Source organism: Heterodontus francisci, chromosome 18, assembly GCF_036365525.1.
Source record: "Heterodontus francisci isolate sHetFra1 chromosome 18, sHetFra1.hap1, whole genome shotgun sequence".
In the NCBI taxonomy this organism is placed as follows: domain Eukaryota; kingdom Metazoa; phylum Chordata; class Chondrichthyes; order Heterodontiformes; family Heterodontidae; genus Heterodontus; species Heterodontus francisci.
Genome location: NC_090388.1, coordinates 11,289,519 through 11,433,697, shown reverse-complemented (window position 1 = coordinate 11,433,697; position 144,179 = coordinate 11,289,519). Strand labels below are relative to the sequence as shown.

General features: G+C 44.7%; 2 protein-coding genes across 2 annotated transcripts; both read left to right on the top strand.

Annotated features, from left to right (window-relative positions):
• The first annotated feature begins 6,021 nt into the window (after nucleotides 1–6,021).
• On the top strand, nucleotides 6,022–29,260 carry LOC137379441 (glioma pathogenesis-related protein 1-like). Its single transcript, XM_068050264.1, has 6 exons — nucleotides 6,022–6,397; nucleotides 21,948–22,193; nucleotides 26,182–26,294; nucleotides 26,380–26,462; nucleotides 26,600–26,623; nucleotides 26,725–29,260. Exons 1-6 carry the CDS (start codon nucleotides 6,209–6,211, stop codon nucleotides 26,853–26,855), a joined length of 786 nt encoding a protein of 261 aa, XP_067906365.1. The 5' UTR covers nucleotides 6,022–6,208; the 3' UTR covers nucleotides 26,856–29,260.
• Nucleotides 29,261–73,088: 43,828 nt separating this feature from the next.
• Nucleotides 73,089–134,098, top strand: LOC137379790 (glioma pathogenesis-related protein 1-like). Its single transcript, XM_068051160.1, has 6 exons — nucleotides 73,089–73,223; nucleotides 82,299–82,547; nucleotides 98,981–99,096; nucleotides 131,306–131,388; nucleotides 131,477–131,503; nucleotides 131,601–134,098. The coding sequence occupies exons 1-6, from the start codon at nucleotides 73,134–73,136 to the stop codon at nucleotides 131,699–131,701; spliced, it is 666 nt and encodes a 221-aa protein (XP_067907261.1). The 5' UTR covers nucleotides 73,089–73,133; the 3' UTR covers nucleotides 131,702–134,098.
• The last annotated feature ends 10,081 nt before the right edge of the window (nucleotides 134,099–144,179 follow it).

Sequence of the window (144,179 nt, the reverse complement as noted above, 5' to 3'; positions counted from 1 at the left end):
TGAACATCGGTGAGCAGGTTATTGGTGAGTAAGTGCTGTTTGATTGCACTGTCAATGACATCTTCCATCACTTTGCCAATGATTGAGAGCAGACAGATGGGTGGTAATTAGCCAAGTTGGATCTGTTTTGATTTTTTTTGGACAGGACACACCTGAGCAATGTTCCACATTGTCAAGTAGATGCCAGTTTTGTAGCTAACTGGAACAGCTTGGCTAGAGGCGCGGCCAGTTGTGGAGCACAAGTCTTCAGCACTGCAGCTGGGATGTTATCAGGGCTCATAGCCTTTGCAGTATCCAGTGTGGTCAGCCATTTCTTGACATTACATGGAGTGAATCACATTGGCTGATGACTGGTTTCTGTGACAATGTGGACTTCAGGAGGATAGATCATCCACTCAGCACTTCTGGCTGAAGATGATTACAAATGTTTCAGCCTTGTGTTTTGTGCTCACGTATTCCATCCCCCCAATAGTCAGTGGGGAGACTGTCTGACCAAAACAGGAAGGCTCACTGTTTTTCAACTCACAGTCTAATACTTGATCTACAGTGCAGTATTTAAATACTGCTGACTCACAAAACTATGCTTTATTGAGCATTGCTTTGATCCTGGTTCAAAGGCAGACTTCTGTGTTGGTGAACAGTGGGAAAATGCAGTATTCTGCCCAGGGTGTATTATTTTGGCCTTTGCATCATGAACTGCTATGCCTGTGCTGGGACGAGGGAGCAGTACCCCAGGACATGCGCGATGCCAACATCATCACCCTCTATAAAAACAAAGGTGACCGCGGTGACTGCAACAACTACCGTGGAATCTCCCTGCTCAGCATAGTGGGGAAAGTCTTTGCTCGAGTCGCTCTGAACAGGCTCCAGAAGCTGGCCGAGCGCGTCTACCCTGAGGCACAGTGTGGCTTTCGTGCAGAGAGATCGACTATTGACATGCTGTTCTCCCTTCGTCAGATACAGGAGAAATGCCGTGAACAACAGATGCCCCTCTACATTGCTTTCATTGATCTCACCAAAGCCTTTGACCTCGTCAGCAGACGTGGTCTCTTCAGACTACTAGAAAAGATCGGATGTCCACCAAAGCTACTAAGTATCATCACCTCATTCCATGACAATATGAAAGGCACAATTCAACATGGTGGCTCCTCATCAGAGCCCTTTCCTATCCTGAGTGGTGTGAAACAGGGCTGTGTTCTCGCACCCACACTTTTTGGGATTTTCTTCTCCCTGCTGCTTTCACATGCGTTCAAATCCTCTGAAGAAGGAATTTTCCTCCACACAAGATCAGGGGGCAGGTTGTTCAACCTTGCCCGTCTAAGAGCGAAGTCCAAAGTACGGAAAGTCCTCATCAGAGAACTCCTCTTTGCTGACGATGCTGCTTTAACATCTCACACTGAAGAATGCCTGCAGAGTCTCATCGACAGGTTTGCGTCTGCCTGCAATGAATTTGGCCTAACCATCAGCCTCAAGAAAACGAACATCATGGGGCAGGATGTCAGAAATGATCCATCCATCAATATTGGCGACCACGCTCTGGAAGTGGTTCAAGAGTTCACCTACCTAGGCTCAACTATCACCAGTAACCTGTCTCTAGATGCAGAAATCAACAAGCGCATGGGTAAGGCTTCCACTGCTATGTTCAGACTGGCCAAGAGAGTGTGGGAAAATGGCGCACTGACACGGAACACAAAAGTCCGAGTGTATCAGGCTTGTGTCCTCAGTACCTTGCTCTACGGCAGCGAGGCCTGGACAACGTATGCCAGCCAAGAGCGACGTCTCAATTCATTCCATCTTCGCTGCCTTCGGAGAATACTTGGCATCAGGTGGCAGGACTATATCTCCAACACAGAAGTCCTTGAAGCGGCCAACATCCCCAGCTTATACACACTACTGAGTCAGCGGCGCTTGAGATGGCTTGGCCATGTGAGCCGCATGGAAGATGGCAGGATCCCCAAAGACACATTGTACAGCGAGCTCGCCACTGGTATCAGACCCACCGGCCGTCCATGTCTCCGTTATAAAGACGTCTGCAAACGCGACATGAAATCGTGTGACATTGATCACAAGTCGTGGGAGTCAGTTGCCAGCATTCGCCAGAGCTGGCGGGCAGCCATAAAGACAGGGCTAAATTGTGGCGAGTCGAAGAGACTTAGTAGTTGGCAGGAAAAAAGACAGAGGCGCAAGGGGAGAGCCAACTGTGCAACAGCCCCAACAAACAAATTTCTCTGCAGCACCTGTGGAAGAGCCTGTCACTCCAGAATTGGCCTTTATAGCCACTCCAGGCGCTGCTTCACAAACCACTGACCACCTCCAGGCGCGTATCCATTGTCTCTCGAGATAAGGAGGCCCAAAAGAAAAAGATCACAGTAACTTCAGTATAAAATCGCAATCTGATTGATACACAACAGACCAAGAATAGAGATGAAATATGTGTTATGAATCAGGAATATTTTAATTGATTGCCACCATACCCTGGAAGGGTTGGAAAAGGAGAAAGTGTCTCTGTGAACAATGTGGGGAAATTATGTTGTCATGCAGACCCCCACCTGCCAAGAATGAGGCATATTAATTTTGTCATTTGAACATTGATTTTAAACTGTTGCTGGGGTGAAGAAATGACTTGTTTGAAGATCACCGGAAGGACATTTGCATACTAAGAGATGCTGCTTGTGGAGACAAAGGACTCTTCCCTGCTCCAATTAACCCAAATGGATTTTGATCACCAGACAGTGAGGTGCATTTCAGGGACTGCTAAGATAATACAATCCACAAACCTTGCAGGAGAGACTATTCCAAATAAGGAGCTAGTCACATGACTAACCTGTTGGGCAACCTGGGTTTTTTTGAATTGTGCCAGACAGAAAGGAATAGAAGACTAGAGTTTGCAACTGAAGCTGGAACAAGCAAGCCTCTCTCCTGGCTGTCTCTCTCTCGCTTTCTCCTAAGCCACCGGACCCATGAAGGACACGTAATCCTCAAGAGTGAAAAGACTCCTATGTTGGAAAAAGTTGAAACATGAACTGGCCCCCAACGAACAGCATGACTTAACGGTAACCAAAGACTCCACATTGAATTTAAAGGACTATAAATAACTAACAGATATTTCCTCAAACTTTTCCCCTTTATTCTTTCCACTTTTTCTGTCTCTATCTGCGTGTGTGTTTATCGCGTATGCATGCTAGCATGGTTGTGTCGCATATTCGTAGTCATGAACCAGATTAGAGTTTAAGATTAATAAACTTCCATCTTTCTTGTTTAAATCTAAGGAAACCTGTCTGATTTCTTTGCCTTACAATTGGAGCAATGAACAAGGATTCACTGAAAGGGAGCTAAAAACACAGTGTTTCTAAAAGTAAACCCTGTTACGGTTAAACCAGGCAAAGGCTGAGAGGGAACCCCTAGACCCCTTCTCACCTGGTCGTAACAATGTGAATAAAGTGCGTATGTGGGGCCAGAGGGGGTTGAATAGCTCTGGACTGAGGAAAGGATGGGGTTGGACACAAGACAGTGATGGTTAAAGTAGCTTTTGGGGGTAATTATGGTTTAGTTGGTCTGTTGAAAATTCAAATGGCTCTTTATTTTTTCCTTTTTTAGGCTTAAAGCTATAAATGGTGAAGCATAAGCAGTGTTTAAAATTATCTAGAATGCACCATTTCCAATGCAAAAATTCAGGATCTTCCATTATTCCCTAGAACATGCAAATTGGTGCATACATGGGTGGATACATTTGGAAGGAACATACACAATGCTAAATTTTACTCCTAAATGGTAAATGAAATTGTTTTCAATAAAAATTCAATAAAAGGCCAAATAATAAGGTAGAAATAATGTTCACTGCAGATTCCAAAATGTTAGCGGAATAGTGTCAGAAATCAAAAGTTTTGTCAGGGTGGGGGGGGGGGGGGTGGGGGTCAGGTTTGATATGCAAAACCTGCTGAGAAAATACCTTTTGTGCCCTCAACATTTGTGTTTCCAATCTAGGCTTTCATGTTTTTCTGCCCCTCGAATACAAGTGAAGGAATGTTAGTGCCTATAGTGTAGTGAAAATAATTCCAAGGCACTTCACAAAATAGAATTTAACACTGAGTCACATGAAAATGTATTGGGACAGGTGAACAAAAGCTAGGTCAAAGATGAAGTGTCTTAAAAGAGAGGCAGAGTAGCAGAAAGGTTTAGAGAGGGAGTTCCAGAGCTTAAAGCCTAGGCAGCTGAAGACGCGACTGCCAATGGTGAAGTGATGAAAAATCAAGGGACATGCAAGAGCAGGTTAGGCAGCATCTGTGGAGATATTCTGGATCTGTTGTGAAGTAAGTGATTGCTAAAATTAGTCATCAACATTATTACCATTGTAGAAGGTAAATGAGATGGACTTTGTTTTTTTTCATCTAGCAATTCCCATGTTCCTATGAGAGAACAGACTAAATTTCATCAACTTTGCTTCGAATTTCCACCGTTCTCTCGCCTTCATATGGTCTATCTCTGACTCTTCCCTTCCCTTTCTCAACTTCTCCATTTCTGGGAACAGGCTATCAATGAATATTCACTATAAGCCCACTGACTCCCAGTCATCTCGACTACACTTCCTCACACCCACTTTCTGTAAGGTCTCCATTCTATTCTCCCAGTTTGTCAATCTCTGTTGCATCTGTTCTGATAATGCAACCTTCTGATTTCTTCCTTTTTCCTCAACTGATTCCCCAATCCCAACAAAGTGGTTCACAGGGCCCTCAACCTTGTCTTTCTCATTTCTTGCACTTCTGCTCTAACCCCTTCCCCCTCCCTCCCAGAACCATGATAGGGTTCCCCTTGTTCTCAACTTCCACCCACCAGCCTCTGTATTTAATGGATCATTGTCTATCATTTCAGCCACCTCCAGCATGATTCCACCACCAAGCACATCTTCACATCCCCTCCCATTTCAGCATTCTGAAGGGACCATTCACTCCACGACACCCTGGTCCACTCCTCAATCAGCCCCTCCTCTTCCCACAGCACCTGTCTATGCAAGCACTGGAGATGCAACACCTGCCCTTTGACCTCGTCCCTCCTCACCATCCAAGGCCCCTCCTGAAACAGTGAATTTCTTTCAACTTAGTATACTGTATTCGCTGTTCACAATGCGGTCTGCTCTACATTGGGGAGACCAAATGCAGACTGGGTTACCGCCTTGCCGAACACCCCTGTTCTGTCTGCAAGCGTGACCCTGAGCTTCCGGTCGCCTGTTATTTTAATTCTCCACCTTGCTCTCATGCTGACCTCTATGTCCTCGGTCTCTTGCAGTGTTCCAGTGAAGCTCAATGCAACTCAAGGAACAGCACCTCATCTTTCAATGCGGCACTTCACAGCCTTCCGGACAGAACTTTGCGTTCAACAATTTTGAACTGTAACCTCTGCCTCCATTGTATCCTTTTTCTTGGCAAGTTTTGGTTTTACTGTCTTGTTTTTACTTTCAGGCAGCAGCTGTTCATCTTTTTGCCATTCACACCTCCTTCAGACACATCTTTTGTTTCTTGTCCCATTACCAATTCCTTTGATCTTGCACCACCAACCACTTTATCATTTGATCTCTTCTGTCTTCCAACCATCACAAACCTTCCCTTTTGTTCCTTTTCCTACTCTCTCCCCTATCACATGCTTAAAACTTAGTGCATTTCCAACTTTTCCCAGCTCTGCTGAAAAGTTATCCACCTGACACCTTAACTCGGTTTCTCGCTCCATGGACGCTGCCTGACCTGTTGAGCATTTTCTGTTTTTAGACTTTTTTCAAAACTGTTTCCACTCACGGGTTGTTTGATCTGTTAATTTTTATGGGGAGACTGTTTAGCTTTCTTTTGAAGCTGTTTTTCAGTTTCGCTCGTTTTCTAGGTTGGCAGGTATATAATTTGTAAAGTATCTGGGTACTATTCCCCACTTTGGCACCTCCAGATCATTTCGAGTGAGTGAAAATGCTTTGGCAAAGGTAGACCGCTGCACTATAAGAATCTACGCATTGGTTCTTGATTGTGTGCACAGCCCAACAGCGTGGGTTCGTGCAAGAGGAAGTCACTTGTTTTTTTATCTGAAATTAACGTCTCCAGCATTCTGTTTAAAATCTGCCTATCTTGTAATCAAATTTCGCAAAAGAACTTGCAACACATTTTGGTGTAAAATTGGGGAACTTCCGTTGATGGAACTGTTTCAAGTGACGGAAGTTTAACTTCTGAACATGGGTATCCGAATGTGGTGGAGACGGTTGTTCTCCAGGGTTTCACTAGAGATGCTTTTTTACTTTGCTGTTTTTGGTGTCGAATCATCAATTGACATTGATAATGAAGATTTCATTAAGGAGTGCATCCGTGGCCATAATTTGTATCGTTCGAAAGTAGAGCCTCCCGCAAGCAACATGTTGTACATGGTATGGAGACATTGCCCAGTTAACCTTAGATTGTTTACATAATGCTATGTTTTCATTGCAGTTTAAATGATTGCTAAATATACAAAGTGAGGGTCTGATATTTCATGTGAATTGAGTCTTTTTCTCGTTTTGCTGCGCGTTGGAGTATAATTCTAATGTTCCAGCAGAGTAATTTTGTTGTAGTAGTTTGGGTAGAATTGTAAACATTTTAACAGCAGAACGATTTTGCGTCGGTTTCATTTCATTTATCTTCACTCTCTGTGTAAGGTGAAAGTCATAAGCTAAGTGTTCCGCATTTTGATTGAATCAGCGTCGGGACTTTGTCTTTTAAATTTTCCAATTTTACAGTTCCCCTAAGTTCTGTGGGTGTTTTTATATAAATACGAGAGTTTGGAAACAAATAAACGGTTCAGATTTGTTTTCCATGTATAAGTACAGGAAAGTTTTCTCAAATCCTTAGGTGTGTCCGTAACCACGCCTGCGATATTTTTTGAGATTCTTCCCTTCCGGTTTCATTGTAAGTTTTGTGGCCGCGGGAACTCTTATCCCTTTTTCTCTGCCTTCCCTTGTTTCAGTCTCGGTTTATGGTTTAGTGTTGGAGCGTGAAGAAACTATGCTGATCATCAGAGATAGGAAACTTGGAAGCATTGTGAAAGGCGAGGAGGATAGTGTAGAACTTCAAAAGGACATAGACAAGTTGCTGGAATGGGTGGAGGGGTGACAGATGAAGTTCAATGTAGAGAAATGTTGAGTGATTCATTTTGGTAGGAAGAACATGGAGAGACAATATAGAATAAAAGGTACAATTCTAAAAGGGGTGCAGGAGCAGAGGGACCTGGGTGTAAATGTGAATAAGTCATTTAAGGTGGCAGGACAGGTTGAGAGAGTGGTTAATAAAGCATACAGTATCCTGGGCTTTATTAATAGGGGCATAGAGTACAAGAGCAAGGATGTTATGCTGAACTTATATAAGACACTAGTTCAGCCTCAGCTGGAGTATTGCGCCCAGTTCTGGGCACCGCAATTTAGGAAAGACGTGAGGGCATCAGAGAGAGTACAGAAAAATAGCACGAGAATGGTTTCAGGGATGAGGAATTTCAGTTATGAAGATAGATTGGAGAAGTTAAGACTGTTTTCCTTGAAGAAGAGAAGGCCGAGAGGTGATTTAATAGAGGTATTCAAAATCATGAGGGGTCCGGACAGAGTAGATAGAGAGAAACTGTTCCCACTTGTGAAAGGACCGAGAACGAGAGGGCGCAGATTTAAAGTATTTGGTAAGAGAAGCAAAAGTGACATGAGGAAAAACTTTTTCACGCAGTGAGTGGTTAGGGTCTGAAATGCGCTGCCTGAGAACGTGGTGGAGGCAGGTTCAATTGAAGCATTCAAAAGGGAATTAGACAGTTATATGGAAAGGAAGAATGTGCAGGGTTAAGGGGAGAAGGCAGGGGACTGGAACGGAGGGAATTGCTCTTTCAGAGACCTGTTGCAAAAACGATGGGCTGAATGGCCTCCTTCTGCACTGTAACAATTCTGTGATTAGTCCACAATGTCAATGGTCCAAATTCTGATAGAAAACTTGCATTTATACAGTGCCTTTAATGACCTCAGGTTGTCCCAAAGTGCTTCACAGCCAATGTATTACTTCTGAAGTGTAGTCACTGTTGTCCTAAAGGAAAGCTGACAGCCAAATTGCACACAGTGTGATCTCACAATCAGCAATGTGATAATGGCCAGATAATCTATTTTAGTGATGTTGATTGAGGGATAAGTACTGTCCAGGACATCAGGGAGAACTCCCCTGCTCTTCTTCGGAATAGTACCATGGGACTTTTACATCCTGGAGGGGACGGACGAGGCCTTGGGGTATCTAATCTGAAAGACAGTATCTGTGACAGTGCAGCTCTCTCTCTATCAATAAGTATCATGGATTGCATGGATTTGTGGTTTATTGTCTGTATGGATATTTGCATATTATCAATTTGAATATGGGAACATTGGTACAAAGAACAAAGAACAGTACAGCACAGGAACAGGCCATTCGGCCCTTCAAGCCTGCCTAAACTAACACCTTCTGCACTTCCGGGGCCCATATCCCTCTATTCCCTTCCTATTCATGTATTTGTCAAGATGTCTCTTAAACGTCGCTATCGTATCTGCTTCCACCACCTCCCCTGGCAGCAAGTTCCAGGCACTCACCACCCTCTGTGTAAAAAAAACTTGCGCACATCCCCTCTAAACTTTGCCCCTCGCACCTTAAACCTATGTCCCCTAGTAACTGACTCTTCCACCCTGGGAAAAAGCTTCTGACTATCCACTCTGTCCATGCCGCTCATAACTTTGTAAACCTCTATCATGTCGCCCCTCCACCTCCGTCGTTCCAGTGAAAACAATCCGAGTTTATCCAATCTCTCCTCATAGCTAATGCCCTCCAGACCAGGCAACATCCTGGTAAACCTCCTCTGTACCCTCTCCAAAACCTCCACGTCCTTCTGGTAGTGTGGCGACCAGAATTGCACGCAATATTCTAAGTGTGGCCTAACTAAGGTTCTGTACAGCTGCAACATGACTTGCCAATGTTTATACTCTATGCCCCGACCGATGAAGGCAAGCATGCCGTATGCCTTCTTGACTACCTTATCCACCTGCGTTGCCACTTTCAGTGACCTGTGGACCCGTACGCCCAGATCTCTCTGCCTGTCGATACTCCTAAGGGTTCTGCCATTTACTGTATACCTCCCACCTGCATTAGACCTTCCAAAATGCATTACCTCACATTTGTCCGGATTAAACTCCATCTGCCATTTCTCCGCCCAAGTCTCCAACCGATCTATATCCTGCTGTATCCTCTGACAATCCTCATCATTATCCGCAACTCCACCAACCTTTGTGTCGTCCGCAAACTTACTAATCAGACCAGCTACATTTTCCTCCAAATCATTTACGTATACTACAAACAGCAAAGGTCCCAGCACTGATCCCTGCGGAACACCACTAGTCGCATCCCTCCATTCAGAAAAACACCCATCCACTGTTACCCTCTGTCTTCTGTGACTGAGCCAGTTCTGTATCCATCTTTCCAGCTCACCTCTGATCCCGTGTGACTTCACCTTTTGCACCAGTCTGCCATGCGGGACCTTGTCAAAGGCTTTACTAAAGTCCATATAGACAACATCCCGAGAAATCAGGCTAGAATATAAAAAAATGTAGAAATTCAGTTATTGGAGCAAGCAAAGGAAACACAACCATATTTAGCATTGATGTGTTAAATATGAGGGAGAAAGAAAAGACTTGCATTTATATAGTACTTTCATGACCACCAGACATCTCAAAGTGCCCTACAGTTGATGAAGTACTTTTTTGAAGCATAGTCACTGTTATAATGTAGGAAACGCTCGTACAAATAGCAAAATGATCATGACCAGATAATCTGTTTTTGATTGAGGGATAAATATTGGCCAAGACACTGGGGATTTCTCCCCACTTCTTCAAAATAGTGCCATGGGGTCTTTTACATTTACCTGAGAGGATAGACGGAGCCTTCGTTTAATGTCTCATTCAAAAGACGGCACATCCGACAGCGCAGCACTCCCTCAGTACTGCACTGGAGTGTCAGCTTTGACTTTTGTGCTCAATTCCTGCAGTGGAACTTGAACTCACAAACATCTGACTCAGAGGTGCGAATGCTACTGACAGGAGGGACGATGTTTTTCAGCAAACAGGAAGTTCCACCTTCAAAATAAATAACCACTTCAACTTGTCTTGCATAGCATTTGGCATAAGTTTTAAATTATGACCTTGACTGCCATTTTAACAGTATGGAGGTCATTAAATGTTAACTAACCTGTTCAGAATTGCTAGCCTAGAATTGTTTTGTATGCTGTGAGTAATTGAACCTTTCTTGTACTTTTCCAGCATCTTCACACACTATAGGGAGGACCCCTAATGAGGATCAGGGCCGATAAAGAGTGCTAGGAAGCTATTTAAATAATAGTGTACAGGTGGGCAGTCCGGCTGTTAATTCTGGGAGTTTCGGCAATATGGAGTGTATAAGGCATATGGAAAAAAACACTTTGATTAGGCATTGGAAGAAGTGCTTGAAGGACTTTGAGAAAGGAAGGGTACAGTCTATGGAATGGATGGCCATCTCTCTACCCTGAAGCACCTGATGGAGCAGGCAAGGAAATATTTTAAATAGGGGATGGGGGTGTGGTCCATGCTGTGCTCAGAACCAACAGGATTTGGAGGATGTAAGAAATAAGGTGGTGTATCTGATGAAATCTAGTAAGGTAAGTGGACAATATGCATGAGGAGCACCTAGCAGACATATCAAAGTTATTGAGAAAGGAATGAAGGAGTGGGAAGAATGAAGCCAGAGGCTTCTGCTCATAGCTAGTACTGTACTGTTCATGTCATATAACTTTGTTCAACTGAGTACCTGGTAACACAGCTAACAAATTCAACCTAAGCAACACCATTGTGTAATGTGCAATGAAAGTGCTGCTTCGGTCTGGTTCATTGAGGAAGCATGTTAACATTTTGCTCTCTTCCCTTTTCACAGGAATGCAGGACAGTATCCCCAAGCAAGCCTGTACCTCACAGTACTCTATCACAAACAGCATACCCAATAAGCACATGCACAGCTATACAAACTCAGAGCAGGATGTGGTGAGAACGAACAAAGAACAGTACAGCACAGGAACAGGCCATTCGGCCCTCCAAGCCTGCGCCGATCTTGATGCCTGCCTAAACTAACACCTTCTGCACTTCCGGGGCCCATATCCCTCTATTCCCTTCCTATTCATGTATTTGTCAAGATGTCTCTTAAACGTCGCTATCGTACCTGCTTCCACCACCTCCCCTGGCAGCAGGTTCCAGGCACTCACCACCCTCTGTGTAAAAACTTGCCTCGCACATCCCCTCTAAACTTTTCCCCTCACACCTTAAACCTATGTCCCCTAGTAACTGACTCTTCCACCCTGGGAAAAAGCTTCTGACTATCCACTCTGTCCATGCCGCTCATAACTTTGTAAACCTCTATCATGTCGCCCCTCCACCTCCGTCGTTCCAGTGAAAACAATCCGTGTTTTTCCAACCTCTCCTCATAGCTAATGCCCTCCAGACCAGGCAACATCCTGGTAAACCTCCTCTGTACCCTCTCCAAAGCCTCCACGTCCTTCTGGTAGTGTGGCGACCAGAATTGCACGCAATATTCTAAGTGTGGCCTAACTAAGGTTCTGTACAGCTGCAACATGACTTGCCAATGTTTATACTCTGTGCCCCGACCGATGAAGGCAAGCATGCCGTATGCCTTCTTGACTACCTTATCCACCTGCATTGCCACTTTCAGTGACCTGTGGACCTGTACGCCCAGATCGCTCTGCCAGTGAATACTCCTAAGGGTTTTGCCATTTACTGTATACTTCCCACCTGCATTAGACCTTCCAAAATGCATTACCTCACATTTGTCCGGATTAAACTCCATCTGCCATTTCTCCGCCCAAGTCTCTAACCGATCTATATCCTGCTGTATCCTCTGACAATCCTCATCATTATCCGCAACTCCACCAACCTTTGTGTCGTCCGCAAACTTACTAATCAGACCAGCTACATTTTCCTCCAAATCATTTACATATACTACAAACAGCAAAGGTCCCAGCACTGATCCCTGCGGAACACCACTAGCCACATCCCTCCATTCAGAAAAACACCCATCCACTGTTACCCTCTGTATTCTATGACCGAGCCAGTTCTGTATCCATCTTGCCAGCTCACCTCTGATCCCGGGGGACTTCACCTTTTGCATCAGTCTACCATGCGGGACCTTGTCAAAGGCTTTACTAAAGTCCATATAGACAACATCCACCGCCCTTCCCTCATCAATCATCTTCATCACTTCCTCAAAAAACACAATCAATTTAGTAAGACACGACCTCCCCTTCACAAAACCATGCTGTCTCTCGCTAATAAGTTCGTTTGTTTCCAAATGGGAGTAAATCCTGTCCCGAATAATCCTCTCTAATAGTTTCCCTACCGCTGACGTAAGGCTCACCGGCCTATAATTTCCTGGATTATCCTTTCCACCCTTGTTAAACAAAGGAACAACATTGGCTATTCTCCAGTCCTTTGGGACCTCACCTGTAGCCAATGAGGATGCAAAGATTTCTGTCAAGGCCCCAGCAATTTCCTCCCTTGCCTCCCTCAGTATTCTAGGGTAGATCCCATCAGGCCCTGGGGACTTATCTACCTTAATGCATTGCAAGACACCCAACACGTCCTCCTTTTTGATAATGAGATGACTGAGACTACCTGCACTCCCTTCCCTAGGCTCATCATCCACCAAGTCCTTCTCTTTGGTGAATACTGATGCAAAGTACTCATTTAGCACCTCGCCCATTTCCTCTGGCTCCACACATAGATTCCCATCTCTAAAAAGCCTTGGGATTTTCCTTAATCCTGTTTGCCAATGACTTTTCATGACCTCTTTTAGCCCTCCTAACTCCTTGCTTAAGTTCCTTCCTACTGTCTTTATATTCCTCAAGTGCTTCGTCTGTTCCGAGCCTTCCAGCCCTTACAAATGCTTCCTTTTTCTTTTTGACTAGGCTCACAATATCCCGCGTTATCCAAGCTTCCCGAAACTTGCCAAACTTGTCTTTCTTCCTCACAGGAACATACTGGTCCTGGATTCTAATCAGCTGACGTTTGAAAGACTCCCACATGTCAGATGTTGATTTACCCTCAAACAGCCGCCCCCAATCTAAATTCTTCAGTTCCTGCCTAATATTGTTATAATTAGCCTTCCCCCAATTTAGCACCTTCACCCGAGGACTACTCTTATCCTTATCCACAAGTACCTTAAAACTTATGGAATTATGGTCACTGCTCCCGAAATGCTCCCCCACTGAAACTTCGACCACCTGGCCGGGCTCATTCCCCAATACCAGGTCCCGAATGGCCCCGTCCCTAATTGGACTATCTACATATTGTTTCAAGAAGCCCTTCTGGATGCTTCTCACAAATTCTGCCCCATCCAAGCTCCTAGCACTAAGTGAGTCCCAGTCAATATAGGGGAAGTTAAAATCAACCACCACCACAACCCTGTTACCTTTACATCTTTCCAAAATCTGTCTACATATCTGCTCCTCTACCTCCCGCTGGCTGTTGGGAGGCTGTAGTAAACCCCCAACATCGTGACTGCACCTTCCTATTCTTGAGCTCCACCCATATTGCCTCGCTGCATGACCCCTCTGAGGTGTCCTCCCACAGCACAGCTGTGATATTCTCCTTAACCAGTAATGCAACTCCCCCACCCCTTTACCATCCCCCTCTATCCCGCCTGAAGCTTCTAAAGCCTGGAACATTTAGCTGCCAATCCTGCCCTTCCCTCAACCAAGTCTCTGTAATAGCAACAACATCATATTTCCAAGTACTAATCCAAGCTCTAAGTTCATCTGCCTTACCTGTTATACTTCTCGCATTGAAACAAATGCACTTCAGACCACCAGTCCCACTGTGCTCAGCAACATCTCCCTGCCTGCTCTTCCTCTTCGTCCTACTGGCCTTATTTACTATGTCCTCCTCATTTATTTCACTAGCTGTCCTACTGCTCTGCTTCCCACCCCCCTGCCACACTAGTTTAAACCCTCCCGAGTGATGCTTGCAAACCTTGCAGCCAGGAAATTAGTGCCTCTCCAGTTTAGATGCAACCCGTCCTTCTTGTATAGGTCCCATCTGTCCCTGAAGAGAGCCCAATGATCCAGATATCTGAAACCCTCCCTTCTACACCAGCTGCTCAGCCATGTGTTTAGCTACACTATCTTCCTACTTCTAGCCTCACTGGCATGTGGCACAGGGAGTAATCCAGAGATTACAACCCTAGAGGTCCTGTTTTTTAACTTACTACCTAACTCCCTAAACTCCCCTGCAGGACCTCGTCACTCTTGCTGCCTATGTCATTGGTACCGATGTGTACCACAACCTCTGGCTGTTCACCCTCCCCCTTCAGAATGCCCCCTGTCCGTTCAGAGACATCCTTGACCCTGGCACCAGGGAGGCAACATACCATCCTGGAGTCTCTTTCACGTCCACAGAAGTGCCTATCTGTGCCCCTGACTATAGAGTCCCCTATAACTATTGCTCTTCTGTGCTTTGTCCCTCCCTGCTGAACAACAGTGCCAGCCGTGGTGCCACTGCTCTGGCTGCTGCTGTTTTCCCCTGATAGGCCATCCCCCCCAACAGTATCCAAAACGGTATACTTGTTAGAGAGGGGGATAGCCACAGGGGATTCCTGCACTGACTGCCTGCCCCTTCTAGCGGTCACCCATCTATCTGCCTGCACCTTGGGTGTAACCACTTCTCTAAAACTCATGTCTATGACGCTTTCCGTCACCTGCATGTTCCTAAGTGCATCCAGTTGCCGCTCCAACCGATCCATGTGGTCTGTGAGGAGCTGCAACTGGGTACACTTCCTGCAGATGTAGTCGCCCGGAACGCTGGAAGCGTCACAGACCTCCCACATCTCACAGGTGAAGCACTTTACCCCTCTAACTGACATTTCTAGCACTAATTAATAAATTAATTTAAAATAAATTAAACACTTATTAAATCCTTACTAAATTATGAGGTTGAAGAAGAAGTACAGACTGCGGGCTGAAAGGTGGCAGATTGTGTTCTTGCCATGCAAGTGTCATACAAGTGCTAGGCAATGGCTACCTCTAATGCAAAAAGCCTCTACCACCTCCTCCAGGCTTTCAACAGCACCATCATTGAGTCCCTACCATCAGCAACCTGGGGGAGGGGTGATCACTGACTAAAAACTTAACTGGGACAGGGTAGTAGCTGGGTATCTTGCAATTTTATACAGTGAACCTCATTACCCCTCAAAGCCTCATCATCTACAAGATTCAAGTCAGGAGTATGACGGTATACTCACCACTCACCTGGATAGATGCAAAAATACTTGGGAAGCTTGACACCATCCAGGATGAAATAATCCATTTGATTGGTGCCCACTACTTTCCATATTGTTACTACCGAGGTGGGAGGAGAACACTGTTAATTCAGTTCCACTTCTCCACAGGCCACAACATATATTTAAATTTTCCCACTTACCGAAACAGTTAATCATATGCTCTATTTTTCCCCAGAATAAAGCACACCAAGTTTCTTTAATAAACAAAATTATCAGTTTATTATAAACCAAGTTTTAAACCAGTAATGAAGTAAAACATACAAATGGAAATATTAAAGTCCCTTATTTATCCTAGCCCTCACATACACACACACATACACAACTGGTTAACTGGGGCAAAAAAAGGGATTTTTGTTTACAGCTGTTACAAAGAAATAGAAGGAATTAAAAAAAAAAACTTAGGCTGAAAAGAAGGTATGGAAAGATGTCCTTTGTGTTCGTTAGGCATCCCAAATGTGAATAGGCGGCTATCACTAGGATCTTCCCAGAACAGTTTCTTCCAGACAATGTTGAAGATCAGTTTGGGTAGGCTTTGCAAGAGATGCAGCAACAGAAGGTTTCAGTTAGATTTTACAGCAGAAATGTAGTAGTAAATATTTCTTCAAATATTGGAGGAAATAGCAAACGTGCTTGATGCAGGATTTTCTTTTCAAGAGAAAGAGCTGAGCTGGCTGGATCTTCTGTTCTCCTGGTAGGCAAGAAGCAACTGGCTTCTTTAACAGTTCAAATTGAAACAAAGAACTTTTTCCAGAAACAAGCCTCATGACAACCATAAATCTTGGCTTGAGTCCAGAACTAGGGGGCACGGTTTTAAAATTAGGGGACACCCTTTTAGAACAGAGATGAGGAGAAATTTTTTCTCTGAGGGTTGTGCGACTTTGGAACTCTCTGCCTCAGAAGGTGGTGAAGGCGGGGTCATTGAATTTTAAGGCAGGGGTAGGTAGATTCTTGTTAGGTAAGGAAATCAAAGGTTATCGGGGGTAGATGGGAATGTGGAATTCGAGACACAAACAAACACAAGATAAGCAATGATCTTATTGAATGTTGGAGCAGGCTAGAATGGCCTACTTCTGCTCTTAATTTGTATATATGTATCTCTCCAGGTCAAAAACAAGTCCTGCTGGGTTTTTATTTGAAAACAGGTGCCTTCCAGTAAGACTTGTTTACTAGCCAAAACCAAGTACCTCTGGTAACTTCTTTTTTAAAAAGAACCCCACAGAGTTCAGCAATCTCTTTCAAGATTCCAGATGACTCAGTGTCCATATTCAAATATAAGTTCTTAAAACATATTTTTACAAAAGAAACAGAAGCAATCTCGTAACAATATTCACCCTTTCCACTACCGGCAGACTACGGCTCTACTATGTACCATCTTCAGGATGCACTGATGTTAATTCAAGAGGACGTACAAAGCCGTCAACCTCTATCACCATCACCTGCAAGTTTCCCTCTGAATCTCGCACCATTCTGCCGCAGACATATATTGCCATTCCTTCACCATTGTTTCAAAGAATCATAGAAATTTACTGCAGGGAAGGAGGCCATTCAGCTTATGGTGTCCGTGCTGGCCAACAAATAACCATCCAGTTTAATCCCACTTTCCAGCTCTTGATCCATAGGTTATGGCACTTCAAGTGCATATCCAGGTACTTTTCAAATACTATGAGGGTTTCTGCCTCTACCACCCTTTCAGGCAGGGCATTCCAGATCCCCACCACCCTCTGGGTGAAACAATTTCCCCTCTAAACCTCCTACCTCTTATCCTAAATCTATGTCCCCTGTTGGGGTACAAAATTCAGGAATTCCTTACCGAACAATCTCAATGGAACATCATCAGCACAAGGATCACAGCATTTCAAGAAGGCCATCATCATCTTCTCAAGGCAACTAGCAACGCACAAGAAATGCACATTGCCCACATCCCAAAAACAAATCTTAAATAAAGGTGAGGAGTGAGCGGTGTTTGCTGCCCAAGGTCAGGCACTCAGTTCCCAGAGTCCAACATGATAACTGACTCTGATGCAGAACTGAGGGATTCTGACTTCTCAGGACCTGCTTACAAATGTGAATTTCTGTAGGAGCTATGTTACCTACACGAATCCATGCACTGCAAGGTCTTGGGAATCTACTACGATCTGTTCAGTTGTGGATGAATGGTTATTTACATTTCAGTATGCCTTGCAGCATATGCTACCTCCGCTAACACTTTATAGTGAGTCCTCAATGATAGTCTGTCTGCACAATTTGGGTTCCAACCTCAAAAGATGTGCTCTTTGGCAGTTTCAACAAGGAGAATTTACTGCAAAACTTTGCAAAATTCTGTTCTGAGACAGATCACTGATATGTTGATGGGAGTGTCCAGTAGCTGGACATGCATATTGGTTTCACAGATCAGGTGGTTAATACTCAGGATACTATATCTGGGTCACTAACCATCCCTGTACAACCTGGAGTAGATATGCCAGATAGCCAAAACAGCACTGGATGTGGCTAGGTTAAGCCACTGGCGTATATACCAGCGGTCAATTACTCCAACAATTCCAGCAGGCTGGCAAGTGAAATCCTGTAGCTGGCCAGCATGTTTTCTTCTTCCAATACAAAATCACTCAGAACTACTATATGAGGTGTTGTATCTCAAAAAATACAAATGCAAAGAAAGCATTTTGGCAGATATAATAAATACACTGCGCTGGAATTCAACACTGTGCTGAGTATTGGTGTCATTGATCGAAGGAGACGGGAAAAGATGGGTTACATAAATGTTTGCCTTAAAATAAAGCTCCCAACTGAACAGGTATTTACATTTACTATTGTACTGGGAGCTACATATTGGCTGTGCATTGATGGAATTAAAGCATCGTATAGTGCACAGAGGCCTGAATGGCAACATGGAGATTTCCTGAACTTCTGGATAACCAGCAGATTTCTAGATTGTTTTTCCCTATTATACCACTGTTGGTAGCAACAAGGTATTGTTGGCCCTGCTGAATAATGCATCTGCAGCCTCCTTGATGCAACTTTAGTAAGTCAAACATAGGTCTCAGTGCCATTGTGCCAACAAGCTACATCCCAATGGTAATTTGGTAGCATGTGGTAACATCAGGTGTGCACTACTCTGTACCCCTGAAATTCCTGCTGTCTAACCCATGGGTATTTCAGGAGTTCTTTATAGTTGGCTAGACGGCTGTCGTGAAATGCAGAAAGACGCCAATAGCGCGGGTTTAATCCCCATACCAGCTGTGGTAGTTCATGGAGGCCTGCCTCCTCGCCTTACCCCATGCTTGAGGAGTGGTGACCTTCAAGCTCTACATGACCAACCGTATCTCTTTCTAATGGGAAGAGATGGCTATGGTCCTTTGGGATTATGGCTAGAGCAAGCAATTAAAGTGCCAATACCTATTTCCAGACTTGAGTTTACTCCAACACTATGTTTTTCCTATTCATATAAATGTTCTCTGAGATCACTGACTTCATTTAGTATTATAGGTTAGCTTTGCCTGTGTTAGTTTTCATGATTTTAGCTTCAAGTCATATTTATTAACTATGTTTCATTCTGTTTAGGAACAGAAGTAGGCCATTCAACCTATCAAGTTTATTCTGCCATTCAGTTACATCATAGCTGATCTGTATCTTAGCCCCATTTGCCCCCATCTTTAGTTCTGTAAATCTTAGATTTTTGTTAGACCAGGGTATCAACCACCTCAGTTTTGAAATTTTCGATTTACCTAGCTTCAGCAAGAACTACTTGTATTTATATAGCACCTTTAGCATAATAAGGGGGCAAATTTTACCGGGCCCCTGATATTGGGGGTCGTAGTAGGGGGGGCCCAGAAAATATCTCCAGGAAAGGCCCACCATGGGCCTTGATACCGGGAAGGCCCCACACTATATTAATGGCAACGGTGAGGCCTCATGGTGGCGCCCCCCCCCCCCTGCCGCTCGGCAATGGGAGCAGGATCTAAATATTTTAATTAATCACCTATCTTCTCCTTTCAGCCGTCCTGCTGTGATATTCAGGTAGGCTGCCAGGACTCCTGCGCCTTCGGATTTCCATTTGGAGATCTAAGGCGGAACACTGGTTGGGAGGGGGGAGCCGGTAAATTTTCAGGATGGGTGGGGCGCGGGGAAAACTATTGTGATTGGTGGAGGGGATGGTGGGAAGGGGTTGAAGGTAAAAGGTAATAAACCTTGGCGGGGGGAAAGGTTGGGATTGCAAGGCAAGTTTTTTTTTGGGGGTGGGGGGGAGAGGACAATTAATAAATTGTTTAGTCATGGGGGGGTGGGAGAAGAGCTTAAATCTTTTATTAAATTTTTCACATTTAATTTTATCACGTCTATAACTTTAAAAATTGAAATACAATGGAAGGGCTTGAAGCCCTTTAGAAATGGTGCCGGTGCCAAGCAGTGGCGCTGTTGCCAGGGATGGATTGCCCGTCCCCTCCACGTCATCGGGGGCATGTGGTCCGCCTGGGCCATGTAATTGAGCCACCACGTATATCACAGTGGCTCCGTGGAGTAAATCCTGCACGTGCTTGCTGCCATATTTTATGCCCGCCATCGATTACGGCGGCAGCAACATAAAATGCAGCCCAAAATGTCCCAAGGCACTTCACAGGAGAACCTGATACTAGTTACAAAAGGAGCAATTTGGGCAGATGACCAAAAACTTAGTTAAACAGGTAGGTTTTAAGTAGGATCTTAAAAGTGGGAGAGGTAGAGGAGATTAGAAGTAGAGAATGGGCAAGGCCATCGAGGGATTTGCAGATAAGCATGAGAATTTTTAAATCGAGGTGCTGCTTAACTGAGAGCCAATGTAGGTCAGCAAGCACGGGAAGATGGGTGAACAAGACCTGGTGCAAGTAAGGAAGTGGGCAGCACAGTTTTCAATGACCTGCAGTTTACAGAGGGTGGAATGTGTGATGCCAGCCAGAAATGTACTGGAATAGTCAAGTCTAGAGGTAACAAAGGCAGATGATCTGAGGCAGGGCAGAGTCAGGCGAAGTGGAAGTTATCAGTCTTAGTGATGGCGTGATTATGTGGCCGATAGCTCATTTTGATGTCAAATATGACACCAAGGTTGCAAACAGTTTGTTTCAGCCTCAGGCAGTTGCCAGCGAGAGGGATGGAGTTAGTGGCTAGGGAATGGAGTTTGTAGTGGGAATCAAAGACAATAACATCGGTCTTCCCACTATGTGGTTGGGAGAAAATTTCTGCTCATCCAGTATTACATGTTGGACATGCAGTCTGATAATTTAGTGACAGTGGAATTGAGAGATGTGGTGGTGACGTAGAGCTGGGCATAGTTAGGATACATGTGGAAACTGACGCTGTGTTTTGGGCTGATATTGCCGAGGAACAGTGCAGGAGTGGAGAAGGCATTGTTGGTGATTCTCTGGCCACAATTAAATAAGAATGAAACCAGGCGAGTGCAGTCCCACCCAGCTGGATGATGATGGAGAGGTGTTGGGAGGAGGATTAAAGGTGGGCTCGGGTCTGTAAATGAAACCCAATCTGAGCCCGACAGAACCACATCCGACCCTGAGCCCGACCCGGCCCGAGTCCTTCCATTTTTTCCTGCGCCCAACCCGACCTGACCATCAGTTAACCTACCTTCCATTTTTCACTTTGTTGCTGATCTGCACAAGCTTAAAATAATTGCAACAAAACCACCTTTCTAGTCCAAAAATTACATAAACAGTGGAGCCACTTACCTGAAGTTGTGATAGTGTGTCCTACCCGGCCCGACCTGACCCGAGCCCGAATGCCGGACCCAGTGGGGGACACGTCGTCGGGTCCCGTCGGGTTCGGGTTGGGTAGCCGGTCTTTAAGGAAGATGGTGTAGTTAACCGCATCAAAGGCTGTAGACAGGTCGAGAAGGATGAAGGAATGGCTCATCTTTTCCACAGTCACATAGGATGTCATGAACGATTTTGATAAGAGCCGTTTTGATTCTGTGGCGGAACAGAAACTTGATGGGAGGGATCCAAACATGAAGTTCTGGGGAAGATGGGCACGGATTTGGGAGGTGATAGCATGTTCAAGGACTTTGGAGAGGAAAGGGAGGTTGGAGACAGGGCCGTAGTTACAAAAATGGTGGAATGAAGGTTTTTTTTTGAAGAGGGGTTGATGACAGCAGATTTGAAGGAGAGGGACAATACCAGAAGAGAGAGAACCATTACCAATATCCGCTAACATGAGTACCAGGAAGCAAAGTTGGGTGGTCAGCAGTTGTTTAGGAAGTAGAAGGTGGGTCTTATGGATAAGATGAGCTCAGAGAAAACATGAGGGGAGATAGCAGAGAGAAACTAGAGAATGATGCAAGTTCAGGGCCAGGGCAGAGAGGAACGGGAAAGGAAGTTTGGCTCAGTGGGGAAGAGTGGGAAGTGAAAGAGGTAGCTGAGCAGATGGTCTCAATCTTACCAACAAAGAAGTCTGTGAGCTCCTCGCACTTGTCGGAAGTGTTAGTGGAGGAGACAGGGGAGAAAGGTTTAAAAGGACTGTTTGCAGAAAATATCTAAATTACATTTAAGTAATTTGGGAGACATTTCTCTTATTTACTTGATTTTCTTTTTAAAATTCTAGTCTTGGGATCGGATTCTTGCTCAAGCAGCCCTTGAATGGAGCAGAAACTGCATGTTCAAACACAACAGCGACCTCAAGGTGCCAGGAAAACTTCATCCAGTATTCACCACTATTGGAGAAAACATTTTCGTCACAGGAGGTTCCAACTTAAATGTCACGCGTGCAATAACAGCCTGGTATAATGAAGTTCAGTTTTATGATTATTTTTCACAAACGTGCACAGGAGTATGTGGCCATTACACCCAGGTAATCTATTTTGTGCAAATAATTTCATAGGTCAAAATGATAACCAAAAATAGTAGCATTTTCATTACTGTTTTTGTGAAAAGGTGCTTCCTAATTTTACATTTATACCCAGCTTTACAATGAGTAAATGTGATTAGGACTATGGAAAAAACCAACATGTCTTGGTTGGGCTAAATGGCCCATTTTCATGTTTTAACTTCTATCCATGTATATGAAAATGTTATAAGCAGGTATTTCTTTGCTATATTGGAAATGCTTCTCTCGTCATCCTAAAACACTGGGTCTAACAGAATTACATTCACTTACACTTGCACTTGGTACCTATATTTATGTATTACGCATGACTCACTGGGCTACTTATTTGTTTTATAACCAGTTTTTGTGAGGACATGCCAATCTACAACATTAAGTAGATACATTAAGAGATGGGCGGATATAACTCACAAAACATAATTCAATGTTTGCATAATGTAGCTATCAGGTATCCACTTCAGTTTGTTCTTTGTTTTTCTGATGCTTTTAACTTTTTGTAGGAAGTAAAACTAATCAATGTACTGAGTTTAGAGCGTTAGAACATAAGAACTAGGAGCAGGAGTAGGCAATTCAGCCCCTCGAGCCTGCTCCGCCATTCAATACAATCATGGCTGATCTCATCTTGACCTCAACTCCACTTTCCTGTCCGTTCTCCATAACCCTTCAACCCATTTCTAATTAAAAATCTGTCTATCTCCTCCTTAAATTTACCCAATGGCCCGGCATCCACCGCACTCTGGGGTAGTGAATTCCACAGATTCACGACTCTTTGAGAGAAGTAATTTCTCTTCATCTCTGTTTTAAATCTGCTACTCCTTATCCTACAACTATGACCTCTTGTTCTAGATTGCCCCACAAGAAGAAACATCCTCTGCGTCTACTTTGTCAATTCCCTTAATCATCTTATATACCTCAATTAGATCTCCTCTCATTCTTCTAAACTCCAGAGAGTAAAGGTCTAAATTGCTCAATCTCTCTTCATAAGACAAGCCCCCCATCTCTGGAATCAATCTAGTGAACCTCCTCTGAACTGCTTCCAATGCAACTACATCCTTTCTCAAGTAAGGGGACCAAAACTGTATGCAATACTCCAGGTGCGGTCTCACTAATGCCTTGTACAGTTGTAGCAACTCATCCCTACTTTTGTACTCTATTCCTTTAGCAATAAATGCCAAAATTCCATTTGCCTTCCTTATCACCTGCAAACTAGTTTTCTGCGATTCATGCACGAGGACGCCCAGATCCCTCTGCACCGAAGCACTCTGAAGTTTCTCTCCATTTAGATAATTTGCCTTTCTATTCTTCCGACCAAAATGGATAACCTCACACTTATCCATCTGCCAAATTTTGGCCTGTTTATCTAATCTATCCATATCCATTTGTAGGTTTCTTATTTCTTTATTGCAACTTACTATCCCACCTATTTTAGTGTCATCTGCAAATTTGGCTATAGTACCTTCTATCCCTGCATCCAAGTCATTTATATAGATTGTAAAAAGTTGGGGCCCGAGGACTGAACCCTGTGGCACACCACTAGTTACATCTTACCAACCAGAAAAAGACCCATTTATCCCGACTCTCTGTTTTCTGTTAGCTGATTTTCTTCCCGTTGTTACTGTTGCGATGCAAGATTAGGCTTTCAACAATAACTTCTATATGATTCAGGTCCGAGTGATTTTAAAAAAGCTTTAATATATTGACTAATAACACTATTGTTCTTATACAACTGTTCTAGAGTATTACATTGAAGGACAAAAAAATTAACCTGGTTTCCCTCCATACCTTCGAAGTGACTAAGCATGACTTCCATCACTAAGCTATGCTACTTCCGACAGTCCCAAGGGCTCAAAAAACCACTGGCCACTAGCCCTATAATTATACCCAATATGCTAGGGTCTAATTACTTACATACTGGCATGGTCCCTGAAAGTATCTTCTTAACCATCTGTTATCTGTAAGTGTCCGCATCTTTGAATCTTATTCCCAAAGCAAGCCTTTTATCTGTAAGTTCAGCAAGTACGTTATATGCACATTTTAACTTACACAGGCAGGTTGTGTTATGGTCAAATGTACAACTGAGCCCAAGTTGGTAAATTTGCATTTACAATGAAACTGAGGTATTTATTAATATCACGATTTGTATATATCCAACCAAACGGACATTTAATTTTTTTTTACAAAACCTATTCTTGTCTGTATATACTCATATTTTTACCTTTAATTTCAAGTGGAAGAGTGGAATTTATCTTTAGAATTTTGAAGTAATCAAAAGAAAGAACCTTTTATCAGGTACTGATGGAGGTATTCAAAGTCACGAGCGGTCTGGACAGATTAGATAGAGAGAAACTGTTCCCACTCGTGAAAGGATCAAGAACGAGAGGGCACAGATTTAAAGTATTTGGTAAGAGAAACAAAAGTGACATGAGGAAAAACTTGTTCACGCAGCGAGTAGTTAAGGTCTGGAATGCACAGCCTGAGAAAGTGGTGGAGGCAGGTTCAATTGAAGCATTCAAAAGGGAATTAGACAGTTGTATGAAAAGGAAGAATGTGCAGGGTTATGGGGAGAAGGCAGGGGAATGGAACTGAGGGAATTTCTCTTTCCAAGAGCTGGTGCGGACATGATGGGCTGAATGGCCTCCTGCACTTTAACGATTCTGTGATCTTGTTACTGACTATTACTCTGTCCAACATCATTGGCTTCACAAATACATGCTCCATTTGAATCATGGGGGGTACTGAATATTGGGAAATGTCTCAAAAATGACTGGACTGTAAAGTTATATTGGTGGCGATGTAAAGGAAATTTAGCTAGCCTCACCTGTAGGAAATACATATACAAAGAAAGATTAATTTCCTTAGGCAAATAAATAATAATGGAAATTTGCTGCTAAATATTATTGGGAAATATAAAGACAATACGAACATTTCAACTCCTGAGCCTCATTTAAATCTTGCCGACTGGCTGGAAACAGTAGAAAATTGTGCAGCCTAGCGATTGCCTGCCAACACCAAGTAGGTGATGTGATCGGCGGCAGGGGCCATTCACAGGGGTCTTGTATTTGTGTTATGGCCCACAAGTTAAAAATCCATTTGGGCCCCATTCTTCTGGTTCCGGCTCCTCTTTCCATTGTCTTCACCTGGTGGATAAGTTCCCAGCTCTGGCCACCAGCTAAAATTTCAGACAGACCTCAATTATGACATTGAGACCCAACATGCATATTTAAAAAAAGGACCTTGCTGGTTTTGGGTGTGTGTCCTTGCCACCTGCTTAGAAGAGCAAGTTAAAATTCGGAATGGTGAGTTCCTGGTGGCTTTCCGGCAGGTAAATATTTATTTTTTATTTAGAGATACAGCACACCGAGTCTGTGCCGACCAACAACCACCCATTTATACTAACCGTACAGTAATCCCATATTCCCTACCACCTACCTACACTAGGGGCAATTTACAATGGCCAATTTACCGATCACCTGCAAGTCTTTGGCTGTGGGAGGAAACCAGAGCACCTGGCGAAAACTCACGCAGTCACAGGGAGAACTTGCAAACTCCGCACAGGCAGTACCCAGAATCGAACCCGGGTCCCTGGAGCTGCGAGGCTGCGGTGCTAACCACTGTGCCGTCACAAAATAACCTGGGCAATTTTAGATGTCAGAGGTAGTTTCTTTACTCAGAGAGTAGTAGGGGCGTGGAACGCCCTGCCTGCAACAGTAGTAGACTCGCCAACTTTAAGGGCATTTAAGTGGTCATTGGATAGACATATGGATGAAAATGGAATAGTGTAGGTCAGATGGTTTCACAGGTCGGTGCAACATCGAGGGCCGAAGGGCCTGTACTGCGCTGTAATGTTCTAATTCTAATTCTAACTGGATCGGGTTGAAATTGTTCCGTTGAATTTAGCAACATTTGTTTGAAAGCAGAATATCACAATTCATGATTTTCCCCCTTTTATTTCAAGGTTGTATGGGCATCAAGTTACAAAGTTGGCTGTGCAGTTCATACTTGTCCATCAGGAATTGCCGACTTCTCGTCTGCCACTTCAACCATTTTTGTTTGTGATTATGGACCACCGTAAGTCTCTCTTAATATTGGTTCATTTTAGATGGCTTTTAATATTCATAATCTAAGTATGTTTGTACCATTCTTTTCCTTGCAGTGGAAATTATCCAACACTTCCTTATTTAAAAGGAGAAGCATGTAGTGAATGCTTTAACGACCGGTGTGAGAATAAATTGTGCAGTAAGTTTGAGTCACTTATTTCTCTTTGTATGTGTGGTATTTCATACTCGCATTACTGACAAAAGTCAACTCAATAATTCTGGCACTAAACAAAACTTATTAATTTGCACTATGACCTATTTATTTCCTTTTTTCAGGGAATAGGACACTTGAGATGTCAAGTGAGTATATGCTTTTGCTATACAACCATAAATGACTTTTCAGTGTAAGGAAAAGTGAACTATTTAATTGCACTTACTTTTGTTTGTTTTATTTTTGACAGGTGATTCAAATTCCGTTTGTGACCATTTCTGTATTGCTGTTTTAGCAATAAGACCATTGTCTCTTATTGTTATCATTGCTGGAGTGTATGTTGTACAAAAAAAATATCCAAACATGTTTGCTTATCTATAATACATATCCACATTCTACTGATTTCAGATCAGCATGCCTTTAAACATTACGTTTTGCATGTCTGAGGGGTTCAAAGAGGTGACACCTTATCAAACAATTGCTTTTCGATGTTTGGAAAAATGAATTGGTTGCATAGTTTATTAGATAGCATAGTAAATATCTTTCTTCAAACTCCTTGAGTAAACACAAAATATATAGATACATGTCAAAACAGTACCCTCAAAATCCCTGATCAGCCAATGGAAGTGCATCAGAATGAAACATCAATCACTCAACGACCTTTAAAAATGACGCCATGTGAAGTCCCAGGATTTGACTAATAACAACAACAATTTGTATTTATATATACTGAAAACACAGTAAAATGTCCTAAGGCATTTTTGACATCAAGCTACAAAAGGAGATTGATCAAGTTTTTGGTCACCTGCCCCCAGGAGCTAGGATTTAAGAAACATTTTAAAGGAGGAAAGAGAGGTAAACCGACAGGGGTTTAGGGAGGGGATTCTAGAGCTTGGGGCCGAGGTAGCTGAAGGTACGGCCGCCAGTGGTGGACTAGTAAAAATCAGAGATGCACAAAAAGCCCGAACTGGAGGAGCACACAGAGATCTTGAAGGGTTGTAGGGCTGGGGGAGGTTAAAGAGATATGGTGAGCAAGGCTATGGAGGCATTTGAAAATGAGGGTGAGAATTTTAAAATCTAGGTATTGCTTAAATGGGAGCCAGTGTTCAGATGAGCAGATGATGAAGAACAGCTGAAAAGCCCTAAATTCAAATTCTGTCCCTTTACCAACAACAACTGGTGTAAGAAGTATTCACCGCTACTTCCTCTAGAATCTTGGAATTGCATATAGGAAGCATCTCACCACAAATTCCTCCTCCCCATCACCCCTCCAAGCCACCTTGCATGACTTTCACGGTACTACTGTAAATCTGAAATTTTGAAGCTTACATTTTCTTCAAGTGCTAAGGATGAAATAGCTCAGCCCGTCAAGGCTACTATATATTGCAGCAAGTACTGTTAACCCTCAGATCTCTCACAGTTATTTTTCATTTAAAGCAATCCCAAACCTCCAGCAGAAAGGGACAAACTCAATCCCATCAGCCCTGGAGCATTACTTCCAAGATACTTTTCAAAACAGACAGGACCACGCTGAATATAGTTAATTCTCATCAGATACTGTGATTGCGGGGGGGGGGGGGGGGGGGAAATAGGTGGTTATAGGATGAGTTAGATGGGGTGAATGTACTCACCCATTTGTATTTAGCTTTGTGAACAAATATGAATCACACGTGCCATCTATTTCCCTTCATGCTATCAAAATATCCCTAGTATGTTTAAAAAGTTTGTTTTGAAGTTAAAATACAAATACTTCAATTTGTCAGTTACTCTGTAATATCCCCTCTAACCACTGTTGGCAATAACTTCAACTTAGCTGCCGCTAAACAAGGCACTACCTAGTAAGAAGAGATGTATCGAGGAATATTAGATATTTTAAATCAGAGTAAATTATTGATTATGATAGTGAAAAACGTGAGGTACTCAATTCATTTTAGTACTTTAGTTCCTTAGGTTTGAGGTTTTGCTTTTTAAAAAATGCTCTTTTTAAGATTCAGGTTTTAGGGAAATTACAGTTTTTTTGTGTTTTGTGAATTTTTTGGCTCGTTAAGATGAGGGATATTGGCAGAGGAGAATGGAATTCTTTCTATTTCAAGCATTCAGTGTCAATATCAAGCACTCCCATATCAAGCATAGTAGCTCCAATCTCGAGTACACATACTGAATCAGCAAGACGTTTTTCATCTTACACTCTAGCTTTACTGTTTGAGATTGCTAAATTGAGGCAATTTTGTCATGTGGTCTTATACTCACTGGGGCTGGATTAACACTGTCTAAACTCACTGGGTTAACTCAGCCTAAATTTGTTTCATGTAAGATCTTTATAATGCTTTTGGGCTATTCATTTGGAACAGGTATCCAGAAAGAACTAAAGTATTTTTCAAACAAAAACAGAATGTAGCTTGCATAGGTTTAATAGCTTTTTAATGCTAATTTGCATCATAGAACTTGGCTTAAACTCATTTTGAGAAGCATTAATTTAACACAAAATGACCAGGAACCTAAAAGTGGAGTCCCTGGAGCTTGGTTTTTAAACAACGAATGAGAGACACGTGCACAGCTGAGTTGAACAACCAGTAGGATCAATCATCAATCACTGTCAGATAACTGGAACAATCTGTGGACTTCAGCGAAAAGTCATCCAAATGTTTTCTGTTAACACATGTACTAACACTTAGGCTACTGTACATATGTGATTATTTTTACTGTTGTCACAGTCATAACCATCCCATGTTAAGCTATCAAAAGGACAATTTAATACCAATTAAACTTTTTAAAGTTTAATTCTGCATCGGGTGTTGAGTCAAAATCCTGAGGTCTCCATTTGATTACAACCTAATTGCACTTATTAGTAAATTAAATGATTTATCACGACATCAGTGGGGATCAGGGCAGAGCCACTCTGCTGTAGTTGGAGTCATTTGTGGCAAAAAGGAAGATAGTTGTGGCTACTGGAGGCAATTATCTCAGCCCCAAGATATTGTTGGAGTCCATCAGGGCAGTATCCCAGGCCCAACTACATAGGAACAAGCTTATTCTGCCATTTATGAGATCATCGCTGATCAGCGATTTAACTCCATATACTGCCTTTTCCCCATTTCCCATAGTACCTTTGGTTAACAAAAATCTATCAATCTCAGATTTAAAATTAATTGATCTAGAATCAATTACTGTTTGTGGAAGAGTTCCAAACATCTACCACCCTTTGTGTGTAGAAGTGTTTCCTAATTTCGCTCCTGAAAGCCTGGCTCTAATTTTTAGACTATGACCCCTAGTCCTAGACTCCTCAACCAGTGAAAATAGGGGATAGAGAGAAACTATCTGTTCTCAATATATTGAACACTTCAATCAAATCACCCCTTAGTTTGTAAATTCTAGGGAATTCAACTCGCGCTTCTGTAATCTCACTTTATAACTTAATCATTGGAGTCCAGGTATCATTCTGGTAAACCTAAGCTGCACTGCCTCCAAAGCCAATATGTCCCTCCTAAGGTGTTTAGAACTGTTCAGTACTACTGAGGGCTAACCAGGGCTATGATTAGCTATAGAATAACTTCTACCTGTTGTATTCTAGTCCTCTAAATATAGAGACCAGCATTCCTTTTACCATTTTTGATTAATTTCCATTCTTAAGTTGTTAATAAATATGGTGAATTGCCGAGGACCCAGTACAGACCCTTGCCAGACACCACTAGTCACATCCTACAGGGGACATTATTAAATGCTTTCTGGAAGTCCATATAACATCTATAGACATTCCCCTGTCTGCTACTTTAGTCACGTCTTCAAAAAAGTGCAATCATTTGTTAGACATGATCTACCCTTTACAAATCCACACTGGCTCTCTCTGATCAGCTGAAAATTTTCAAGGTGTTCAGTTCACTCTGTCCTTGTAGACTGATAATTTCCCAACAGACATTTTGATAATAGGTCTAAAATTCCCTGGTTTCCCCCTCTCACTTTTCTTAAATAGCAGAGTGATGTGCAGAATTTTCCAATCTAAAGCAATAGTTCCTGAATTGACAGAACTTTGGAAGATTATACTTCAGGCATCCGCAATGTTCTCATCTCTTTAAGACCTGGGATGGACTCCATCTATCTGGCCCTCAGGATTTGTCAGTCTTTAGTGCAATTGTTTTCGTTGTTACTGTTATTTTGCTTATCTTGGTGAGTCCCTGTCCTTAATTCAATATCAATTTCCTTGGGACCTCTGGAATGCTGACCTCTTCCTCTACTGCAAAACTGATGCAAAATAATTATGTTCAGCTGCTTCATCAATTATTTTCCCTCCATCATAAGGTTATAGGTGGGACTGTTTCCTGATGATTAGTGTTGAACTTTACTTACAATTCCTCAAATAATTAAGCAGTCCATGCCTGTGTGCAGTAATACCATGACAGGGCTTGTAAATGGCAAGTAACATTCATGCCACGTAAGTGCCAGGCAATAATAAGCTCCCTTTGGACATGCAATGACACTACCAGCAACATCCTGGGTTTCACTATTAACCAGAAACTCAGCCTGCTATAAAAGTACCGTGGCTACTAGAGCAGATCATAGGCTGGGTATTCTGCAAGTGGCTCACCTCCTCACTCCTGAAAAGCTCTCCCATCACCTATAAGGCACAAGTCAGGAGTGTGATTGCATATTCTCCACCTGCCTAGAAAAAAGGAAATTATTAGTCTATAAGGACAAAGTGAACTGAGCACCTTGAAAATTTTCATCTGAACAGAGAGACAGTGTGGATTTGTAAAGGGTGGGTTATGCCTTGCTGTCATGGTAGGTCCCCACCTGCTAAGAATGAGGCACATTAATTTTGTCATGAACATTGATTTTAAACTGTTACTGGAGTGAAGAAAGGACTTGTTAAACAGATCAGCTGTGGCTGGAAAAGACATTTACTTATTAACAGATAGTGATTGGAAGGACAAAGGATCATTCCCTGACACATTCAACCCGCAATGGACCTTAATCACCAGGTATTGTGTGTAAGAGGAGCATTCCAGAGACTGCTAAGGTGATACAATCCAAGAAGTGGTCAGACCAGTTAGTCACATGACTAACCTGCTTGGCAACCTGGGTTTTTCTGGCTTGTACCAACAGTTTGAACTGAGAAAGTCTGTTTGCTCCTGAACTGAGAAGATCTCTCCTGTCAGCTCCTATCTCTCTCACAAGCCTCTGAATCCAATGAAGACGCATGAACCCCAAGAGAGAAAAGTCTCGCACACCGAACAAGGTTTGAGAAGAATACTGGGCCCCAACTAAAAGCAAGATTTACCTACAATACTCTACAGTGAGCTTGAGAACAAAAACTCTTCAGATAGTGCCTCAAACGTTTCCACTTTGTTTTTCTTCTCTTTTCTGTCTCTATTTGCATGTGTAGATATGCTAGTGTGGGTGTGTCGTGCATCCGTAGGCGTTAATTGTATTAGAGTTTAATAGTCATAGTCATACAGCACTGAAACAGGCCCTTCAGCCCACCGAGTCTGTGCTGACCAACAACCACCCATTTATACTAATCCTACAGTAATCCCACATTCCCTACCACATCCCCACCATTCTCCTACCGCCTACCTACCTACACTAGGGGCAATTTACAATGGCCAATTTACTTATCAACCTGCAAGTCTTTGACTGTGGGAGGAAACCGCTGCACCCGGTGGAAACCCACGCAGTCACAGGGAGAACTTGCAAACTCCACACAGGCAGTACCCAGAATCGAACTCAGGTCGCTGGAGCTGTGAGGCTGCGGTGTGGTGCTAACCACTGCACAACTTTTCTTCTTTAAACCTAAGAAAACCTGTTTGTTCTGGTTTCTTTGCCTTATAATTGGAAAGTGGTGAACAAGGATTCACCAAGTGGGAGCTAAAACCACGGTGTGTTTAAAATTAAACCCTGTTACAGCAAGACCAGGTGAAGGCTGAAAGGGAACCCCAGACCTCTTTCTCACCTGGTCGTAACACTTACAAATGCAATACCACTCAAAATTTTCGACACCAATTAGCTTAACATCAGTGGTGGGTAAAGTTTTAGAAACAATAATTAGGGGGAAAAAAAGCAACAGGCACTTGGAGAAGTTTGAGTTAATTAAGGAGAGCCAGCACGCATTTGTAAAAGGCAGATCATGCTTGACTAATCTAATTAAATTTTTTGATGAAGTAGCAGTGAAGGTTGATGAAGGGAATGCGGTGGATGTTGTCTATCAGGATTTTAAAAAATTGTTTGCAAATTACCACATAAAAGGCTGGCTAACAAAATTGAGGCTCTGGAATAGGAGGGTCAGCGTCCAATTGGATGAAAAAAATAGTTTAAGGACAGAAAACAGCGAGTTGTGGTAAATGGTTGTTTTTCAGACTGGTGGATGGTAGGCAGTGGTATTCCCCAAGGGTCAGTGCTTGGACCACTGCTTTTTTTTTGCTATAAAAAATGACTTGGATCTTGGAATACAAAGTAGAATTTCAAAGTTTGCCAATGACACTAAACTTGGAGGAGTGGCAAACAAGGGTGATACTGATTGTCTGCAACAGGACATGGATAGGCTAGCAGAATGGGCAGACAAATGGCAGATGGAATTTAATACAATTGTGAGGTGATGCATTTTGGCAGAAGAGATAGGGTGAGGCAATAGAGACTTAATGGCACAGTTCTAAAGAGTGTGCAGGAACAAAGGGACCTGGGGGTGCATGTGCATTCATGTTTGAAGGTAGCAGGACATATTGAGAAAGTGGTTAGCAAACAATATGGGATTTTGGGCTTCATAAATAGAGGCAGAGAATAAAAGCAGGGAAGTCATGCTGAACCTTTATAAAGCTCTGGTTAGGCCCCAACTAGAGTATTGCTTCCAGTTCTGGTCACCAAACTTTAGGAAGGATGTGAGAGTTGTGACGGAAACCACACCTGCCAAATGGAAACATCAATGTTTACTGGTCATTGAACATAACTTATTTAAAAGAGACCATAGAGCAGTGGCTTAAAACATGGCTGCACATTTGCATTCTGAGAGGCAGTTGCACAGAGAGATAATGGAAGTGCTTCCTGAGTCAATTAGCCAGATGGGTTTTGTCAATAATGATGATCAAAAGACATTGAGAGTCATTGTGTAAGAGCCAGCATTCCACCCCCCTCCCACCACCCCCCACCCCACCCCATTGAGTGTGTCTAGTAAGCTTTGAAGAATCAACAAACCTTGCAGGTGATGCTGTCTCAGACAAAGAGCTAGTCACATGACTAACCTGCTGGCCAACCTGGGAATTAATTGAATTGTGCTCACAGTAAAGTTTTGAGGCAGACTGCTTTTGAAGACCAAAGCGAAGCAAGGTCTCTCTCTGTCTCTCTCTCTCTCTCACGCAAAGTTCCAGGGATCCACTGAAGTAACTTAAGCCTTAAGACACAAGACCCTGCAGCTTTCTGGTACCAGTGAAACAAGTTTCAAAGTGTGCACTGGGCCCCAACGAGAACTGCAAGACTTAACTTCAATCAAAGACTTTACATCCAACCCAAAACCAGTAACTGAATTCCATCTACTACTTCAAACCTTCCCCCTTTAATTCTTTCTCCTCCTCTGTATCTATTTGTGTGTGTGTTTATCGCGTATGCATGCTAGTGTGGTTGCATCGCGTATTTTTAGTAGCTTTAACTGAGTTAGAGTTTTAAGGTTAATAATCTCGCACCTTTCTTGTTTAAACCTGAGAAAACCTGTCTGGTTGATTCCTTTACAAGTACAATTAGAGAGCAGTGAGCAAGGACACACTGGGGGGAAGCTAAAAACACTGTGCTTTTAAAGGTTAAACCCTGTTACGGCCAAACCAGGAAAAAGGCAAGAGGAGAGCCTGAGACCCCTTCCTCACCTGGTTTTAACAGAAATTTGGGGGCTCGTCCAGATTGGACCCATAGACAAATGGGAAATTGGAAGTGGGAAATCAAATTGATTCCAATCAAAAAAAGATTTCAATACAGGTTTTCTTGTGGTTGTGTGTACTCTAATATTAACATGTCCATGACAGAAGCCAGTACACTCCCAAGCCAGGGTGAAATAACTTAGGATAAGTTCAAGGCACTGTTTATGGGGGAGTTGAGAAATATTGCTGAGCAGTGTGGGATCACTTTCTGTGCCAAGGCTAGGAAATCAGAACTCCTCGGACTAGTGGCCAACCATTTTTCCCTCAAATCTGAAGAATCAGAAACAGGGTTAGAAATAGTCTCCGATAGGGTGTTGCTAGAAAAGATACAACTGGGGAACAGAGGAAACATGGTTAGAAGACCGGGAAAGAGAGAGAGAAAGGGAGAGACAGGAGAAAGAAAGAGAGAGAGAGAGAAAGAAATTTCCAGAAGGAACAGGAGGAAAGAGAGCTGAGGCAGATTGAGTTAACTAGGGGGCGACAAAGCAAAGAAAGCAAGGAAAATACAAGTGGTGCAGGGCTGTGTACTGAATTTAAAAAATTTTCCCAGCCGATTCCAAAATTCAATGAGGGAGACGTGGAAGCATTTTTTGTATCTTTTGAGAAACTTGCAAGGCAGTTAAAATGGCCGGCTGAGAGTTGGACTCTTCTGCTGCAACGTAAGCTAATGGGAAAAGCCCATGAGGTTTATTCCCTGTTGCCATATGAGAGTTCATCAAATTATGAACTAACAAAAAATGCTATCCTTGGGGCATATGAACAAAAGCCTACCGCCAGAAGTTCCGAACCCTCAAGAAACAGACTGATCAAACTTACTTGGAGTTTGAGAGGAATTTGACCAGTGGTTAAGGGCTCTTAAAGTGCAGCCCAGCTCTGAAAACCTCAGAGGGGTAATTTTGCTCGAGGAATTTAAAAACTCTCTCCCCCTCTCCATAAAGATCCATGTAGAAGAACAAAAAGTACATAGAGCGAGGCAAGCTGCAGTTCTGACCGATGAGTTTGCTCTAATATACAAGTCGGTTCCCCAGGGGCAAACCTTTCCTAGTCATTTCCACAAATCTGAAAAGGACAAGGGGTGAGAAGGTGGTAGGAGCCCAAGCAGTCCTGGGAGAGAAAGAAAAGCAGGACACACATGGGGCCCTCCTCCAGCCAAAAAGGAAGGAGCTGTAAGTAGGATTGAGACCCGGAGACCTGTGTGCTAAAGCCTGGCTCAGGTATAAAATTAGAACCTGACCCGGGTCCAACCCGACCACAGCCAACCTGAGCCTGGGCCCTTTAATTTTTTTTCGCATGCGACCTGATCCGACCTGACACGAATCTCCTTCATCTGTTCCGGCAGCAGTCTATTCCTGCAGCTGGAGTTGTGGGGAATCATGGGTAAGCCTGATCCCATGAGTTTAGGAAGCATTGTCCAGCCCGACCCGACCCAAGCCCGAATGCTGAACTTGGAATTGCGACCCGACCCGAACCCGACACATGTAGTTCGGTCTAGTCAGGTTCGGATCGGGTAGCCAGGCTTTACTGTGTTGTGTGCTTCCATTGTAATAAGGCAGATCATCGGAGAGCTCACTGCTGAAAACTATGGGGAAAGCCTGTAGGGTTAATCAGGGCACACCTGCTCGGTGAAGGAGAAGGGACCCTGATGGAAAGCACAGCTGAACAAGCTATGGCTTTAACTGCAGCAACTGCAAGACCCAGAAAACATACTGCTGTGGGTGCAGAAAAGTTTAATAGTATCCTTGAAGGTTAGCAGAATTTTGTGTCTAAAGGCAGAGTAACCCCATACTCCTCAAATGGGGCAAGCAAGTCCACAATAATCCTCAGGGATACAGGGCCACTAGATCCTGCTCACTGGGAAAAGGTCTGACCTTTCCTCCAGTGAGTGCAGTAAATACCAGAATGATGAATGGTGTTGGAGAGCAGTGTACACCTGTATCTTTATGCCGTGTGCACTTGGAGTGCGACCTTGTTTGGGACTGGTGACCATAGGGATTGTCCCTAGTTTGCCTGTGGACGGGGTTGACCTGCCCCTAGGTAATGATCTGCTGGGGGCAAAGATGGTAGCTTCCCAGTAGTGAATGAGAGACCTCAGGAGATCAGAGAGACAGGGCAGTGGCAGGAGACGGTCCCCTGCAGTTCCCCTGCATATGTCGTTAATCAGGCCATGATCAAACCAGCTCCCCAGAGGAGACTGAATTGGCATTGCAGGCAGATGAGCATGAGGTCTGCCTGTCTGAAACTTTCTTTGGAAAGTTAGAGGACCCGGGGAATCAATTAAATTGAGCTGACCCAATACTGAGAGAGTTAGCACAGGCTGTTCAGGTTGAAATTGAAGTAGAGGGAGTTCCTGATTGCTATTATTTAAAGAATGAAGTACTGATGAGGAAGTGGAGTGCTCCTCACAGACCTGAAGACAAAAGGTGGACAGTGGTTCACAAGTTAGTGGTGTCACAGAGGTACCGGAGAGAAATATGAAGAATGGCCCATGAGATTACAATGGCTGTACATGTCAATATACGAAAAACCAAAGGCAGCAGTTTGACTGGCCAGAACTCCACAAAGATGTGGAGTTGCCATATGTGCCAGGTTGAGGAAAACCCCAACCTGTAGTGAAATATCCACCCCTCATTGCTGTATGGGCTTTTGGAAATTCTTCCAGCAGAGGGCTGGTGAATTGTAAGGGACCCCTGCCAAGAACAAAAGGGGACAGACAAGCACAGGGCTAGCAAAAGGTTAGAGAGGAAAGGAGGAAAAGGGACAAAGAGGACAGGTTACAGGAGGTCTGGGAGGATTCCCAAATAAAAACCCCTACTGTCTGGTCAGCCAACCCTGAAATGTTTGACAAAATTAGACCCCACATCCACCTATGTAAATGCAGATACCAGAAGCACCCCACCAGAGTTGCGAACAGCATTTACAGAAACCTGCAAGGACAAGGAAAGTCCTCAAGGGGGCAGAGAAACTACGAGGGTGATGCCTCATCTAGTCGAAGAGCCACAGGGGAGTGCTGTAAAATCTTGACAAATACCTGCAAGCAGGAATGTCCCAGAGGACAAAAGGAAGATTAGCAAAGAATCCTACCCCACAGTCAGGAGAAAAGGGAAACAACTACACCCTAAAATGAAATGCACTTTCATGACTCAACAGAGCACTGAAAGAGAGATCAGAGTGGATCCACCCACTGTTGACCCCCATGATTAGAACTCCAACCCTGAGCTAATTAAATCTACCCATCCCCCCCTGCAGACTCCAACAGGAACAAAGGCAACCTAGACAATCATAGAAATGTGCAAACTGCAAACCTCCCCAAAAATCATGTTTATTGGGATGCCCATTCCCAATGTATTGCAGGCTGATAATGAAGAAACTTTAAATCCCTTGGCAACACATAACTATCTCAGACCCACCTCAAAAAATGGGGCAATTTAAAGCAGCATTGCTACAAGGGAAAGACAGGCTATAAGTTTTAAGATTTCTGAATGAATGAGAGAAATGCACGTGTTTTTTCCTGTATTTTCTCTTCCTTCCAGTTTATAATGAAATGCTCCCCCTAAAGTTACATTTCATTCAGCCGGAGGTGCAGGTGTGACAGAAACCAAACCTGCCAAATAGAAACATATTAATTTCGGCATTCTTTTTTTTCTTTTGGGCCTCCTTATCTCGAGAGACAATGGATATGCGCCTGGAGGTGGTCAGTGGTTTGTGAAGCAGCGCCTGGAGTGGCTATAAAGGCCAATTCTGGAGTGACAGGCTCTTCCACAGGTGCTGCAGAGAAATTTGTTTGTCGGGGCTGTTGCACAGTTGGCTCTCCCCTTGCGCCTCTGTCTTTTTTCCTGCCAACTACTAAGTCTCTTCGACTCGCCACAATTTAGCCCTGTCTTTATGGCTGCTCGCCAGCTCTGGCGAATGCTGGCAACTGACTCCCACGACTTGTGATCAATGTCACACGATTTCATGTCGCGTTTGCAGACGTCTTTATAACGGAGACATGGACGGCCGGTGGGTCTGATACCAGTGGCGAGCTCGCTGTACAATGTGTCTTTGGGGATCCTGCCATCTTCCATGCGGCTCACATGGCCAAGCCATCTCAAGCGCCGCTGACTCAGTAGTGTGTATAAGCTGGGGGTGTTGGCCGCTTCAAGGACTTCTGTGTTGGAGATATAGTCCTGCCACCTGATGCCAAGTATTCTCCGAAGGCAGCGAAGATGGAATGAATTGAGACGTCGCTCTTGGCTGGCATACGTTGTCCAGGCCTCGCTGCCGTAGAGCAAGGTACTGAGGACACAGGCCTGATACACTCGGACTTTTGTGTTCCGTGTCAGTGCGCCATTTTCCCACACTCTCTTGGCCAGTCTGGACATAGCAGTGGAAGCCTTACCCATGCGCTTGTTGATTTCTGCATCTAGAGACAGGTTACTGGTGATAGTTGAGCCTAGGTAGGTGAACTCTTGAACCACTTCCAGAGCGTGGTCGCCAATATTGATGGATGGAGCATTTCTGACATCCTGCCCCATGATGTTCGTTTTCTTGAGGCTGATGGTTAGGCCAAATTCATTGCAGGCAGACGCAAACCTGTCGATGAGACTCTGCAGGCATTCTTCAGTGTGAGATGTTAAAGCAGCATCGTCAGCAAAGAGGAGTTCTCTGATGAGGACTTTCCGTACTTTGGACTTCGCTCTTAGACGGGCAAGGTTGAACAACCTGCCCCCTGATCTTGTGTGGAGGAAAATTCCTTCTTCAGAGGATTTGAACGCATGTGAAAGCAGCAGGGAGAAGAAAATCCCAAAAAGTGTGGGTGCGAGAACACAGCCCTGTTTCACACCACTCAGGATAGGAAAGGGCTCTGATGAGGAGCCACCATGTTGAATTGTGCCTTTCATATTGTCATGGAATGAGGTGATGACACTTAGTAGCTTTGGTGGACATCCGATCTTTTCTAGTAGTCTGAAGAGACCACGTCTGCTGACGAGGTCAAAGGCTTTGGTGAGATCAATGAAAGCAATGTAGAGGGGCATCTGTTGTTCACGGCATTTCTCCTGTATCTGACGAAGGGAGAACAGCATGTCAATAGTCGATCTCTCTGCACGAAAGCCACACTGTGCCTCAGGGTAGACGCGCTCGGCCAGCTTCTGGAGCCTGTTCAGAGCGACTCGAGCAAAGACTTTCCCCACTATGCTGAGCAGGGAGATTCCACGGTAGTTGTTGCAGTCACCGCGGTCACCTTTGTTTTTATAGAGGGTGATGATGTTGGCATCGCGCATGTCCTGGGGTACTGCTCCCTCGTCCCAGCACAGGCATAGCAGTTCATGTAGTGCTGAGAGTATAGCAGGCTTGGCACTCTTGATTATTTCAGGGGTAATGCTGTCCTTCCCAGGGGCTTTTCCGCTGGCTAGGGAATCAATGGCATCACTGAGTTCCGATTTGGTTGGCTGTATGTCCAGCTCATCCATGACTGGTAGAGGCTGGGCTGCATTGAGGGCAGTCTCAGTGACAGCATTCTCCCTGGAGTACAGTTCTAGGTAGTGCTCAACCCAGCGGTCCATCTGTTTGCGTTGGTCGGTGATTATGTCCCCCGATTTAGATTTGAGGGGGGTGATCTTCTTGATGGTTGGCCCAAGAGCTCTCTTCATGCCATCATACATTCCTCTGATGTTTCCGGTGTCTGAGGCCAGCTGAATATGACTGCATAGGTGTTGCCAGTAGTCGTTTGCGCAACGCCTAGCTGTTCTTTGTGCAGTACTTCTGGCTGCTTTAAGTGCTGCGGATGTTAAATCGCTGGGGGCTTTCTTGTAGTTCAAAAGTGCAATGCGCTTAGCGGCTATGACAGGTTCCAGCTCTTCATTATGAGATTGAAACCAGTCTGCATTTCTCTTCGCACTTTTGCCGTAGGTGGTCAAAGCTGACTCATAGATGGCGTCTCTGATGTGGGCCCACTTGGTCTCAGCATCCCCTGTGGGAGTGTTTTGAAGGGCTGTTACAAGTGAATTTAGAAATTTTTGTAACAGCTGTGGGTGAGAAATTCTGCTCGTGTTGATGCGCGGGTGGCCCTTCTGCTTGGAATGATGCAACTTCTTTGGTCTGAGTCTAACCTTGCTGCACACCAGGGAGTGGTCGGTGTCGCAGTCCGCACTGTGGAAGCTGCGTGTGATTTGAACACTGTTTAAGGCGGCTCGCCTTGTGACAATGAGGTCTAGCTGGTGCCAACGACGTGATCTTGGGTGCCTCCATGAAACCTGGTGACAGGGTTTAGTGTGAAAGAACGAGTTGGTGATGCAGAGGTTATGATAGGTACACAACTCAAGCAGTCTCTGCCCGTTCTCATTCATCCTTCCAACGCCATAGCGCCCAAGGCAGGAGGGCCATGAGTCATGGTCGGCCCCAACCCTGGCATTAAAGTCCCCCAGCAGGAATAGGTGTTCGGTGTTGGGGATGCTGCTAATGATGTTATGGAGTTGTTCATAGAACTGGTCTTTAGCTTCAGGTGCGGAGCAGAGTGTTGGAGCATAGATGCTGAGTAAGTGTACTGGACCAGAGGTGGTGAGCAGTCGGATGGACAGTATGCGTTCCGAGCCATTTGAGGGAGGCTCTATCATGCTGAGCAAGGAGTTTCTGATGGCGAAGCCCACTCCATGCTGTCTTGGTTCTTCAGGATCCCTGCCCTGCCAGAAGAAGGTGTAGTCTTGCTCTGCTAGAGAGCCACTCGCGGGGAGGCGAGTCTCCTGAAGTGCTGCAATGTCCACATTGAATCTACTGAGCTCGTTGTTAATGATGGCGGTCTTCCGAGAATCGTTGATTTGTGTAAGGTCTTCCGACAGGCCAGGACACATAGTTCTGACGTTCCAGCTTGCAAAGCGAAGGGCTGGTACCTTCTTTCCTTTTTTCATGTTGTTTGGTGCGGTGTATCAGTCCACCTTTCGGGCAATGACCCTGAGCTCCAAGCACCCATTGAAGCAGGCAGACTGTGGCGGGACAGAACCTTATTGACCGGGGGCTGCCCGGTTTGAGGCGGGCGGTAGCTGTCCAGTGAGGTGCAATGACCTCTCCCACCGACAAAGGCAACCCGTGGCGCCCAGTTTCTACGCCAATTTATCTGGACTTATAACCCGTAACTGCTGCCTTCCGTGTTGTTTCAGTCGCTGTGAGGCAACTATGGAGTGACCTCTCCATGGCGCATGCCTGGGCAAATTTATGGGGGTTGAGAGTTGCCCAGTCGTCAAAACCCCCCTCTCGGCCTTTCTGGTGGGGTCCAAAGGAGTGCAGGACACGACGTTTGGCACCAGTATGGCTGCAGGAACTGCCGGAAACATGCCAAAGGTGACACATGACCGCCTACGGGGTTCCGCTCCGGATTTTCTGTTAGGGTTTACTCCCTTAGCCTTGGTCTCTCCCGAGATGCCCACAAGGCAGTGGGGTTGTTGGGGCCCCTACACAGGTGTAGGATGGTGCCGGTGGGAGGAGGGGATGCAAGGGGGAGGGGTAGAGGGAGGGGGTGGGGGGGGGTGCAGGGGAAGGGGGTGGGGGGGGTGCAGGGGCATACGGCACACCATTCGAACGTTTACTGGACATTGACCATAACTTATTTAAAAGAGACCATAGAGCAGTGGCTTAAAACATGGCTGCACATTTGCATTCTGAGAGGCAGTTGCACAGAGAGATAATGGAAGTGCTTCCTGAGTCAATTAGCCAGATGGGTTTTGTCAATAATGATGATCAAAAGACATTGAGAGTCATTGTGTAAGAGCCAGCATTCCACTCCCCTCCACCCCCCCCCCCCCTCCACCCCATTGAGTGTGTCTAGTAAGTTTTGAAGAATCAACAAACCTTGCAGGTGATGCTGTCTCAGACAAAGAGCTAGTCACATGACTAACCTGCTGGCCAACCTGGAAATTGATTGAACTGTGCTCACAGTAAAGTTTTGAGGCAGACTGCTTTTGAAGACCAAAGAGAAGCAAAATCTCTCTCTGTCTCTCTCTCGCAAAGTTCCAGGGACCCACAGAAGTAACTTAAGCCTCAAGACAGAAGACCCTGCAGCTTTCTGGTACCAGCAAAACAAGTTTGAATGTGTGCACTGGGCCCCAACAAGAACTGCAAGACTTAACTTCAATAAAAGACTTTACATCCAACCCAAAACCAGTAACTGAATTCCATCTACTACTTCAAACCTTCCCCCTTTAATTCTTTCTCCTCCTCTGTATCTATTTGTGTGTGTGTTTATCGCGTATGCATGCTAGTGTGGTTGCATTGCGTATTTTTAGTAGCTTTAACTAAGTTAGAGTTTTAAGGTTAATAAACTCACATCTTTCTTGTTTAAACCTGAGAAAACCTGTCTGGTTGATTCCTTTACAATTACAATTAGAGAGCAGTGAGCAAGGACTCACTGAGGGGAAGCTAAAAACACTGTGTTTTTAAAAGTTAAACCCTCTTACCATAAACTAGGAAAAAGGTGAGGGAGAAGCCTGAGACCCCATCCTCACCTGGTCATAACAGATTCTTTGAGAGGGTGCAGAGGAGATTTACCAGAAGGATTTCAGGGATAGGGGATTTTAGTTGCAAGGTTAGGTTGGAAAAGCAGGGTTTGCTCTCCCTGGAGCAAAGGAGATTGAGGGGAGATGATGGAGGTGTAGAAGATTATGACAGGCTTAGATAAGATAGACAAGGAAAAACAGTTCTCATTAACAAGGACTAAGGGACACAGATTGAAGGTTTTGGGCAAGAGATGCAGGGTGAATGTGAGGAAGAACTTTTTTTATGCAGTGAACGGTAATGACCAGGAACTCGCTACCCATGTGTGTGGTGGAAGCAGAGACAATGATTTCAAAAGGAAATTGGATGGGCACTAGAAGCAAATAAAAAAGGAGGGCTATAGGGATCAAGTGGATGAGTGGGACCGACTGGATTGCTCCATGGAGAACTGGCATGGTCTCAATGGGCAGAATCGTCTCTTTCTATGCTGTAAATGACTATCACCATTCAGGGCAAAGCAGTCTGCTTCATCGGCACCCTATCCAGCTTAAACATCCACTCCATCCACCGCTGGCATATCTTACTGCAATGTGTACTAGCTACAGGGTCCACTGTAAAAGATTGCCATGGCTTTTTCGGCAGAACCTCCTAAACCTCTGAGCTCCAGAACCTATTACGACAATGTGTTTGGACGCACCATCACATTTTACGTTCCCCTCCATGTCACACACCACGCTATCACCATTTCATCATTGTTGCTGGGTCAAAATCCTGGAATTCCATCTTCTCTGCCTCCGGAGAATCTTTGGCATCAGGTGGCAGGACCGTATCTCCAACACAGACGTCCTCGAGGCGGCCAACACCCCCAGAATATACACCTTACTGAGCCAGCGGCGCTTGAGATGGCTTGGCCATGTGAGCTGCATGGAAGATGGCAGGATCCCCAAGGACATGTTGTACAGTAAGCTCGTCACTGGTATCAGACCCACCAGCCGTCCATGTCTCCGCTTTAAAGATGTCTGCAAACGCGACATGAAGTCCTGTGACATTGATCACAAGTTGTGGGAGTCAGTTGCCAGTGATCGCCAGAGCTGGCAGACAGCCATAAAGGCGGGGTTAAAGTGTGGCAAGTCGAAGAGATTTAGCAGTTGGCAGGAAAAAAGACAGAAGCGCAAGGGGAGAGCCAACTGTGTAACAGCCCCAACAACCAATTTTATCTGCAGCGCCTGTGGAAGAATCTGTCACTCTAGAATTGGCCTTTATAGCCACTCCAGGCACTGCTTCACAAACCACTGAATACCTCCAGGCGCTTACCCATTGTCTCTCGAGACAAGGAGGCCAAAGAAGAAGAAGAAGATTGTTACAACCAGGTGAGAAAGAGGTCTAGGGTTACCGTTCAGCCTTCACCTGTCTTACCGTAACAGGGTTTAATTGTAAACACATCGTGTTTTAGCTCCCCCTTGGTGAATCCTTGTTCACCGCTTTCCAATTATAAAGCAAAGAAACCAGCACAAACAGGTTTTCTTAGGTTTAAAGAAGAAAAACTGAAATTTATTAAACTTAAACTCTAATTCAGTTAACACCTACAGTGCTAGCATGCATGCGTGATACACGCAATCAAAAAAAAGACAGAAAAGAGCAGAAGAAAAATAAAGTGGAAAAGGTTGAGGCAATATCTGAAGAGTTGTTGTGATGGTTCTTCGAGCTCACTGTAGAATCCTTGATTGTAGGTAGATCCTGCTTTTCGTTTGGGTCCCAGTATTCTTCTTAAGCCTTGTTCCCTGTAGGAGACTTTTCTCTCTTGGGATTCATGCGTCTTCAGTGGATTCAGAGGCTTGTGAGAAAGAGATGGGAGCAGACAGGAGAGAGATTTTCTCAGTCCAGGAGCAAACAGACTTTCTGCCCAAACTGTTTATACAAATTCAAAAAACTCAGGTTGCCCAGCAGTTTAGTCATGAGACTAGCTGGTTTGACCATGTCCGTTTGTGTATTCGGCCGTCTTAGCAGTCAACCTTGAATATGAGTTCCCCCACCTTCAATGTCTGGTGATCAAAAGTCCATTGTGGGTTGAATGTGTCAGGGAATGGCTGCTTTGTCCTTCCAAACACTGTCTGTTAATATGCAAATGTCTTTTCCAGCCATGGCTGATCTATTTAACAAGTCCTTTCTTCACTCCAGTAACAGTTTAAAATCAATATTCATGAGAAAATTAATGTGCCTCATTCTTGGCAGATGGGGGCCTAGCATGACACCTCCACACCCAGTGGAATGAAGTGCGATTTGAGAAAAGCACATTTCATTAAAAGGGTTAAGAGAAAAATGTCAGATACAGAAAAAAACATGCATTTCTCTCATTCATTCCCATTCATTTTTAAATCCAAAAACGTACTACAGCCTCTCTTCTCTTAGTGCCAGTGCTGCTTTAATTGCCCTTTTTGGCACCCCAATTAACATGTGGTTCTTTTTTTGGGGACGTTTCTCTTTCGTTTGCCCATTTCCATGGCTGCCTAGGGTCTTTGTCCTGCTGAGGTAATTAAAAAAAAAATAGAGTCAATAGTGGGCGGGTCTATCCCGAACTCTCTTCCAGTGCATTGCTGAGTCATGCAAAGGCTTTTGACTTTAGGGGATGGGTGGTTCACTTTTTTCTTGACTGTGGGGGTAGATTCTTTGCTAATCTCCCCTTTGTCCCAGAGGACACTCCTGCCTGCAGGTATTTGTGCAGACTCTACTGCACTCCCCTGTGCCACTAGGTGAGGCATCACCCTCATGGTTTCCCTGCCCTCTAGAGGTCTTTCTTTGTCCCTGTAAATGCTGTTAGCAACTCTGGTGGGGTGCTTCTAGTGTCTGCATTTATGTAGGAGGATGTGAGGTCTAAGTTTTCACATTTTTCAGGATTGGCTGACCGGACAGTAGGGCTTTTCATCCAGGATTCCTCCCGGATTTCCTTTAACCTGCCCTCTTGGTCACTTTTTCCCTTTCTCTCTCTAACCTTTTGCCAGCCTTGTGCCTGCCTGTCCCTTTTTGTTCTCAGCGGGGGTCCCTTACAGTTCATCAGCCCTCTGCTGGAAGGTCCTCCTAACACCGGTACAGGACTTAGGGGTGCAGGTTTCACTGTAGGTTGGGGTTTCCCCTCAACCTGGCACATGTGACAACTCCTGCAGTACTCCACCACATCTTTGTGGAGTTTTGGCCAGTCAAACTGCTGTCTTATGTGGGCTTTGGTCTTTTGTATACCGGCATGTACAGCCACTGTAGTCTCGGGGGCCATTCTTAATATTTCTCTCCAGTACCTCTGCAGCACCACTAACTGGTGAACTACTCCCCATTCCTTGCTGTCAGGTCTGTGAGGAGAACTCCATTTCCTCATCAGTACCTCATTCTTTTAAATAGTAGCAATCAGGGACTCCCTCTGCTTCACTTTCAGACTGGGCAGCCTGTGCTAACTCTCACAATACTGGTTTGGCTCGCTGAGCCTCAGCTAGGGAAAATCCATTTAATTCATTCCCTGGGTCTCCTAACTTTTCAAAGAAAGTCTTGGACAGGCAGACCTCATGGTCATCTGCCTGCAGTGCCAATGCAATCTCCTCTGGCGGAGCTGCTTTGATCATGGCCTGATCCACTACACATTCAGGGAAACTGCAGGGGTCCATCGCCTACCACTGCCTTATTTCTCTGATCTCCTGCGGTCTTTCTTTCACTACGGGGGGCTACCACCTTCACCCCCACCAGATCATTACCTAGGAGCAGGTCAACCCCATCTACAGGCAAACTAGGGACAATCCCTATGATCAACGATTCCTAAACTAGGTCGTACTCTAGGTGCACCCAGTGTACAGGTACAGGCATACACTGACCTCTAATACCATTCACCACCATTCGGGTGTTCACTGCACTCTCTGGGGAAAGGTCAGACATTTTCCCAGTAAAAGGGATCTAGTGGCCCCTGTGTCCCTATGGGCTTGCTTGCCCCACTCAAGGGATATGAGGTTGCTCCCTTCAGATACAAAACCCTGATAACCCTCAGGAACCCTATTAAATTTCCTGCACTTGGAGCAGCAGACTTCCTGGATCTCACTCGTACTGCAGTTAAAGCCACAGCTTGTTCTGCTGTGCTTTCTATCAGGGTCCTGTCTTCACTGAGCGGGTGTGCCCTGATTAACCCTACAGGTTTTCCCTTTAGTTTCCAATAGTCAGCTCTTAAATGCCCTGCTTTATTACAATGGAAGCACACAGGTCTCCAGGTCTCACTCTTGCTCAGAGCACCTTCGTTTTTGGCTGGAGGAGGACCCCCTGTATCTCCTGCTTTTCTTTTTTTCCCAGGACTGCTTGGGCTTCCATCACCTTCCCACCCTTTGTCCCTTTTGGATTCGTGGGGGTGACTAGGAAAGGTTCTCCTCTGGGAAACCGACATATAAATTAAAGCAAACTCATGGGCCAGGATGGTCACTTGCTGGGCTCTCTGGACCTGCTGCTCCTCCGCATGGGTCTTTATGGAGAGTAGGAGAGAGTGTTTAAATTCCTGTAACAGAATTACTTCTCTGAGATTCTCATAGCTGAGCTCTACTTTAAGAGCTCTCAGCCACTGGTCAAAAGCCAGCTGCTTACTTCTTTCAAACTCCAGTTGAGTTTGATTAGCTTGCTTCTTGAGGGTTCTAAACTTTTGGCAATTGGCTTTGGGTACTAATTCATATGCCACGAGGATTGCATTTTTGGTCAGTTCGTAATTTGATGAACTCTCATCTGGCAACAGGGAATAAACCTTTTCCAGTTAGCTTGCTTTGTAGTAAAAGAGGCCAGGTCTCAGCTGGCCATTTTAGCTGCCTTGCCAGTTTCTCAAAGGACACAAAAATCCTTCTACATCCTCCTCATTGAACTTTGGAATTAGTTGAGCTAGTTTCAACAATTTTTGTACCCAGCCCTGAATTATGCTCCTCCATATTGGCCATGCTTTCACTGGGGTTACTCTGTCACCCTCTAGTTAACTCAATCTGCTTCAACTCTCTCTTTTCCCATTCTTTCCTGAATATTCTTTCTCTCTCCCTCTCCTCAAATTCAGGTTTCCTCTGTTCCAATTGTATCTTTGCTAACAATACCCTGTCGGAGTCTGCTTTTAACCCTGTTTCTGCTTCTTCAGATTCAAGGGAAAAATGGTTGGTTGGCCACTAGCCGTAGGATTTCAGACTTCCTAGCCTTGCCACGTACAGTGATCCCACACTGCTCAGCTATTTTCCTCAACTCCTCCATAGACAGTGCTTTTAACTTATCCCAAGTTACTTCATCCTAGCTTGGAGAGCTACTTGCTTCAGAGGCAGACATGTTAGTATTCAAGCACACACAACCGCAAGAAAACCTGTATTGAAATCTTGCTCTTTTTTGCTTGGGAAACATTTGGCTTCCCACTTCCAATTTCTCATTTGTGGGTAAAATCCCGGACAGTAGCACCCAAATTTCTGTTACTACCAGGTGAGAAAGAGGTCTAGGGTTCCCTTTCAGCCTTCACCTGGTCTTATCGTAACAGGGTTTAATTTTAAACACTGGGGTTTTTTTTAGCTTCCCCTAGGTGAATCCTTGTTCACCACTTTCCAATTATGAGGCATAAAAACCAGCACAAACAGGCTTTCGTAGGTTTAACAAAGAAAAGTTGAAATTTATTAAACTTTAATTCAGTTAATGCCTATGGATACACAATGCACCCACAATAGCATGCATACACAATACGCACATGCAGATAGAGACAGGAAAGAGCAGAAGAAAAATAAAGTGGAAAAGTTTGAGGCAATATCTGAAGAGTTGTTGTTACGGTTCCTCGAGCTCACTGTAGAGTCCTTGATTTTAGCTAGATCCTGCTTTTCATTGGAGCCCAGTATTCTTCTTAAACCTTGTTCCCTGTAGAAGACTTTTCTCTCTTGTGGTTCATGTTGGCTTCAGTGGATTCAGACGCTTGTGAGAAAGAGATGGGAGCAGACAGGGGAGAGATCTTCTCAGTCCAGGAGCAAACAGACACACTGCTGAAACTGTTTGTAGAAATTCAAAAAACTCAGGTTGCTCAGCAGTTTAGTCAGTTGTCTAGCTGGTTTGACCATGTCCGTTTGTGTATTCGGCCATCTTAGCAGTCAACCTGGAATGCGAGCTCCCCCACCTTCAACGTCTGGTGATTAAAAGTCCATTATGGGTTGAATGTGTCAGGGAATGGCTGCTTTGTCCTTCCAAACACTGTCTGTTAATATGCAAATGTCTTTTCCAGCCATGGCTGATCTGTTTAACAAGTCCTTTCTTCATTCCAATAACAGTTTAAAATCAATGTTCATGACAAAATTAATGTTCCTCATTCTTAGCAGGTGGGGGCCTAGCATGACAATATAATCACAACACATAATCTTCAGATTGCTTTGGTGGTCTTCCTGTTGTCTCAGGAACTCTGGTCACCACACCAGGATTAGAAAATGTTGTCAGCCCCTCTGGAACCAATGTTTCTCCCTCTGGATAGCAAGCTGTTAGCATGCCAAAAGCATCATTGACATGCACATCTGGATTGCCAGATGTCAGCTTCACCTCAGCTCCTAAATCTGGCTCATCCACTGCTTTGTCTTTGTCACCATTGTTACGGCCTGGTGAGGAGGGGTCTCAGGCTCCTCTCTTGTCCCTCCCTCTTATTTGACCGCAACAGGATTTATTCCTTTTAAACAACGGTTGTGCTTACCACCTCCGTGAGTGTTTTACCTTTTTCCTTTACTATGATTGTGAAAGAATCAATCAGACAGGTTTTCTTGAGTTTAAACAACAGGTAAGTTTACTATACTTAATACTCTAACCTGATTTAAAAATACTTTAAAAAATGCTACACATTCACGCACACATTCACACGAGAATCACACACACACACAAGTAAATTATCGGAGGGAAAATAGATTTGGTGGCTGGATTTAAGTCCAAAATAAGTGGAACTTAAATATAGTCTGTAAAGTGGGTGATCCAGTAGTCGTCGGCTGAAGCTGTATTCTTGAAGTTCTTGGTTGGTCAGAGTGTATTAAAGCCTGGCTACCTGACCCGAACCCGACTAGATCCGATGACATGTTGGGTTCGGGCTGGGTCTCTCTTCCGAGTCCAGCATTCGGGCTCGGGTGGGGTCGGACAGTGCTGGCTCCGGGAAGTAATCTTCAATTCAACATTAAGGTCAAAGCGGGAAACGTGCAGTCCAGTCACCGCACTCTGCAGTGAGCATCTCTATGATGTCGTCACGCTCATGCTGTAGCTTCCATGCATCCAAAAGTGATTCTACACTACAGTACACGATGCAAAACTAATGCTGTCAACTGAAGAATGTTTAGCAATGGAAAGTCCTGTAGCCAGAGAAAGTTAAATCTTCCATTTGAAAACATTTCAACGCTGTTGTTTCCGCAATAGTAAAAGTTCAAGTGGATTTGTACAATGCAAATCTTGCAAACTTCAACTAAAATATGACAGCAAAAAGATGGGAAATTCATCTTTGCAGCGGCACACTGAAAAAGGATTGTACTCGACCCGCAGCAGGGCCAAGTCAGGCAGACCTAATGTTGTTTGTATAGATGAGCGAAAAAAATATACCCACTCACAAGAAATCACAAATTCCAGACAAATGCATGAGTCTCTGTTGCAAGGACATTCGACCTTTCCAAACTCTCTCTGGTGAAGGGTTTGTTGAGCTAGCACAAGAGCTTATCAATGTGGGTGCTACATACGGTCGAGTATCAGCATCAAGTGTGTTACCAAATCCAAGTACAGTTTCAAGAAGGTGTCGTGATGTGGTCGAAGAAAAAAACAACTAATTTCTCAGATTACTGACATACTGAAGGATGTGAATGTGGGAATGACAACTGACATGTGGACGGACGACTCCCGTAAAATCCATTATATGTCGATAACTTGTCATTACATCACAGTAGGTTTTAAACTTAATGCCACAGTTTTAACAACAACATTTCCACTGGAGGACACCAAAACAGGCGAAAACATCAGGCGTAAGATTTTAAAGCTGCTAGTGAATACTTTTGGATTTGACTCAGCAAATTTAAATAAATTAGTCTGGGTGACAGATCAAGGCGCTAACATAGTGCTTGCTCTCAGATCATATCGACGTCTGGATTGTCAGGACCACGTATATAACACGGTCCTTCAACCTTCACTTGATCCAACGGAATTTGCTTCCGAAGCTCCAGATGTTAGAGTCGTACAGCATAGAAACAGGCCCTTTGGCCCACCGCGTCCATGCCGACCATAATGCCTATCTATACTAATCTCACCTGCCTGCATTAATTCCATATCCCTCTATGCCTTGCTCATTCAAGTACCTGTCCAGATGCCTCTTAAATGTCGCTACTGTTCCTGCCTCCACCACCTCCTCAGGCAGCTCATTCCAGATACCCACTATTCTTTGTGTGAAAAATTTACCCCTTTGATCCCCTTTAAACCTCCTCCCTTTCACCTTAAATCTATGCCCTCTAGTTTTAGTCACCCCTACCATGGGAAACAGACTCTATCTACCCTAGCTATGCCTCTCATAATTTTATATACCTCTATCATGTCCCCTCTCAGCCTCCTTCGCTCCAGGGAAAACAATCCAGCCTATCCAATCTCTCTATAACTCAGGCCCTCCAAACCAGGCAACATCCTTGTGAATCTTTTCTGCACCCTCTCTAGCTTAATCACATCTTTCCTGTAGTGCGGTGACCAGAACTGCACATAGTACTCTAAATGCGGCCTAACCAACGTTATGTACAACTGTAACATGACGTCCCAACTCTTGTACTCAATGCCTTGGCCGATGAAGGCAAACATGCCATATGCCTTCTTCACCACCCTGTCTACCTATGTTGCCACTTTCAGGGAACTATGTACTTGCACCCCAAGGTCTCGCTGCTCAACAACACTCCCCAGGGCCCTGCCATTCACTGTACATGTCCTGCCCTGGTTTAACTTCCCAAAATGCATCACTTCAAACTTGTCTATGTTAAATTCCATTTGCCAATCCCTTGCCCACTTTTCCAGTTTATCAAAATCCTGTTGTAACCTTAGACAACCTTCTTCACTGTCCACTATACCACCAATTTTGGTGTCATCTGCAAACTTACCAATCATGCCCCCTACATTCACATCCAAGTCATTAATATATATGACAAACAACAGAGGGCCCATCACCGATCCCTGCGGCACACCACTGGTCACCGGCCTCCAATTGGAAAAACAACCCTCCACTACCACCCTCTGCCTCCTATCACCAAGCCAATTTTGTATCCAATTTGCTAGCTCACCCTGGATCCCATGTGTTCAAAGCTTCTGGACCAGCCTACCATGCGGGACCTTGTCAAAGGCCTTGCTAAAGTACATGTAGACAATGTCCATCATGCTGCCATTGTCAATCCTCCTCGAAAAACTCAAATTCGTGAGACATGATTTCCCACGCACAAAGCCATGCTGCCTATCCCTAATCAGACCATGCCTTTCCAAATGCATATAAATCCTGTCTCTCAGAATCACTTCCAATAACCTTCCCACCACTGATGAAAGGCTCACCAGCCTGTAGTTCCCTGGCTTATCCCTGCTGCCCTTCTTAAATAAAGGCACAACATTAGCTATCTTCCAGTCTTCCGGTACCTCACCTGTGGCTAACGATGATATAAAAATCTCTGCCAGGGCCCCAGCAATCTCCTCCCTTGCTTCCCATAGCATCCTAGAATACAACTGGTCAGGCCCTGGGATTTATCCACCTTAATGCACTTCAAAACCTCCAACACCTCCTCCTTCGTAATGTTGATATGTTACAGGATATCGCTGTTCCCTCCCTTGAACTCACTAGCTTCCATGACCTTCTCCACAGTAAATACGGATGAGAAGTATTCATTTAAGACCTCACCCATTTCCCATGGCTCCACACATAGATTACCACACTGATCCTTAAGGGGACCTACTCTCTCCCTAGCTACCCTTTTACTCCTAATATACTTATAGAATCTTTTAGGATTCTCCTTTATCTTATCTGCTAGGGAAATCTCATGGCCCTTTTTCGCCCTCCTAATTTCCTTCTTAAGTGTGGTCCTACATCCCCTATACTCCTCGAGGGACTTGCTTGATCCCAGCTGCCTATCCCTGACATATGCCTCCTTCTTTGTCCTGACCAGACCCTCAATATCCCTCGTTAACCAAGGTTCCCTAAACTTGCTAGTCTTGCCCTTCCATCTAACAGGAACATGCTGGCCCTGAACTTTTCCTATCTTTCAAAAGCCTCCCACTTGCCAGATATCCCTTTACCTGTAAACAGCCTCTCCCATTCAACTTTTGAGAGTTCCTGTCTGATGCCATCGAAATTAGCCTTCCCCCAATTTAGAACTTCAACCTGAGGACCAGTCCTATCCTTTTCCATAACTATCTTGAAGCTAATAAGAGTTATGGTCACTGGTCCCAAAGTGCTCCCCCACTGACACATCAACCACCTGCCCATCCTCATTTCCTAAGAGGAGGTCGAGTGTAGCCCTTTCTCTAGTAGGGCATCCACATACTGCTTCAGAAAACTATCCTGAACACACTTAACAAATTCTTCCCCATCTGATCCCTTAGCACTAAGGCAGTCCCTGTCAATATTAGGGAAGTCAAAATCACCGACTATTACAACCCTATAATTCCTACACCTATCTGTGATTCCCTACATATATGCTCCTCCACTTCCCTCTGACTATTGGGGGGCCTATAGTATAACCCCATCAAAGTGATCACCCCTTTCTTATTTCTAAGTTCTACCCATATAGTTGGACATTCCCCCCGGGATATCCTCTCTAAGTACTGCTGTGATGTCCTCCCTAATCAATAGTGCAACTCCCCCTCTCTTACCTCCACCTCTGTCACGCCGGAAGCATCGGTACCACAATGTTGTAGAAACCATTCATCATGCCAAAGCCTTGGTGACTTACGTTAAACAGTCTGGTCTTGCTGCACAATTGTCTAAAACTTTAAATCCAATGGCAGAAACGCAGTACAGTACTGTGTATATGACACTGAATTCAATTCAGGATATTTATCATGAGCTGCATGAGAAACTGGAACAGCATGGGGAAAACTGCGGGCTGGAAAACATTGCCCCCGACGTCTTGTAGTTTTTGGTTGATTTCCTCTGACCATTTTATGAAGCTCAGAGGGAACTTGAGGGAGACCAGTATCCTACATTGAATCTAGTAATTCTGTAGTTTGAGAAACTTAAATGACTCTATATGCCACTTTCTTTAGATACTCCATTGAAAGCAGATGTCAGGCAACGACACAGAGAGTGGCTTCTGAAGAAAGTTAAAGTAAATGGCCTGCACAAGATAGCAACATTTCTCTGGCCTAAATTTAATCAGCTGCAAATGTTGTCCAGCCATGATAGGGAAGAAGTTCATTCTGAAGTGTGCAGACTTACCAACAACTTTAAAACAGAAGACCCTGTGAAGGAAAGGAAAGTGGTTGACAATGAACCTACAGCTGCCAAAAAAGCAGTGACCAAATTTGCTGAATGGGAAAATGCTCATGAAGAAGTGGACACAAATGATGAAATGCACCAGTACATAGCACAGAGGCCTGCTGTGTTGGCGATGGCAAACGAGCGTGATCTGTTGAGCTGGGAGAAGGAGCACAGTGTTGCATACCCAAAATTGGCCAGGCTGGTTCAAAGTATACTTTGCATTCCGGCGAGCAGCAGCAGCAGTGAGAGGAACTTCAGCTTGTCTGGAAGGACAACCGAGCAGCAGCGGGCTGCCCTTAAGCCTTCCGCTTTTTATTCTTTTTTTACATGACAATTTATAAGACCTTTTGTTCTTTTCTTTTTCTTGCTATGTTTGTAACTGAGACTACTTACTTGCTATGTCTGGAACTGAGACTACTTACTTGCTATGTCGGTAACTGAGACTACTTACTTGCTATGCCTGTAACTGAGACTTCTTACTTGCTCTGTCTGTAACTGAGACTACTTACTTGCTCTGTCTGTAACTGAGACTACTTACTTGCTATGTCTGTAACTGAAGCTACTTACTTGCTATGTTTGGAACTGAAACTACTTACTTGCTATGTCTGTAACTGAGACTACTTACTTGCTATGTTTGTAACTGAAACAACTTACTTGCTATGTTTGTAACTGAAACTACTTACTTGCTATGTCTGTAACTGAGACTACTTACTTGCTATGTTTGCAACTGAAACGACTTACTTGCTATGTTTGTAACTGAAACTACTTACTTGCTATGTCTGTAACTGAAACTACTTACTTGCTATGTCTGTAACTGAAACGACTTACTTGCTATGTTTGGAACTGAAACTACTTACTTGCTACGTCTGTAACTGAGACTACTTACTTGCTATGTTTGTAACTGAAACAACTTACTTGCTATGTTTGTAACTGAAACTACTTACTTGCTATGTCTGTAACTGAGACTACTTACTTGCTATGTTTGCAACTGAAACGACTTACTTGCTATGTTTGTAACTGAAACTACTTACTTGCTATGTCTGTAACTGAAACGACTTACTTGCTCTGTTTGTAACTGGGACTATTTACTTGCTATGTTTGTAACTGAAACAACTTACTTGCGATGTTTGTAACTGAAACTACTTACTTGCTATGTCTGTAACTGAGACTACTTACTTGCTATGTTTGTAACTGAAATGACTTACTTGTTATGTTTGTAACTGAAATGACTTACTTGCTATGTTTGTAACTGAAACTACTTACTTGCTATGTTTGTAACTGAAACTACTTACTTGCTATGTCTGTAACTGAAACTACTTAGTTGATATGTTTGTAACTGAAACTCCTTACTTGCTATGTCTGTAACTGAGACTACTTACTCTCTGTTTGTAACTGAAATGACTTGCTTGCTATGTTTGTAACAGAAACTACTTACTTGCTATGTTTGTAACTGAAACTACTTACTTGCTATGTTTGTAACTGAAACTACTTACTTGCTATGTCTGTAACTGAGACTACTTACTCTCTGTTTGTAACTGAAATGACTTGCTTGCTATGTCTGTAACTGAAACTACTTAGTTGATATGTTTGTAACTGAAACTCCTTACTTGCTATGTCTGTAACTGAGACTACTTACTCTCTGTTTGTAACTGAAATGACTTGCTTGCTATGTTTGTAACAGAAACTACTTGCTTGCTATGTTTGTAACAGAAACTACTTACTTGCTATGTTTGTAACAGAAACTACTTACTTGCTATGTTTGTAACTGAAACTACTGACTTGCTATGTTTGTAATTGAAACTACTTACTTGCTATGTCTGTAACTGAAACTACTGAGTTGATATGTTTGTAACTGAAACGACTTACTTGCTATGTTTGTAACTGAAACGACTTACTTGCTATGTTTGTAACTGAAACGACTTACTTGCTCTGTTTGTAACTGAGACTACTTACTTGCTATGTCTGTAACTGAAGCTACTTACTTGCTATGTTTGTAACTGAGACTACTTACTTGCTATGTCTGTAACTGAGACTACTTACTTGCTATGTTTGTAACTGAAACTACTTACTTGCTATGTCTGTAACTGAAGCTACTTACTTGCTATGTCTGTAACTGAGACTACTTACTTGCTATGTTTGTAACTGAAACTACTTACTTGCTATGTCTGTAACTGAAGCTACTTACTTGCTATGTCTGTAACTGAGACTACTTACTTGCTATGTTTGTAACTGAAACTACTTACTTGCTATGTCTGTAACTGAAGCTACTTACTTGCTATGTCTGTAACTGAGACTACTTACTTGCTATGTTTGTAACTGAAACTACTTACTTGCTATGTCTGTAACTGAAGCTACTTACTTGCTATGTCTGTAACTGAGACTACTTACTCTATGTTTGTAACTGGGACTATTTACTTGCTATGTCTGTAACTGAGACTACTTACTTGCTATGTTTGTAACTGAAACTACTTACTTGCTATGTTTGTAATTGAAACTACTTACTTGCTATGTCTGTAACTGAAACTACTGAGTTGATATGTTTGTAACTGAAACGACTTACTTGCTATGTTTGTAACTGAAACGACTTACTTGCTCTGTTTGTAACTGAGACTACTTACTTGCTATGTCTGTAACTGAAGCTACTTACTTGCTATGTTTGTAACTGAGACTACTTACTTGCTATGTCTGTAACTGAAGCTACTTACTTGCTATGTCTGTAACTGAGACTACTTACTTGCTATGTTTGTAACTGAAACTACTTACTTGCTATGTCTGTAACTGAAGCTACTTACTTGCTATGTCTGTAACTGAGACTACTTACTTGCTATGTTTGTAACTGAGACTACTTACTTGCTATGTCTGTAACTGAAGCTACTTACTTGCTATGTCTGTAACTGAGACTACTTACTTGCTATGTTTGTAACTGAAACTACTTACTTGCTATGTCTGTAACTGAAGCTACTTACTTGCTATGTCTGTAACTGAGACTACTTACTTGCTATGTTTGTAACTGAGACTACTTACTTGCTATGTCTGTAACTGAAGCTACTTACTTGCTATGTCTGTAACTGAGACTACTTACTTGCTATGTTTGTAACTGAAACTACTTACTTGCTATGTTTGTAACTGAAACTACTTACTCTCTATGTCTGTAACTGAAACTACTTACTTGCTATGTCTGTAACTGAAACTACTTACTTGTTATTTTTGTAACTGAAACTACTTACTTGCTCTGTATGTAACTGAGACTACTTACTTGCTATGTTTGTAACTGAAACTACTTACTTGCTATGTCTGTAACTGAAACTACCTACTTGCTATGTTTGTAACTGAAACTACTTACTTGCTATGTCTGTAACTGAGACTACTTACTTGCTATGTTTGTAACTGAAACAACTTACTTGCTATGTCTGTAACTGTGACTACTAAATCAAATGTTCACCTAACTGCCTATTGAGTGCTTTGTTGAAGTAGGCTATTTGTTTTCTTTTTAATCTACGGTTTGATGCGATTTATTTCTGTTCTATCTGGTTATTATCACAATGCTGTTTGTGGGAGCTTGCTGTGGGCAATGGCTGCTGCATTTCCTACTTTACAACAGTGACTACAATTCACAAAGACCTTCATTGGTTGGAAGGTGGTTTGGGACGCCCTGAGGTTGTGAAAGGTGCTAGAGAAGTGCAAGACTTTCTTTACACAGAGAAAATGGATAATCTCATGGGAAGACTGCTTAAAAATCATCAGGGAGTCAAGACATTGTTCGAAAGTCTCGGAAGAGACAGGCTGATATTTCTGACAGAAAAGAGAAATACTGTGTGTGTTTGAAAATTATCGACAAAAACTTAATTCGGCTCCTAGAGTTGGGATCTTTAATTTTGTGTACCCAAGGAGTTGGAAGAAGGATGTTCAATAAATAGATCACTGTATTTGATCACTGTTGGCTTATTTGTTTTGCATTTTAATACTTTGTATCAGGGCTTCTGGGTTGCTTTATCTCTTCCAAGACTGAACTGTAATCTTACAGAAGAACAAGACAGTCCAGTGTGTAAAAGCAATTAACAAGCAGCACTTGCTGATTGTTTACCTGGCAGTGCTACAAAAACTTACAAAGATCTCAAAGGATAGATGGACACTCTGAAAGCTGTGGAGGGCTGAGATTCACCAATGACATCAAATAATCTAGGGTAAGAATATTTTTCTGTTAAAGTGATACTAACCTTTATGTAAAATTGTATTAACAAAGAACAAAGAACAGTACAGCACAGGAACAGGCCATTCGGCCCTCCAAGCCTGCGCCGATCTTGATGCCTGCCGAAACTAACACCTTCTGCACTTCCGGGGCCCATATCCCTCTATTCCCTTCCTATTCATATATTTGTCAAGATGTCTCTTAAACGTCGTTATCGTATCTGCTTCCACCACCTCCCCTGGCAGCAAGTTCCAGGCACTCACAACCCTCTGTGTCAAAAACTTGCCTCGCATATCCCCTCCAAACTTTGCCCCTCTCACCTTAAACCTATGTCCCCTAGTAACTGACTCTTCCACCCTGGGAAAAAGCTTCTGACTATCCACTCTGTCCATGCCGCTCATAACTTTGTAAACCTCTATCATGTCGCCCCTCCACCTCCGTCGTTCCAGTGAAAACAATCCCAGTTTTTCCAACCTCTCCTCATAGCTAATGCCCTCCAGACCAGGCAACATCCTGGTAAACCTCCTCTGTACCCTCTCCAAAGCCTCCACGTCCTTCTGGTAGTGTGGTGACCAGAATTGCACGCAATATTCTAAGTGTGGCCTAACTAAGTTTCTGTACAGCTGCAACATGACTTGCCAATTTTTATACTCTATGCCCCGACTGATGAAGGCAAGCATGCCGAATGCCTTCTTGACTACCTTATCCACCTGCCTTGCCATTTTCAGTGACCTGTGGACCTGTACGCCCAGATCTCTCTGCCTGTCAATACTCCTAAGGGCTCTGCCATTTACTGTCTGCCTCCCACTTGCATTATACCTTCCAAAATGCATTACCTCACATTTGTCCGGATTAAACTCCATCTGCCATTTCTCCGCCCAAGTCTCCAACCGATCTATATCCTGCTGTATCCTCTGACAATCCTCATCATTATCCGCAACTCCACCAAACTTTGTGTCGTCCGCAAACTTACTAATCAGACCAGCTACATTTTCCTCCAAATCATTTCATATACTACAAACAGCAAAGGTCCCAAAACTGATCCCTGCGGAACACTACTAGCCACATCCTTCCATTCAGAAAAACACCCATCCACTGTTACCCTCTGTCTTCTGTGACCGAGCCAGTTCTGTATCCATCTTGCCAGCTCACCTCTGATCCCGGGGGACTTCACCTTTTGCATTAGTCTGCCATGCGGGACCTTGTCAAAGGCTTTACTAAAGTCCATATAGACAACATCCACCGCCCTTCCCTCATCAATCATCTTCATCACTTCCTCAAAAAACACAATCAATTTAGTAAGACACGACCTCCCCTTCACAAAACCATGCTGTCTCTTGCTAATAAGTTCGTTTGTTTCCAAATGGGAGTAAATCCTGTCCCGAAGAATCCTCTCTAATAGTTTCCCTACCACTGACGTAAGGCTTACCGGCCTATAATTTCCTGGATTATCCTTGCCACCCTTCTTAAACAAAGGAACAACATTGGCTATTCTCCAGTCCTCTGGGACCTCACCTGTAGCCAATGAGGATGCAAAGATTTCTGTCAAGGCCCCAGCAATTTCCTCCCTTGCCTCCCTCAGTATTCTAGGGTAGATCCCATCAGGCCCTGGGGACCTATCTACCTTAATGCATTGCAAGACACCCAACATGTCCTCCTTTTTGATAATGAGATGACTGAGACTACCTGCACTCCCTTCCCTAGGCTCATCATCCACCAAGTCCTTCTCCTTGGTGAATACTGATGCAAAGTACTCATTTAGCACCTCGCCCATTTTCTCTGGCTCCACGCATAGATTGCCATCTCTGTCCTTGAGTGGGCCAACCCTTTCCCTGGTTACCCTCTTGGTCTTTATATATGTATAAAAAGCCTTGGGATTTTCCTTAATCCTGTTTGCCAATGACTTTTCATGACCCCTTTTAGCCCTCCTAACTCCTTGCTTAAGTTCCTTCCTACTGTCTTTATATTCCTCAAGTGCTTCATCTGTTCCTAGCCTTCCAGCCCTTACAAATGCTTCCTTTTTCTTTTTGACTCGGCTCACAATATCCCGTGTTATCCAAGCTTCCCGAAACTTGCCAAACTTGTCTTTCTTCCTCACAGGAACATGCTGGTCCTGGATTCTGATCAGCTGATGTTTAAAAGACTCCCACATGTCAGATCTTGGTTTACCCTCAAACAGCCGCCCCCAATCTAAATTCTTCAGTTCCTGCCTAATATTGTTATAATTAGCCTTCCCCCAATTTAGCACATTCACCCGAGGACTACTCTTATCCTTATCCACAAGTACGCACAGTGGCGCAGTGGTTAGCACTGCAGCCTCACAGCTCCAGCGACCCGGATTCAATTCTGGGTACTGCCTGTGTGGAGTTTGCAAGTTCTCCCTGTGTCTGTGTGGGTTTCGTCCGGGTGCTCCGGTTTCCTCCCACAAGCCAAAAGACTTGCAGGTTGGTAGGTAAATTGGCCATTATAAATTGCCCCTAGTATAGGTAGGTGGTAGGGAAATATAGGGACAGGTGGGGATGTGGTAGGAATATGGGATTAGTATAGGATTAGTATAAATGGGTCGTTGATGGTCGGCACAGACTCGGTGGGCCGAAGGGCCTGTTTCAGTGCTGTATCTCTAAACATAAACAAGTACCTTAAAACTTATGGAATTATGGTCACTGCTCCCGAAATGCTCCACCACTGAAACTTCGACCACCTGGCCGGGCTCATTCCCCAATACCAGGTCCAGAATCGCCCCATCCCTAGTTGGACTATCTACATATTGTTTCAAGAAGCCCTCCTGGATGCTCCTCACAAATTCTGCCCCATCCAAGCCCCGAGCACTAAGTGAGTCCCAGTCAATATTGGGGAAGTTAAAATCACCCACCACTACAACCTTGTTACCTTTACATCTTTCCAAAATCTGTCTACATATCTGCTCCTCTACCTCCCGCTGGCTGTTGGGAGGCCTGTAGTAAACCCCCAACATCGTGACTGCACCCTTCCTATTCCTGAGCTCCACCAATATTGCCTCGCTGCATGACCCCTCTGAGGTGTCCTCCCGCAGTACAGCTGTGATATTCTCCTTAACCAGTAATGCAACTCCCCCACCCCTGTTACATCCCGCTCTATCCTGCCTGAAGCTTCTAAAGCCTGGAACATTTAGCTGCCAATCCTGCCCTGCCCTCAACCAAGTCTCTGTAATAGCAACAACATCATATTTCCAAGTACTAATCCAAGTTCTAAGTTCATCTGCCTTACCTGTTATACTTCTCGCATTGAAACAAATGCACTTCAGACCATCAGTCCCGCTGTGCTCAACAACATCTCCCTGCCTGCTCTTCCTCTTGGTCCTACTGGCCTTATTTACTATGCCCTCCTCATTTACTTCACTAGCTGTCCTACTGCTCTGCTTCCCACCCCCCTGCCACACTAGTTTAAACCCTCCCGAGTGACGCTAGCAAACCTTGCAGCCAGGATATTAGTGCCCTTCCAGTTTAGATGCAACCCGTCCTTCTTGTACAGGTCCCATCTGTCCCTGAAGAGAGCCCAATGGTCCAGATATCCGAAACTCTCCCTTCTACACCAGCTGCTCTGCCACGTGTTTAGCTGCACTATCTTCCTATTTCTAGCCTCACTGGCACGTGGCACAGGGAGTAATCCAGAGATTAGAACCCTAGAGGTCCTGTTTTTTAACTTACTACCTAACTCCCTAAACTCCCCCTGCAGAACCTCATCACTCTTCCTGCCTATGTCATTGGTACTGATGTGTACCACAACCTCTGGCTGTTCACCCTCCCCCTTCAGAATGTCCTCTGTCCGTTGAGAGACATCCTTGACCCTGGCACCAGGGAGGCAACATACCTTCCTGGAGTCTCTTTCACGTCCACAGAAGCGCCTATCTGTGCCCCTGACTATAGAGTCCCCTATAACTATTGCTCTTCTGCGCTTTGTCCATCCCTGCTGAACAACAGTGCCAACCGTGGTGCCATTGCTCTGGCTGCTGCTGTTTTCCCCTGATAGGCCATCCTCCCCAACAGTATGCAAAACGGTATACTTGTTAGAGAGGGGGATAGAACATAAAACAGTACAGCACAGTACAGGCTCTTCGGCCCACGATGTTGTGCCGAACCTTTAACCTACTCTAAGATCAAACTAATTACCTACCCTTCATTCTACTGTCATCCATGTACCTATCCAAGAGTCGCTTAAATGTCCCTAATGTATCTGCTTCTACTACCACCGCTGGCAGCGCATTCCACGCACCCACCACTCTCTGTGTAAAGAACCTACCTCTGACATCTCCCCGAAACCTTCCTCCAATCACCTTAAAATTATGCCCCCTGGTGATAGCCCTTTCCACCCTGGGAAAAAGTCTCTGACTATCCACTCTATCTATGCCTCTCATCATCTTGTACCCCTCTATCAAGTCACCTCTCATCCTTCTTCGCTCCAATGAGAAAAGCCCTAGCTCCCTCAATCTTTCTTCGTAGGACATGCCCTCCTGTCCAGGCAGCATCCTTGTAAATCTCCTCTGCACCCTCTATAAAGCTTCCACATCCTTCCTATAATGAGGCGACCAGAACTGAACACAATATTCCAAGTGCAGTCGAACCAGGGCCTTATAGAGCTGCAGCATAACCTCGCGGCTCTTAAACTCAATCCCCCTGTTAATGAAAGCCAACACACCATACGCCTTCTTAACAACCCTATCAACCTGGGTGACAACTTTGAGCTATCGATGGACATGGATCCCAAGATCCCTCTGTTCCTCCACACTACCAAGAATCCTGTATTCTGCATTCAAATTCGACCTTCCAAAATGAATCACTTCATACTTTTCCAGGTTGAACTCCATCTGCACTTCTCAGCCCAGCTCTGCATCCTGTCAATGTCCCGTTGCAACCTACAACAGCCTTCCACACTATCCACAACTCCAGCAACCTTCGTGTCATCGGCAAACTTGCTAACCCAGCCTTCCACTTCCTCATCCAAGTCATTTATAAAAATCACAAAGAGCAGAGGTTCCAGAACAGATCCTTGTGGAACACCACTGGTCACCGAGCTCCATGCTGCATACTTTCCATCTACTACCACCCTCTGACTTCAATGGGCCAGCCAATTTTGTATCCAGACAGCCAACTTTCCCTGTATCCCATGCCTCCTTACTTTCTGAATGAGCCTACCATGGGGAACCTTATCAAACACCTAGCTAAAATCCATACACACCACATCCACTGCTCTTCCTTCATCAATGTGTTTTTTTTTTAGAATTAGAACATTACAGCGCAGTACAGGCCCTTCGGCCCTCGATGTTGCGCCGACCTGTGAAACCATCTGACCTACACTATTCCATTTTCATCCATGTGTCTATCCAATGTCCACTTAAATGCCCCTAAAGTTGGCGAATCTACTACTGCTGCAGGCAGGGCGTTCCACGCCCTTACTACTCTCTGAGTAAAGAAACTACCTCTCACATCTGTCCTATATCTATCACCCCTCAACTTGAAGCTATGTCCCCTCGTGTTTGCCATCACCATCCGAGGAAAAAGACGCTCACTATCCACCCTATCTAACCCTCTGATTATCTTATATGTCTCTATTAAGTCACCTCTCCTCCTCCTTCTCTCCAACGAAAACAACCTCAAGTCCCTCAGCCTTTCCTCGTAAGACCTTCCCTCCATACCAGGCAACATCCTAGTAAATCTCCTCTGCACCCTTTCCATAGCTTCCACATCCTTCCTATAATGCGGTGACCAGAACTGCACGCAATACTCCAGGTGCGGTCTCACCAGAGTTTTGTACAGCTGCAGCATGACCTCGTGGCTCCGAAACTCGACCCCCCTACTAATAAAAGCTAACACACCATATGCCTTCTTAACAGCCCTATTAACCTGGTTAGCAACCTTCAGGGATTTATGCACCTGGACACCAAGATCTCTCTGTTCATCTACACTACCAAGAATCTTCCCATTAGCCCAGTACTCTGCATTCCTGTTACTCCTTCCAAAGTGAATCACCTCACACTTTTCCGCATTAAACTCCATTTGCCATCTCTCAGCCCAGCTCTGCAGCCTATCTATGTCTCTCTGTACCCTACAACATCCTTCGGCACTATCCACAACTCCACCGACCTTAGTGTCATCTGCAAATTTACTAACCCACCCTTCTACACCCTCTTCCAGGTCATTTATAAAAATGACAAACAGCAGTGGCCCCAAAACAGATCCTTGCGGTACACCACTAGTAACTAAACTCCAGGATGAACATTTGCCATCAACCACCACCCTCTGTCTTCTTTCAGCTAGCCAATTTCTGATCCAAAGCTCTAAATCACCTTCAACCCCATACTTCCGTATTTTCTGCAATAGCCTACCGTGGGGAACCTTATCAAACGCCTTACTTGTCACAGGGGATTCCTGCACTGACTGCCTGCCACTTCTAGCGGTCACCCATCTATCTGCCTGCACTTTGGGTGTAACCACTTCTCTAAAACTCCTGTCTATGATGCTTTCCGCCACCTGCATGCTCCTAAGTGCATCCAGTTGCCGCTCCAACTGATCCATGCGGTCTGTGAGGAGCTGCAACTGGGTACACTTCCTGCAGATGTCGTCGCTCGGAACGCTGGAAGCGTCACGGGCTTCCCAAGTCTCACAGGTGAAGCACTTCACCCCTCTAACTGACATTTCTATCACTAATTAGTTAATTGATATAAAATAAATAAATACTTATTAAATCCTTACTAAATTATGATACACTTCACCATGTGGTCCCCAGTGCTAGATTTCTACAATAAATATTAAATGCTGTCTAAATACAGTAATCTCCTCCCTCTGGTTTAGTTACTCTACTTATTAATTAGTTAATTAGTGTTTTAATCAATTTTTATCAGTTTTATTTTCAAATTCGGTACATATTCCCTACCAGCCAATCAGGTCACAGCTTTCCTGTGACGTCACTTTTTCAGTTTTTTTTTCCACCCTGCCGAAGCTGCCAAATCGCTCGGTAAGTACTTTATACTGAAACTTACCTTCCCAGCTGCCCCCTGGCTCGCGCTCTCACTGATACCGCTGTTCAAAAAGTATTAAATGTCAATGCTAGAAATTGTTCAACATATCTGATTTTTTTTTTTGTTTTGTAGGCGATTCGAAGCGCTGGTGGTGTGTATGCTGATCAACCACCAGAAGTCTTCAATCAAACAGTACTGCAGATCTGCAGTATTGTAGAAGAATAATCAGACAGCACCGGGAATCCGCAGTACTGTATGTTAACAATCAAACAGCACTGGGAAAGCCTGCTGTCTGATCTGCCATTTTTACAATCAATCAATCAATCTTTCCTTTCACTGAAATTTAGTTTCCAGTCCAATCTCTCTGTACTGACTTCACTGAGCTTAGGAATAGCAGTAAGAAAATGATAACTGGCCTCTGTGTTGCTCATGTTGAAATCTTCATGGCCTTGCACGCCCACCCCCCACCACTACAAATCTCTACAACCCTGCAACCCTCTGAAAACAGTGATGACTAAAAAAAGGAACGGGTAAGGAAATCACTAGGTTTGTACCCCTGATGACTATCCAATGACCTCAGCCACAAAGTGCTTGTGTGTGAAAGTTGGGGGTTGGTGGGGGGTGGCGGGCGTGGTGGTGGTGTTGGTTCCTGGTGAGGGGATCAGGCTCAGATTCCCCACAACTCCATCTGCGGGAATAGCCTGCTGCCGGAACGGATGAACAGGATCACAACATTTGGACAAGGTAGAGCACAATAACCTGTTTGATATCATTAACTTTATTATGATAGTCGGGTCGGGTCGGGTCGGGTCGGGCACAAAAAAAATTCAAGGACTCGGGCCCGGGTCGGTTTGGATGTGGTCGGGTTGGGCCCGGTCCGGTTGCAATTTTATACCCGAGCAGGCCTTTAAAGTGTATTTTGGCTGGTTTGCTTTGCTCAGGAGTTTCCTGAAGGCAGAATCTGTAGTTGGTTCTCTTACCCTGGTTGCTGGCTGCAGCCATCTGTAGGCTGGAGGATCCCCCAGTTGCAGACAGTTTTCACTTGATGTTTTCTGGGGAGAGAGAGATAAACAGTGGAGCAGCAGCCTTCTGTGCTGCTGTACACTCAGTTACTGCTTGTCAGTGTAACAAAACATGTTTCTTCAGAGAGGAACAGGCGGTCACATGGTTCTTCTCAAACCCCTTTGTTTCTAATGAGGTTTTTCTGAAATCTTCTAATGAAATTCAAAGTTCTGCATTACCCAGGATGTCCATTCACGCTTGGAGGGGTTTGGCTCTTTCAAAGTCAATGGGTGGAGATGGCCTTGACTACCGTGCTAATGAAGCTATTCTAGGTAATTCAATCACTTAGAGCAAGCCATTGTCCTCATTTACTGACTAGGCACACTACAGCCTGTCAGACTGAACATTGAGTTCAATAATTTCAGAGCATCACAGGCCCCCCATTTTACTTTTATTTTTAGTTATCTTTTTCTTTCTAAAATTTTTTTTTGTGTTTATTTTATTTTATTGCATCTTAGTTTGTTCAGTTTGCTTACCCACCGTTTTTTTCATGTTTGTACTTGCGGCTGTTCAATTTTCAGTCCATTAACACCCTATCTGTACTAATGCTTTGTCTTTCAACACACCATGAACAAATTGTTTGCCTTTGCTCCATGACCTTCTGGTCAGCTATTCTGTGCCCTTGTCCTATTTACACCTTCTCCTTTGTTATCTCTTGCTCCGCCCCCCCCTTTTCTTGCTTATAACCTTTCACATTTCTAATATTTGCTAGTTCTGAAGAAGGGCCACTGACCTGAAACGTTAACTCTGCTTCGCTCTCCACAGATGCTGCCAGACCTGCTGAGTATTTCCAGCATTTCTTGTTTTTATTTAAGCCATTGTCCTGGCTGGGCTTCTTGTTAGACATTTTGCCTCCAGTCCAATCTCCTGGTATTTCAGATGTAAATGGCAGTGGCCATCTTGGCTGCTAGTTTTTCTTTTAAAAAGTTACTTGTAGGGTTTTTTCATTAAAAGTCTAAGGTAAGTTTCCAACCAATGAAATTAATATGTCCCATTTGGCATATAGGTTTTCCTGACACCATGATACTTCTTGATGTATGAAGAATCTGTCATACCGTATTCCTTCTGGCGACTGCACAGTCACACTGTTTCCCTTCTTGGCAATAACAGTGTATGGCTTGGGATAATATGGTGTAACCATCTTACTATGTCTCTCCCCTCTCAGCTATTCTTCATCAACTGACATCATATCAGACTATCTAGCTCTCCTTCTGTGGTCTCCATAAAACTTTGCAGCACTTTTTCTCTCAGCATCATGATCTTGAGCCTCCTGAGCAACTCTAATGTCCCTCAGCTCTGGTATCTTGATGCATATTTTGCATCTAAACAACAGTTCAGCTGGCACTTTCCTGTTGTCATGTGCGTAGTTGCTCTATACATGGCGTCATATACCTCCTTCCAGTCTTTACCCTCAGCCTGAACAATCCTCATCCATTTCACTAAGGATTGGTTTTGTCTTTTCATTTCCCCATTTGCCTGTGGCCATTTGGGGTTACTCTGTGATGGCGAATGCTTGTGACTTACATGTAATCTGCAAAGGTTTGTGAAATGAATTGTGGCCCATTGTCTGAATACAAAGTGACTGGTAGACTATTCCTCGCAAATATTTCAGTCAATGCAAACAACATTTTCTCTGCTGTTGTCGATTGCATTACCACATACTCATAATAAAACTATAATAGTCGATCACCACGAATATGGACCTGACGAAAATGGAGCTAAAAAGTCAACTGCTGCATGGTCCAGCTGGTAACAGTGTGCTGCGTACTGGTTCTGGTGGATTGGATCTACTGACAAGTTAACATCCATGATACACATTTTGACAAACTACTCCACATCTTTTTCCATCCCTGGCCACCATACTTTGGTTCGTAAGTTTTACTTAGTATCAACCACTCCCAAGCGTCCCTCATGAACTAGCATCATCAGTCTAGGCCTAAGCTTTTGTGGCACTACAAGTCTGTTACCTCTGAGAACACACTTTGCAATTGTGCACAGTTCATCTCGTATAACAATGTCTGCTCCGAATGGGCAATTCTCCCAATTTCCAGCTTGGATTCTCTGTCTGATGTCATTCAATGCTGGATCTTTGTCTGACTGTCTTTCAATCTCTCTAGTTGTCTTTTGTGTTGGGTGTAACATGAACTGCCACAAACTGCATGAATGATACAGCTTCCTTCTCTAGTGAAGACCTCTGTGTTTGTCCTTCAACTGGTTCTATGATGTTTTAGTCAACCACTTCCTTGATTTTTGCCTCAACTTCCCCTTTCAGACCAAAGGTTGTTCTGTGTACAGGCTGAGCTACAGGCTTCATGTTCTTGTCAATTGTAAATCTCACTTGGCGGTTGTACAACTTCCCAATTCCTTGAAACAACTAACTGGAGGAGGTGGCTCCACAAATATCCCCATCCTCAATGATGGGGGAGCCAGCACATCAGTGCGAAAGATAAAGCAGAAGCATTTGCAACAATATTCAGCCAGAAGTGCCCAGTTGATGATCCATCTTGGCCCCCTCCTGAAGTCCCCAGCCAATTCGATTCACTCCGCGTGATATCAAGAAATGACTGAAGGCACTGGACACTGCAAAGGCTATGGGTCCTGACAATATTCCGGCAATAGTACTGAAGACCTGTGCTCCAGAACTTGCCGCACCCCTAGCCAAGCTGTTCCAGTACAGCTACAACACTGGCATCTACCCGGCAATGTGGAAAATTGCCCAGGTATGTCCTGTACACAAAAAGCAGGACAAGTCCAACCCGGCCAATTACCGTCCCACCAGTCTACTCTCAATCATCAGTAAAGTGATGGAAGGTGTCATCAACAGTGCCATCAAGCAGCACTTGCTTAGCAACAACCTGCTCAGTTTGGGTTCTGCCAGGTCCACTCAGCTCCTGATCCCATTACAGCCTTGGTTCAAACATGGACAAAAGAGCTGAACTCAAGAGGTGAGGTGAGAGTGACTGCCCTTGACAACAAGGCAGCATTTGACCGAGTATGGCATCAAGGAGCCCTAGCAAAACTGGAGTCAATGGGAATCAGGGGAAAACTCTGCTGGTTGGAGTCAAACCTAGCGCAAAGTAAGATGGCTTTGGTTGTTGGAGGTGAATCATCTGAGCTCCAGGACATCACTGCAGGAGTTCCTCAGGGTAGTGTCTGAGGTGCAACCATCTTCAGCTGCTTCATCAATGACCTTCCTTCAATCATAAGGTCAGAAGTGGGGATGTTTGCTGATGATTGCACAATGTTTAGCACCATTTGCGACTCCTCAGATACTGAAGCTGTCCGTGTAGAAATGCAGCAAGACCTGGACAATATCCAGGCTTGGGCTGATAAGTGGCAAGTAACATTTGCGCCACACAAGTGCCAGGCAATGACCATCTCCAACAAGAGAGAATCTAACCATCTCCCCATGACATTCAATGGCATTACCATCGCTGAATCCCCCACTATCAACATCCTAGGGGCTACCATTGACCAGAAACTGAACTGGAGTAGCCATATAAATACCGTGGCTACAAGAGCAGGTCAGAGGCTAGGAATCCTGCGGCGAGTAACTCACCTCTTGACTCCCCAAAGCCTGTCCACCATCTACAAGGCACAAGTCAGGAGTGTGATGGTATACTCTCCACTTGACTGGATGGGTGCAGCTCCAACAACACTCAAGAAGTTCAACACTATCCAGAACAAAGCAACCCACTTGATTGGCACACCATGCACAAACATTCACTCCCTCCACCACCGACGCACAGTGGAAGTGTGCACCATCTACAAGATGCACTGCAGCAACGCGCCAAGGCTCCTTAGACAGCACCTTCCAAACCCGCGACCTCTACCACCTCAAAGGACAACAGCAGCAGATGTATGGGAACATCACCACCTGAAAACTCCCCTCCAAGTCACACACCATCCTGACTTGGAACTATATCGCCGTTCCTTCACTGTTGCTGGGTCAAAATCCTGGAACTCCCTTCCTAACAGCACTGTGGGTGTACCTACCCCAAATGGACTGCAGCGGTTCAAGAAGGCAGCTCACCACCACCTTCTCAAGGGCAATTAGGGATAGGCAATAATTGCTGGCCTAGCCAATGACACCCACATCCCATGAATGAATAAAAAAAAACACTGGTCCAAACTCCTCTTGAAGCTCCACATAGGATTTTACAGAATTCACTTCCAATACAATATGTAGCACCCCCAAGGCTTGGCCAGTTTCTTTACTCAGAAGAAGCTCACCATCCTCCTCAATCACTATGAATTCTGCCTCTACGCTCCGATCCCCAGCTCTCATACTTGCAGTGAAGCATCCAACAGTTCGAAGTGGGGTTTTAGATGTGCAAGGGTAAAGCTTTTTGACACATTTGAGATGTGCACTTGATTCTGTTTACATTTCCTCCCACAGTGCTCTACTGATGACATTACTGTCACTGCCTGAATCTGGATTATGCTAATTTCAACACTTCCAATAATCACCGGAACTTTCTCATGGTTGCTTCCATTGACAGAAAACATGTAGCCACAATTGCTAATTGTGTTCTAATTCTCTGCATCTTCTTCAACTCGTCTCACAGTTGTACTACTTCCACTTCTCTTTCCTTTACATGGTTTGTCAGGCTTCCCACTCTGTTCAGCTTTGCTTCTGCACGTCTTGGCAACGTGGTCTCTGCCCCACATTTTCTGTATATCTTTCCCTCGATAGGGCTGCAATCATCTCTTTCATGGTGCCCCAAGTTGCCACATTTGAAACACTCTCAGACTTTTGCTGTTTACATCTATTTACATGTACTTGGATTTCGTTGTGTCACTCGATTAACCTCAGATTTTGTTGTGCCGATAGCGGTAATATAACCAAGTTTCATGCTGTGAACTTGTCCATCCACTGCTTCTAATGCAGCCACTATTTTCAAAGTGTCATCCAACGTTAAGTCACCTCTTTCCAGCAGCCTACGCCTCATCTTATCTTGCAATGTTTCTTGCTTTTGGACTGAGCGGAGGTGTTACGCAATGCGGTCACCAAATCTGCTCATTATTCTGCTATTAACAGTCTCTCTGGACTAATGCTTTGTCTTTCACCACAAGCATTAACACACGCTTTGCCTTTGTCCCAGGATAGCTTTGTTATTTAATCACCCTGTGCCCTATCAAATACCTTCCCCTTTGTTCTCTTCCCCACCCCCTTCACTTGCATAAAATCTAATTATTTTCTAACTTTTGCCAGTTTTGATGAAAGGTCACAGACCTGAAACATTAACTTTGCTTCTCTCTCCACAGATGCTGCCAGAGCTGCTGTGTTTTTCCAGCACTTTTTGTTTTTGTTTCACAATCCATGAATGTGTTATAATGTTGAGAAGGAAGTTACAAACGACCTACACATCTTACTAGAACTAGTGAACGATATATCCAGACAGAGCAGCAATCAGTACAGGCAGTAAAATGTTCTTCTATCCCACCCCCTATCCTTCTACTCCCCCCTCACCAGCCCCTCCCTCTACCCCCATCCCCCCGCTCCCTCTATCCCCTTTCCCATCCTCTATCTCCCCTATCTCCCTCACTCTATCCCCCTTCCCCCCTCCCCAATCCTCCATCTCCCCTTTCCCTCTATCCCCTCCTCCCTCTATCCCCCATCTCCACTCCCTCTATCCCCCTCCACCTATTCCCCTCTATCTCCCCTATCTCCCTCACTCTATCCCCCTTCCCCTAATCCTCCATCTCCCCTTTCCCTCTATCCCCTCCTCCCTCTATCCCCCATCTCCACTCCCTCTATCCCCCTCCACCTATTCCCCTCTATCTCCCCTATCTCCCTCACTCTATCCCCCTTCCCCTAATCCTCCATCTCCCCTTTCCCTCTATCCCCTCCTCCCTCTATCCCCCATCTCCACTCCCTCTATCCCCCTCCACCTATTCCCCTCTATCTCCCCTATCTCCCTCACTCTATCCCCCTTCCCCTAATCCTCCATCTCCCCTTTCCCTCTATCCCCTCCTCCCTCTATCCCCCATCTCCACTCCCTCTATCCCCCTCCACCTATTCCCCTCTATCTCCCTCACTCTATCCCCCTTCCCCTAATCCTCCATCTCCCCTTTCCCTCTATCCCCTCCTCCCTCTATCCCCCATCTCCACTCCCTCTATCCCCCTCCACCTATTCCCCTCTATCTCCCCTATCTCCCTCACTCTATCCCCCTTCCCCTAATCCTCCATCTCCCCTTTCCCTCTATCCCCTCCTCCCTCTATCCCCCATCTCCACTCTATCCCCCTCCACCTATTCCCCTCTATCTCCCTCACTCTATCCCCCTTCCCCTAATCCTCCATCTCTCCTTTCCCTCTATCCCCCATCTCCACTCCCTCTATCCCCCTCCACCTATTCCCCTCTATCTCCCCTATCCTTCCCTCACTCTATCCCCCTTCCCCTCTATCCCCCCTCCCCACGCGGCAGTGGGTGTCGTTGCGCCCCCTGCTGCTCGGGCACCGCCACTGTCAGTTGCTCCGCTCTCCCCGCGCGCACTCGCACAGCTGCAGCCTATGGAGGTGGCACGGTTCATTTTGCTGCAATCACTGATTTTCCTCCACTCGCCGGGCGAGGCGAATAGGTACCCCATGGACTCGAAATTTGTTAAGAATTGTGTGGACGAGCACAACCGCTACCGTTCCGGGGTCTATCCAACAGCCAGTAACATGTACTTCATGGTAAACTTTATATAATTCGGTTTCCTCCTTTCGGAAAAAAATCTGGTTAAATTAAATGTTAAAAAAAAAACTTGACAGAAATAATGAAATGAGGAGATGGGTGGGCCAAAAGAAAAGACCGGGGCTCTTGGTGATCAGTGAGGAAGGGAAAATGGCGGGAATAGCGCATCCATTGCCAACGTGAGAGCGCGAAGACTCGAGAATGCGCCTGCGTGGTGCCACCGTGAAGCGGTTTCAAGGCGCTCAGTTCGGGTTGGTTGGAGAACCTGCGCATGCGCGCTGTGACGGCCTATCGGTTTCAAGGCCGCACTGAGTCAGGGAAGGTTCGAGAATCGGCGCTGGCGGGTGGTTTGAAGCGCGTGTCTGCTTCGCCGAGTTTACTCTCGTTGTTGACGGCTGAAATTCGCAGCATTTCCATTGAGAGTCTTTTTGAATTAAAGCTATATGGTTTTCAGGACCTTTTAAAACACGAATTGAACGGCAGAGCCGGGAAGGTGGAGTTAGTTGAGGTTTGAACGGGGGAATGTGCTGCCATTGACATTTCTTGGTGGTGTTAGGTTTTCAATGCATGTCCTTTGCAGTTTGTATGTTGCCCAGTTCACAATGAAATTCCCCAGTTCGTTTCGTATCTGCCGCTGGCCCGAGTATTACTAAGGATTTTTTTTTGCGATGGCCCATGTATCATTTGTTTTTTTAAATCAGCAAAGACCATTAACCTATTTTTATTTTGCAGAAACTGGGCGACTATCCCTTTTTTCCACAAGATTCTGCCATGTCAGTACATCATTGCACAGAAATCACATAAAATTGCATGGAATATTCAGCATAGAATCAGGCTTTTGTTTAATTACTTCATGGGATTGTGGGCAAGGCGAGCATTTATTGCCCATCCCTAATTGTCCTTGAGAACGTGGTAGTGAGCCCCCTTGACTACAAACAAATGGTTTGCTTGGCCATTCCAGAGGGCATTTAATTGAACACATTGCTGTGGATCTGGAGTCACATTTATAGGCCAAACTGGGTAAGGAAGCCAGATTTCCTCCCTAAAAGGACATTAGTGAACCATTTGGGTTTTTACAACAATCTGGTAGTTTAATGGTCACCATTACTGATACAGCTTTTTATTACAGATTTATTTAATGGAATTTAAATTCCCCAGCTGCAGTGGTGGGATTTGAACTCATTTTTCCGGATCATTTGTCCAGGCCTCTAGATTACTAGTTCAGTAACATAACCGCTATGGCACCATACCCCTAAATTCGCCCCAGCTGATCTATGCTAATATTTATGCTCCATACAAACTTCCTCCCGCTCTACTTCATCTAACCCCATTAGCATATCCTTCTATACCTTTCTCCCTCGTGTTTATCTAGCTTAAATGCATCTATGCTATTTGCCTCAACGTCTTTATGTGGTAGCAAGTTCCACATTCTAATCACTCTCTAGGTAAAGAAGTTTCTCCTGAATTCCCAATTGGATTTATTCATGACTATGTTACATTATTTAATAAAAAATAGACATGGAAACTTCTAAACCAATTCAGACTCCACATAAAACCATAGACCTCAGTGTAAGCTGAAGTTAACATCAGTCAACCCATCATCTGAATCTTCCACAAACCAACTCAAATCAGTTAGCAGATAAAGGTATAGAAAGTACGTTTAATATTTTGGAATGCCAATACAGTATTGTACAGACATGACACTGTTTTTATAAAGTTGACATGAAAACTTCAACTAAGCCAGTTCAGACTGTACACTATATTTGAATTTTGCTGATGTATGGTTTGTTGAATATTTAAACATTAATTCCTGTCTCCGGTGGAGATGGATTTTCAAGACACTGTTTTATAACTGGAGGGATACTGCTTCATTGGTATAATTGGTATAACCTGTCCCGGAAGGGAATGAGGGGACAGAGGGAACCACAGAAAAAAACATTTTGATCAACAATTTATTCTGTACCTGTTCCTGGACCTGATACATCAGCATTCAATGAATGAGATCTATCTTGCTCTGCAGGAAACAAAACAAGTTCTATGTGTTGCACTGGTTGTGGCCCTCACCTCAGTGTCTTTTCCAACAGCTTCCCTGAGATTGGCTGCTCTACCCTGCCAAAAAACCAAATGTGTTATATGCTTTATTTATATAAGAAATATATATATATATATATATACTAATATTGATATAAAAGCAAAATACTGCGGATGCTGGAAATCTGAAATAAAAACAAGAAATGCTGGAATCACTCAGCAGGTCTGGCAGCATCTGTGAAAAGAGAAGCAGAGTTAACGTTTCGGGTCAGTGACCCTTCTTCGGAACTGACAAATATTAGAAAAGTCACAGGTTATAAGCAAGTGAGGTGGGGGTGGGGCAAGAGATAACAAAGGAGGTCTAGATTGGACCAGGCCACATAGCTGACCAAAAGGTCACGGAGCAAAGGCAAATTCTTTGAGGAAGTGACAAAGTTGATTGATGAGGGAAGGGCTGTAGATGTCGTATACATGGACTTCAGTAAGGCGTTTGATAAGGTTCCCCATGGTAGGCTGATGGAGAAAGTGAAGGCGCATGGGGTCCAAGGTGTACTAGCTAGATGGATAAAGAACTGGCTGGGCAACAGGAGACAGAGAGTAGCAGTGGAAGGGAGTTTCTCAAAATGGAGACGTGTGACCAGTGGTGTTCCACAGGTTTGTTCAGTTTGCTTACCCACTGTTTTTTTTCAGGTTTGCACTTGCTGCTGTTAACTCTGCTTCTCTTTTCACAGATGCTGCCAGACCTGCTGAGTGATTCCAGCATTTCTTGTTTTTATATGCTACTATTGAGTTAGACTTGGCTTTCTAGGGGTTTAGTTCACAGGACAGGAGTGCCATAGATTAGGATTAAGGTAGGGTGTTTAAACCTGTGTGCTACAGATAGTGTGAATTAATTTAGACACTTCAGTGGCTTGTTCACATCAGTTCGGGCTGAGATGACTTAGTTCATTTGAGGTAGATTCCACTTTCTAAGGGCAGATGTTTTCCTTAAAAAAGAAACCCCATTTTCTGAAACAGCCAAATCAAACAGGTCTAATAAATATTGAAAGAAGGTGAATTTTGGCCTGAGCTAGGAATCAGATACAGCAGAGTGGTTTTCTCAATTAATAGATGACACAAAGGAAATAAAGCAAAGCTTGAATATGTTCATACCCATTTATTTGCAACTCAATTGCATTACCTGTTTTCGCACAACTATTTCTAACTTTTTTTCTCCTATACGCGAAAACCTGTACAAATGGACAAGTGCAAAAATGGACACTTATTGAGAGGCCCAAATAACTCTCATTATAATAGATACAACCTGCTCCTTGAAGCACAGACACTTGTAAGTTATGAGCCATGGACAGCCTTCAAATAATCAAGTCCGTTTGTGATTGAAATCACGATTCATATCAGTGTGAGTAGACAACGGATGAAACAAAATGGCTGTTGTGTAATGAAGGTTTCTTTACCCAATAACCATAGCAACAGAGAAACTCAGTCTCTGGGACTGGACACTTAAACGGCTCTATTCCAGGGACTGAGGGGTTTCTCTGCCACAATAAATGCTGGATAAGGTACTCCCATTCTATAAAACCCTGGAACTGCACCAAAGTGACTGTTTTTCATGAAATGAGGCTTGACTGTCCAGGGCATTGCCTCTAGATTATTTATGTGGCGATCATTGGATAAAATTTTCTACTACAGTGCACACGCTGCCACTGCAACGTCACCCAGCCACCGTCACAGCAGCGGTCACATGGAGTGTCGTCTAGACGGGGCTGCAGAATTGGTGGGGAGAGGAAAGGGGGTCTTGGAGAACAAAGGAGAAAGGGACTGGGGCTCAAGCAGGGTGGGGGTGGCGGGGGGAGGGGAGCTGGGGAGCACCGTTTTGTGCGGAGCCTGCAGCTGCAGCACATCATGGACTGGGAACAGCACTGAGGGAGGAGATGCCAGTAAAGTGCAAGAACCAAGAGGGAAGATTTTTAAACTAAGGGCTGAAAGACCGTGGGATTCTTCACGTTGCGATAGTAAAATGATTTTAAGCGCAGGGCAGCAAGGGTGCAGATTGTGAACGTGACTGTGCAGGAGGAAAAGTCCAGTCAGACTGTAAGCAGCACACAAGCCAAGCACTCAAAATATGCGTGAGTAGCTGGGGAAAGCCAGAAAAAATAAAGTGGTGATTGGAGGATCACATCTCACTCCACCAGTACCAGATGAGAAGCTAACAGCCCCCTACCCACCCTTCAGTACTTCAAATATTAGCAGCTGCAGCACACGGAGGGAGGGATTCCTGGACAGGGGTCTACAGGACATTAATTCCACCCCCCTCCATCGGCACTCTGGGTCCTACTGCAGTCACCTCGCCCTGTGCAGGCTGCCGACACACTGAATTCCAGGATCAGGCCACCTCTTCATCAATGGAAATGGACCACAGGCTTGACAAATATATGAATAGGAAGGGAATAGAGGGATATGTGCCCCGGAAGTGCAGAAGGTGTTAGTTTCGGCAGGCATCAAGATCAGCGCAGGCTTGGAGGGCCGAATGGCCTGTTCCTGGGCTGTATTGTTCTTTGTAGGCGATGAACTAGGAAACCCAACAAACAGAAAATAGAGCTGAAACCACATCCTGATGGCAGGGCACTGGAATGAGGTGACAGAGATAAAACGATGGAACACTGCAGAAGACACAGCCAATCTGTGGATGTTTGGCCCATCAGATTCGCTACATATAATGACCATTCTGAAAATAAGAATGCCTGCAAATAAAGGATAATTGATGTAACTCGATTACGAGTCTAACTTAACTTTCACTGTACTTCCAATTGTTCCACTTCAGGAAAGTTGTGTGCCATTAGAGAGAGTGCAGAAAAGATGCATGAGGATGGTTCCAGGGATGAGAAACTTCAGTTATGTGGATAGATTGGAGACGTTGGGACTGTTTTCCTTGGAGAAAAGAATGTTGAGAGGAGATTTGATCGAGGTATACAAAATCATGAGGGGTCTGGACAGAGTAGAGAGGGAAAAACTTCCCATTGGTGCAAGGATCGAGAACAAGAGGGCACAGATGTAGGGCAATGGGCAAACGAAGCAATGGAGACAACGAGGAAAAACTTTTTCACAGCAAGTGATTAGGATCTGGAATAAACTGCCTGAGAGTTTTGACGGAGGCAGGTTCAATCGAGGTATTCAAGAGAAAATTGGATTATTATCTGAAAAGGAAGAATGCAGGGCTATAGGGAGAAGGTGGGGGAGTCTCTCTCTTTGGCCTCCTTATCTCGAGAGATAATGGGTAAGCGCCTGGAGGTGGTCAGTGGTGTGTGGAGCAGCGCCTGGAGTGGCTATAAAGGCCAATTCTAGAGTGACAGGCTCTTCCACAGGTGCTGCAGAAAGATTTGTTTGTCAGGGCTGTTACACAGTTGGCTTTCCCCTTGCGCCTCTGTCTTTTTTCCTGCCAACTGCTAAGTCTCTTCGACTCGCCACACTTTAGCCCCGCCTTTATGGCTGCCCGCCAGCTCTGGCGAACGCTGGCAACTGACTCCCACGACTTGTGATCAATGTCACAGGACTTCATGTCGCGTTTGCAGACGTCTTTAAAGCGGAGACATGGACGGCCGGTGGGTCTGATACCAGTGGCGAGCTCGCTGTACAATGTGCCTTTGGGGATCCTGCCAGCTTCTATGCGGCTCACATGGCCAAGCCATCAAGCGCCGCTGACTCAGTAGTGTGTATAAGCTGGGGATGTTGGCCACCTCGAGGACTTCTGTGTTGGAGATACGGTCCTGCCACCTGATGCCTAGTATTCTCCGGAGGCAGCGAAGATGGAATGAATTGAGACGTCGCTCTTGGCTGACATATGTTGTCCAGGCCTCGCTGCCATAGAGCAAGGTACTGAGGACACAGGCTTGATACACTCGGACTTTTGTGTACCGTGTCAGTGCGCCATTTTCCCACACTCTCTTGGCCAGTCTGGACATAGCAGTGGAAGCCTTTCCCATGCGTTTGTTGATTTCTGCATCGAGAGACAGGTTACTGGTGATACTTGAGCCTAGGTAGGTGAACCCTTGAACCACTTCCAGAGCGTGGTCGCCAATATTGATGGATGGAGCATTTCTGACGTCCTGCCCCATGATGTTCGTTTTCTTGAGGCTGATGGTTAGGCCAAATTCATTGCAGGCAGCCGCAAACCTGTCGATGAGACTCTGCAGGCACTCTTCAGTGTGAGATGTTAAAGCAGCATCGTCAGCAAAGAGCAGTTCCCTGATGAGGACTTTCCGTACTTCGGACTTCGCTCTTAGACGGGAGAAGGTGGGGGAGTGGCACTAGGTCAGTTGCTCCTTTGGAGAGCCAGTACAGATGGGACGGGCCAAATGGCATCTTTCTGTGCTGTAACAATTCTGTGAAAAGGCATGGGAGGATTTGATTAAGGTGGAGCTCGGTCTTTTTACTACAGTGGATGATCATGGAGAAAACTGATGCAGAATGGCTCAGCAACAGAGGCTGCAGAGTGTAAATGAAACTGTGCTAGGCTGGCAATTCCCATGGTTAGAGAGGTAAGCCGGGATTTTATCCGGGTGACAGGGCTGTTGACGTCCATCAAAAGCGATGCCATGAACTCCGCGTGACCTCTTTTGTGGGAGGCCCGCCAAATCAAGTGCTAATTGGGCACTTAACTGGACAGCGGCGGGCCTTCCACGGGATCAAGGACCCAGGCGACAGAAGTCCTACCCTCTAAGCCCTTAATTTTGGTGGAGGTGGGAAGTGCTGGGGTTCCCCCTACCCCTTGCCACCATCCCGCCGTGGGGGAGAGCATAAAATTCCCCCTGTAGATTCTGTACTGAATAATAAAGTCAAAAGATAGTGAAATGTTCAGTCAATTTTATGAACTGGATGCGGAAGTGTGGAAGTTGATAACCTTTTTCTTCATCCAAAGGGTTTTAAATCTTTGGAATTCCATACCTCGGAGAGCTGTGGATGCTCAGTTGTTGAGTACATTCAAGACAGATTAATAGATTTTTTTTTGGTACTAAGGGAATTAGGGATATGGGCATAGTGCAGGAGGGTGGAGTTGAGGTAGAAGATCAGCCATGATAATAAAGAATGGCAGAGCAGGGTCAAATGTTCGAATGGCCTACTCCAGCTCCTATTTCATATGTTCTTACATTTTGATATGCACCAAAAAGAAATTCGTCGCAGCTTAATTAAAAAGAACTCTGAGACGTGAACATTTTTCTTGAATACTTAAATTGTTATACTGTATTCACCCTTGTTGGAAAATGAAAATTTAGGCAAATGAAAGTTGTTTATGGGAAGTTGCCATTAGCATTAACAATTGACACCAACCTTGTGTATCCTCTACATATGTTCACTAACTGTTACAGGGTAAAGGTTTCTTTTGCCTTTCAATGTACAAAAATGATATGCAAAAATTACTTTATTTCTCTACAGCTCCTAATCTCTCAACATTAAGAATTTTTATTTGTCTTTCTTGCATTTGGATTGGATAACTTACACATCCATTAATTGAGCTCTATATGTCACAGATTTGCACACTCACTTAGTCTGTCTATGTCCTGCTCCTGTTACTTATGTTCTTATGTTCCTTTGTAACTTCCTGCCACCATCTACACAACTTACTGTGCCTAAGTTTAGTGCCATCTGAAAACTTGAATTTACAATTCAAAAGGGTATTGGATAAGTACTTGAAGGGGAAAATTTTGCAGAGCTATGGAGAGTGGGACTAATTGAATAGCTCTTTCAAAGTGCTGGCACAGGCATGATGGGCTACATCAGGGTTGTCCAACATACAACCCGCAGGCCAGGATCCAGTCCGTCAGAGGTTTCTATCCGGCTCATGGATGATAAATTTTCCATTGTCTTCTTTCAGACAGGTTTTTATAAAAATCGTGCTGTCAGTTTCGCGGCTGGCAGGTGCTGACATTGGGAACAGTGGTTTCACAACTTCACACAGATTCAGGGTTTTCCAGCGGGTTCCAATTTTTTTTTAAAGTCCGCCGTCAAGCCCCAAATCTGTCTGAAGTTCAGAAACAGCTGTTCCTGATGTCAGCACCTGTCAGCTGTGAAACTGACAGCACGATTTTTAAAAAAACAGATCAACCACAAAGCAGCTGTAATGAGCACTCCCGCTCCCTGCAACTGTCAGAGAGAGAGAGAGAGAAAGACAGGAGAGAGAGAGGGGGCCAGAGAGTGAGAGGGGGGCAGAAAGAGAGAGGGTGCAGAGACGGGAGAGGCAAAGAGTGGGGGAACAGAGCGGGTGATCAAGTTCACTCCTCTGACAGATGGCCATCTATCCAGAATACTCTCCATCGCTACAAGTGTGCAAGCAAACATTGACTACTTGTGCAAGCAAAAATACCAGGTATCTCACTAAATCAGTGTCCAACATAGTGATGAGAAAGTAAATTGGTAAATTAATCTTTTCACTTAAAGCTTCTTCACAAAAACACACATTTGTTGTTGTTTTGATTAATAGATAAATTAAAAATTTTTTTAAATGCCTCTATCTTTCTAAAATTGACCCACTGGCCTCTTATGTAAGACAAAAATTGTAATGTACCCCTGCCCCCCCCCCCCCCCACGCAAAAAGGTTGGGCTAAATGGTGCCCTTCTGAGGTGTATCATTCTGTAAGATATATGGTGAAAATCTGAGGCTCCATTATAGATGGTACAACTTTTACAACCCCATATTTACACCATAAAATGAGTTACTTGAAAGACTTGCCACATGCTGTAGAGAAGATTTCCCACAGGTTTTAATTTACAGTTGAGTGAGTGGTATGATTAATACTGAAAACTCAAGACAAATGGATGAGTGGCTTATTTGGTGCTGTTAAACTCTTTCATTAAGAGTTCAAGTAGCTGTTGATCAGAACACTGAAATGTTGTGTAATGCATAGTGAAAACTGCAAAGTGTAAATAAACATGGCACTGACAAAATCATCACTGAATTTTATTGTTAGTGGACTGAATGCTAAGAGAAAAATATTAGTGCATGACATGAAATGGTCTGATGGTACTGTTACATTTTTTCACAAATCTAGAGCTGGGATGCAGGGCTTTTTAAAACTGCAAGAGCATGGAGCAAGACGTGCAGCTTCATAAATAATCCACACTTGCGGACAAAAGGAGAAGGCCACCCAAATTTTGAAACTGTAGGAGAAAACATCTATGCTGTATCAGGGCGTTTTTCCATCAACGATGCTATTGAAGAATGGTACAAGGAAGGAGATCACTATGATTTTAATACAAAAGCATGCAACAGGGAAAACAGTTGTAAACGCTATACACAGGTAATCATTAATTGTGCCTCCACTATACTCTGTCCCTGTGAAAGACATTTTCTATCATACATTCCCTACTAGTCAAGAAGATACACAGTTTAAATTGTAGCCTTCTCCCAGTACCAGTACGCCTCCATGATAAGTTGGATAGGGTATGATTCAGCAAGCCGACCTGGGCAATAAGCATTTCCTCCCATTGGTGAATATCTTGCTTCTGTATAGCATTTTGTATCCTGACCTTTTTGAGAACTGCCAAAACATGCTTGACCCAGGAATGCAGTCTCAGTAACAGGCATTTCTGGGCTTAAATACATAAGCATCTGATTATGAAGCAGGTGAATTAAATTTGCATTATCAAATGGCCTAGAAAACCTTAGTTTTTAAATAATGTTCCAACTTAAGAATGGGAGACCATTGACGGTCTCGCTTAGGAGATTGTGGGAATGGTTGGAGTGGGAAATGGAATTGTCACGCTGGTCAGTGAAAGTTGCTTTACAACAGCTAAGACATATGGCTGAGACAAAGCAGTAGTAGCCTTATTCTGGAGTTGGCTGGATATCATTTAGACATTTTGGGGTAGATCTTTGTTCAGTAATGAAAAACGGGTGATACCGAATCAGCAGCCCGTTTTACATTTCTCCTAATCTTTTGTTTCCATTTGCTATCGCCTGTATTGCAGTACTGCCAAAGACCTCCTCATTGGCGAAATTACGTAAGCATCAGTTTATCGTGTTTATTAGATTCAAGTGCACAATGGCAAGATAACCAAACTGCCAAACACATGTATTGAATTTTCACACAAATAATTCTCTTGAAGAACAGGCATTTGCTTTGAAATTTAGTTTGTTAAACAAAGAACAGTACAGCACAAAAACAGGCTATTTGGCCCTCCAAGCCTGCGCCGATCTTGATGCCTGCCTAAACTAAAACCTTCTGCACTTCCGGGGACTGTATCCATCTATTCCCATCCGATTCATGTATTTGTCAAGATGCCTCTTAAACGTCGCTATCGTACCTGCTTCCACCACCTCCCCTGGCAGCAAGTTCCAGGCACTCACCACCCTCTGTGTAAAGAACTTGCCTCGCACATCCCCTCTAAACTTTGCCCCTCGCACCTTAAACCTATGTCCCCTGGTAACTGACTCCTCCACCCTGGGAAAAATCTTCTGACTATCCACTCTGTCCATGCCGCTCATAACTTTGTAAACCTCTATCATGTCGCCCCTCCACCTCCGTCGTTCCGGTGAAAACAATCCGAGTTTATCCAACCTCTCCTCATAGCTAATGCCCTCCAGACCAGGCAACATCCTGGTAAACCTCTTCTGTACCCTCTCCAAAGCCTCCACGTCCTTCTGGTAGTGTGGCGACCAGAATTGCACGCAATATTCTAAGTGTGGCCTAACTAAAGTTCTGTACAGCTGCAACATGACTTGCCAATTTTTATACTCTATGCCCCGACCGATGAAGGCAAGCATGCCGTATGCCTTCTTGATTACCTTATCCACCTGCGTTGCCACTTTCAGTGACCTGTGGACCTGTACGCCCAGATCGCTCTGCCTGTCAATACTCCGAAGGGTTCTGCCATTTACTGTATACTTCCCACCTGCATTAGACCTTCCAAAAGGCATTGCCTCACATCTGTCCGGATTAAACTCCATCTGCCATTTCTCTGCCCAAGTCTCCAACCAATTTATATCCTGCTGTATCCTCTGACAATCCTCATCACTATCCGCAACTCTGCCAACCTTTGTGTCGTCCGCAAACTTACTAATCAGACCAGCTACATTTTCCTCCAAATCATTTATATATACTACAAACAGCAAAGGTCCCAGCACTGATCCCTGCGGAACACTACTAGTCACATCCCTCCATTCAGAAAAGCACCCTTCCACTGCTACCCTCTGTCTTCTGTGACCCAGCCAGTTCTGTATCCATCTTGCCAGCTCACCTCTGAACCCATGTGACTTCACCTTTTGTACCAGTCTGCCATGAGGGACCTTGTCAAAGGCTTTACTGAAGTCCATATAGATAACATCCACTGCCCTTCCTTCATCAATCATCTTCGTCACTTCCTCAAAAAACTCAATCAAGTTAGTGAGACACGACCTCCCCTTCATAAAACCATGCTGCCTCTCCCTAATAAGTTCGTTTGTTTCCAAATGGGAGTAAATCCTGTCCCGAAGAATCCTCACGTAAGGCTCACCGGCCTATAATTTCCTGGATTATCCTTGCTACCCTTCTTAAACAAAGGAACAACATTGGCTATTCTCCAGTCCTCTGGGACCTCACCTGTAGCCAATGAGGATGCAAAGATTTCTGTCAAGGCCCCAGCAATTTCTTCCCTTGCCTCCCTTAGTATTCTAGGGTAGATCCCATCAGGCCCTGGGGACTTATCTACCTTAATGCTTTGCAAGACACCCAACACTTCCTCCTTTTTGATAATGAGATGACTGAGACTATCTGCACTCCCTTCCCTAGGCTCATCATCCACCAAGTCCTTCTCCTTGGTGAATACTGATGCAAAGTACTCATTTAGCACCTCGCCCATTTCCTCTGGCTCCATGCATAGATTCCGATCTCTGTCCTTGAGTGGGCCAACCCTTTCCCTGGTTACCCTCTTGCTCTTTATATATGTATAAAAAGCCTTGGGATTTTCCTTAATCCTGTTTGCCAATGACTTTTCATGACCCCTTTTAGTCCTCCTGACTCCTTGCTTAAGTTCCTTCCTACTGTCTTTATATTCCTCAAGGGATTCATCTGTTCCTAGCCTTCCAGCCCTTACGAATGCTTCCTTTTTCTTTTTGACTAGGCTCACAATATCCCGTGTTATTTCAAGGTTCCCGAAACTTGTCAAACTTATCCTTTTTCCGGTTCTGGGTTCTAATCAACTGACGTTTGAAAGACTCCCACATGTCAGATGTTGATTTACCCTCAAACAGCCGCCTCTAATCTAAATTCTTCATTTCCTGCCTAATATTGTTATAATTAGCCTTCCCCCAATTTAGCACCTTCACCCGAGGACTACTCTTATCCTTATCCACAAGTACCTTAAAACTTATGGAATTATGGTCACTGTTTCCGAAATGCTCCCCTACTGAAACGTCGCCCACCTGGCCGGGCTCATTCCCCAATACCAGGTCCAATATGGCCCCATCCCTAGTTGGACTATCTACATATTGTTTCAAGAAGCCCTCCTGGACGCTCCTTACAAATTCTGCCCCATCCAAGCCCCGAGCACTAAGTGAGTCCAGTCAATATAGGGGAAGTTAAAATTACCCACCACTACAACCCTGTTACCTTTACATCTTTCCAAAATCTGTCTACATATCTGCTCCTCTACCTCCCGCTGGCTGTTGGGAGGCCTATAGAAAACCCCCAACATAGTGACTGCACTCTTCCTATTACTGAGCTCCACCCATATTGCCTCGCTGCATGACCCCTCCGAGGTGTCCTCCTGCAGTACAGCTGTGATATTCTCCTTAACCAGTAATGCAACTCCCCCACCCCTTTTACATCCCCCTTTAACCCGCTTGAAACTTCTAAATCCCGGAACATTTAGCTGCCAATCCTGTCCTTCCCTCAACCAAGACTCTGTAATAGCAACAACATCATAGTTCCAAGTACTAATCCAAGCTCGAAGTTCATCTGCCTTACCTGTTATACTTCTCACATTGAAACAAATGCACTTCAGACCACCAGTCCCACTGTGCTCCGCAACATCTCCCTGCCTGCTCTTCCTCTTAGTCTTACTGGCCTTATTTACTAGTTCCCCCTCTTTTATTTCACTTGCTGTCCTACTGCTCTGGTTCCCACCCCTCTGCCACACTAGTTTAAACCCTCCCGAGTGACGCTAGCAAACCTCGCAGCCAGGATATTTGTGCCCCTCCAGTTTAGATGCAACCCACTGTTCTTGTACAGGTCCCATATGAAGAGATCCCAATGGTCCAGATATCTGAAACCCTCCCTTCCACACCAGCTGCTCAGCCACTTGTTTAGCTGCACTATCTTCCTATTTCTAGCCTCACTGGCACGTGGCACAGGGAGTAATCCCGAGATTACAACCCTAGAGGTCCTGTCTTTTAACTTTCTACCTAACTCCCCCTGCAGGACCTCGTCACTCTTGCTGCCTATGTCGTTGGTACCGATGTGTACCACAGCCTCTGGCTGTTCACCCTCCCCCTTCAGAATGCCCCCTGTCCATTCAGAGACATCCTTGACCCTGGCACCAGGGAGGCAACATACCATCCTGGAGTCTCTTTCACATCCACAGAAGCCCCCACCTGTGCCCCTGACTATAGAGTCCCCTATAACTATTGCTCTTCTGCACTTTGTCCCTCCCTGCTGAACAACAGTGCCAACCGTTGTGCCAGTGCTCTGGCTGCTGCTGTTTTCCCCTGATCGGCCATCCCCCCAACAGTATCCAAAACGGTATACTTGTTAGAGAGGGGGATAGCCACAGGGGATTCCTGCAACAAATGCAGATTGATAGGTAAATTGGCCATTATAAATTGTCACTAGTATAGGTAGGTGGTAGGGAAATATAGGGATAGGTGGGGATGTTTGTTGGGAATATGGGATTAGTGTGGGATTAGTATAAAATGGGTGGTTGATGTTCGGCACAGACTCGGTGGGCCGAAGGGCCTGTTTCAGTGCTGTATCTCTAATCTAATCTAATCTAATCTAATCTAAATACCATTAATATTTTTAAATGTGTGATGAAGGCAATCCATGAATATTTGGTATTGGGCATTCAAAACAATTCAGTCCATAATACACAGGTCTGATTCACACTTGCTTTAAAACAACCTTAAGGTCATTGATTGCTGATGAAAGGAAAGCAGCCTAGTTCCTGCATCTGATATGAATCCAATTGCTATTTTGGAACTATAACTTCCATTTTGCAAAATTGCGTTATTACTACTTTTTGAAATATGGGTAAAGACAAAGGATGATTTTAACCTGGAGCAGGTTTTGGGGTGGCAGTGTGCGAAACTGGCATAGATTTTGAGGTCCAGGGGATTATACCTGTAGGATCTAATCTTACATGCTGCCTGAATTGGGAGGAAAAGGCAGCTGGCCAGCATGTGGGAGAGAATGTTTGAACCGTCCACTTGCACCAAGGGACGACTCACTATCAAGCAGGTAAGCTGTGGAGGGGCTAGTTGTTCAGCATGATCTTGTGGGTGTTGAGAGGGGGTAGCCCAGTGCAGCAAAGGCCCAAACATTACATTGTGATGAGAAAGTCACAGACCTGAAACGTTAACTCTGTTTCTCTCTTCACAGATGCTGCCAGACCTGCTGAGGATTTCCAGCGCTTTCTGTTTTTATTTCAAATTTCCAGCATCTGTGCCGTATTTTGCTTTCATTTTCGTGTCCAAACTTTCCATGTGGGGCCTGGAGGAGCATTCCTATTTCTGACCTCACTAAGAAAAGTACTTACCTTGGAGGGCCTCTGCGGCATTCAGTCAATTAGTGCTGCGACCATGGCTGGCTCAGACAGAGTTAAATGCCATTGGAGTCCTATTTACGTTATAGAGCCGTGATATAGCATTTATGCATGAGGCTCCCACATGAATCCAGTGGGTGTCTCATCTGCAGTCAAAATGAGCGGTGTTAAAATCAGAAATAGGTGGCAAATGGAGCTACTCTATTTGAACAGCTTGTCCACTCTGTTCCCCAAAATAACTGTTTTTATCACGTATCCAACAATGCTCTTTTTTGATCGATTAATCCTGTCTATCTGCTTTCTCACCATATTTCTCAATCCTTTTTCTCTCCAGAAATACATCTGCAACCTTATCTGGTAACTTGTTGCACTAAACTATCATCCTTTAGAAGAAAAAGTACTGCTCAAATTCTCTTTTTACTCTGAATTCTCTCATTTTAATTTGTGTGGCCTTCACAATTGAACTCCTATTGAGAATTTGCCTTGATCGGTTTTGCCTGTTTTGTTTATAAACCTGAAAATTTTAACTCAGTTCACTGAAAGTCTTCCCTTTTGCAAAGGAAGTAAGCTGAGTTACACTGCATAACTGAGTCATCGCAATGAAATATCTTTTCTATAATTAAGTGAACGGAACTGCACAGTTCAAGACGTTCGCTGAGCACTACTTTCGCAGCATATTGCTGCAATCTACTCTATCTGATATCCATGAGCAATCGAGCACTTGCACTTATTGCAACTAAGCACTAAGCTGACAGTTTGATGCATTTATCTCCTCACATAACAGGCCAAGTCAAATACTGTTAGTTGTTCCTTCAAAATTTAAATCGGTAAAGAATGATTGTCATAAAAATCCTTTCCTGATCTCTACTGCACTAATTTCTGTGAACGTAGATTACAGATTATATAACTCATTTCATGTATTATCGCTTTTGACACAAAATCTAATTCAGAGCAGTCACAGTTCCAAAACAACTACTTTCAACCCATTTATATTGGTGGGAGGAATGAGTGATAATAACTTTGCAAATCGAGAGAAAGAATTTAACAACAGTGCAAGAACTCTGGGAGGAGCAGAGCACATCAGGAGAGCGAGTGAGTTTAAAAACAGCCCAAAACTCCATTAGCAGCAGAGCACATCAAGAGAGGGAGTGTGTTTAGAAACTGTGCAGGAACTCCGGGAGCGGCAGAGAACATTGTGGGCGAAAGAGAGAGTTTAAAAACGGCGCAGGAACTCCGGGAGCAGAAGAACACGAGAGCGAGTGAGTTTAAAAACAGCCCAAAACTCCATTAGCAGCAGAGCACTTCAGGAGAGGGAGTGAAAGAGGGAGAGAGAGTTTAAAAACAGCGCAGGAACTGCGGGAGCAGCAGAGCACATCGGGGGAGAGAGAGAGTGCTTAAAAAAAGTGCAGAATCTCTGGCAGTGGCAGAGCACATCGGGGGAGAGAGAGAGTTTAAAAACAGTGTAGGAACTCCAGGAGCAGCAGAGCACATCGAGGGAGAGAGAGAGTGCTTAAAAACAGCACAGGAACTCCGGGAACAGTAGTGCTCATCAAGATAGAGAGTGTGTTTAGGAACAGTGGAGGAGCTCCACTAGCAGCAGAGAACATTGGGGGCGAAAGAGAGAGTTTAAAAATAGCGCAGGGACTCCAGGAACAGAAGAGCACACCTTGCGAGCGAGAGTGTTTAATAACAGCCCAAAACTCCAGGAGCAGTAGAGCACATCAGGAGAGAGAGCGAGCTTGTTTAAAAACTGCGCAGGAACTCCGGGAGCATCTGAGCACATGGGGAGAGAGAGTGTGTGAAACAGTGCAGGGACTCCGGGAGCATCAGAGTACATGGGAGGAGAGAGAGAGTGCTTAAAAAAAGTGCTGGATCTCTGGGAGCGGCAGAGTACATCGGGAGAGAGAGAGAGAGTTTTAAAACAGCGCAGGACCTCCAGGAGCAGCAGAGCACATTGAGACAGACTTTAAAAACAGTGCAGGAACTTCAGGAGCAGCAGAGCACATCGTGGGAGAGAAAGAGAGTTTAAAAACAGCGCAAGAACCCCAAGAGCTGCAGAGCACATCGGGGGAGAGAGTGAGATTGAAAACAGCACAGGAACTCCGGAAGCAAAGAACAAAGAACAAAGATAATTACAGCACAGGAACAGGCCCTTCGGCCCTCCACGCCTGCGCCGATCCAGATCCTCTCTCTAAACATGTCGCCTATTTTCTAAGGTTCTGTATCTCTTTTCTTCCTGCCCATTCATGTATCTGTCTAGATACATCTTAAAAGACTCCATCGTGCCCGCATCTACCACCTCCGCTGGCAATGCGTTCCAGGTGCCCACCACCCTCTGCGTAAAGAACTTTCCACGCATATCCCCCCTAAACTTTTCCCCTTTCACTTTGAACTCGTGTCCTCTAGTAATTGAAACCCCCACTCTGGGAAAAAGCCTCTTGCTGTCCACCCTGTCTATACCTCTCATGATTTTGTACACCTCAATCAGGTCCCCCCTCAACCTCCGTCTTTCTAATGAAAATAATCCTAATCTGCTCAACCTCTCTTCATAGCTAGCGCCCTCCATACCAGGCAACATCCTGGTGAACCTCCTCTGCACCCTCTCCAAAGCATCCACATCCTTTTGATAATGTGGCGACCAGAACTGTACGCAGTATTCCAAATGTGGCCGAACCAAAGTCCTATACAACTGTAACATGACCTGCCAACTCTTGTACTCAATGCCCCGTCCGATGAAGGAAAGCATGCCGTATGCCTTCTTGACCACTCTATTTACCTGCGTTGCCACCTTCAGGGAACAGTGGACCTGAACACCCAAATCTCTCTGGACATCAATTTTCCCCAGGACTTTTCCATTTACTGTATAGTTCACTCTTGAATTGGATCTTCCAAAATGCATCACCTCGCATTTGCCCTGATTGAACTCCATCTGCCATTTCTCTGCCCAACTCTCCAATCTATCTATATTCTGCTGTATTCTCTGACAGTCCCCTTCACTATCTGCTACTCCACCAATCTTAGTGTCGTCTGCAAATTTGCTAATCAGTCCACCTATACTTTCCTCCAAATCATTAATGTATATCACAAACAACAGTGGTCCCAGCACGGATCCCTGTGGAACACCACTGGTCACACGTCTCCATTTTGAGAAACTCCCTTCCACTGCTACTCTCTGTCTCCTGTTGCCCAGCCAGTTCTTTATCCATCTAGCTAGTACACCTTGGACCCCAAGCGCCTTCACTTTCTCCATCAGCCTGCCATGGGGAACCTTATCAAACGCCTTACTGAAGTCCATGTATATGACATCGACAGCCTCATCAATCAACTTTGTCACTTCCTCAAAGAATTCTATTAAGTTGGTAAGACATGACCTTCCCTGCACAAAACCATGTTGCCTATCACTGTTGAGCCCATTTTCTTCCAAATGGGAATAGATCCTATCCCTCAGTATCTTCTCCAGCAGCTTCCCTACCACTGACGTCAGGCTCACCGGTCTATAATTACCTGGATTATCCCTGCTACCCTTCTTAAACAAGGGGACAACATTAGCAATTCTCCAGTCCTCCGGGACCTCACCCGTGTTTAAGGATGCTGCAAAGATATCTGTTAAGGCCCCAGCTATTTCCTCTCTCGCTTCCCTCAGTAACCTGGGATAGATCCCATCCGGACCTGGGGACTTGTCCACCTTAATGCCCTTTAGAATACCCAACACTTCCTCCCTCCTTATGCCGACTTGACCTAGAGTAATCAAACATCTGTTCCTAACCTCAACATCCGTCATGTCCCTCTCCTCGGTGAATACCGATGCAAAGTACTCGTTTAGAATCTCACCCATTTTCTCTGAGTCCAAGCATAACATTCCTCCTTTGTCCTTTAGTGGGCCAATCCTTTCTCTAGTTACCCTCTTTCTCCTTATATATGAATAAAAAGCTTTGGGATTTTCCTTAACCCTGTTTGCTAAAGATATTTCATGACCCCTTTTAGCCCTCTTAATTCCTCGTTTCAGATTGGTCCTACATTCCCGATATTCTTTCAAAGCTTCGTCTTTCATCAGCCGCCTAGACCTTATGTATGCTTCCTTTTTCCTCTTAGCTAGTCTCACAATTTCACCTGTCATCCATGGTTCCCTAATCTTGCCATTTCTATCCCTCATTTTCACAGGAACATGTCTCTCCTGCACGCTAATCAACCTCTCTTTAAAAGCCTCCCACATATCACATGTGGATTTACCTTCAAACAGCTGCTCCCAATCTACATTTCCCAGCTCCTGCCGAATTTTGGTGTAGTTGGCCTTCCCCCAATTTAGCACTCTCCCTTTTGGACCACTCTCGTCTTTGTCCATGAGTATTTTAAAGCTTACGGAATTGTGATCACTATTCCCAAAGTAGTCCCCTACTGAAACTTCAACAACCTGGCCGGGCTCATTCCCCAACACCAGGTCCAGTATGGCCCCTTCCCGAGTTGGACTATTTACATACTGCTCTAGAAAACCCTCCTGGATGCTCCTTACAAATTCTGCTCCATCTGGACCTCTAACACTAAGCGAATCCCAGTCAATGTTGGGAAAATTAAAATCTCCTATCACCACCACCCTGTTGCTCCTACATCTTTCCATAATCTGTTTACATATTTGTACCTCTATCTCACGCTCGCTGTTGGGAGGCCTGTAGTACAGCCCCAACATTGTTACCGCACCCTTCCTATTTCTGAGTTCTGTCCATATTGCCTCACTGCTCGAGTCCTCCATAGTGCCCTCCTTCAGCACAGCTGTGATATCCTCTTTGACCAGTAATGCAACTCCTCCACCCCTTTTACCTCCCTCTCTATCCCGCCTGAAGCATCGATATCCTGGGATATTTAGTTGCCAATCATGCCCTTCCCTCAACCAAGTCTCAGTAATAGCAATAACATCATACTCCCAGGTACTAATCCAAGCCCTAGGTTCATCTGCCTTACCTACTACACTTCTTGCATTAAAACAAATGCACCTCAGACCACCAGTCCCTTTATATTCATCATCTGCTCCCTGCCTGCTCTTCCCCTTAGTCACACTGACTTCATTATCTAGTTCCTTACAGGCTTTTGTTACTACCTCCTTACTGTCAACTGACCTCAATTGGTTCCCATCCCCCTGCCACATTAGTTTAAACCCTCCCCAACAGCGTTAGCAAAAGCACCTCCAAGGACATTGGTTCCAGTCCGGCCCAGGTGTAGACCGTCCAATTTGTAATAGTCCCACCTCCCCCAGAACCGGTCCCAATGTCCCAAAAATCTGAACCCCTCCTTCCTGCACCATCTCTCAAGCCACGCATTCATCCGGACTATTCTTTCATTTTTACTCTGACTATCACGTGGCACTGGTAGTAATCCTGAGATTACTACCTTTGAGGTCCTACTTTTTAACTTGGCTCCTAACTCCCTAAACTCTGCATGTAGGACCTCATCCCGTTTTTTACCTATATCATTAGTGCCTATGTGCACAATGACAACTGGCTGTTCACCCTCCCCCTTTAGAATGTTCTGCAGCCGATCTGAGACGTCCCTGACCCGTGCACCTGGGAGGCAACATACCATTCGGGAGCCTCGTTTTCGACCACAGAACCGCCTATCTACTCCCCTTACAATCGAATCCCCTACGACTATAGCCCTTCCACTCTTTTTCCCGCCCTTCGGAACAGCAGAGCCAGCCACGGTGCCATGGACCTGGCTACTGCTGCCTTCCCCTGGTGAGCCATCTCCCTCAACAGTATCCAAAACGGTATACTTGTTTTGGAGGGAGATGACCGCAGGGGACTCCTGCGCTGCCTTCCTGCTCTTTCTCTGCCTTTTGGTCACCCATTCCCTTTCTCCCTCAGCAATCCTAATCTGCGGTGTGACCAATTCACTAAACGTGCTATCCACGACCTCCTCAGCATCGCGCATGCTCCAAAGTGAGTCCATCCGCAGCTCGAGAGCCGTCATGCGGTCTAACAAGAGCTGCAGCTGGACACACTTCCTGCACGTGAAGGAGTCAGGGTCATCAGCCATGTCCCTGAGCTCCCACATTGAGCAAGAGGAGCATGATACGGGTCTGAGATCTCCTGCCATTTTTAATCTTAAGTTTAAACTTAGTTAAATGAAAAAGGAACAAAAAGTTTTTACCAATCACAATAAAACCAGAGAAATCGAAAAAGCCTTACCTTATAAACACCCCACCGAGTCCTTTTTTTTGGTTAGAGGAGGAGGGCGGGTGGGAGACACTACAAGTGTGGTGTCTCGGGTTCAGAAACCGCCCAAATATAAGCACATCAAGAGAAGGGTGTGTTTAGAAACAGTGCAGGAGCTCTGGTAGCAGCAGAGAACATTGGGGGCGAAAGAGAGATTTAAAAAATAGCATAGGGACTCCGGGAGCAGAAGAGCACATCAAAAGAGTGAGAGTGTTTAAAAACAGCCCAAAACTCCATGAGCAGCAGAGTACATCAGGAGAGGGAGAGAGAAAGAGCGAGAGAGAGTTTTAAAAAGTCACAGGAACTCCAGGAGCAGCAGAGCACATCTGGAGACATAGAGAATGAGTTTGTTAACAGCGCAAGAACCCCAGGAGCAGTAGAGCACATCGGGAGAGAGAGAGAATTTAACAACGGCGCAGGAACTCCGGGAGCAGCAGAACACATCGGGGGAGAGAGAGAGAGTTTAAAATCAGCACTGGAACTCCGGGAGCAGCAGAGCACATAGGGGGAGGGAGAGACAGTTTAAAAACAGCACAGGAACTCGGGGTGGGGACTGGGCAGTACAGCACATCGGGGGAGAGAAGATATGTTTAAAAACTGCGCAGGAAATCGGGGAGCAGAAGAGCACATTGAGAGAGAGAGTTTCAAAACAGCGCAGGAACTCCAGGAGCAGCAGAGCACATCGGTGGAGAGAGTTAATTTTTTAAAAACAGAGCAGCAACTCCTGGAGCATCAGAGAACATGGGGAGAGAGAGAGTGTTTTGAAACAGTGTAGGAACTCCAGGAGCAGCAGAGCACATTGGAAGAGAAAGAGTTTAAAAACAGTGCAGAACACAGGGAGCAGCAGAGCGCATAGACGGAGAGATAGAGTGTTTAAAGACAGTGCAGGAATTCTGGGAGCAGCAGAGCACATTTGGAGAGAGAGAGCATTTAAAAACAGTGCAGGAACTCCTGGTGTAGCAGAGCACATTGAGAGAGAGAGAGACAGTTTAAAACAGGCCAAAGCTCCATGAGCAGCAGAGTACATCGATGGAGAGCGAGAATGTTTAAAAACAGAGCAAGAACTCCGGGAGCATCAGAGCACATGGGGAGTGAGAGAGTGTTTTGAAACAGTGCTGGAACTCTGGGAGCAGCAGAGCACATCGGGGGAGAGAGAGAGAGTGTTTAAAAAAAGCGCAGGATCCCCGGGAGCGGCAGAGCACATCGGGAGAGTGAGGGTTTAAAAACAGCGCAGGAACGCCAGTAACAGCAGAGAACATTGCGGGCGAAAGAGAGAGTTTCAAAATAGTGCAGGAACTCTGGGAGTGGAAGAGCACATCAAGAGAGCAAGTGAGTTTTAAAAGAGCCCGAAAATCCATGAGCAGCAGAGCACATCAGGAGAGGGAGAGAGAAAGAGCGAGAGAGAGTTAAAAAAAGTCGCAGGAACTCCGGGGGCAGCAGAGCACATCGGGAGATGTAGAGAGTGAGTTTAATAACAGCGCAAGAACTCCAGGAGCAGTAGAGCACATCGGGAGAGAGAGAGAATTTAAAAACGGCGCAGGAACTCCGGGAGCAGCAGAGTACATTGGGGGAGGGAGCAACAGTTTATAAACAGCACAGGAACTCGGGAGGCAGTACATGGGGGGGAGAGAGAGTGTTTTGAAACAGTGCAGTAACTCAGGGAGCAGCAGACCATATTGGGAGACGGTGAGAGAGAGTTTAATAGCAGCGCAGGATCTCCGGGGGCAGCAGAGCACAGCGGGCGAGATAGAACGTTTAAAAACAGCGCAGGAACTCCGGGAGCAGCAGAGCACATTGGCGGAGAAAGAGCAAGTGCTTAAAAGCAGCACAGGAATTCCAGGATTAGCAGAGCACTTTGGGGGAGAGAGTGATCGTTTGAAAACAGCGCAGGAACTCCGGGAGCAGCAGAGCACATCGGGGGAGAGTGAGAGATTTAAAAACAGCGCAGGAACGCGGGGGGGGGGGGGGCAGTACAGTATATCGGGGGAGAGAAAGTGTGTTTTAAAACTATGCAGGAACTCCGGGAGCAGCAGAGCACATGGGGAGAGAGAGAGTGTTTTGCAACAGTGCAGGAAGTCTGGGAGCATCAGAGCACATGGGGGGGAGAGAGAGAGTGTTTTGAAACAGTACAGGAACTCTGGAAGCAGCAGAGGACATCGAGAGAGAGTTTAATAACAGCACAGGAAGTCTGGGAGTAGCCGAGCACATCGGGAGAGAGAGAGTGTTTAAAAACAGCGCACGGACTCCAGAAGCAGAAGAGCACATGGGGAGTGAGAGTGTGTTTTGAAACAGTGCAGGAACGCTGGGAGCAGCAGAGCACATCAGGGAAGAGAGACAGTGTGCTTAAAAAAAGCGCAGGATCTCTGGGAGCGGCAGAGCACATCAGGAGAGAGAGAGAGTTTAAAAACAGCGCAGGAACTCCGGGAACAGCAGAGCACATTGGGGGAGAGAGAGTGTTTTGAAACAGTGCAGGAACTCTGGGAGCAGCAGAGCACATCGGGAGAGAGAGAGTGTTTTGAAACAGTGCAGAACTCCAGGAGCAGCAGAGCACGTCGGGAGAGAGACAGTTTAAAAACAGCGCAGGACATCCAAGAGCAGCAGAGCACATTGAGAGAGAGAGAGTTTAAAAACAGCACAGGAACTGCGGGAGCTGAAGAGCACATCAAGAGCGCGAGAGAGTTTAAAAACAGCACAGGAACTGCGGGAGCTGAAGAGCACATCAAGAGAGCGAGAGTTTAAAAACAGCCCAAAACTCCATGAGCAGCAGAGCACATCAGGAGAGGGAGAGAGAGAGTGTTTAAAAACAGTGCAGGAACTCCGGGAGCATCGGAGCACATGGGGAGAGAGAGAGTGTTTTGAAACTGAGCGCAGGATCTCCGGGAGCAGCAGAGCACATCGGGAGTGAGAGAGAGTTTAAAAACAGCGCAGGAACTCTGGGAGCAGAAAAGCACATCGGGAGAGAGAAAGTGTTTAAAACAGTGCAGGAACTCTGGGAGCAGCAGAGCAAATCCAGAGAGAGAGTACATTTAGAAACAGCGCAGGAACTCTAGGAGCAGCAGAGCACATCAGGAGAGAGAGTGTTGAAAAACAGCACCGGAAATCCCGGAGAAGCAGAGCACATCGGGGGAGAGAAAGCGTGTTTAAAAACCGCACAGGAGCTCTGGGAGCAGCAGCGCACATCAGGGGAGAGATTTTTAAAACAGCACATGAGCTCCGAGAGCTGTTGCAGCTAAACCAAATAAGTGACAGCCATTCACTGGTTCATTCCTCAGTGCAATGCCTTAACCAATCAGAGTCAAGCTGTCTGATTTAAATTCCAAACAAAACTTGGCAGTTAACTGTCGGTCACTGCAAACTGGTGCATTCTCCATGGCGATGCCTCTAGCAATCAGTGTTCACCTGCCAACCAATCAGCACTCTCTTCTCATACAGTATGAAGTCATTGGTATTCTTGCGGATTATCCTGATGAGTGCAAGACAAAATGCTTCGAAAACATGTCTATTCGGGATATAGACAGGTTTAGTGAGTGGGCAAAAATTTGGTAAGTGGAGTATAATGTGGGAAAACGTGAACTTATCCACTTTAGCAGGAAGAATAGTAGAGCAGCATATTATTTAAATGGAGAAAGATTGCAGAACTCTGAGGTACAGAGAGATCTGGGTGTCCTGGTACATGAATCATGAAAGGTTGGTATGCAGATAGAGCAAGTGATTCACAAGGCAAATGGATTGTTATTGTTTATTGCAAGGGGAATGGAATATAAAAGTAGGGATGTTTTGCTGCAGTTGTATAGGGAATTGGTGAGACCACATCTGGAGTACTGGGTACAGTTTCAGTCTCCTTATTTAAGAAAGGATACAAATGCATTTGAGGCAGTTCAAAGAAGGTTCACTCGACTGATACCTGGGATGGGGGGGTGGGGGGGGGAGTTATCTTATGAGAAAAGGTTGGACAGGTTGAGTCTGTATCCATTGGAGTTTGAAGAATGAGAGGTGATCTTATTGAAACATAAAATCCTGAGAGGACTTGACAGCTTGGCTGCTGAAAGGATGTTACCTCTTGCGGGAGAGACTAGAACTAGGGGGCACAGTTACACCTGCTCCTAAATGTGGACCTCGCAGTGCAAGAGAGGGAGAGTACCATTTTTCTGCAAAGTTTGGAATGACTGATATCAGCTGAGGAGCCTCGGATCCTGATCACAAAGGCCGGGTCTTTAAAAGAGATAGGAAGAGCGATCATTGAAGTCATGCACAGGCAAAGAAAATGGTTTCCACTCATAATGTCTGAGATGATGGACAAGTATCAGGAGTCCACGAACCACATCTGCAACTCATTACAAGAAGTGTCCCATGACTTGCATAACACCACTTAGGAATTTGGGAGATATCTGCAGAATTAAAATGTCAAGAACAGCTTCTGAGGAGTTCGTTGGCTTCTGAAGAGGCAGCTAACAGTGCTGCCATAGTTGCTTTGGACAGAACATTTTCACAGGGCTTGCAAGGCCTTGTTGGCATTATTTGGTCTGTAATGATACCAACCTGTAGCATCTTAGCCTGTTCCCTGCAGACTGCAAGAAGTGGTCACAAATATTGTCTTTTCAAAGAGTAGCAATGAGCTTGCTTTCTTAAAGCGCCTAAAAATGAGGGACATCAGCCCATTGCGAAAATATTTGTTTCCTTACTTTCACTGAACCTTCCGATTTACCACATTGATTTGTTAACTTTATGTACATATGGTGGATTTGATCTTTATTTCAAGAATGTTGAGTAACCTTTACATTCTTTTCCAGCTTGTATGGGGGATAACTTATAAACTTGGCTGTGCAGCTAATTACTGTCCCAAGGGGGTTGAAGGTTCTAACATAAAAGAAGATGGCACAGTTTTTGTCTGCAACTATTCACCCACGTAAGTCTATTTATTGTTTCAATTTGGAACACTATCTTTATTTAGGTGACTAAAATAGTCTGAATATGCTGATTTTTATGAAAAACGTAAAATAGCTACTAATTTAACAATTGATTTCGTGCAATCTCATGCACCATTAGATCAATTGATTGGTTACAGCTCAGAAAGTGTCATTGTCTTTGGGATTTTTGATAAAAAATTGTAATACTTGGGAAGCAAATTGCATTACCCACAATAAGAACCGATAATTCTGGGCGGCGCAGTGGTTAGCACTGCAGTCTCATAGCTCCAGCAACCCGGGTTCAGTTCTGGGTACTGCCTGTGCAGAGTTTGCACGTTCTCCCTGTGACTGCATGGGTTTCTGCCAGGTGCTCCGGTTTCTTCCCACAGCCAAAGACTTGCAGGTTGATAGGTAAATTGGTCATTGTAAATTGCCCCTAGTGTAGGTAGGGGAATGGTGGGGTGTGGTAGGGAATATGGGGTTAATGTAGGATTAGTATAAATGGGTGGTTGTTGGTCAGCACAGACTCGGTGGGCTGAAGGGCCTGTTTCATTGCTGTATCTCTAAATAAATAAATGATTGCAGGACTTGGTGACAAGATGTCACACCAGAACACATCACTTGCCTTAGTCACCACAGATTTATTGCAATCTGAGTGATTTGCTCTTGTCTTACATTTCACTAAGCATTATCAAGACATTTTCCTTGGAACAGTTAAATTGCTGCCAACAACCAAACGGCAGGAATATGCACAGGCATTGATCACAAAAATGTTAACAAAATGTTCATTCTGCATTATAATTTTGGAAATGAGAATAAGGCTACTGCTTTATTTTCTTTCCTCATCACTTCAATTCCTGAGATGTGGTATAATCTTGGTTGCCATCTCTGTGTCCTCCTTTCACTATGGGGCAAATGGTGGCGTAGTGGTAATGCCACTGGATGAGTAATCCAGAAGCCCAGGCTAATTTTATTTTAAGATACAGCACTGAAACAGGCCCTTTGGCCCACCAAGTCTGTGCCAACCAACAACCACCCATTTATACTAATCCTACATTAATCCCATATTCCCTACCACCTACCTACACTAAGGGCAATTTACAATGGCCAATTTATCTATCAACTTGCAAGCCTTTGGCTGTGGGAGCGAACCAGAGCACCCGGTGGAAACCCACACAGTCACAGGGAGAACTTGCAAACTCTGCACAGGCAGTACCCAGAACTGAACCCAGGTCACTGGAGCTGTGAGGCTGCGGTGCTAACCACTGCGCCACTGTGCCGTCCTGGGAACATGGGTTCAGATCCCACCATGGCAACTGGTGGAATGTGCATTCAATTAATTAATAAAAATATGGAATTGAAAGCTAGTTTCAGTAACGGTACCATGAAAACTATCACTGATTGCCATAAAAACCCATCTAGTTCGCTTATGTCAGAGATCTGCTGTCCTTACCTGCTCTGGCCTAAATGTGACTACAGTCCCAAAGCAATGTGGTTGAATCTTACCTGCCCTCTGAAATGGCTTAGCAGGTGGCTCACCACAACCTGCTCAAGAGCAATTAGGGATGGGAAACAAATGCTGGTCTTGGTGGCGATGCCCACATCCCATTTAAAAGTTAAATAAATTGATGACCAGAAAGTGTTATGCACCATACGCTGGGTATTAAAAAAAAAAGATGCTTTTAGTTGACAACAATATATCCACTTAAACACTCCCGGTTAGGTATCACAGAGCCAATTTTTTTCTTTATTTGTTCATGGGATGTGGGCGTTGCTGGCTAGGATAGAATTTATTGCCCATCCCTAATTGCTCTTGAGAAGGTGGGGGTGAGCCGCCTTCTTGAACCACTGCACTCTGTGTGGAGTAGGTACACCAACAGTGCTGTTAAGAAGGGAGTTGCGGGATTTTGACTCAGCAACAGTGAAGGATTGGCGATATAGTTCCAAGTCAGGATGGTGTGTGACTTGGAGGGGAACTTGCAGGTGATGGTGTTCCCATGCATCTGCTGCTCTTGTCCTTCTAGGTGGTAGAGATCGCGGGTTTGGAAGGTGCTGTCTAAGGAACCTTGGTGCGTTGCTGCAGTGCATCTTGTAGATGGTATACACTGCTGGCACTGTGTGTTGGTGGTGGAGGGAGTGAGCGTTTGTGGATGGTGTGCCAATCAAGCAGGCTGCTTTGTTCTGGATGGTGTCGAGCTTCTTGAGTGTTGGAGTTGCACCCATCCAGGTAAGTGGAGAGTATTCCATCACACTCCTGACTTGTGCCTTGTAGATGGTGGACAGGCTTTGGGGAGTCAGGAGGTGAGTTACTTGCCACAGGATTCCTAGCCTCTGACCTGCTCTTGTAGCCACGGTATTTATATGACTACTCCAGTTCAGTTTCTGGTCAATGGTAACCCCTAGGATGTTGATAGTGGGGGATTCAGTGATGGTAATGCCATTGAATGTCAAGGGGAGATGGTTGATTCTCTCTTGTTGGAGATGGTCATTGCCTGGCACTTGTGTGGCACAAATGTTACTTGCCACTTATCAGCCCAAGCCTGGATATTGTCCAGGTCTTGCTGCATTTCTACGCGGACTGCTTCAGTATTTGAGGAGTCATGAATGGTGCGGAACATTGTGCAATCATCAGCGAACATCCCCACTTCTGACCTTATGATTGAGGGAAGGTCATTGATGAAGCAGCTGAAGATGTTTGGGCCTAGGACACTACCCTGAGGAACTCCTGCAGTGATGTCCTGGAGCTCAGATGATTGACCTCCAACAACCACAGTCATCTTCCTTTGTACTAGGTATGACTGCAACCAGCAGAGAGTTCTCCCCCTGATTCCCATTGATTCCAGTTTTGCTAGGGCTCCTTGATGCCATACTCAGTCAAATGCTGCTTTGATGTCAAGAGCAGTCACTCTCACCTCACCTCTTGAGTTCAGCTCTTTTGTCCATGTTTGAACCAAGGCTGTAATGAGGTCAGGGGCTGAGTGGCCCTGGCGGAACCCAACCTGAGCATCACTGAGCAGGTTATTGCTAAGCAAGTGCTGCTTGATGATACCTTCCATCACTTTACTGATGATTGAGAGTAGACTGATGGGGCAGTAATTAGCCGGGTTGGACTTGTCCTGCTTTTTGTGTACAGGACGTACCTGGGCAATTTTCCACATTGCTGGGTAGATGCTTGTGTTGTAGCTATACTGGAACAGCTTGGCTAGGGATGCAGCAAGTTCTGGAGCAAAGGTCTTCAGTACTTTTGCCGGAATATTGTCAGGGCCCATAGCCTTTGCAGTATCCAGTGCTTCAGTCGTTTGTTGATATCATGCAGAGTGAATCGAATTGGCTAAAGTCTGGCATCTGTAATGCTGGGGACTTCAGGAGGGGGCCGAGATGGATCATCAAGTCTGCACTTCTGGCTGAAGATTGTTGCAAATGCTTCTGCCTTATCTTTTGCACTGATGTGCTGGGAACCCCCATCATTGAGGATGGGGATATTTGTGGAGCGACCTCCTCCAGTTAGTTGTTTACTAGTCCACCACCATTCACGACTGGATGTGGCAGGACTGCAGAGCTTAGATCTGATCCGTTTGTTATGGGATCGCTTAGCTCTGTCTATTGCATGCTACTTATGCAGTTTGGCATTCAAGTAGTCCTGTGTTGTAGCTTCACCAGGTTGACACCTCATTTTGAGGTATGCCTGGTGCTGCTCCTGGCATGCCCTCATGCACTCTTCATTGAACCAGGGTAGGTCTCCTGGCTTGATGGTAATGGTAAAGTGGGGAATATGCCAGGCCATGAGGTTACAGATTGTGGTTGAGTACAGTTCTGTTGTTGCTGATGGCCCACAGCGCCTCATGGATGCCCAGTTTTGCATTGCTAGATCTGTTCGAAATCTATCCCATTTAGCATCGTGATAGTGCCACACAATGGACGGTATCCCCAATGTGAAGGTGAGACTTCGTCTCCACAAGGACTGTGCGTTGTTCACTCCTACCAATACAGTCATGGACAGAAGCATCTGCGGCAGGCAGATTGGTGAGGACAAGGCCAAATATGTTTTTCCCTCGTGTTGGTTCCCCCACCACCTGCCGCAGACCCAGTCTAGCAGCTATGTTCTTTAGTACTCGGCCAGCTCGGTCAGTAGTGGTGCTACCGAGCCACTCTTGGTGATGGACCTTGAAGTCCCCCACCCAGAGTACATTTTGTGCCCTTGCCACCCTCAGTGCTTCCTCCAAATGGTGTTCATCATGGAGGAGTACTGATTCATCAGCTGTGGGAGGGCGGTAGGTGGTAATCAATAGGAGGTTACCTTGCCCATGTTTGACCTGATGCCATGAGACATCATGGGGTCCGGAGCCGATGTTGAGGACTTCCAGGGAAACTCCCTTCCTACTGTGCCGCCACCTCTGCTGGGTCTGTCCTGCCGGTGGGACAGGACATGCCCAGGGATAGTGATTGCAGTATCTGGGACATTGTCTGTAAGGTATGATTCTGTGAGTATGACTATGTCAGGCTGTTGCTTGACTAGTCTGTGGGACAGCTCTGCCAATTTTGACACATGCCCCCAGATGTTAGTAAGGAGGACTTTGCAGGGTCGACAGGGCTGGGTTTGCAGTTGTTGTTTCCGGTGCCTAGGTCGATACCGGGTGGTCCGTCCGGTTTCATTGCTTTTCATTGACTTCGTAGCGATTAGGTACAACTGAGTGGATTGCTAGGCCATTTCAGAGGGCATGTAAGAGTTAACCACATTGCTGTGGGTCTGGAGTCACATGTAGGCCGGACCAGGTACGGACAGCAGATTTCCTTCCCTAAAGGGCTTTGGTGAGCCAGATAGGTTTTTACAACAATGGTTTCATGGCTGTCATTAGGTGAGCTTTTAACTCCAGATTTATTAATTGAATTCAAATTCCACCTTCTGCCATGGTGGGATTTATACCCATGTCGCTGTGATATTAGTCCAAAGACAATACCATTACGCCACTGCCTCTTCCATGCAGTATAAAGCTCTCTCTAATTTGTTCCAACTTCAGAGAAGCACCAATTCTTACACTTCCCAAACCAGCCATCCTGCAGCCTTTCTGAACTCCTGCTTTTTTTGGTATATGTTAATGGTCTAGACTTGGGAGTACAGGGCACAATTTCAAAATTTGCAGATGACACAAAACTTGGAAGTATTGAGAACTGTGAAGAGGATCGTGGTAAAGAAGAGGACATAGATAGGTTGGTGGAATGGGCAGACAAGTGGCAGATGAAATTTCATGCAGGGAAGTGTGAAGTGATTCATTTTGGTAAGAATAACAAGGAGAGGCAATATAAAATTAAAGGTACAATACTGAAGGGGGTGCAGAAGCAGAGGGACCTGGGGATATTTGTGCACAAATAATTGAGAGCGGGACAGGTTGAGAAAGTGGTGTTACGATCAGGTCAGGAGAGTTCTCAAGACTCCCCTCTTGACCTTCCCCTTTGTTTGACTGCAACAGGGTTTATTCCTTTTTAAACAGTGGCTGTGCTTACCGCTTTAGTGAGTATTTACCTTTTACCTTTATTGTGATCATAAAAGAACCAATCAGACAGGTTTTCTTGAGTTTAAGCAAGAAATAGGTGAGTTTATTGTACTTAAGAATCTAAACCTGTAGATAAAATAATAAAATTACGCTACACTTTCACTCACACACACGCGAATCACGCACATACAGATAGATTACTGAGTGATGAGGAATAGTCTGTATTGGAATAGAGTCCAGAACAAGTAAAAATCATATACAGTCTGTGGTGTCTGTTAATTCTGCTGATTTCCGGCTGAGGTTGTGATCCTGAAGTCTCTGTCTGGTAGCAGTATTTTTGCAGCAGGCCCACCTGCTACAGGTTCTTCTGGAGGCCGTGATGTAGGTCCCTTTCTTCCCCAGGGTTCTTTGTCTTGGATCTTTCCCAACCAGCAGGCAAGCTTCGAACAAACCCATGGTTATCTGGAGAGAGAGGGGGAGAGCGAGAGAGAGAGGCACCCCTAGCTTCTGCCCCACCAAGTCTCAGCAGCTTGACCCATTGTAGCAAAAAGCTGCCAGTTTTTTCACAGATGGGGAGGCAGTCAGATGATTGTCCAATGTCCTCCTTTGCAATTTAATTAGATTCAAGTCTAGGAATTCTCCATCTCTCTCTGGTCTCATTGTTTCAAGATGGCTTTGAAAGTTTTGCCCTTGGAAGTGAAGCTGTTGCCTGATTCCAAATTAACTGGTGGTTCACTCAGACATTCGACTCTCCTTTGAAGTGTAAGGTATTTCAGTGCAAATTGTGGTGGCCATCTTGGCTGCCAGCCTTTTAGAAGTTAAATGTAGGATCCAGGCTTCTCTTTTTAAAAGTTTAATGTAGGTTTCCAACAATGAATTAAAAATCCTCATTTGGCATAACATGTTTTCTTGACAACAGTTAATAAAGCATATGGGATTCTGGGCTTTATAATTAGGGACATAGAGTGCAAAAGCAAGGAAGTTATGATGAACCTTTATAAAACACTGGTTCAGCCTCAACTGGAATATTGTATCCAGTTCTGGGCACCACACTTTAGGAAGGTTGTGAAGGCATTAGAGGGGGTGCAGTAAAGATTCATGAGACTAGTTCCAGGCATGAGGAACTCGTTCCGTGAATAGATTGGAGAAGCTAAGTCTGTTCTCCTTGGAGAAGAGAAGATAGAGGAAATTTGATAGAGGTGTTCAAAATCGTGAGGGGACTGGACAGAGTAGATAAGGAGAAACTGTTAATGTTGGTGGAAAGGACGAGAACCAAAGGAGACTGATTTAAGGTGAAAGGCAAAAGAAGCAATGGTGACATGAGGAAAGACATGTGTGCAGTGAGTCATTAGGTTCTGGAATGCACTACCTGAGTGTGTGGTGGAGGCAGATTCAAACAAGGCCTTCAAAAGTGAATTAGATAATTACCTGAGGGGAAAACAATTTAGTACTACAGGGGAAATGGAGCTAAATGAGTTGCTCTTGCAGAGAGCCAGCATGGACACAATGGGCCGAATAGCCTCCTTCTGTGCTGTATCCATCCTGTGATTCTGTGAATAGGTTTGTCAATTAGCATCAAATTATGGACATAGTTATGCAATAGGCCTATCCCTACCAGGACCTGGATAGAGAATGGCCAAACTCGTTTCACACAGGACCCTTGAAGCTAGAAGACAGACTTTCGTCCCATCAGTCTGGCCAGGTCCAAAGGTATGATGCACCGTGCTACCCAGTTGTCCTCCTTAGCCAGATGATAATTTTAAAATTGAGGCATTGCTTAACTGGGAGTCAGTGTAGGTCAGCGAGCACTGGGGTGATAGGCGAACAGTATTTGGTGCAAGTTAGGACACGGGCACCGTAGTCTTGGATAACCTCAAGTTTACAGATGGTAGCGCATGAGAGGCTGGCCAGGAGTGCATTGAAATACTCAAGTCTAGCAGTAACAAAGGCGTAGTTGAGGGTTTCAGCAGCATGAGCTGAGGTAGGGGCAGAGTCATGCGATGGTACAGAGATGGGAATACGCAGTCTCCAAGGGTTTGGATTGGGTTGTGGTTGGAAGCTAATCTCGGGGTCAAATATGACACCAAGCTTGTGAACAGTCTGGTTCAGCCTCAAACAGTTACCAGGAAGTGGAATGGAGTCAGTGGCTAGGGAATGGAGTTTGTTGTGGGGACCGAAGACAATGGCTTCAGTCTTCCAAATATTACATTGGAAGAAATTTCTGCTCATCCAGTACTGCATGTTGGACAAGCAGTGTGACCAGTGGAGGGGTCGAGAGCAGTGATGGTGAGGTAGAGCTGAGTGTCATCAACGTGCATGTGGAAACTGATGCTGTATTTTCAGATGATGAATCTGAGGGGCAGCATGTAGATGAGAAATAGGAACGGGCCAAGGATAGATCTTTGGAGCACACCAGAGGTAATGGTGTGGGAGTGAGCAGAGAAGCCATTGCAAGTGATACTCGCTGCAATTAGATAGATAAGAGTGGAACTAGGTGAATGCAGTCCCACCCAGCTGGATGACAGTGGAGAGGCTTTGGAGGAGGATGGTGTGATCAACTGTGTCAAAGGCTGCAGACTGTTTGAGAAGAATGAGGAGGGCTGGTTTACCTTTGTCACAGTCACATAGGATGCCATTTGTGACTTTGATAAGGGCCATTTCGTTACTGTGGCATGAGAGGAAAGACCCCTTATGAGTTTCGGGGAAGATTTACAGGATTATAAAAGATATGGTTCTCTGCCTTCATTCTCACGATGGATTTGTACCTCCTGCTAAAGGCCTGCTACCCAGCCTGAACCCGACGGGACCCGATGACACGTGTTGGCTTCGGTTGGGGTCGGGCCCCTCTTCTGATTCTGACTTTCGGGCTCGGGCCGGGTCCGGGTCTGGGTCGGGCCGGACACACACGGTAAGTGCTCTGCTGGTAAGTATTAAAATTAAAAAACTTATCTGAGCTGGGATTCCAGGATGCCAAGCAGGGAAACTGAGTCTGCGCAATGAGCGCGTCATCACGCACATGCTGCAGCTTCCTTGTGGTTCCGAGTTGGAAGGTAAGTAAAGGGATGGTTTGGTCGGGTCGGGTGCAGGGCAAAATTGGAGGGACTTGGGCTCGGGTCCACTGTGGTTCGGGTCGGGTTCTTTTTCCCCAACCTGAGCAGGCCTTTACCTCCTGCCAAGTCTCCAATGAGCAGTAATTCAGCTGTGCTCCAGACCTGACCGATTATCTTAAGTCACAATCCAGGTACCTCATAAACATCTCTCTCTGACTGTGGTCAATCAGTGACCCCCAAAGAGTGACTCCCAAACCTTATCTCCACTTACCAGCAATTCACAGATTCTGGATTGTGGCTTTGGTAACTAATTTAATGCCAATATCTCTCTCGGAGGATTAGCAAAGCTCCCTGGATAGGTTAACTGGAGAGTAAGGTTGTCCTTTAGTGGTAAGCTCTCATATGGTTATGACCAATGTTTTGTTGGGCTTCTACTAAATGAAGATTGCATTGATATATCTAACGAGACGTTTTACATTGGTTAGCAGCTTAAACTAAACAACGAAAGGCAGAAGTCTTTATAATTTAGCTGTTTGTTCTGTATTCACATTGTACACTTTATTTGTGAATTTAGTTTTATGAGGTACACTGGGTACTATAGTTCTAGGAAACAGGGTGAAAACTCACATCCTATTATGTATTTGTCTTGCATATAGGTTTCTGTACAGGAGTGAGAACTCGGTAGGAGGTACAAATCCATCGTGAGAAGGAAGGCAGAGCACCGTATCTTTTATAATCCTGTAAATCTTCCCCGGTACTCCATATTTGAGTCCCTCCTGAGGGGTTGCCTCCCCTGCCACAGTACCGAAATGGCCCTTTACTGTTGACAAATGAGGTGGAAGCAGGGGAGAGTTGGCAGGGAGGTTAATAATGCACTCTGGTGCCTCACTACACTTACAGGTTATATTTACAGGTACATTTCATGTCAAATATTCTCTGGTGCATACAGCCCGAAGGGCTTTACACGGGTTCCAGTCCCTCTGTGTACTCTGACGAGAGGGTCTTAGACTGTGGCCTTTCCCCATTGAGCCTTTGCAGAGGCTGTCCCAAGCTTTCGTGTGCCCTCAGCATGTAGTCCTGGACCTTGTAATGTGCCAGTCTGCAACACTTAGCCATGGACAGCTCTTTGTATGGAAGACCAACAAGTTTCATGCAGACCAAAGAGCGTCTTTCACTGAGTCAATGGTTCTCCAGCAGCAGTTGATGTTTGTATCGATGTGCGTTACTGGGAACACAGAGTAAAGCCTTACAATGGTTTCTTACCCACTGCAGCTGGCTTGAGGACAATGTGCAGTGATGCTGAGACTCCAGGCATGTGTCAAGGATCTGTCAGAGAGGGCCTTTCTCACCACCAGCCAAGCTTGTTTGAAAGTTCTGGCACTGAGGCATCCTGCCAAATGACCTTTTGATTGTCTGCTCTTAGATACATCTGACTGGATCCATCTTTTCCTGCAGGGCCTTGAGGACATTACATGCAAACCACTGCTTGATGGACTTGTGGTCAAAGGTGTTTTTCCACACAAACCTTTCCACGAATGACAGTTGGTATGGCATGGTCCAAATGAATGGTGCATTCAATGGCATCATAGCAAAACCTATCCTTCGCAACACCGGGGACAGATAGAATGTCAGAACATTGTGACACTTGGTATTTGCGTACTGAGGGCCTACGCACAGCCTGATGAAGTCGCACACAAAGATGACCATCAGGATGAGGATGATGATGGGTATGTTTTGCCCCCCTTTATTGAGAGATTTATACATCATGTTCCTGTGGACACGGTCTATTTTCGGTCTCTGGATAAAGCAGAAGATGGCTTGGGGACCACCGTAGTGCAGGAGCTGGGCATGAGCCAGACCTGCACCACTTACAGCAACACCGAGAGCAACACGCACCTGGTGACCAGGTTCTCACCCGCAATGGAAAGGAAACGTTATTCCTACATGCCCAGTTTCTTCCAGGCCCCACCAAACCATATCCTCAGCACCTTAGTCTTTCTGTCAGGTTGGCACTCTGAGCTGAGATACTCTAAGCTGAGACACTCAGAGAATGACGATCACTGACACACTTTAGTATCAAAATAAACTTATTTTACTGCCTTTCACAATATAGCTGACTCCAAAACATTGTTTCTTTCCAGCAGCAACAACAACGAAGCAACTTATATTAACATTGTGCCTTTAATGTAATAAAATGTCCCAAGACACTTCATAGGAGGGGCAGAGTGTGAAATTTCACACCATGGTATAAAAGGTCTGACCTCCAGCTTGGTCAGAAAGGCAGGTTTTCTGGAACATCTTGAATTAGGAAGGAGACAGTTGGAGAGGCAAAGAGGTTTATGGAGGGAACTCCAGAGCTTTGGGTTTAGGCAACAGAAGCAACAGTCACCAATGGTGGAGCAGTTGAAAGTGAGAATACTCAAAAGTGCAGATTTGGAGAAGCACAACAAAATTGGTGGGTGTGGGGCTGGAGACTATAGGGATGGAAAGGGGCGAGGCCATGGAGGGATTTGAGAACAAGGATGAGAATTATTCAATGGATGTTTTGCTGACCCAGGCGTCAAAGTAGGCCAATGAGCACTGGTAATGGGTGCATGGGATTGTGAGTTAAAAGCTCAGCGGCATTTTCCTTGTTGGTGGCAGCAGTCATTGATCGAAGCACAATCATGACATTAGCTATGATGCATGACACTCACACTGGAATGTGTGGGGGTCCACTTGAGGTGGGGAGCAGCAAGGTTGGAACCAGCGAGAGTATCCATGGTCACAAGAAATCATGGGCTCTGTGCTTTGATTCTTTCTTTGTTGCATGCTGCTTCTTCGTACTGAATGCTTCCCAGGCGTTTGATCCCTTTGGACATCCTTGCTGTTCAACAGACACCAGCTGACATCCATGGAGCTTCAGAAGGCTCTGTACAATTGTTTTGGGGGTGGGACTCTGCAAGGAAGCAGGCATTTGTGTGCAAGTGTCATTATTTTCTTCCATTGTTATGACCCATGAGGTGTTTGGCTCTCCCAGCATGACACCACACTGAGATGAGGACTTCTCAGGTGAGGGAAGTGCAGGCAGGTGTATGCATGGTCAAACAGCTCATTAGGCTGAGTGCAGGATCATTGTCATCCAGGGATGTTGGCGTGAGACGAGGTCCTCACAATCGGTGAATTGTGCGCGATCACGTGAGTCAGTTGGAACGTTTGTGCCTGCTCCATCCAAAGACATCTCACAACAGATGACTCAGTCCAGCGCCTTCATCAAGACATTCTATCTCATGTGCCAGTCTTTGCTGCCAGTTGTGAATCTGGCGTTCCAGCCTGTCCACTCTTTACTGGAAACTGGCTGCTCCACTGTGCAACAAAATGTAATGTAGCTGATGTATGAAGTCTGCAGCTGTACAGTACTTCTCATTGTTGCTGAGGGGCCTTGACTGGGCCTTGGTATCAACAACTGTAGCAGCCTTGTCTTCCTCAGCGGATGACTGTGATGCTCACCAATGGCTGTTGGGAGCATGTCTCTCCAGAGACAAGTCCAGATGCCTCTCCACTACAATAGCATATTTGCAGGGTGACACATTCTGAATCCAGAAGCTGCAGCAGCAGGTAACTTGGCCATCATGTTTCTGCTGTGTGTACTCCTTGTCACCAGAAGTCACAGACATTGTGCCCGCGTCCGCTGCTTGAAGCTCGTGTAATGGGGCTAACAGTAATTTTCATGCACCAGCTTCATGTTGTGGCTGGTGAACCCTTCATAGAATGATTGTAGATCAGCCTGTGACTCTGCAACACGCTTGAAAGAGGCTCCCTGCAGGAATGTGGAGTAGGAATGTATCAAGACATCATTGTGGAAGATGAGTGCTGAGATGCATTCCTTCATAGATGAGGAGGAGTAGAGCAGGAGCTTTATCTTGTCTTTCTCCGACTCAGTCCGATCATAGGTGTTATTCCTGAAAGTTAGAACATTACTTTGGAAATATGATGCCCACATCTCCTTCTGTGGAAGCCAGAAGTGGTTGGTGGAGGTGCCCAGTCCTTTACACGTACGATATTATTTGCTCCTCTGAGGGTGCACGAACCATGACTCTGCAGGCCCTAAACAATTGTTGCTTCTGACCACTGTCCAACTGTGTAACTGCAGATCTTCCTCATTCTCTGTATAACATGGAATTGGCAAAGGAACACAGTATCAGCTGGGAGATGCTTTTTGATTGCATTTATCTCGTGATGTTCTTATCCACAAGTACCATCTTCACCTGTTTGATGCTGGATTCCATCATTTTAACAAACTGACCCATTATCTCATCCAGCATCTCAGCTGTCTCATTCCTCACCATGGTGTAGAACATGCTTCTGCCTCTGCCAAAATATTCCTGCACCATCGTCTGATACAATGGGTAGTTAAACTTGTTGATTTTGTATGTCCCATCCATGAGCAGCAGTCCAGAAAAGGCCTCCAGTCGGGACATCATTGCCGATGTCATGAAGGCCACAAACTGGATGTGGTTTGCTTGTTGGCCAACATGCACCATCACCTCGTTCTGTTGAATCTTCTCCAGAGTATCACAGAGTGCATCCATGCTGTCATCACCTGTTTTGAGCCGTGTCTTTGTAGTTCTGATGTCGCTCAGGATTACAGTCTTATTCAATGTTCGCTGAACATAATTCTTCAGCTGCTTGTCCCTGGCGTGCAGCTTGACCAACTTTTCTACTTTCTACGTTTCATCCCGTTTGAGTTGTCGTTTCCTGGCGTAGAAACATAAACATTCCAAATCCAGGTCGTGGCCGGTATGCACAATTAACACACTGCCTATTCATAGCCATTTTGAATTTCAATGTCACAATGGCCTTGCAGCCCATGGCGAGATACCTGACAACAAAAGTGCAAAGTCAATGAACAATCCAGACATTAAAATCCATGAGGTTCTGTGTTGGGCTTGGACCCAAGTTCCTCGATCCCTTGGTAGAACTTAATTCCTGGTTGTGCATATGCCAATGGTTCCTACACAGACCACAACAAGGTTCACCCCCAACTCCTCCCAATTCAAATTCAACACCAGCCATGAGATGTCCTTAACCCTGTGACCGGACAGGAAGCATAACCTCTGAACCTCTCTGATGTCCTGCATTGTCTGCAGTTCAGAGCCCAGCTAACAACTCTGAGATGAGTTCCTCAAGATACAGACATTCACTGCTGATGTAGTTGTCCAGAATCATGATTCTTTTCACAAACCCCGACGTGCTGCAGTTGTGGCACACCACCTGCACTGCCATCCATATATATCCCTGCTTCATTTATTTCACTATGTAACTGAAATCAGTTTAATGTTTGGGGCTCTTTTTAAACTGTTCTGCCTCCAACTCATTTACTCTATTTCTTTTTGTATATTAACTCCTTTATTTCACTGTTTACTCGACCCACACTCCTTATTGTTATATCTCAGCTTTTGCCCTCGATGGGAGTATTGTGTCCAGTTCTGGGCAACACAGTTCAGGAAGGATGTGAAAGCATTAGAGAGAGTGCAGAAAAGATTTACGAGAATGTTTCCAGGGATGAGGGACTTCATTAACATGGATAGATTGAAGAAGCTGGTTGCTGTCCGTAGAAAAGAGAAGGTTGAGAAGAGATTTGTAGAGGTGTTCAAAATTGGGTGGGGTCTGGACAGAGAAGATGCAGAAACTGTTCCCATTGGCGGAAGGGTCGTAAACCAGAGGAACCGATTTCAGGTGAACAACAAAACTACCCACTGCAACATGAGGAAAAACGTTTTTATGCAGCGAGTGGTTAGGATCAAGAATGCACTGCATGAGAGTGTGGTGGAGGCAGATTCAATTATGGCTTTCAGAAGGGAATTGTATAATTATCTGATTAGAAAAAATACGCAGGGCTATGGGGAAAAGGCAGGGGAGTGGGACTAGCTGAGTTCCTCTTAAATTCTTCTGTGATTCCATGACACAACAGGCCGAATGGCCGCCTTCTGTACTGTAACCATTCTATGATTCTATGACTCTGAGGCAACTTCCAAACCCTTCCATACTAATGTCCTCTATTTAGTTATTTTTCATAATCTTGCCTTGTATCTGCTAAATTCATGAAGCACTAAATTCAGTTATATAATCAATCGTACACCTGACTAAGTGATGAAATAAATTAGTTACTTAGTCGCAGTTTTTCAAGCATCATGACTCCTCTGACGCCATTTCTTCAGATTTTTCGTAGATTTTTCCGTGTGTCAGAGAGACCACTCCTCATTGCTCCACTTGTGATTCACGACCACTTCTCTCTGTTCCTCTCAAGATTTAAGGTTTCCTGATTGGATTTACTTGATCACCCTGGAGTCATGCTTCATACCATGACATCAGGTGACTGCTAGCTGTCCTGGCCCATGATCATATGGTATGTCCGGTTCAAAACTTAAAGGATGCAAAATTCAACTCTGTAACACCAGTACTTCAGAGGTACTACAGGATCCCAAGGGTTACAAGCTTGGCTTGCAAGTATGCAGAGTAGGCAGTTCTTAGTGTCAGAAAGAGCCTAATGCTGTTGTGACGCCAGCCCTGCCTTGCAAGCAAAATCAAGGCGAACCCAAAGATGTTTTATCAGTGCATTAAGAGTAAGATGATAACTAAGGAAAGAGTAGGGCCCACAAAAGACAGAAAAGGTAACCTATACATAGGGGAGGAAGATGTTGGTATTGCTCTTAATAAATATTTTGCATCTGTTTTCAAAAAAAAGGGGGACAATGCAGATATTGTAGTTAATGAGGAGGGGTGTGAAGTATCGGATGTGATAAACATAGGAAGAGAGGAAGTATTAATGGGACTCGCATCCTTGAAAGTTGATAAATCACCAGGGCCGGATGAAATTTACCCCAGGCTGTTAAAAGAAGCAAGAGAGGAAATAGCGGAAGGCCTGACCATCATTTTCCAGTCCTCACTGGATACAGGTATGGTACTGGAGGACTGCTAACGTTGTCCCTCTGTTCAAAAAGGGAGCGAGGGATAGACCGAATAATTACAGGCCAGTCAGTCTAACCTCAGTAGTGGGCAAATTATTGGAATCTATTCTGAGAGACAGGATAAACTGTCATTTAGAAGGGCACAGATTAATCAAGGATAGTCAGCATGGATATGTTAAGGGAAAATCTTGTTTGACCAACTTGATTGAATTGTTTGAAGAAGTAACAAGGAAAATGGATGAGGGCGGTGCAGTTGATGTGGTTGACGTGGATTTTAGCAAAGCCTTTGACGTGGCAGACTGGTTATAAAAATAAAAGCCCATGGGATCCAGGGAAATGTAGCAAGGTGGATACAAAATTGGCTCAGTGGCAAGAAACCAAGGATAATTGATGACGGGTGTTTTTACGACTGGAGGGCTGTTTCCACTGGCATTCTGCAAGGCTCAATACTGGATCCCCTCCTTTTTGTGATATATATTAACGATTTGGACGTAAATGTAGGGGGAATGATCAAGAAGTTTACAGATGACACAAAAGATTGGTTGTGTGGTAGGTAGTGAGGAGGATAGCTGTAGACTGCAGGAAGATATTAATGGACTGGTCAGGTGGGCAGAAAAGTGTCAAATGGAATTCACCCTGGAGAAGAGCGAGGTGATGCATTTGGGGAAGTCAAACAAGGCAAAGGAATACACAATTAATGGGAGCATACTGAGAGGTGTAGAGGAAGTGAATATCCACATATCCCTGAAGGTAGCAGAACAGGTCGATAAGGTGGTTAAGAAAGCATATGGAATCCTTTCTTTTATTAGCCGAGGTATAGGATATTAGAGCAGGGAGGTTATCCTGGAACTGTATAACTCATTGGTTAGGCGTGATGAAATTTACCCCAGGCTGTTAAGTACTGTGTGCAGTTCTGGTCACCTCATTACAGAAAGGATGTAATTGCACTAGAGGTGGTACAGAGGAGATTTACTAGGATGTTGCCGGGACTGGAAAAATGCAGCTATGATGAAAGATTGGATAGGCTGGAGTTGTTCTCCTTGTAACTGAGAAGGCTGAGGGGAGATCTGATTGAAATGTACAAAATTGTGAGGGGCCTGGATAGAGTGGATGTGGAGGGCCTGTTTACCTTAGAGAGGTCACTGACTAGGGGGCATAGATTTAAAGTGATTGGTAGAAAGAGGGGAAATTAAGAAAAACTTTTCACCCAGGAGATGGTGGGTGTCTAGAACTCACTGCCTGAAAGAGTAGTAGAGGCAGAAACCCTCAACTCATTTAAAAGGTGCCTGGATATGCACCTCAAATGCCGTAACTTGCAGGGCTAGGGACCAAAAGCTGGAAGGTGGGATTAGACTGGGTGGCTCGTTTTTCGGCCAGTGCAGACATGATGGGCCAAGTTGTCTACTTCAATGCCGTAAACTTTCTATGACAGATTTTCAGATCTCGACAATCGAGTTATCACCCTATCATAAACATGCAGAGCTGAACAACAATTCAGCAGCAAGAGGAAACCCTCACCAGCGATATAGTTGACATGACTCATATGTCACAGTTCGCTGTCCATTCCTGCATCTGGGAAGCGCCAGAGGCTATATGCCAGGAGAGAGGACTGCATACTCGTGGCTTTGTGGGCACTGCCTCTCAATGCTGCGATGTATTGGCACTGTAGAACTTACTTTCATGTGCAGTTGATATGTGACTATATGCAGCTCATCATGCTGGTAAATGCCAGTTATCCTGGCAGCAGCATGATGCCTTCACCCTGCGCCAGTTGGCTGTTCCAGCAATCTTTCAGTCATGGCATCAAACCAGAGGATGCATGCTGGACAACAATGGCTACCCAGATTACATATGGCTGATGAGTCTCTCCACAACCCAGTCACTCATCTCCAGCACTTATATAAGAGACCCATTCTACCACAAGAAGCATCATTGAGCAGCGATTGGATGGTGAAGCAAAGTCTCTGCTGCCTCAGCCACTGTGGAGGAGCCCTCCAGCATTTGGTGGACCATGTGTTACAATTTCTGGTGCCGTGCTGCATTATTCATAACCTGGAAATCATGAGAGCGCAGCCCTTGCCATGACGGATTTGGCAACCACCTCAGGAGGAGGAGAGGGCACCATTATCACCACAGCAGATTTTGGGAGCTATCTTTCGTAGCCCTGTTAATTCCTGCAATCAACAAAGCACAGTGATACAGGGATGTGACACATTATACTATTAGAAATGTATCAACTACAGCCTCTGGTTCGGTTGCATCCCAGTGGAACAGATCCGTGGCTGCGCATAGTGGACACAGCACAGGTTCAGCAAGATAGACTTGAAGTGGCTGGCAATTTAGATCCTCTGGTTTCTTGTTCTCCTTTCTTAAATAGACTCTCCATTGCCTGTAACAACAACAACCTGCAGCTATACAGCGCTGTTAACATAGTAAAACATCCCAAGGTGCATCAGGGGTGTGCCTGCAGAACACATTATCTGTTGAAGTTTTTCCAGTTTACTGCTTAATTCATTGTTACTGTCGAACTCCAGGGATATAAATATGGTAAGGAATTGCTTTGTTGTATCAATTAGAGTAGCCATCATAGTCATCAGCAGCTCAGGATTACACAGGAAACATCAGATGAAGAGTCACAGAAAGCATTTCATAGACAGTGTGAGTGAAAAGATTATGCCGAATTTGGTGGTCAATATAAGTTCATAAGTGGAAGAGATATGGACTATAGCATAGGAAAAAAATTCCTGACCACGAAACATACTGTTGGAAGGTAAAGCTGGTAATCCAGCAGCACATGGTCAGGGGATGGGCAACGGTGAGCCTCATCTGGATGTGTTTGGCGGAAATAACATTAAAATACTAAACATTTTAAAAGTACACGCATTATTGGAGGCAGTGGAACTTAGACAATGACGAAGAGATGATCAGGGAGGGGAGAGGTGAAGCGAAGGACAGGGATTCCAATCCAGAGCAAAGGAGCTCACCAGTCCCACAGCCATGGAACCTCTCACAGAGAGCATACAATTGCAGTAAAAGTTCTGATAAATAAATTGTAGGCGAATGCTCAGAAGGACTCAACTCTGAAACTATTTCACTATGCAAAATTTGAAATCTTCTGGTAGAGCCCAACCTCAGAAAATGTCAGGGTTTGAGATATTTTCAAAATGGCACCACTGAAAGAATACCCGGTGAGTGGGTTGACATCACCATGCAGTTGCCATCACCATGTATCTCTGTCTACAGCCCTACTGTTCTGCATGTGTGCCCACTGTTGCTGGCATCAGTGTATCTCCTGACAATGCTGAGTGATTGCCGACACATCCGAGTGTGTCAGAACACTCGGCAGCATTAATCCTTGCATGTGCGTGCTGACGTTACCACACACGGATCAACTGACCCTGCGGTGGGGGAAGGTGGAGGATGGGTGGTGAGCAGTTGGGGCTGGAGACAGCGAGGAGGACAAGCAGAGAACAGTTGAGTGGGAGGGAGCAGGGAGGAGAAGCGGCGAGCAGTTGGGCGGGAGGGAGCAGGGAGGAGAAGCGGCGAGCAGTCGGGTGGGAGAGAGTGAGGAGAAGGGGCAAGCTGTTGGGCAAGAAGGAGTGGGGAAGAGAAGCCAATGCAGAGTTTATTCGCTTCTCTGTGTAAGATTGAGCAGCGCCATCTTTATTACAGACAGCTGCCTGAGAGTTGCTGACAGTGACGTTTCTGTCAATGATAATACATTTGCACATATATGAGTAGTGCCATCTAGTGGTTGCATTGTCAACAAAAACACCTGACTGGCATCAGTACATGGAGGAAGGGTGCTTTCTGACGTCATGGATCGGAAAAACTGCATGCATAGGTGGGTGCAATATGGGGCATCTACACACGTGCAAAAGCGACTTCTGATACAGCGCAGGAATTACAGTGTAGGTAGTGTCAGGAGGTAGTGTAGAACAATGGGGTTGACTTTCAAGGGTGATGACCATTGCTGTAATGAGCACACAGCAATGTTGGTTCCTTCCTAGAAGCTCCAACTGCACCAACTGTGAAAGTTCAGTCAACCAAGTATAGATGGGCTGAGATTGTCATAGATCAGCACTATAGCATGGAAAAGCCAACTACCCTCCAGTGACTACACTGGCAGGGGGAACAAACTCACAATAGCTGTCATTCTTTGACATTACGTAGCTCTGGTAATATTTCAGTGGAAAGCAGGCAGCATCCACGTTAACCGTTTGAGGCACTCTCTACTCTGATGTTCCATCATCAATGAGCATATTGAACACTGTACCATTCTTTCTGACCTATCTGAAGGTTACCAGCTGGACAAGCCACTTTCTGCCAGTTGTACTGCTGTCAGAAGAAGGTCATACAAGAGCGTTGTCAAAGATACATAGCCACAGACATGGATTTTCAGGAGAAGGCTCCTCATTTTCTGCTGCTGCAAGGATCACAATTAATTGTTTTAAATCACTATTAGACAACAAGCTCAAGTACTGAGAATGGTTATTGGCGCAAGGCAATCTTTATTGTATCTGATATGTATTATATCCGGAATAGCATACAGGTACGGTGCCGGAGGATTGGAGGTCTGCTAACATTGTACCTTTGTTTAAAAAGGGAGCGAGGGATAGATTGAATAATTACAGGCCAGTACAAAGAACAGTACAGCATAGGAACAGGCCATTCGGCCCTCCAAGCCTGCGCCGATCTTGATGCCTGCCTAAATGAAAACCTTCTGCACTTCCGGGGACCGTATCCCTCTATTCCCATCCTATTCATGTATTTGTCAAAATGTCTCTTAAACGTCGCTGTCAAACCTGCTTCCACGTCCTCCTCCGGCAGCAAGTTCCAGGCACTCACCACCCTCTGTGTAAAGAACTTGCCTCGCACATCCCCTCTAAACTTTGCCCCTCTCACCTTAAACCTATGTCCCCTAGTGACTCTTCCACCCTGGGAAAAAGCTTCTGACTATCCACTCTGTCCATGCCGCTCATAACTTTGTAAACCTCTATCGTCGCCCCTCCACCTCCGTCGTTCCAGTGAAAACAATCCGAGTTTATCCAACCTCTCCTCATAGCTAATGCCCTCCAGACCAGGCAACATCCTGGTAAACCTCTTCTGTACCCTCTTCAAAGCCTCCACGTCCTTCTGGTAGTGTGGCGACCAGAATTGCACGCAATATTCTAAGTGTGGCCTAACTAAAGTTCTGTACAGCTGCAACATGACTTGCCAATTTTTATACTCTATGCCCCGACCGATGAAGGCAAGCATGCCGTATGCCTTCTTGACTACCTTATCCACCTGCGTTGCCACTTTCAGTGACCTGTGGACCTGTACGCCCAGATCTCTCTGCCTGTCAATACTCCTAAGGGTTCTGCCATTTACTGTATACTTCCCACCTGCATTAGACCTTCCAAAAGGCATTACCTCACATTTGTCCGGATTAAACTCCATCTGCCATTTCTCTGCCCAAGTCTCCAACCAATTTATATCCTGCTGTATCCTCTGACAATCCTCATCACTATCCGCAACTCTACCAACCTCTGTATCGTCCACAAACTTACTAATCAGACCAGCTACATTTTCCTCCAAATCATTTATATATACTACAAACAGCAAAGGTCCCAGCACTGATCCCTGCGGAACACTACTAGTCACATCCCTCCATTCAGAAAAGCACCCTTCCACTGCTACCCTCTGTCTTCTGTGACCCAGCCAGTTCTATATCCATCTTGCCAGCTCACCTCATCCTGTGTGACTTCACCTTTTGTACCAGTCTGCCATGAGGGACCTTGTCAAAGGCTTTACTGAAGTCCATATAGATAACATCCATTGCCCTTCCTTCATCAATCATCTTCGTCACTTCCTCAAAAAACTCAATCAAATTAGTGAGACACAACCTCCCCTTCACAAAACCATGCTGCCTCTTGCTAATAAGTTCGTTTGTTTCCAAATGGGAGTAAATCCTGTCCCCAAGAATCCTCTCTAATAATTTCCCTACCACTGGCGTAAGGCTCACCGGCCTATAATTTCCTGGATTATCCTTGCTACCCTTCTTAAACAAAGGAACAACATTGGCTATTTTCCAGTCCTCTGGGACCTCACCTGTAGCCAATGAGGATGCAAAGATTTCTGTCAAGGCCCCAGCAATTTCCTCCCTTGCCTCCCTCAGTATTCTGGGGTAGATCCCATCAGGCCCTGGGGACTTATCTACCTTAGTAGTGGGCAAATTATTGGAATTAATTCTGAGAGATAGGATATCCAGGGGAATGTAGCAAACAGGATACAAAATTGACTCAGTGGCGGGAAACAAAGGATAATTATGAACGTAAAAACAAGAAATGCTGGAATCACTCAGCAGGTCTGGCAGCATCTGTGGAAAGAGAAGCAGAGTTAACGTTTCGGGTCAGTGACCCTTCATCGGAACTGACAAATATTAGAAAAGTCACAGGTTATAAGCAAGTGAGGTGGGGGTGGGGCAAGAGATAACAAAGGAGGTCTAGATTGGACCAGGCCACATAGCTGACCCAAAGATCATGGAGCAAAGGCAAACAATATGTTAATGGTGTGTTGAAAGACAAAGCATTAGTACAGATTAGGTATAAATACACTGAATATTGAACAGCAGCAAGTGCAAACCTGAAAAAAAACAGTGGGTAAGCAAACTGAACAAACAAAGATGAAATGAAATAAATGCAAAAAAAGGATTGTAAAAAAGAATGTTAAGAAAAAATAACTAAAAATGAAAGTAAAATGGGGGGCTGTCATGCTCTGAAATTATTGAACTCAATGTTCAGTCCGGCAGGTTGTAGTGTGCCTAATCGGTAAATGAGATGCTGTTCCTCGAGCTTGCGTTGATGTTCACTGGAACACTGCAGATAATTATTGACGGGTGTTTTTGAGACTGGAAGGCTGTTTACAGTGGGGTTCTACAGGGTTCCGTATTAGGCACCCTGCTTTTTGTGGTATATTTTAACAATTTAAATGTAAATGTAGGGGGAATGATCGCTAAGTTTGCAGACAACAGAAAAATTGGTTGCGTGGTTAATAACGAGGACAATAGCAGTAGACTGCAGGAAGATATCAATGGACTGGTCAGGTGGATAGAAAAGTGGCAACTGGAATTTAACCCAGGGAAGTGTGAGGTGATGCCTTTGGGGAGGTCAAACAAGGCAAAAGAATACAAAATAAATGGGAGGATACTGAGAAGTGTAGAGGAAGTGAGGGATCTTGGAGTATATGTCCACAGATTCCCGAAGGTAGCAGGACAAGTCAATAAGGTGATTAAGAAGGCATATGGAATCCTTTTCTTTATTAGTCAAGGCATAGAATGTAAGAGTAGGGAGTTTATGCTGGAACTATATAAAACATTAGTTAGGCCACAGTTTGAGTGCTGCGTGCTGTTCTGGCGACCTCATTACAGAAAGGATATTATTGCGCTAGAGAGGGTACAGAGGAGATTTACAAGGACGTTGCCAGGACTAGAAAATTGCAGCTATGAGGAAAGATTGGATAGGCTGGACTTGTTCTCCTTGGAACAGCAGAGGCTCAGGGGAGATATCATTAAGATGTGCAAAATTGTGAGGGGCCTGGATACAGTGAATGGGAAGGGCCTATTTACCTTAGCACAGAGGTCAGTGACTAGGGGGCATAGATTTAAAGTGATTGGTAGAAGGATTAGAGGGGAAATGAAACATTTTTTCACCCAGAGGGTGGTGGTAAATATACAAACTGGGTGGTTTTATTTTAATTTAAAAAAAAGTCAACAGATGAACCTCTCCGCCGAACAAAGGCAGTGGAGGGGTACCACCACCACCCGGTAAACTGCACTCACTGCTTGAAAGGGTGGGAGGCAGAAAACCTTAGTTCGTTTAAAAGGTGTCTGGATGTGCACCTGACAGGTGGTGGCAGATGGTGAGGGAACCAACAAGAGGGAAAAGCATACTTGATTTTCTCCTCATCAATCTACCTGTCACAGATGCATCTGTCCATGACAGTATTGGCAGGAGTGACCACTACACAGTCCTTGTGGAGACTAAGTCCCGTCTTCACACTGAGGGTACCCTCCATTGTGTTGTGTGGCACTACCACCATGCTAAAGGGGATAGATTTCAAACAGATCTAGCAACTCAAAACTGGGCATCCATGAGGCGTTGTGGGCCATCACCAGCAGCAGAATTATATTCAACCACAATCTGTAAGCTCATGGCCCGGCATTTGCCCCACTCTACCATTACCATCAAGCTGGGTGACCAACCCTGGTTCAATGAAGAGTGCATGAGGGCATGCCAGGAGCAGCAGCAGACATACCTAAAAATGAGGTGTCAGTCTGGTGAAGCTACAACACAGGACTACTTACATTTGAAACAGCGTAAGCAGCATGCGATAGACAGGGCTAAGTGATCCCACAACCAACGGATCAGATCTAAGTTCTGCAGTCGTGCCACATCCTATTGTGAATGGCGGTGGACAGTTAAGCAACTGACAGGAAGAGGAGGCTGCACAGACATCCATTTCCTCAAGAATGGGTGAGCCCAGCACGTCAGTGCAAAAGACAAGGATGAGCATTTGCATCCATCTTCAACCAGAAGTGCCGAGTGGATGATCCATTTTGGTCTCCTCCTGAGGTCTCCAGTATCACAGATGCCAGTCTTCATCCATTCCGATTCACTCCACTTGATAGCAAGAAGCGGCTGAAGGTACTGGCTACTGCAAAGGCTATGGCCCCTGACTACATTCCGGCAACAGTACTGAAGACTTGTGCTCCAGAAGTAGCCGCGCCCCTAGCCAAGCTGTTCCAGTACAGCTACAACGCTGGCATCTACCTAGTGTTATAATCCTGTAGTTTTTTATTCTGGGAAGTATGCAGTGTGCCTTTAAGGCTGTAACAGTATCAGTACTGCTTTAAGGCATCAAGCTCCAGGGACTGAGTCAAAGGCTGCATTCTCATTGACGTAGGATGCAGCCACTCGGGACCAAGGATACGAGATACATTGTTGCCGATTGACTTGAAATGAGCTGAAAAGCTGGCTTTTGATAGCCAGCATATCCTGAAGGAAAAAAGAACACTCTCACAGTTTATTTAAATCCTATTGATTATACTCTGAGAATTCTGATGTCAAGCCGGATTAATTTCTTGAAAGCAAATAACCAATTCCTTTAACTGCTGAACTGTAATTGCTGAGATTCATCACTGGAAAAGAAGAGCATTAATTCAGCTGCTGAATTAGACAACGGGCTGTTCTGCTGTTGAAGAACCTTCCCCCACCCCCCCATCTGTGAGGACTTCAAGTAACCTTGGACTGTTCCACATTGGAAGATTTCACTTCGGCAGGAGAGTAAATATACAAGGACATTAATTTTTCTATTTTAAATGTTGTTTATATCTTAGTAGTGTTTAGGAATTTAGTTTTTCTAATTAAACAGTTAATTTGTTGATCTAAAGACACCTGGTTTGGTTAGCCTCATTCTGGGGTTAATAAATGGTACAATTTGGCTAGGTCTTTCTTTAATTTGGAAAGTTTAAAAATGGTATGTTAGGCGATCTGTGGAGGGACGGGTCTGAACAGTGCATTTCTCCTACCATAATCAGAATCGTATATTTTGATTGGGGGCTTTGACTTGAGCGGTCGGTCTTAACACTAGGAAAGGTTCCCCTGGGAAACCGACTTATAAATCCAAACCGGCCAATTACCGCCCTATCAGTCTGCTCTTGATCATCAGCAAAGTGATGGAACAGGTGATCGACAGTGCTATCAAGCGGCACTTGCTCAGGCAATAGCTTGCTCACTGACGCTCAGGTTTGGTTCTGCCAGGGCCACTCAGCTCCTGACTTCATTACGGCCTTGGTCCAAACATGGATAAAAGAGCTGAACTCTAGAGGTGAGGTGAGAGTGACTGCCCTTGACAGCAAGGCAGCATTTGACTGAGTATGGCATTAATGAGCCCTAGCAAAACTGAAGTCAATGGGAATCAGGGGGAAATCTCTGCACTGGTTGGCGTCATACCTCGCACAAAGGAAAATGGTTGTGGTTGTTGGATGGCAATAATTTCAGTCCCAGGACATCACTGTAGGAGTTCCACAGGGTAGTGTCCTAGGCCCAACTGTCTGCAGCTGCTTCATCAATGATCTTCCCTCCATCATAGAGTCAGAAGTGGGGATGTTCGCTGATGGTAACACAATGTTCAGCACCATTCGCGACTCCTCAGATACTGAAGCAGCCCATGTCCATATGCAGCAAGACCTCGACAACATCTAGGCTTGGGCTGATAAATGGCAAGTAACTTTTGCGCCACACAAGTGCCAGGCAATGATCATCTCAAACAAGAGAGAATCCAACCATCATCCCTTGACGTTCAATGGCACTACCATCGCTGAATCTCCCACCATCAACATCTTGGGGGCTACCATTGACCAGAAACTGAACTGGACTAGCTACATAAATGCAGGGGTTACAAGAGCAGGTCAGAGGCTGGAAATTCTGTGGCGAGTAACTCACCTCCTGTCTCCCCAATGCCTGTCCACCATCTACAAGGCACAAGTCAGGAGTGTGATGGAATATTCTCCACTTGCCTAGATGAGTGCAGCTCCAACAACACTCAAGAAGCTCGACACCATCCAGGACAAAGCAGCTCGCTTGATTGCCACCCCATTCACCACCTTCAACATTCACTCCCTCCCCTACTGATGCACAGTGGCAGCAGTGTGTATCATATACAAGATACACTGCAGCAACTCACCAAGGCTCCTTTGACAGCACCTTTCAAACCCAGGACCTCTACCACCTAATAGGACAAGGGCAGCGGATGCATTGGAACACCACCACCTGCAAGTTCACCTCCAAGTCACTTACCATCCTGACTTGGAACTATATCGCAGTTCCTTCACTGTCGTTGGGTCAAAATCCTGGAACTCCCTTCCTAACAGCACTGTTGGTATACCTACACCCCAAGGACTACAGCGGTTTAAGAAAGCAGTTCACCACCACCTTCTCAAGGGTGTTTAGGTATGGGCAATAAATGCTGGGCTAGCCAGCAATGCCCACATCCTCCGAATGAATAGATTTTTTTAAATGAAGTGCCGTAACCTGCTGGGCTACAGACCAAATGCTGGAATTATGCTGGGTGGCTTTTTTTGGCCACACAGCCACGATGGGCCAAGTGGCCTCCTCCTGTGCTGTAAACTTTCTATGATTCTAGTTTCTACAAGTATGTGCAATAGTTCCAATGGGTATCCATGCCCACATTTCCCACAATTCCAGGTTTCTGGCCTGGCTACAGTACTGAAACAGCTCTTGTCAAAGTCACAAATGATATTTTTTGTGTCTATGAATGTGATAATCTAACCCTCCTCATTCATCTCGGCCTATCTGCAGCCTTCAATTTAGTTGACCACACCAACCTCCTCTAATTCCTCTTCTCCGTTGTCCCAACTGGGTTCCGTTCTTATCTATTGAATGGTCGCCAAAGAATCATTATGCAATGGCTTCTCCTCCCATGCATGCGCTGTTTCCTCTGGAATCCCCCAAGAATCTAACCTTGACCCGCTTCTATTTCTCACCTAGGTGCTACACATTGGCAGTTCCATCCAAAAACACATCATTGGATTCCACATGTATGCTGTGATATCAGCTCTATCCCACCACCACCTCTTTGGACCATTCCACTGTCCCTGGTTTGTCACATCATTTGACCGACATCCAATGTTGGATGAGCAGAAATTTCCTCCAACTAAATATTGGCATGTTCAGCCATTGTCTTTGGTCCCTGCCACAAACTCTGCTCCCTGACCACCGTTTACATCCCAGGCAACCTTGGTATTATATTTGACTCCCGAGATGAGTTTCCGACCCTGAATTCACACCATCACCAAGATTGCTGACTTCCAGTTCCATAACATAGCTCAATACTGTCCCTGCCTGAACCTATATGCTCTTGAAACCCTCATCTATTCCTTTGTTACCTCTAGACTTGACTATTCCAATGCTCTCCTAGCTGGCCTCCCATCCTCTACTCTATATAAACTGAAGCTCATCAAAAACTGCTGCCTTTATCTTAATTCACTCCAAATCTCATTTACCCATAACTTTGTGCTCGCTTACCTTCACTGGCTCCCAGTCCAACAATGCCTCAATTTTAAAATACTCATCCTTGTTTTCAAATCTCCGCATGGCCTCGTCCCTACTTATCTCAGTAGCCTCATCCAGCTGTACAAACTTTTGAGATCTTTGTGTTCTTCCAATTCTGGCATCGTACATATCCCCAATTTTAATTCCTCCATCATTGGCAGCCATGATTACAGCTACCTTGGCCATAAGTTATGGAATTCCCTCCCTAAACATCTGAGCCTCTCTACATCTCTCTCCTCTTTTAAAATGCTTCTTAAAACTTATCTCTTTGACCAAGTTTTTGGTCATCTGTCCTGACATTTCCTGCTGTGGCTTTGTGTTTTTATTGTTGTGAGTTTTGTTAAGCATCTTACAATGTTCTCCTATGTTAAATACACTTTATAAATGTAAGTTGTTGTTGTTGGTATTTGTTTGCTATGACTAGTGTGGAAGATTTCTGTCCTTGGTTTTGGAGGTTCCATAATGGAAATGAGCGCTAGTCAGGATTATTCTAAACTCCTTGCGGGTAATTTTGATTTTGGGTGACAGTGTAAAACATGCAATATTGGCTTGGCCACTCGTTAAACACCGTTGCCCATTTTCATGGATGTCAATATCGCACATTTCACACTTATTATCCCTTTCCTCAGCCTATTGATCTCTAGGTGCAATTAGCTGGAATTTCTATCCTCTGTAACTACAGTGTTCTGAATCTCCCCTTTGAACAGCATTCAAAGGGGCGATTCAAGGGGTTCAGGGTAAACATGTTCCCACAAAGAAAAAGGGTGAGGCAGCCAAATCTAGAGCCCCATGGATGTCAAGGAGCCTACAGGGTAAGATAAGGCAGAAAAGGAAAGCTTATGTCCGACACCGAGAACTCAATACTACAGAGAGTCAAGAGGAGTATAGAAAGTGGAAGGGCGGCACAGTGGCGTAGTGGTTAGCACCGCAGCCTCACAGCTCCAGGGACCCGGGTTCGATTCCGGGTACTGCCTGTGTGGAGTTTGCAAGTTCTCCCTGTGTCTGCGTGGGTTTTCTCCGGGTGCTCCGGTTTCCTCCTACAAGCCAAAAGACTTGCAGGTTGATAGGTAAATTGGCCATTATAAATTGTCACTAGGTAGGTGGTAGGGAAATATGTGGGGATGTTTGGTAGAAATATGGGATTAGTGTCTTTTTTTCTTTTTCTTTCTTTTGGGCCTCCTTATCTCGAGAGACAATGGATACGCGCCTGGAGGTGGTCAGTGGTTTGTGAAGCAGCGCCTGGAGTGGCTATAAAGGCCAATTCTGGAGTGACAGGCTCTTCCACAGGTGCTGCAGAGAAATTTGTTTGTTGGGGCTGTTGCACAGTTGGCTCTCCCCTTGCGCCTCTGTCTTTTTTCCTGCCAACTACTAAGTCTCTTCGACTCGCCACAATTTAGCCCCGCCTTTATGGCTGCCCGCCAGCTCTGGCGAATGCTGGCAACTGACTCCCACGACTTGTGATCAATGTCACACGATTTCATGTCGCGTTTGCAGACGTCTTTATAACGGAGACATGGACGGCCGGTGGGTCTGATACCAGTGGCGAGCTCGCTGTACAATGTGTCTTTGGGGATCCTGCCATCTTCCATGCGGCTCACATGGCCAAGCCATCTCAAGCGCCGCTGACTCAGTAGTGTGTATAAGCTGGGGGTGTTGGCCGCTTCAAGGACTTCTGTGTTGGAGATATAGTCCTGCCACCTGATGCCAAGTATTCTCCGAAGGCAGCGAAGATGGAATGAATTGAGACGTCGCTCTTGGCTGGCATACGTTGTCCAGGCCTCGCTGCCGTAGAGCAAGGTACTGAGGACACAGGCCTGATACACTCGGACTTTTGTGTTCCGTGTCAGTGCGCCATTTTCCCACACTCTCTTGGCCAGTCTGGACATAGCAGTGGAAGCCTTACCCATGCGCTTGTTGATTTACGCATCTAGAGACAGGTTACTGGTGATAGTTGAGCCTAGGTAGGTGAACTCTTGAACCACTTCCAGAGCGTGGTCGCCAATATTGATGGATGGAGATTAGTGTAGGATTAGTATAAATGGGTGGTTGATGTTCGGCACAGACTCGGTGGGCCGAAGGGCCTGTTTCAGTGCTGTATCTCTAATCTAATCAAAAAAAGGAAATTAGGAAAGAAAGGCAGGGCATGAACGAATATTGGCAAACAAAATCAAGGTCCACCCAAAGATGTTTTATCAATAAATTAAGAATAAGAGGATAACTAAGGAGAGAGTAGGGCCTGTAAAAGACCAAAAAGGTAACCTATGTGTAGGAGCGGAAGATATTGGTAGGGTTCTTAATATTTTGCTTCTGTCTTCACAAAAGAGGGGGACAATGCAGATATTGTAGTAAAGGAAGAAGAGTGTGAAGTATTGGATATGATAAACATAGGGAGAGAGGAAGTATTAATGGGATTAGCATCCGTGAAAGTTGATAAATCACCAGGGCCAGATGAAATGTATCCTTGGCTGTTAAAAGAAGCAAGAGAGGAAATAGCAGAGGGTCTGACCATCATTTTCCAGTCCTCACTGGATACAGGTGTTGTCCCTCTGTTTAAAAAGGGAGCGAGGGATAGACCAAGTAATTACAGGCCAGTCAGTCTAACCTCAGTAGTGGGCAAATTATTGGAATCTATTCTGAGAGACAGGATAAACTGTCACTTAGAAGGGCACAGATTAATCAAGGATAGTCAGCATGGATTTGTTAAGGGAAGATCTTGTTTGACCAACTTGATTGAATTGTTTGAAGAAGTAACAAGGAAGATAGATGAGGGCGGTGCAGTTGATGTGGTCTACATGGATTTTAGCAAGGCTTTTGACAAGGTCCCACATGGGAGACTGGTTAAAAAAAAAATCCCATGAGATCCAGGGAAATGCAGCAAGGTGGATACAAAATTGGCTAAGTCACAGGAATCAAATTGTTGACAGGCATTTTTGTAACTGGAGGGCTGTTTCCACTGGCCTTCCTCAGGGCTCAGTACTGGGTCGCCTGCTTTTTGTGTTGTATATTAACAATTTGGACGTAAATGTAGGGGGCATGATCAAGATGTATGCAGATGACACAAAGATTGGCCGTGTGGCAGATGGTGAGGAGGATAGCTGTAGGCGGTAGGAAGATATTGATGGTCTGCTGAGATGGGCAGAAAAGTGGCAAATGGAATTCAACTTGGAGAAGCGTGAGGTGATGCATTTCGGGAGGTCAAACAAGGCAAAGGAATATGCGATTAATGGGAAAATACCGAGAAGTATGGAGGAAGTGAAGGACCTTGGAGTGAATGTCCACAGATCCCTGAAGGTCGCAGGACAGGTCGATAAGGTGGTTAAGAAGGTGTATGGAATCCTTTCCTTTATTAGCCGAGGTATAAAAAACAAGAACAGCGAGGTTATGCTGGAACTGTATAACTCATTGGTTAAGCCACAACTTGAGTACTGTGTGCAGTTCTGGTCATCTCATTACAGAAAGGATGCAATTGCACTAGAGAGGGTACAGAGGAGATTACGAGGATGTTGCCAGGATTGGAAAAATGCAGCTATGATGAAAGATTGGATAGGTTGGGGTTGTTCTCCTTGGAACAGAGAAGGCTGAGGGAAGATCTGATTGAAATGTACAACATTTTAAGGGGCCTGGATAGAGTGGAGGTGAAGGATATATTCACCTTAGCAGAGAGGTCAGTGACTAGGGGGCATAGATTTAAAATGACTGATAGAAAAATTAGAAGGGAGATGAGGAAAAACTTTATCAGCCAGAGGGTGCTGATGGTCTGGAACTCACTGCCTGATAGGATAGTTGAGGCAGAGACCCTCAACTCATTCAAAAGGATTCTGGATGTGCACCTCAAGTGCTGTAATCTGCAGGGCTATGGACCAAATGCTGCAAGGTGGGATTAGAATAGGTGGATCGTTTTTCGGCTGACACAGATACGGTGGGCCAAGTGGCCTCTTGCTGTGCATTAAACTTTCTATGATTCTATGAAAAGTTAGGTGGGGTATTGGGTGATGTGTCTCCCAGTCAGTGCGGTCTTCTGGAACTTGTTTCATCACCTTTGTGAGGTGGGGAGAGCTGGAGAGGAATTTCACAGATTTGTATTCTCAAATTTGCCTAGGGTTTTTTCTGGTATTTTTGCCTCTCCCATGAGAACGCATGGCTGCTGGTTGGTTGAGAGGGCAAAAGGGATCAGAAGAAATAGGAGCAGGAGTATGCAATACGGCCCCTGAGCCTGCTCCACCATTCAATAAGATTATGGCTGATCTACCTCAAGTCCACTTTCCCACCCTTTCCCTACATCTGTTGATTCTCTCAAGGTGTTATGTTGCCCCATGACAGTATGGGACAGGCTTGATAGACCAGCTTCTCTTTTCCTGTTCATCATTTTCATATATTTGTATATCACAAACATTTCTCTCACCTTCCATGCAATGACCTGGAGGCAATGTTTAGCTTCTTTTCACTATGTGATGTTCCCAGTTCATGTTAACTTGTCTTGGGAGTGTCAAGCAAGGCATCCTCCAATGTAGTGTTCTCTTCAGCTTGTTTTAAGCTTACTTTTTGAAAATAAAGTTACAGCCCACAAATAATTGTGATTCCATCTATCTTTTTTTTGCAGTGGAAATGAAGGAGATGGACCATATTTTGACGGAGCACCTTGCACTGATTGTGGTCCTGATTTTTGTAGGAGCAATTTATGCAGTAAGTTAAGTAGTCAATAGTTTTATCCTTTTATGGTTATTAATTTATAGTGAATTTTTAATTCCCACTTTTCTCTTTCTATTATCAGGTGACCCAGATCGTGACATTATCAGCCGTATGTTTTAAACATTAATATCAATGGTTTATTTGAGTGTAATGTTAGCAACATTATTGCAAATCAATTACATATTTTTTGCTTCATTTTCTGACAGAGTACCCCAATTGGAATCCAGACTTTGGATCAGCTTCCATTTTGTTGTCAAGCTGCCTACTGCCACTTATGTCTATTACTTTAACATATATTTTATGGTAACTCCCCAGACATATTCCATGCATTTATGGCACTTTTTTCTTCCTTTTTCTCCTCTTTCATCTGGAAGGATGGAATGTACTGAGAAGCAGAATTCTCTACCATCAGTGCTGCATCATGATGGTCAGGCAGGCATACAAGGCATCTTTATGGACTTGTCAAATTCCTCTTATCCCCTTCCATCGTATTTAAACACTTTGCATTTGTAAAGTCCTCCAGAATTTGATTAATTAAGCCAAGTATATTTGAGTGAGATGCTAATCCATGGGACTCAAACTTGTAACCTTCATGTGGTCAACCAGTTTCCAAAAACCTACTCTTGCATCTAATTTAGCAAGATTTTAACTTTCTAACCAAAGCAATAGTCATACTGTGAATAAGCAAGACAGGTCTATTATTTTTTAATATACTATGTCTATTAAGAATCCTGATATTTTGTTCTTTTAGTAGTGGTTTTTAACACCTTGTTTTTGGTGGAAAAAGTTAGTGATAAAACAAGGGGAACTCCGCCACTCATCTCGCATCCACCCAAATTAAATCCGTGGTGGGAAGACCTGTGATCGGTCTTCCTGCTCCGCCACCAATTGAGGCCCTTAACTGGGGAACTAATGCCCAATTAAGGGTCTCATCCTGCCGCTGCCAGAATTAGCCCAGTGGTGGGCAGGCTTGTCACCACACCGGGAGCACGCCAAGCAAGCCCATGCAGGTTGCTTGCCGGCTCTGGGGGGTGGGGGAATCCCTCATGCCTCAATTGGGGACCCGGCGTCGGGAAGTAAGGGGGGGCCTGCTGAGATCCACCCCGTGCTCTTGCTGCCGACCCCTCTACACCCTGCGACTTGCACCCTGTGAAACCCTTCCTGCTGTGACTTACCTGTGGCCTGGTTTCAGGGCCTCAGGTGAGTGCTCGACTGGCAACAGCCACTGTCTCCATGATGGTGCTGCTCCGTTAAAGAGCTGCCGGCCTTTGATTGACCGACAGCTCTCAGGAGGCATGATTTCCGTTGCTGGGGTTCTTGATCCCGGGGAAGGCCCACCGCTTTCCACTTAAGTGCCTAATTGACACTTGATCTGGCAGGCCTTGCCCAGAGGAGGCGACGCAGAGCTCCCGGCGGCACTTTTGCCAGTGGTCAAGACACCCATCGCCGAGACAAAATCCCAGCCAATGTTTGCAGTGTTTCTCGTCATCCTTCAAACTCTGTGCTGAGGAGAGGAGTGAAATTGATAGTAATTTCTGCTTCTACTACTAAAATGGAGGGGAGCTCTTAGTGGTCCCAAGTTTTGGTCTCACAGCCAGATGTTCTGTCTTGGTGAACTAGCCCCATTGCCAACATAGAGACACATGTCTCTGGTGGAATGTAATTGCATCTGGATGCAGCTCTGATGAGAGTTTTTTTTCTATTGTTTGGCTAGTTATGGTAAAAATAATTTAACACTATGCTGGCACACTGCATAAAATGTTAATGCAAACAGGAATAGAATATCAACTGAAAGGTATTTACATTAAATGGTTTTTGTGACTAATTTTCTCGGGTTCTCCACATCTCAGCATTTTTAGTAAATTTTGATTTTAATAAAATTCAAATTTAGTAATTATTTTGTTTAAAAGTGTAGTTCAGTGAACAACTGAGTACAAGAAATTAATTGCCCCACTGCAATTAATTTGTTTGCTCCATTTTATTTTAACATTTCTAGGAGAATTGGATAAATACATCTAAGAACACGTTGATTCCCCATCACTACTGCTGAATATTTGATATGGTTTAGCAAACACTGGGGCATGATGGAAGGTGGGAACAGGCCATATAAATATAACTAATGCAGGATTGCTGTAGGTTGCGTAACCTGCAAGGAATCCCTTCATCTTGTGTTAGCTAAGCACACAACTGCATTAAAGGAGATAAAAATTGTGCACTAAAATCAATAAATGGGTTTCAAACAGAATCCTGTAAATTCAAATATTCAGTTGGCTAATTTAACAGAAATGGTCTGGATAAAAGCATATCTTTCCTTGCTCTGATCCTGACACTAAAATCCTGTTTTTACAAAGTTCAGTGGGGATGCTATTCTGAAATACACAGTGTATATGTATATTCTCTGATACTTTCAAAATGTGCTGCATATTTTGATTTCTGTGCATTATAAACATGATTGATTGTTTGCTTAATGAAATGCAACGTTTTTTGCCCACTTGAATTTGAGTTGTCATGCAGGATTTTGCACATTGTCCTCCATTTTTAACTTCCAGCAATTGAACAATGTACATACAATTATAAAACTTAGCTTTAGATACCATAGTTGTTAGTAAAGTGCATGTTTTACATTGGCTCAAAAGCAATTTTATCAGTCTGTTTAACAGGCAGTGTATCAACATGGATCCTGTTTCTTTAATGTTTAAAGGAATATCATATACAATTAATTATAATAAACAACCAAGTTGTGTATTGTGAACTTTCTGGTAGAAAATCTGAATATATTCCTCTGGAAATCATAAGTCTCCTTCATGTGGAAAAACTATACATCTGTGCTGTTTTGGTATCAGGGTTTGTGTAGCAAGATATTTGGGAAAGGACAAAACTAAGTCCTTCTAGGTTATTTTCACCAGTCAATATTCCCTTATAAACGTAGCCGATTCTTCTTCCCGCAATCTGGGATGTTAATCAAATAATTTACCAATCCTTTTGACTACTCTAATGGTCCACTGAACCGTGCTTTCAGCGGTTCACCCTGTAAAGGCAGTAATACTAACAGCTCATCCCTTGGTTGAAATGTTCGGGTCTTAGCATGCTTGTCTGTCCATTTCTTCATGGTTGTTTGGGAAGCTTTTAAGTGTTCCTGAGCCACTTTGCAAGCTCTTGTAAGCCATGGATACATAATCTAACACAGAAGATTCGTCCTTCTTTTCTAAAAACTTTTCTTTGATTAATTTAAGAGGACCTCTTACCTCATGTGGCGGCACAGTGGCGCAGTGGTTAGCACCGCAGCCTCACAGCTCCAGCGACCCGGGTTCAACTCTGGGTACTGCCTGTGTGGAGTTTGCAAGTTCTCCCTGTGTCTGCGTGGGTTTCCTCCGGGTGCTCCGGTTTCCTCCCACAGCCAAAAAAGACTTGCAGGTTGATAGGTAAATTGGCCATTATAAATTGCCCCTAGTATAGGTAGGTGGTAGGGGAATATAGGGACAGGTGAGGATGTGGTAGGATTATGGGATTAGTTTAGGATTAGTATAAATGGGTGGTTAATTGTCGGCACAGACTCGGTGGGCCGAAGGGCCTGTTTCAGTGCTGTATCTCTAAATCTAAATCTAAAATCATGTCCATAGACTAATTCAAAAGGATTAAAACCGGTAGACTCATTAGGTGAATCGCTAGTGGCAAACAAAAGAAATTACAGCCCTTTATCCCAATCTTAGGGATATTCATGACAGTATGCCTTGATTATTGTTTTGAGGGTTCGATGGTACCATTCTATATTTGTGTCCTTGTGTCTGTGGGTGGTAGGCTGAAGACTTTAACTGTTATACACAGATTACTCATAACTTACTGAAACATTTTAGACATACAGTTGGAACCTTGATCTGACTGAACCTCAATCGGTATTTCATATCAAGTGAAGTTCTGGGTTAACTTCTCTACCACTACCTTAGCAGAAATTGTTCTCAAGGGAATGGCCTCTGGGAACCGAGTAGCCATATCTATAATAGTGAGTATAAAATGATGTCCCGCTTTTGTTTTTGGTAAAGGTCCCACACAGTCCATCAACACCCTACTAAATGATTCCCCAAAAACTGGTATGGGAATTAGAGGTGCCAGTTTTATGGCAGGTTGCGGTTTTCCCACAATCTGGCACGTATGGCACGTTTTACAAAACTGTACCATGCCCTGGTAAAGACCTGGCCAATTAACACGCCTTCATGGCTGTTATACACTGGTGCTTGGTGCTGTTGTTGGTGCTGACTCCAGACTTCACCATTGTGTCTGTGCTTGTTGGGGGTTGAATTGAACAGTTGTGCCCGTAGGGTCTTCTGGATCCCCACATGTTCTGCCATAAGAATGTCATGCACTATCCTTAATATTTCCCGGCAATACTTGGGCATTACCACTATCTGGTGAACTGTGCGCAGGTCGGTGAGAAAGTCTCCACTTCATCAGAATCCTATTTTTAATATAGTAACATTCCGGTACTCCCTTTTCCTCAGCTTCAGTTGGAGCCAATTGTGCCACTTGACTAAACTCTGGATCGGCTTGTTGAGACTTGATCAGAGAAGACTTATTGAACATTTCCTTTGGATTATCCAAGTCCCCAAAGAAAGTTTCAGTTATTCGGCTATTTGCCTGTCCGTCTACAGGCAAACTATGGACAACTTCTACAGTTACCCTTCCAGACATTAGGTCACACTCCAGGTGCACCCGAAAAAAAAGGTATGGGTATATACTCCCCGCTGATACCATTCACCAAACCTTGGCATTCAATGTGCTGTCTCGTGGAAAAGCCATACCTTTCCCCAAAAGAGTTTGGGTAGCTCCTGTATCCCTAAGTATAACTATAGGTTTACTTGCCTCACTTGAGGGATAAGGAATTACTTCTCCATTTGACAAAAATTCCCTATAACTCTCAGGTATTTTGTTCACGTTCCCCTCACTCAGCAGTTTTTGTACTTGGCCTTAAAGCTGCAGTCTTATCTGCAGCCTGATCTGTTGTACCCTCAGTCAGGGCCCCTTTCCCTGCATTGGATTTGTGTACCCCAATAAGTCCCATGGGTTAACCACACAACTTTGAGCATTCTGCACGAAGTTGTCCCACCTTGTGGCAATGGAAACACTTAGGCTTTCAGACTTCACTTCCACCCTCAGCACCTTCCTTTCTGGCCTGAGGAGGAGATCCCGGGGCTGTCCCTTCTTGTCCCCGGCTACTTGCATTCCTTTCATTTCTCCCACCGTCTATCCTTCTTGGGTTTTTGAAGGTGACGGACAAAGGGTTTGGGCTTGTAAACAAGCTCGTAATCATCAGCGATCTCAGCTGCCTGTCTGGCTGTTGAAACCTTCTGGTTCTCTACACAGGTGAATTTTTTAATTCTTCCAGGAGAATTATTTCTGTAAGGGTCTCATACGTGGCCTCTACCTTTAGTGCCTGCATCCAACAATCAAAGTTAATTTGCTTTACCCTCTCAAATTCCATATAAGTGTGCTCAGGCTGTTTCCAGAGGTTCTGAAATTTCTGCCTGTAAGCTTCAGGGACTAAGTCATAAGTAGCGAGAAGAACCTTTTTTGCCATCTCATAATCTGCAGAAGCTTCCTCAGAAAGCATAGCATAAATTTCATGAGCTCTGCCAATCAACCTGTTTTGCATGAGCAGTGTCCAATTTTCTTTTGGCCACCTCATCTATTTAGCTAGCTTTTCAAAAGAAATAAAAATGCCTCTACGTCCCTTTCCTCAAAATTAGGAAGAGCTTGCACAAATTTAGACAGCTCTCCACTGGGTCCTGGATTGGAGTCAGATTCTTCCTCCTCATAACTTTCACTGGAGTCAAGGCCACCTTTTTGTTTTAGTTCCAGTTTTTTTAATTCGCATTCCCTTTCTCACTTCTTTTCTCCTGCCACTCTTCCCTTTCCTTTTGAATTTCCTTTTCCTTTCTTCCTTTTTCATTTCTTTTTCTCTTTTAAGTTAATCAAATTTCTAGCTAATCCAACTGAAACATTTGGATTGTCTTTTCTTCCAATTTGAAATGCTGCGCTATTACTTCTATTATGTCTGCTTTCTTAGTCCCTGGTTTTAACTCTAACTCCAACTTTTCTGCCAATTCTTTTGGCCTAGCCTTGGTTAAGTTTTTCAAATCAGTCAGGGATAAGTCAAAGCCATTCTGGCAGTGTAAACTTTACTCTGTTGCACAAGAAACCTGGTGTTTTCCTTTTCCACTTTTCAATTATTATTACCCCACTTACAATTGAACATTGTTGGCTTTGGGTAATCCCGGACAAGCTCCCAATTATACGTTATGACTGAGGCGAGAGTGAGTGCACTGTCTTTTTCTAGTTCCACTTCTTCACGAGTCACAACATATATTTAAATGTTTACCCAGTTACCGATACGACCTATTATATACTCTATTTTAGTTTCAGAATAAAATCCACCAACCAGGTTTCTTTAATAAACAACAAAATTATCAATTTATTATAAAACAAGACTTATTCAGTAAAGATGCAAAGCATTAACACACAGGTTGAAGTATGAAAGTTCCCACACACACACGGTTAAAGTAAAAATAAAGTTTTCTCTGAAGAGATCTCTTTTCAAAAAAGACAAAAAAAATGGCCAAATACTTGTTAATTATTGAAGGGGAAAAAAAGGATAAGATCTGAAAGAATAAAAGTAATCCCTTTATTCTGGCGCCCCAAATACGCATAGACGGCTGTAACTGGGAGTGTTTTGGAGCAGTTCTCTTCAGGCGATGTCAAGGCTTAGTCTGGCAGGCTTTCCAGGAGAAATGTGGCAGCAGGGGTTTCACTATCACTGGATTCACAGGGTTTCTCAGTGAGGTGGAGAAAAGATGAACTGGTGTCTTTTCTCTTAGCAGGCTGACCCCCAACTGGCACAAAAACAATATTCAAAACGACAGCAACTCTTGACCACCATAAATATTGACGTCACTTCTCTGTAAAGAACTCCCTCTAGTCACCAAAACTCTTTCTGTTTACTTAGCTGAAGACATGTGACTTCCAGTAAGATGTTTTTAAACCAAGTCCCAAAGTCTTTCCAGTGACCTTTTAAAAAAAAGAGTCCAGCAGCTCCTCAGATTTCCACAGACTTTTACACACAAGTCCTCAAAATTATTAAAACATGGAAACACCTTCATAACACCATCAAGAGTTTGTATGACTATCACTCACTTCTTGGAATCCATTATCAATCATATCCTCCTAACTCCTTCCAATCCCACCTCCTCTGTTAAAAAACTTTTCTCCAGGTCATATACAACTGCAATTTCAAACTCCAAACTGCCTAGCTTTCGGCCTTCCATTCACCACAATACTTATCCAGCTGGCAATTTGCTGAACCACTCCTTCGCCTCCACTGTTGATGTCCTTGTTCTGAGTAAAATCTTTACTTTCTTCCAACTTTTCCATTCCTATGATATGGCCCCACTTTCATTCCCTCAAGTCCATGGGGTGCAGACTTGACTATATCTAGCGCAGAACTGGTTTAGCCATCCATTGCCAAATCTGGGTGGACTGCATCAAATACTCTGCCAGCACTACCCACTATTCCAGGATCATCCTGAAGAGCAATGATAACCCCAGCTTCTTTTCTGGACTGTAAGCCGTCTCCTTAAACCCTTCTCCCCTGTCCCCTCTACACTCACCTCCAAAAGGTTCAAGGATCTCATGGTCTCCTCTCACTAAGACTATCAGTTCAGTTGCCTCTGCTGCTTCAATCCTTCTTCCTTTCCCACATGCTCAAGCAAATCTCTTCAAGCTAAATATGTGTTCAACAGAAAAGTTATTTTGCCTTATCCTTTCAGTGCAGTTGCATTTTGTTTCATCTGTTAGTTGGTTCGCTGGAAAACAACCAATTTTTGAGTTTTATTTCATTGTCAATTCCTTCCTCAGTATTCTTGACTGCTTTAGGCATTTAAATGGCACAACATTTAGAATTGTAGAAAGTTTAAGGCACAGAAAGAGGCCACTTGGCCCATCATGTCTGTGCCAGCCGAAAAAGATCCACCCATTCTAATCCCACTTGCCAGCATTTGGTCTGTAGCCCTGCAGATTACGGCACTTGAGATGCATATCCAGGCTCCTTTTGAATGAGTTTTCTGCCTCAAGTACCCTTTCAGACATTGAGTTCCAGACCCCCACCATCCTCTGGGTGAAAACATTTTTCCTCCTCTCCCCTCTAATTTTTCTACCAATCACTTTAAATCTATGCAGCCTAGTCACTGATCTCTCTACGAAGGTGAATAGAAACTTCACCTGCACTCTATCCAGGCCCCTCAAAGTTTTGTACATTTCAATCAGATCTCCTCTCAGCCTTCTCTGTTCCAAGGAGAACAACCCCCAGCCTATCTAATCTTTCCTCATAGCTGCATTTTCCCAGTCCTGGCAACATCCTCGTAAATCTCCTCTGTACCCTCTCTTGTGCAATTACATCCTTTCTGTAATGAGGTGACTAAAACTGCACAGACTACTCAAGTTGTGGCCTAACCAATGAGTTATACAGTTCCAGCATAACCTCCCTGCTCTTGTTTTCTATACCTCGGCTAATAAAGGGTTCCATATGCCTTCTTAACCATCTTATCGACCAGCCTTACTACCTTCAGGGATCTGTGGACATTCACTCCAAGGTCCCTCACTTCCTCTACACTTCTCAGTATTTTCCCAATAATCATGTATTCCTTTGCCTTGTTTGACCACCCGAAATGCATCACTTCACACTTCTCCCGGTTGAATTCCATTTGCCATTTTTCTGCCCATCTGAGCAGACCATCAATATCTTCCTGCAGCCTACAGCTATCCTCCTCGCTATCTACCACACAGCCAATCTTTGAGTCATCTGCAAACATCTTGATCATGCCCCCTACATTTACGTCCATATCGTTAATATATACCACAAAAAGCAGGGGACCCAGTCCTGAGCCCTGTGAAACACCACTGGAAACAGCCTTCCAGTCGCAAAAACACCCATCAACAATTATCCTTTGTTTCCTGCCAGAGGCAATTTTGTATCTGCCTTGTTGCATTTCCCTGGATCCCATGGAATTTTATTTTTATAACCAGTCTGCCATGTGGGACCTTGTCAAAAGACTTGCTAAAATCCATGTCGACCACATCAACTGCACTACCCTCATCAATTTTCCTTGTTACTTCTTCAAAAAATTCGATCAAGTCGGTCAAACAAGATCTTCCCTTAACAAATCCATGCTGACTATCCTTGATTAACCTGTGCCTTTCTAAGTGACAGTTTATCCTGTCTCTCAGAAAAGATTCCAATAATTTGCCCACTACTGAGGTTAGACTGACTGGCCTGTAATTATTCGGTTAGACTGTTAGACTGACTGGCCTGTAATTATTCGGTCTATCCCTCGCTCCCTTTATAAACAGAGGAACAACGTTAGCAGCTCTCCAATCCTCCAGCACCACACCTGTATCCAGTGAGGACTGGAAAATGATGGTCAGAAGCAGAGGCATTCCTTGTCAGGTAACCAATACGATGGATGCATCAGTTGCGGAACAGGAATTTATGAGAGGCTACCAAATCCAGGTGCAACAAGACCGGAGACATTGGCCAGAATTTTATGCGCTCCGAGACTGGGCTAGGAGGCGGGGTGGTGTGAACGTAAAATCCGGTGGGATGGCGGGGCATCGTACCTGTCGCCTACCCGCCCTCCTGCTATTTCATCAGCGACAGAGAACGTGGCAGGCCAGCCCGCCCGCTCTAAGGCCAATTAATGGCCACTTAAGGACCTCTTCCCGCTACCACTGGTATTTTATCAGCAGTGAATGGGCACCTTGGCACCTGGGGACGCTGCCTAGTACTACCTAGTGGCCTCCTTGGTCCACCCCCACTCAAACAACCACCCTTCCCTCCAGTCCTGCCCCGCCCCACTCCCCTCCCCTCCCCCCACCTTGATGGGGCTGGGCTTATTGTGGCCAATGAGACCCGACCCTTATTTACCTTTTCTGAGGCTGATGCCAATGTTCCTCTCTAGGTGAGTACAGTCCAGCAATGGCCACCGCCCCTGGTGGCGTTCCTGAGACTGAAGAGCTATCAGCTCTCTGACTGGCCAGCAGCTCTTGGAGGTGGGAATTCCTGCCTCAGAGGGGCAGAAGCCACGCAAAATAGCAGTATGGCTTGCAGGCCCAGCGGAGGCAGGCTCGACCCCGACTTTTCAGCCACTGAGCAACTTTACATTCAGTACTACAATTTAATAGGAAGAGGAAATACACAAACAGACCATTCAGCCCAATCAGTCCATGTTGGTATTTAGCTTCTATGTGAGCCAATCGATATAATCACATTTAACTACTGTTACTAAATCCATTCCACCTCTTTTCCTTAATAGGAACTGCAGTAGTTCATACAGTTCCTTGAGCCAGTTCCACCACTTAATAAGATCAAGGGTTCTCAACCGTTTTGCTTCTGAGTCCATCCTCTCATGTTATAAAAATTCAAAGACCCCAATAGCACAAGTATTTTTTATGTATAAAAATTATACAATTAAACATATTTTTATTCTGCATACTTAATGTGAACCAAAAGGTCAAAAAAGGGAAAAAAAATTGCAGCTTCTGGTTTATGGTCTTCCTGCTTAATAGTTAACTAAGTCTGAAAGGGGAAATAGTTAACTATTAAGCAGGGAAACCCTAAACCAGAAGCTGCAATTTTTTTAGTAAACTGGGAAATCATTAACAGAAAGTGGAAAAATGCCTGCAGAGAAAAAGTCCGAAATGGGAAAAGAGTGGGGAAATGATAAACCAAAACATGCAGAAATGAGTAAAAGGGGTGGGAAGATGGGATGGTTAACCAAAGGACGAAAATAATTTTTGGAGACAAAGGTCTGAAGTGGAAAATGGTTAACCAATTGCCGTCCTGAAAAAATAAACAGGAGTGTGGAATTACTTTGGTTAACTTTTTGCTTTTCCCAATTTGTGCAGCTGCTCTGAAGTTCCAAGTCCAATTTCCTACAGGAGTGGCATATAGGAAAGCACTGGCGCTGCCATGTGTTATTTGGTTGCACAGGCCTGATCGAGCCATGGAAGAGGGTGAAACATCCAAACCCATAGTTTTCGAGTAATAATTTTAGGTCAGAACATCGGATCTCCTTGGGGTCAACAGCAGGTGAAAGGGCTTGCTGAGCTGGGGAGGGCAGTAACAAACCTGTATCGCTGCACCTTTGCCACAAGGAGTGACAGCAGTAAAGCAGAAGGCTGCTTTTGGACAGATGAATCTGCCAGCCCGCAATCGGCTATTTTGGGTGCACCATTTGGGCCAGGCAGGGTGAAAGGGTCCCAACGATACCAGAACTAACCCGGTTGGCCACCTGAAAGCTGGGTGGCCATCAGTGTTCCCTCTAAGCTGCACAACCATGTGGGGACCCAAAAATCCCAGTGCAGACCAAGCTGAAGTCGGCCAATTTAAGGTATTGCGCATGTGCACTGAGCAAAAACATTTAAAGGAACCATGCTCCAAAAAAAATTAGAGGTTACGCTGGTGGCGATCCCTGAAACCTATCGACCCCACCCTGTTAAAACTGCAGAGATCAGGGCTGCCATCTGTGGGTGAACCAGTCACCTTGCCTTGGTGATTGATCACCAGTTTCTGGGACAATACAAACAGCTGGAAATATTCAGCAAGTCTGACAGCATCTGTGTGGAGAGAAACAGTTAACATTTCAGGTCTGTGACCTTTCATCAGACACTTCCGGGACGCTCTGGTTGGATGCAGTTTGCTCCAGAGTTCTGAGCCTGATATAGCAGACCCGAACCCCTTGTTGAGAACGCTTGAATTAGATCATGGTATTTTAAGTTATTTATCTATCTTGGTTCCATATCTGTTAACACCATTGCCTAACAAAAATTCATCAATCTCAGTTTTGAAATTTTCCTGGATAATGTCACAATGACTATTGGCCATCTCCACCTAATACCCATGATTCTGGGTTGGTGGTTATTAGGGACCACTAGTTAGGTTTGGGCTGTTACAGTTTGGGGGTGGGGGGGAGGGGCAAAAACTGCTACTGACACCACAGTACTCATTGGCACATCCATTGAACAATGCTCTTCCTTCAAGCATGTGATTCTCCCATTTAAATTTCTTCTCTCGGAGTCATGAATCTTTGGAAATCTCTACCCCAGAGATCTATGGAGGCTGAGGCATTGAATATATTCCAGGTTGAAATAGACAGATTCTTGAACTACAAGGGAGTCAAGGGTTATGGGGTAATAAAAACAGGAAATGCTGGAAATACTGAGCAGGTCTGGCAGCATCTGTGGAGAGAGAAGCAGAGTGTTATGGGGAACAGGTAGGAAAGTGGAGCTGAGGCCAAGATCAAATCAGTCATGATCGTATTGAATGGCAGAGCAAGTTGAGGGGCCATATAGCCTACTCCTGATCCTATTTCTTATGTTCTCCCCAGTCCAGTCACTCTCGACTCTTCTGATTGGACAAGGGTTATCCCCAATGTCATTAATCAAAATGCAACAAATCTAACTCTCCACCACCACCATACTGGAAGAGGCACAATCAATAAGACACCCAAATCATAAATAAAACAAAGGAAACATTAAATCCAAATATTATTTGCACTAATCGTTTGCAAAATCATGAGCGGTCTGGACAGAGTAGCTAGAAAGAAATTATTCCCATTGGTGGAAGGATCCAGGACCAGAGGACACCAATTTAAGGCAATTTGAAAATTAAGCAACGGCGACGTGAGTAAAAGCTTCTTTCGGCAGCAAGTGGTTGGGTTCTGGAATGCACTGCCAGAGAG

Coding starts and splice junctions, on each gene's coding strand:
- LOC137379790 (XM_068051160.1), top strand. CDS start 73,134: ATGGACTCGAAATTTGTTAAGAATTGTGTGGACGAGCACAACCGCTAC. Junction 73,224..82,298: donor CCAGTAACATGTACTTCATG/GTAAACTTTATA, acceptor TCACAAATCTAG/AGCTGGGATGCAGGGCTTTT. Junction 131,504..131,600: donor AGATCGTGACATTATCAGCC/GTATGTTTTAAA, acceptor ATTTTCTGACAG/AGTACCCCAATTGGAATCCA.
- LOC137379441 (XM_068050264.1), top strand. CDS start 6,209: ATGGGTATCCGAATGTGGTGGAGACGGTTGTTCTCCAGGGTTTCACTA. Junction 22,194..26,181: donor TATGTGGCCATTACACCCAG/GTAATCTATTTT, acceptor TTTTATTTCAAG/GTTGTATGGGCATCAAGTTA. Junction 26,624..26,724: donor TAGGACACTTGAGATGTCAA/GTGAGTATATGC, acceptor TATTTTTGACAG/GTGATTCAAATTCCGTTTGT.